Genomic DNA, 144,179 nt, shown 5'->3' with positions numbered 1-144,179 from the left:
TTTGTCTTTCTCTAACCGACCTATTTCATTTAGCATCATACCCTCTAGGTCCACCCATGTTGTTGCATAGACAAGATTTCATTCTTTTATGGCTAATATTCCGTTGTATGTCTACACCACATCTTCATCCATTCTTCTGCCTGTGGACATGTGGGCTGCTTCCATATCTAGGCGCTTGTAAATAACGCTGCAATAAACATAGGGGTGCATATACCTTTCCAAATTAGTGTTTTCATGTTCTTTGAGTAAATACCCAGTAGTGGAATTAATGGATCATATGGTAATTCTGCTTTTAATTCTTTGAGGACCCTTCATACTGTTTTTCACAGTGGCTGCACCAGTTTGCATTCCCAACAACGCTGTACAAGAACTCCCTTTTCTCCACATCCTCGCCAGCCCTGGTTGTTTCTTGTGTTTTTGATTTTAGCTATTCTGACAGGTATGAGGAAATATCTCTTTGTGGTTTTAATTTGCGCTTCTCCAATGATGCATGATTGAGCGTCTTTTCATGTGTCTATTGGCCATCTGGATGACTTCTTTGGGAAAATGTTCACGTCTTTTGCCCATTTTTAAACTGGGTTATGTGGCTTTCTGGTGTTGAGTTGTATAAGTTCTTTATATATTTTGCATGTTAACCCCTTATTGGAGATATCAGTTGCAAATCTCTTCTCTCATTCAGTGGGTTATCTTTTTGTTTTGTCTATGGTTTCCAAAGCTGTGCAAAGCTTTTTATTTTGATGTCGTCTCAACAGTTTAATTTTGCTCTTGTTTCCCTTGCCAGAGGTGACATATCTAAAAAAATGTTTCCATGGCTAATATCAAAGAGATGACTGTCTGTACTTCTTCTATGAATTTTATGGTTTCAGGTCTCACATTTAGGTCTTTAATCCTTTCCAAAAGTTTACTTTTGCATATGGTGTAAGAAAGTGGTGCCATTTCATTGCCCTGTGTGTAGCTATCCAGTTCTCCAGTTTTCCCAATGCTATTTGTTGAAGAGACTGTCTTTTTCCCATTAACTTGCATTGGTTTTTTTGTTTGGTTTGGTTTTGCTTAGTCATGGCATGTTCCAGAAGTCACCTGACTAAATTTTAGGGGAGTCAGTCACCAGTGGACCCTAAAGTAAGGGGAGGAGTGTGGAGGGGAGATCGCACTGGAGGTCACAAAAGAGGCAGATCTCAGGCCATCTGCATTCTAAGTGTGCGGCTGTCCGGGAGGAGGAGGAGATCATACGAGTGCTCTCCACGTGCCCCCTGAAACAGCAGCCAGAAGAGTTGAAACAGCCGAGCTGTGAGACCTTTTTCCCTGAGAGCCCGAGCGAGGCAGGAGCCAGCCTCCCTCAGCAATCCACAAGAACTGCCACGGACCTCAGTTAGCATCACACCAGATCCCTCTCTCAGGAGGTGCAGGACCAAGTGTCCTCACCGACCAGGGCCACCATGTGAATGTGAGTGAGGCTGAAGAGTTCACAGGGCTATGCCTTCCCAGAGGAGGTATCTTTTCCTCGATTGTAGAAAGTTTCTGGGGCACCTGGGTGGCTCAGTGAAGCACATTCTACCCTTAGTTTCGGCTCAGGTCGTGATCTCACGGCATCAGGCTCCGTACTTGGTGTGAAGTCTGCTTGAGATTCTCTCTTCCTCTCCTTCCCTGCTCCCCACCCCCCAATAAATAAATCTAAGAAAAAAAGGTCTCTGCAGGGCGTGGTTCTGACAGGGACTATGTGCAACAAGAAGGAGCAGCGGCAATAGAGAACTGATGAAACCTTGGTTTTGACACCCAACCACTTACCTCCCACGGGACTCTATAACCCTCAGGTTCCTGAACAGTCTGGGGGAAGGATGGCCCCGAGAAGGAGATATTGACCTTTCTGCCAGTCAAGAACATATGGTCCTGAGTTAGTTTTAATCCCTTAAAGAGATGAAACCATGTTTGCACCCCCAGTTTGGGAAAGAAGTCGTACCATTAACACTCGGAATAATACTCCAATGGGCAAAGTAGATACTGCTTCTTCCTGATGACAAAGTGAGGCTTAAAGAGATTACATAACATAGATTACATAGACAGATTACATAGCTGTTACATACAATGAAAGGGTTGGAACAACCCACATCTTTTCCCAATACTTTAATCTGATAGGTTTTAGAGCCATAGTCTTGCTTTAATAATTAATTCATATAGCCTCACAGATAAACTATGGGATATTATAGTCAATTGTACCGTAAAAAATCATTAAAAATAAATATTGCAAATGAATTCCCAATTTGGCCAGCTGAGACATTGGGTAGATCCCCTGAACCACAGTCTTCCACATCTACAAAATCTACACAGGGAAAGACTTGACTTAATTCGCAACTGCAGAATTCCCATAATCTGAACAAAAATAAGCATTGAGTATAAAACAGAAATTAAAACAGCCTCACAACAACACGGCTAAGTATTATTACCCTTACTGTACAGATAAGAAAATCAAGGTCTAGAGGGGCAAACCCCTTAGAGAGGATCTCTCCACTTCTAAGTGGAGGGTCAGAAGGCATGAGCATCTGGATGCAAAGCCCACACTCACCGATACCCCCCCATTCCTGGATCAGTCATGCACACAGGATGCTGTTCCATGTGCTCCCTGCCAGGGGTTCACACTCTGATTTGGTCCAACATACGTCAGGAGGAACCATCCATCATTCACACACTTGCGAGCATTTGTTCATGTATAGTCATTCAAGGAATGTGGTATTTGGTGGAAAACTAAGAATGCAGATGATTTGAAAAAACATAATATTTGATGAGTAATTCTGGAGGGAGAATAGGAGCTGCCATGCAATGAGGGAATTCAGGCAGCTGGAAGATTCTGGAAGGCAGCTCAGAGTAGCAGTTGCAAACCAATGTCCCACAGATGTATTTTTGGTTAGCACAGCACATTTTTATAATTGAATGAGTTGCTGACATTTTTTAATGTTTTCTTTTTTAAAAAATCCAAATTTCCAGCCCAGACCATGCATATCCACTTAACAACCATAAGCTGGAGCTGAGAAGCCACATGCCCCTGCATCCTTCCTTCTCGTCAGTCACCATTCCATGTTTTTATGAACTTACATTAACTGTGTCATCATCCACTCCCCATAGACATTTATGGGGGTTGGCAACCTGGTCCTAGAGGCTTGGAACTGGGAAAAAAAGGAGAGTGATTCCAGCAGGTAGGATGGGGAAAGTCAGACAAGACAATAGGACACTATTAAAAACAACTTTCCATAATTCAGAACTTTATAAATGAGATTGGCCACCACTGTGCCATTAAGAACCTGCCTCAGTTCAGAGAAGGCCTCAAGCTAAGCAAAATGATGGTTTAAATGTAATACCAGGACTTTGGGGTACCTGGGTGGCTCAGTGGGTTAGAGCCTCTGCCTTCGGCTCAGGTCATGATCCCAGGGTCCTGGGATCGAGCCCCACATCAGACTCTCTGCTCGGCAGGGAGCCTGCTTCCCCCTCTCTCTCTGTCTACTTGTGATCTCTGCCTGTCAAATAAATAAATAAAATCTTTAAATAAAATAAAATAACTGTAATACCAGGACTCAGATCAGAGTACTGAAAATTAGCCCCAGGATCACTCCACTGCTCATTGTCCCAGCTCCTATGTCGTTCTGCCTCTCTGATAGCCCATTACCAATCCTTACTTAATTTCCAGATTCTCTCTTACCCTATTTCTGCAACAAGATTCACTGAAACCCCAGTTTTGGGACTCATTCTTGGATTCCAAGTCCACTTCTGTCACGGAGTCAGTGACCCAGCTGTAAGTCACAGTCCTGGCTGCATTATTCTGTAAACTTCCCTCAATCACAAATAGTTTATTGGGCAAAGGTTGTTGTTTGTCTCACTATTGGACTCAGCAGGAAAAGAATCTCATCTGAGAATTCAGAACCACAACTTGGACCTTACTCCATATTCTAATATAGATATCACTATATGTTCTAATACATATTATGTTTATAATTCAGAAACCTCCAAGCCTAGAAATTAATATGAAAGCTAGCCCAGACCTTAATGATACCTCTGAGACTCCAGGCAGAAATCCATGAAACCATTCTGAAGAGCAAATTCTCCAAGACTACACTAGAGTCCCAAATGTAAGAAACCCCTGAACAATCAGCTATCAAATCAAAATTATTGATAAGGAAAATATGCACCAAGAACAAAAGTAAGCATGTGCAACAAATACCAACATTACATCCTCTGAAGATTCACTTAAGAGTCATCTGAACTTAATTATGTTTAAGATTAAAAAACACAGAAGAGGGGCACCTGGGTGGCTCAGTGAGTTAAACCTCTGCCTTCAGCTCATGTTGTGATCTCAGGGTCCTGGGATTGAGCCCCGCATCGGGTTCTCTGCTCCACGGGGAGCCTGCTTCCTCCTCTCTCTCTGCCTGCCTCCCTGCCTACTTGTGATCTCTCTCCCTCTGTCAAATAAATAAATAAAACCTTTAAAACACACACACACAGAGAGAGAGAAGAAAAATTAAATACATAAATACCCTGAAAAAAGCAGAACAAACATATTTTTTAAAGGGCCAAATAGAGCTTTTAAAATTATGAAAAAGACTCATTGAGGGGCGCCTGGATGGCTCAGTCGGTTAGGCATCCGACTCTTGGTTTGGCTCAGATTATAATCCCAGGGTTATGAGATAGAGTCCTGCATTGGGCTCCATGCTCAGTGAGAAGTCTGCTTGAGATTTTCTCTCCCTCCTCCTCTGCTCCTCCCCCAACTCAGGCTCACTTGCAAATGCTCATGCACACGCACTCTCTCTCAAAAATAAATAAATAAAATCTTTCTTTTAAAAGTCTGTCATGGAAATACAAAATTCGGTTGTTGGGCTAAGCATCAAATGCAATATAGTTGAGTCAATACTTAGCGAACATGAAGAGAAATCTGAGGAAACTAAGAATTAAAAAGATAGAAAATGGAAGAGAGAGGTTAAAAGACATGGAGGATGGGAAAGATGGCCCAACATGTTTCTGATAAAAATTCTAATTGGAACTGATACAACAGAATACTATGACAAGAATGAATAAATGACCATCACATACAAAATATGGATGAACTTCATAAGCATAGCGTTGCATGAAAGAGACAGAAGTGTACATACCACATGGTTCCATTTTTATAAAGCTCAAAAGGAGGGACTAATCTATACAGATAGAAGTCAAGATGGTGCTAATTCTTGATGGAAAAGGTAGATAATGACTGTAAAGAGCCTGTGGAGGCTTTTGAAGTCCTAGTATTATTTTATTGCCTCCTTCCTTCCTTCCTTTCTTCTTTTCTTTCTTTCTTTCTTTTTTTTTTTTTTTTTTTTGGAGAGAGAGAGAGGGTGGGGGAGGGGCAGAGGAGAGCATCCTGAGCAGACTCCACACTCAATGCAGAGCCAGATGTGAGGCTCCATCTCATGACCCTGAGATCATGACCTGAGCCAAAATCAAGAGTTAGTCCCTTAACCAACTGAGCCACCCAGATGCCCCTGTTCGATTTCTTGATCAGGGTGCTGATAAAGCTGGGGTATTCCGCTTGTGAATACTCATCAAAATACATTTATGACGTGTGCATTTTCCATGTATTTTATATCTCAAAAAAACTACACTTGTAGAGAAAAGGAAATCTTTGCAACAGAATAGAGAAAATATGCAAAAGCAATATTCTTGGATATCAAGACTGACATTTCTCTGGAAATGACGAAAGACATATCTTTGCAGACTCAGGACAACAATGGATCCAGAGCAGAATAAATAAAAATAAATCTACACCTAGACATAGTGTAGTAAAACTGCAACAAATAATAGATCTTTAAAGCCACTGGCAAGAAAAAAAGAAATATCATCTATAGGGAAACCACAATGAGATTGATTGCAGAACTCACAATGGTAGCAAAAGAAACTGTAAGACACAGAAATGATATATTTTAAATTACTGAAAGAAGGTAAAGTGTCAACCCGGAATTATAGACCCAACTAAAATGTCACCCAAGAGTGAGGACGTTTTTAAAAGAAGGTGGCGGGGGGGAGTGAGGACATAATAAAGACATTTTCAAACAAGTCAAGATTAAGTATACTCACTGAAAAAATTAAGTTTAAACTTAAAAATTTTTTAAAAAAAGATTAAGTATACTTGAAGAAGAAGAAAATTGAACACAGAAGTAAAGAGTAGTAAGGAGGAGAGCCAAATCCTGAGTAACCAAATAAGTAAACCTAATGTCATGGTGGATTTTGAAGTATGCAAAAATAAGAAAGAGAACGGTTACAGATTGAATTGTATCTCGCCAAATTTCATATGTTGAAGTCCCAACTCAACACCTCAGAATGTGACCTTATTTGGAGATAGAGTCTTTGCAGATGGAATTTGTTAGGCTAAAATGAGGTCATTACAGTAGACCCTGATTCAAAATGACTGGTGTCCTTGTAGAAAGGGGAAATTTGGACAGAGAGACGTGCAGGCAGGGAGAAGACGATGTGGAGATGAAGGGAGAGATCAGGATGATGTCTCTGCAAACCAAAGAATGCTAAAGGTTGGCCGGAAGCCACCAAAAGCTGGCGAGAAGCATGGAAAAGATTCTCTCACAGCCCCTAGAAGGAACCAGTCCTGCCTTGATCTTGGACCTCCAGGCTCCAGAGCTGTGAGACAATGAATCTGCTATTTAAGCAGAGAAGGAGGAAATCCATCCAGTTACATGCTATTTTCAAGAGACACACCTACAACACAAAGACTCTTGATGATTAAAACTAAAGAGATTTACTATACACATACTAAAAAGAAACTGCCACAGCTATTAGTGGTATGTGGAATGATGACCACAGCCCCCATCCAAAGCTATCCATGTCCTGATCTCTGGGACCTGTGAATATATTAAGTCACATGGCCAAGGAAAAATAGGTTGCAACTGGAATTAAGATTGCTAATCTCCTACCTGGTGAATAGGGGGATTATCCTGGATTATTCAAGTGGCCTGACATGATCACAGGGGACCTGAAAAGTGGAAGACGGGCAGTCAGAGAAAAATGTGACTCTGAAAGGACCCCACAGAGAAATGTAACATTGCTAGTTTTGAAGGCAGAGAAAGGGGGACATGAGCCACAGAATGTAGGTGGCCTTTGGAAGCCAGAAAAGGCAAGAGAAGAGATTCATAGCTAGGGCCTCCAAAAAGGGATACAACCCTGTTCACACTTCAATCTCAGCGCCAGAAGACCCAGGTCCTATACAGATCTATAAAATAGTAAATTGTGTTATTTTAAGCCCTAAATGTGTAATGATTTGTTGCAACAGCAATCCAAAACCAATACAACTACATTAACAAAAAGTAAAATACACTTTGTATCCAACTGAATTATTAAGGATATATGGGCTATGTAACCCCCATTCTGCATCTGGCTGTCCTTGAAGGACATTGCCTTAATATAGGTGAAGCAAAAATAAAAGAACTACCATGAGGAATTGCAAATTTAAGAAACCTTTCAATAACTGATAGATTAAGCATACAATAAGTAGTTAGGAATAGTTAGAAAATCTAAACACACAATGATAAGTTTAACTGAACAAGTATAACCCATTGCAATTTATTTACTCAGCTTAGTCTTAAATAAAAGGAAATTATGAGATTATGCTTAAAAAATTCAGGAGCAGATCTTGATGGAAAAGCAACATTTTTTTTAAAACCTGGAAAATGCTACATAATAAGTATTCAGGAAGCTTTGAAATATAAAATTCCATGGTTTTTCTATTGCTAAGATTATAGGTAACATTATCATGAAAATTCTGAAATATTCTTACAGGATAATATCTGAGTTGAAGGATCATGTGATTATGGTTTGGAACAGCTGAAAAATTGTGAGTTCAACTCATATTAATGGGTCATAGTGGCTATATGATGCATGGGTGTATTCAGGTGTCAGGTTACCTCACCAGCAGCCTGAAAATTGCACAGAAAACCAAAGAATTCCATCAGGTTCAAAAATAGGTATGTCTCCTATTTACACAGAACCAAAAGATTTTCAAGAGACCAAAAAAAAAGCAAAAAACAAAAAACCAACAAAAAACAAAACACTTGGGCCAGCGTGTTGTTGGGTAGAAACCACAAGGAAATTAACAAATTAAAAATTCCTAGCACATGACTATTGAAAAGAGATGAACCTGGTTTCACAGTGCAGCCAGGTGAAATGCATTCCCTACAGAAGAAAAGTCATCATTCCAAAGCAAAGTATTCACATGGAAGTAATTTTCTTAGCTCTAGCTGATTGCTTGGCTTCATAAAAAGAGCAAATTACCAAAAAGAGTAATTTATTTCAAATTAATTTCTTCCTTCCTTCAGACCTCTTTCTCCTAGAATTAATTTGAATGACACAAGTGTGCCATCTAGCCCAAGAAAGTCCAATGCATCTGTGAGAGCTATTCTCTGAAATCATAAGTTGGAAATACAGAGGCTACAAGGTCACCTGAAAAGTTTGCCTTCCCTCCCTCCCCCCACTTAACTTGAAGTTCTCCTACTTCCAAGCAAGCTCATCACCGATCCACATAACGAGAGCCAAATGAATGCATAAGAATGATACTCGGAATGCACACCATGTTGTCATGTAGCCTTCCTTCACTGCAAAACTATAGGAAAAAGACACACACATCTAGATTAGCTCTAGGATATGGGAAGTCCCTGAAGTTCCTCATGTTGAGAGATAGGGAGTAATTCTTCCAAGCTGAGGAGGCAGCTCTCCTGAGCCAAGAGAAAGCTTGGTCAGATTAGGCAATGGTTAGTTCCATAGCTCTGCAAGGTCAGAAGATCCAATAAAATGAAGCTGGCAATGTAGCCAGAAATAAGACTAAAGAAGGAAGCAGAAGCTGCCTCTTAAGACCATTGTTCTTGCAGTAATTTAGCATACATCTGCATCACCTGGTGGGCTTCTGGAAACCCAGAGTCCTGGGGCCCACCCCCCGTGTTTCAGATTTAAGGGATCTGGGGTAGGGCATGAGAAGTTATCTAATGAGATTCCGGGAGATGCTGACATTGTTGGTCCGTGGAACCTCACTTTGAAAATCACTGCTCTGAGATGTTTCTCTGTTATCTTCAATGTCTTGGAAATGGAAAGAAATGGAAGTCTTCTGGAGGTATGTTATCTCCACCTTGAATAGCGCTTGGTGCCCGCGGAGGACGAGGTTGTGACCATGAGTCACGAGGGTGTGAGAGGCCTTGAGAGAAGGCATTTTTAAATCATTGTGGGAAAGAAGAGAAAACCCGGACTAGAGTTTCATGGCAGGGTACATTAAAGGTGTGGATGAGATTGGGGGCAATACCTCTGAGGTGTCAAAATACTATCAGCTGCCTGACTTTCCCTAGCAGGACAAGGAAGTGCAGGCATAACAGAGGATGAGAACAGAGGATGACTTAGGTCCAGGACTAGAGTTTTCCTGATGGTCAGATTTAAAAAGGGGGGGGGGGGGGCAAAAGTAGGTGAAATATTGGACAGTGGTGGGCTTATATATATATATATATAAAATCACTCAGGTTACCAAAATATATTTTTCATATGTACCTGGTCTTTTTGGTTCCTGATTCACAGTTCCCCAATCCTTGGAATTTCTTGAGCAATAAGAGCCTATTTTTTATAATATTTTATCTCCTGTCCTCAGCTCCTGAGAAGCTCCAGAGCCATAAAGATGAAATGTGTACATTGGTATTTGTAACAAGTCCCTTCCCACTACAACTGGGTTTATGTTAGTGTCCTGACTTTTGGGAAGTCTCTAAGAATGAGGGCTGATAGAAAAAACCAACCCTGGGGACACCTCACTGGCTCAGTCAGTGGAGCACTGTGAGTTCGAACCCCAGGTTGGATGTAGAGCTTAGTAAAAAGAGAGATGAAAAAAAACCAATCCTGAAAAGAGGTTGGAAGCTCTTGGGCCCCAACTTCTTTGCTGGACCCCAGGACAGAAGCGTCTTTGTTCAGGATCTCACCCTATGTATCTCTTGATCTGGCTGTTGATTCATAGTTTTCAATATCCTTTGTAGTAAATTAGTGATCTAGTGAGTAAAAGGGCTTCCTGAGTTCTGTGTGCCACTCTTACAAATTAACCAAACCCAAGAACGGGTCTGGGAACCTCCACTCTGAGCCTCGTTGGAACCACAAATGATAATATAGGCTGGCAATTGGCATGTGATATGGGGGAGGAGGGAAGCCTGGTAGGACTGAACTCTCCACCTGTGGGATCTGGTGACCACTCTGGATAGTGTCAGGATTGTGTTGAATTGTAAGACACTCACCAGGTATCAGAATTGCTTGTTGTTGGTGCTGGTGAAAACACAACACCCCCACCTCAGACACTGGAACGTATGGATGTGCAGAACAGTTGTGTCTAAACTACTTGGGAAAGGATATTAAGACCAGTGGGTTATGATACACACTGGAAAATCCAGGAGCAAGAATCTGGGAGTCTTGACGGCAGTGTATAAGTGTGTGGGGTGGTAGTCACAGAGGTAGGGTTGCAACCATCAGTTGTGGCTTCAGTGGGGATAGGTCAGCCAATGAAATCTCAGTGTTAAAGAGGAGTTCCAGGCAAGGGCAGGCATGAATGGATGGGCTCCACAGGCTCCAAGAATGCCTTGAAACAATGAAAAATATCATGAGCTCTCCAAAAGAGATTTCCCTGATACCACTCACAGCTTTCATCTAAATGTCGAAAAACTTTCTGGCCCATAACTGATGGAAAGTCCATGGCAGAAGAGGGTAAAAGAACTGGGGTGGAGGTGATGGTGTCTGGGCTTGAGGATGGCCAAGAACCATGGAGCAGGACATGGGGAGAAAACGTTACCGAACCATCTCTCCCAGCCACTAACTCAGGAAAAAGAAAAGGTGAACTCCAGCCCAACTCCAGGGAGCCCATTGGGCATCCTGGACAAAGCTGAAGCCTAGCTCCTGACTCTGTTTGCCAACAGTGTTGACAAATAAATTTGGATGAAGTCATAGCAAGAGAAGCCAATAACTCAAGAGAGGAGGGTTTGGACAAGCCAAAGGGAGAAATTTATTTCAGGCGCCAGCAGCCAAGGGAAGGGAAAGGCACAAGCCTTGGTAACCTACCTCTTGGCCAGCAAGATGGACACCGAGAGATTTATGGAGGGGTCCAGGCAGGTGCCTGCAAGAGAGCAGGCAGGGAGCATGTGATCAAGGTGGGGGGTGGGTACATTCAGCCCATGACCAACATCAGAAGGGAATGAACGTGTGGTGTGTGGTCTTCTAGGCATTCCTTTGCTACCTGGGCTCTTAGGGCTGGTGGTTGGTATGTTCCCAGTCATTGCAAAATGCCTTCTCCAATGCTTCAAGAAAGTGTGATAAGGAGTAAAAACAATGGGTTTCAGTTAGAGCACAAGTTAGAGCATCTTCTCTATTTCTGATGGGGTCTAGAGTTAAGCAAGAGGGCTCATTCACAAAGAGACCAGAAAAGCCAACAAATCACAGAGCAGATGGTTGTGGTCACCAGAGATGGCAGATTTAAAAGCACTTTGCAAAGCAACTTCTAAATCTATACAGGTTAGTTATTTTAATTTTATTTTCTGATTACTAAAATCAAAATTCCCCCTTTGGAAATTTTGAAACATGCAGAAAGTTAAAAAAAAAAAAAATCCAAACATGGGGCGCCTGGGTGGCTCAGAGAGTTGGGCCTCTGCCTTCGGCTCAGGTGGTGATCTCGGGATCCTGGGATCCCACATCAGGCACTCTGCTCAACAGGAAGCCTGATTCCCCCATCTCTCTGCATGCCTCTCTGCCTACTTTTGATCTCTGTTAAATAAATAAATAAAATCTTTAAAAAAAAATCCAAACATGATAGAACTCAAGTTAGATTATTACTGTTAATCCTGGTAGCTTTCTAGCAAAATGACTAATAGCCAAGGTACCGAAGTGATCTTGGTATCCAGAAAGCCAAAAATCAGATTAAAGCAGCCTTTAGCAGATTATATGATAGTTGGAGACATACCAAGCAGTCTGCTCAAAGCAGAACATATCAACCACCGGGCCAAAAAAGCCCAGGTAGCAACGAAATGCCTAGAAGACCACACCCACACGTTCGTTCCCTTCTGTTGATGTTGATCATGGGTTTTTACAGTAAATAAACTTTTTAAAAGATTTTTTTTATCTTTCATTTATTTAGAGAGAACAAGCAGGGGGAGGGGCAGAAGGAGAGAGAGAATCCCAAGCAGATTCTGAGGTGAGTGCTGAGCCCCACATGGGACTTGATGTCACGAACCTGAGATCATAACCTGAGCCAAAATCAAGTCGGACTCTCAGTCAACTAAGCTACCCAGGAGCCCCACAAATGAATTTTTGAATCTGTAAGTGGGACATAGGAATGGACATAGGAATATAATGTAAAATTTAGAGGTCAGTACTTAAAGACCAGAGCTATTGAGGAAATCTGTCCAGTTGAAGACTCCAATGTGTCTAGAGACCTAGGGGCATTTTTTCACTATTCATAGGCATGACTCTAAAATAGAAATAAATGTTGTCTTTGTAATCACAAGCTTGTCCGGTTGGGATAGTGAGGGTGAGTGGCCCCGGTGAATGAATGCAGTCCAACAGACAGCCCTGTTTTCCACTACAATAGAGACCAGTAGTTGCTTACAGAATGTTTTTTAAGTGCAAATAATGCTTTTAAAATACATTCATATTTTATATTCTTCTGAACAGGAGTCATTGGTAGATAATTTCTCCACATGAGTAACACGTAAAACTTAGATGCATCTCCTCTTCTCCAACACACAAGCTTAGTGTAAAATCTGACCCTGAGATTCAGGTAATAGTCCTTTTCTTTGAGTTTAGGGCCTGTGCTTTGATTTTTCACTCCTCCCTTGCTTTTTAAACCAAATCTCTGATCTTTCTCTCTTTTCTAGTCTGAGTAATTTTAAGAACCACAAGAAGAGGAAGGTGGGTGGGGGATGGGCTAAGTGGGGGATGGGGATTCAGGAGGGTGCTGCTTGTGATGAGCACTGGGTGTTGTATGTAAGTGATGAATCACTAAATTCTACTCCTGAACCCAATATGACACTATATGTTAACTAACTAGAATTTAAATGAAGACTTGGAAGAAAAAAACCACACACACGCACAAGAAATCTGGGTAGAAAATCTGAGTGCAGATGTTTACAATTTTCCAATTTTCATCATTAGTTGCCTCACCCACACCCAGTTCAACAGCATTTTTTAGTCACTTGCCTTGAAGTCTTTCCCAAAGCATTCATTAAGTTTTCATCAAAAGAAAGACAATGCTTTCATTTTAGCCTCACATTTTATCAATTTATGTAATTTATTGAAATATTATATAATTATAACAAATGTGTCTGGCATAAACGTGTACAGAAACAAAGGTGACTGTTGGTGAGCACAAATCTCTACAGGTGGGGCCTTAAGTGCACAGATGAGCAAGGGAGTCCCTCACCAGGGAACAGACTCTTGGCATGTGTTTTAAAAGAAAAGTAGAGAATGTCAGTTAGTTCTTGAGTCTCTTTAAGTGGACATCAAGAGCATTATAAGGAGGATCAGTTAAGAGAGCTTCTGTTATATATACACCCCCAAAAAACCAACAACAACAAAAAACAAGGAACACAGACATTACACATCTATTAGAATGACTAAAGTCCAGAACACTGGCAACCGCCACTTCTGGTGAGTTTGTAGAGCAACGGAAGCTCTCATTCATTGCTGCTGGGAACATAAAATGGTAAACCACTTTGGAATACAGTTTGGCAATTTCCTAGAAAGCCACACATAGAAACATGGCCTTACCATAGATCCCTCATGACACGTCTATGTATTTACCCAACTGATTTTAAAGTTTATGCCCATTAAAAAAACAAAAAAAAACAAAAAAACAAAAAAAAAAAACCCTGCACTTGAATGTTTAAGCAGCCTTATTTATCACCAAAAACCGGGGGTGCCCAATGTCTTTCAATAAATGACTGGATGGATATACTACCGTTGGTCCTTTCAATGTATTCATACAACACAGCAATAAAAAAGAATGAGCTATCAAGCCACGCTGACATGAATGTGTCTCAAATGCATAGGGCTAAGTGAAAGAAGCCAGTCTGAATTGGCTATGTAATTACATTTATATGAAATCCTGGAAAAGCCAAAACTGTAGAGATTGTAGACAGAACGATGGTTTCCAAGGGTTTGAAGGGAGTAGGGAGAATTAAAGAGGTGAAGTATAGGGAATTTCTTAGGGAAATAAAACTACTCCACAGGATATTGTAATGGTGGATTCATGATGCTTCACGTTCACCAAAAATATTTTGGTATTCGCCAAAACTCTATAGAACTTTACAACACAGAGTAAACCTTAACCTAAACAAATTTTAAACATTATTATGGTGGTCAGAGTACTCTAGAAAGGAATGGGGAGTGTGACAAAAGATTCTGTGTCATAAATATATAAAACCACCTCCCTAAAATGGGTGGAAGGAAAAGGTCTTTACCTACATTTGGAAAGGAGTCGAGTCTAAGGCAGAAGGAACTGTATACAAATACTGTACTTTATTGAAAAACTTATTTTACATGGGGATATGGGTTAGCGGTTCTAAACCCCTATCCATGGGGTACAGACACCTGGGTGGCTCAGTCCGTTAAGCATCTGCCTTTAGCTCAGGTCATGATCCCAGGGTCCTGGGGTTGAGTCCTGCATTGGCTGCCCTGCTCAGCAAAGAGCCTGATTCTCCCTTTCCCTCTGCTATTCCACCTGCTGCTCTCTCTCTCTCTCTCTCTCTCACTCTGTGTCAAATAAATTAAAAATAAATAAATAATAAAAATCTTACATGGGGCACAGGAATAGAAAAATGAAGTAAATGGATGGTGGGAGCCAGGTTTTTTGCTGTTGGACTAGGAAATTAGAGATAAGCAGGGGGAGGAGACTAGACTGATCCATGTGGTATCATGATGTCAGCATCAAGTCATGTTTAGCTTAATACAGAAACAGATGGCTATATACAGCAATATTTATAGAAATGTGCATATTCACAGGTTAGTATGCACACCTCTATTTTCTTAATCTGTTAGCTGAGAGGACCTAGAAGCAGTGACACCTCAGTGGCAATGAGCACACCCAGTGCCCAGCTCTTGGTTTCTATCAACATTCCCCAATAAAAGAAACCACTTCTTGGACTGATTCCAGGACTAGAGCAGGACCATCTTATAGTGCCAAAAAACCCCTCAATATTAGCAGTACGTCAAAGGGATGTGGGAGCCACAGAAAGAGCTCTTGATGCCCAAAGCTGGCATAATTTGAGCAGCAGTATAAATAAAGTGATTTTTGAATATAACCCAAAATCTAAAATAAATATTTAGGATAAATATTTAACTATATCTAATATATTTAAATATTTAACTATAAATATTTAAATATATCTAATATATTTAAATATTTAACTATATCTAGGAGAAAATATAAATATATTCACATTTATGTAAATATAATGTAATATAATATACATGTATAATGTATATATAATGTATACATGCAATGTATACATGTATAATGTAATAATGTAATATATAAATAAATATATATTTATATAAATATAATGTAAATATAAATTTACATAGATATAAATATATTTATACGTATTTAATATATAAATATTATATATTACTTGTATAAGTAATGAATGAATGACAAGAGATAAAACTCCATGCAGAAGAATTCCAAATAATTTTTGGAGATAAAATGGGAATATAACTCCTACTCCTTAAGTATGGGTTGTGCACAGAATGCAGCATGGGAAAGGGGGAAGAGTAACTTTATGAAAGAGACTCCCAATAAACACTATCCCAGCCAGGTCATCAAGGTCAATATCAATATTCCTTTCTTTTTTTTTTTAATAAAAAAGAATTATTTATTTATTTGACAGAGAGAGAGACAGAAAGAGAGGAAACACAAGCAGGGGGAGTGAGTGAGGGAGAAGCAGGCTTCCCACCAAGCAGAAAACCTGATGCAGGGCTCGATCATGACCGGAGCTGAAGGCAGACACCCAACGACTGAGTCACCCAGGGGCCCCAACAGCAACATTCCTAAATCATGTTGATAATATGTACCCTTGATGTATGTTTTTCTCCTCAAAACCTATAACCCCAGTGTAATCATGAGGACAAGATCAGAATTTCAATTCTATAAACTGTCTGACAAGTACTCCTCAAGACCAATCATGAGAAAAACCTATCACAGCTAAGAGAAGCCTAAGGAGACACAATGACTAAATGCAATGTGGTATTCTGGATGGAACCGGCAAAAAAAAGAGAGAGAGAGAGAGAGAGCGCCATTAGGTAAAAAAAATAAAAAATAAAAATAAATCCGAATGCAGTATGGATTTTAGTTCATAAAGTGTCAGTATCAGTTTGCCAACTGTAACAAACATAGCCTACTAATGTTAAGATGTTAATAGCAGGGGAAATTGAGAGTAGAATATATGGGGAACTCTATGTGCCACTTTCACAATCTTTCTGTAAATCTAAAATGAATCTAAAATAGACTCTTTTTTTTAAAGTCAGCTGGGCTAAAGAGGTCTCTCACTAGCCAGGAAATCTTCCTTTTTCAGAAAAAATATTACTAAACTATTAATGTATACCAATTAAACATCTATTCCTCAAACTTAAACCTACTAATAAAATTACAACTTCTCTAAATCTAAATACATAGGCCAAACCTCTGTTAACAATGTTTTATGTAACATTTGCTAATTTGGAAAAGATGAGAAAGAAAGTATACGCCTTACATAAGAGTGTTAGCAAAGGAAAGTCAACAAAAGACTTAAAATATGGATGTAATTATAGTATAGAGTGGGTCATTTGTATTCATTCATCAGAATCCCATAAGATTTTAAATGTCATAGATGGCAATGAAAAGTGACTAATGAATCAGCAAGAACCCCATGTTAATAGTATTAAGGGTTTAAATCAAGTGAGGAAGTATATGTGTATTTTATAGCAGGGACCCAGACTTAATAACCCTTTTTCCTTCCCTGACATGTAAATAAGGTCAAATAGTCTACCTAGGCCAACACAGCTGTATGCACAAGACCCTGAGTGTGCTGATAGTCCTACTGTGACAATGAAACATTGTTGTCCTTTTGTTTTGCCATGGCTCTGTTTGACTTTATTATAGGCTACATGGTGGATAGGACTGTAGCAGTAGAATTATGCTGCCCTTGGAGGTTGACCTGTGGAATAGCTCATGGGAATGTCTTATATAAGGACATCTTTCAGAATTCTCTCGGATTATATCACAGAGAGCCTACTTACACAGTGCCAGATTGTTCTCTACAGAAAATAGTTTGGTGGTCATGTCCATTCAAATATAAATGACTTATGCATTATAATCCTAAACAATGAGGGAAGTTACAGAGTGTCCTAGGTTAAAACAAGGTCGTAGGATGTCCTCGTCTTACTGGAAGCATGCACAGCTGCAGATGAGTGGAGTTAACTGCACAGACAAGAATCAGCCTCACCTAAGCCATGAATTGGTGTTGTGTAATCTGAAAAACTATGGAAAAAAAGCTAAGCTACCTTCCCAGAAGAGAAGAGGAGAGGAGGTCAGAATGACCCTTGGATTGCCTAGGATAAAAGAGTTACCTAAGTGCCTAAATATTCCGTGGAAGAAAAATGCACAGTTTTTCCTACATCCCCTGGTCAACTATGACTGAGTGAATAGCTTGTCAGTAAACTGTAGGCAATCAACAACACGGGGGTGGGTGGCCACGGAGGAGAGAGAGTGCTTCTGGCAGTTGAGATGGGAATGCATCCAGGGATAGTTGGGTGGAGTTGACTGGGAACACCACATAATGCTTACGTATGGTGAGGGAATACCCAAGATGCTTAGGGTTTCCAAAGGCTCTGGCTCGTGTGGTTTCTTTGTGAGTTGACCGCGACACCCTGAACCCTCAATAAATAAATGGCATTCACCTCACCACAAAGCTTGCTTCTCCACAGTGTCCAGCTAAGTCAAAGAGATTACAACACCCCAACCATGCAGGACCTATTTCAAACTGTGAATTCCTTGGAGTTCATGGGTAAGGGATCCATGCCTCTGAATGAATGCCCCAAACCACAGCAAAGAGTACTAGATGATAGTTGTTATCTGCCACATTGATGAGAACATTCTTTTGAAGAAGAGATTCTTCTAAAGCCAAACGTTCTATGAGAAGCAGGCCAAGGGTAGAACCTTGGGAGATATACTGAATATAGCACAGAGGTCACCAGGGATCCGAGAACTCTGGGTAGCTGTTCAGCTTTCAAAGGCCCGGGTACTCTTGGATGTTTCTGGGCCAGCATTCGTACCCATGTTCTGTGTGTCCCCTTGCATTGTCTGCCTGACATTCTTCCTGTTCTTTCTGAGAAAGTTGCTGACCTGAGTGAGGGACAGACGTTCCAAAGCACGCCATGCTGGGCTCTTTCCCTAAATAGCCGTGGTTTGTCTTGACACTTGCACGGAACTACATAGCAATAGTGGATCACAGTCAATCCTAGTAAAGGAAATTACAGGACTAGGCTAAGCCTTTCTCCTTGACCTCTACATCGTAAATTCAATGAGTGACATTAGCACTTTGAAACCTAGAATTGTCCTTGGACTAATGGGAGGAAATAGTGTGGTGGAGAGATTGCTCAGCTTGAATCAGAGGACTTTGTGTCATCATTGCCCCTAACTTCACAACCCTGGGCAGGTCATCTAAACCCTCTGAGCCTTCATTCTTGGAAGCTTTAAAAACAGGAGTGGGCGTGTCCTGGATGGTGTCCACTGGCTCCTCTAGCTTCCCCCTCTTTCCTTCCCCCATCCTGCCTTCTGTCCTCGGGGACTAGCTTGCGGGAATTCCATTAGTCTCTTTTGCCCTCTACCTTCTGATTGGGGTCTTGTAACCCAGGAGACAGTTAGAAGGAGGATAGTGAGACTGGGTATTTACCTCCTCTTCTCTTTCCTTGGGGTCTCCCAGAGGTCACTTCTCTCTCAGGGCAGCTCTCTGTCCAGTCTTCTCCCTGCTGCTGGTCTGCTGGGTAACCACACCACTGTTACTAGCCCTGAGGGATTCCCCTATCCTGTGTGGCTCCCTAGCCCTGCCTGTGCTTTTGTAAATGTTCTCATTAAGTTTAAGCCCCCTGCAAACACTCTCGTTTGAGAGTGCGCATTGTTTCCTGCCCAGGCCATCCATGACTAATACAATGAGCTGCATCAGAGGCATGTGAATGTCATGGGGTACTTCTGAGGTTCAATTTGCACTTTGACTAGAATTTTATGGATGCTAACTAAATCTGGTAGAAGAATGAAACCGGATTCCAGAGCCCCAGTTACGAGTTTGGGGATTTTTCAAAATCCCCTGGACTGTTCTCTTTGATTGATGCTATCATAAGTCAGTAGAATACATTTCAACTTAAAGGGACATTTTATTAGCAAAACTTCTACTATATTTGTTTTATATGTCAGTGTTCTATGAAAAAAAAAATTGTAAGATTTTATTTGAGAGAGAGGGCCCATGCCAGGGGCAGGAGGTGCAGAGGGAGAGGGACAAGCAGACTCCACACTGAGCACAAAGCCCAAGGCGAGGCTCCCAGGACCCTGAGATCATGACTTTAGCCAAAATCGAGTCTGACGCTCAGCCAACTGAGCCACCCAGGCTCCCCCTTTTTATTTTTTAAATGATTTTATTTATTTATTTATTTGAGAGAGCAAGAGAACAGAGGAAGGTAAAATTCTATTCAAGAAGAAAAGAGGCTTTACTGATTTAAAATGTTTGATAACCACTGGTAGATGGCTTCTAGGTCCCTTCCAAGATTCTAAGACTCCAAATATTACAGTTTGATGAATTGGGCAAGACCAAGCTTCCGGGCAATGAAACAGGATGACAGCCATTAGCGGTGAAGTATAGAGAGAATGCTACAGACCATTTCCACCCCGCCCAGGGGGACAGCCACCAGAGATATCTAGCCATGGCGGTAGAATGCAACAGTGTCCCTCCCTGCTCCCTTATCCCCTCCCCTGAAGCAGCTCATTCTTTCCTCATCAAGATGTCTTAGTGATAACACAACACCAGGTATTGTCACCTACCATTTAACCTACTGTGTGTCGGGCTCTGTAGTCTGACTTCTATTCGCAACTGCTCCCTGACCTCACCACTCATCCACCCAAACATAATGCTCACAGCCCAGTTCCCCTCCCCAGCAGGAAAGTCCGACCCTCACCCCTTCATCCACCAGAGCGATACACCCGCCACACCCCACCTGACCCGGCTCCCTTTCCGAACTCTTGCCCAGCGCTGGTGGGGGAGGGGCTTCCCACCAGGCCCCCCTGCTCCCATCTCTTCCCAAGGAAACTCTGTCAAAGGTACTTCACCTCAAGCTAGGCAGCGTCCTCTTTCCGCTTATTCCCCTGAGCTGCCTCCTCTAAGGTCCAACTCTGCCCTCAGGAGGGCTGAGTGGGGACACTTAGACCGCTGGGCAGCCTCCTCAGAGACCAAGAGACACCTGAACCGTGTGCTCTTCACTAAGTCAAGACTGCAGGCAGCTCCCACCAGCCCCCACATGTCACACTCCTTTTTACCCTATTGGTAATGTTAGTTCCGGGTCTTTATCACCTTGTCCCTGCTAGAGTCCTCCTGAACTTTCTGGAAGAGTGTGCTGAATTTTGACTCTTGGGGACAAGGAGTTAGGATCTTGGTCCCTAAGGTCCAATGCGCGTTATGCAGGATGTTGAAGGTTCTATCCAGCTCTCTGTTTTCCACAGGGTAAGGGATGGGAGAGGCCAACCCCGCCCCCATTCTCTATAGTAAGTCAGGTCTCCTCCAAAGTGACATTTACAGTCTCTACCAAGAGCTGGCCAAGGTTTTAGGGCCTGAATCACGTAGCACTGAGCACGACACACATCCTGTTGACTCATCTCCAGCATCCCCATGTCACAGCTGAGGAAACAGAAGCTCTGACAAGTGATGGGCCTTGCCCAAGATCCCCCCCAGTGAGGCCTTAAAAGCAGGCCAGCTGGGTTCCAAAACTCACACTTAGTCCACAAGGAGACTCCATACTCTAAGCACCTCTCCTTTTTCCTTTAACATGGCTGCAATAATTGCATAATAATGATGGGTGAGCTTCCCAGGCCACCATATAGGATGGCCCTGGCCTGACCCCCCTGGAAAAGGCTTGTCTGCATCTTCTTCTTTTAGGGCAGGAGAAGACGCAGTCACTCCTACTTCTAATTTCTATTATGAGCAGAAATCTCTCGAATAAATCCTACTGCTCTGACTTTAAATTAATCTCGTATTGTCAGGATACCAGACTCAAAAATAGAGCACTTAGGGAGCCAGGGGTAATTTTAGAATCACAGTGAATTACAGAGCAAACAGAGGCTCAAAGTCAGAGTAAGGCAAGTGCCTCTGATGAATGAGTTAGCAAAAAAATTTGTTCCACTTCAGTTCAAACCCCTGAAGTCAGACTGTGCTGTTTTTAGAATATGTAAAGGTTCTGCTAAGTTCAACTTAAGTTCAGTGGTATAAAAGAAGTGGCACACTCAGTTGTTGCAAGGCTTGGGGAAGGAGCTCAGCCTTTAGAGGCAGGAAAGGACTTCAATCCCGAGGCTGCCCTGGGCGCATGATTTCCCTTCTCCAAAACTCAGAATCTCATCTATAAAACAGGGACAATACTACCTATGTTGTTGGGAAGACCCGAAGAGATAATAAATCCCCAGTCTCTGACTAATCCTGCTACACTGAATAAACATTGAATATTTAAATGAATAATGGGACAGAGCACTGATACTCAGAAGTACTCAGTGAGGGCTGGTTTTCTAAGTTAAAGCCTTAGATGTCCCTGAGATCATGGAGGGAAATAATAAAGACTAAAAGAGAAGGGCCTAGAACTGGACGGCCTTGAGCAGGACAGACCAGCCAGGCAAGGTCATGACTTTGACCCAGGAGGAACTTCAAGGAGGTGGCTGCCCTTCCCACCCTGCCCTGTGAGAAGGACAAGGGGAAGCCTAGGGAAGAGAGGTTTATAAATGCAGAAGTGTCCGGCGCCTGAGTGGCTCAGTTGTTAAGTGTCTGCCTTCTGCTCAGGTCATGATCCCGGGATTCTGGGATCAAGCCCCAGGAGCCCAGCTCCCTGCTCAGTGGGGAGCCTGCTTCTCCCTCTTCCTCTGCCTGTCTCTTCCCCTGCGTGTGCACCCAATCTCTCTTTCTCTGTCAAATAAATAAAACCTTAAAAAAAATAAAAATAAATAAAAATAAAAAAAGAAGAAGTGTCCATAGTCAGGTGCTGAAGATAAGCACTGGAATTTGCCCCAGCTGATCAGGAGATGGGGAGGTCCTTGGAGAACACGGTCAAGGTTCCCGCAGAAGGCAGATGGCAGCTCCGGAGAGGGTTTAATAAGAGACTTTATTCACAAGGCTGTGGGCAGACTTCTGGGGAAATGGCTAAGATTCACATGCCCTGGGGCTAAAAATGGCAGGAAACCCCTTACCATCTCCAGGCTTGAAAGAGACCCGGGAACAGGTTCTCTAGGACCCAGTAGGAAAGGCAACCGCAGAAGGGGCCTCCCGAGAAGAGCCAGGGGGTCTCGGGAGAGGAGGCAGCCACCGCCCAGCCCAGCCCTCCTGAGACAGGTGGGAAACTGGTGGGGCCACCCCCCCTCTCCTCTCTCCTGTCCCCCACTCCCTGTCCCACCCCGCCCCCACTACTCTTCCTCTACTCCACCTTCCCTTCCTCCCCACCTCTTCCCCTACTCCCCTCTCTCCCCCTAGGCCCTCTCCCCGAGCCTTCTCTCTCCTCCCCCTCCCCTGCCGCCGCCGCTCTTCCCCGCCCTCCCTCTCCCCACCCACCCCACCCCCAACAGTGGAAGCGGGAAGTCAAGGGACTCCTGGGGAGGCTCTCAGCAGGGGTCAGCCGGCCCAGGTAGAGGGCCTGAGGGAAGGGTAAAGAATAGCTTTAGGGCAACTGAGTAGCAGGGAGGTAGACAGGCCCTCAGGGGACAACCCTGTCAACAGCTTCCATCTCGGTCTCTCCCTGAAAGAGAAACAAAACACAACCGGCCTCTCCCCCAGCTGGCCTGAGCCAAGTTTGGCTGCCGGTTCGGTCACATGGTGAGCTGCAGAGGAAGCACACAGTTAAGACCAAACAAAAACACCTCCGTGGCTGTCCCACGGCCCTGAGTCCCTGCACTGTTGCCTTCAGAAAGCGTAATTCCCAAACCTGAAAACAACTTGAGAAAATACTTGAAAAAGGGAGGGGGGCAGCTATGGTGTCTGCTCCGCTTCTGTCTCTCTCTGCGTCACCCCTCTGCAGGGACAAGAACTATTTCAGCTCCTTTTGTGCGTACAGATGTGCCCTGACCTACCTTCCCTCCCTGACCTCCCTGAGCTATCTTTGAAACTGGGTCTGCACTGGAGCCTGCCTGTCCTCAAAAGCCTGGAGTGAACCACCAGGCGCTGAGAACCGGGGTGTGTGGCTTTTGTTTTTCAAGCTCGCCTACCACCCCTGCCCACCCCCAGGTGCACACGTGTGCACGCACACACGTGCACACACATGCACACACACACACACCAGGCCACATTTCACAGTCCAGTCTGCAGTGACCTCCGAACACAAAAACCCTAAGCGTGTCACCCCGCCTAGAGAGGAAGCCGGACTTCCAGGAGGAAGCTAGAGCCGCTGCCCCTCATTCCCACCTGAATGGCCACAGGCTGGAGAGCTCAGACTCCCAGATCCAGGAGTCCCAGGGTAGGGAAAGGCCGTGCAGCTCGTGGACACCCCAGTCAGTACAAAAACTCTCCAGCTACTGCCCAACGTGTATCAGCAATTCTGACAGCCCCTGGCTGGGCCCATTTTCCTCCAGGCCTGTGTAGAAACATCTTTGCAGTTTCCCAGACCTTCTAAAGGTGAGATATGACCAGGGAGTCTTAGACTTAACCTCCCTCTCCCGGCAGGGTTCCACCGCCTAATGTATGAATTGAACTATGTGAAAGTGCTGTTGTTCTCGAGTTAAAAATGGTCCCATGTTAGCATTCATGTAATTCAACCTGGATCGTCAGACCAATAGTCACAGTATCCATTTTATGAATGGTTTGGAAAAATGCCTAACAAGACCCCCCAAAACAAGGCTCTCGGTGCAGGGGGAACTGGACCAGAAGTGTATAACTGAGGCCCAAGTGGAATTTCCAGTGTCTTTGCCTAGAACTGATGGCCAGGACTGTGATACACCTCCCTCCAAAGTAGAGGGAGAATGGGGGCCCTCCCCAAACTGGGGCACCACTCACTAAGGCGTGCTGGTGGCCAGGGGGACTCCCCAAGAGGTGACAGAAACTGGGAGGCTTGTCCCTTTTCCTCATTCTAAACCCTAGATAGGGGCCACCCCCATAGGTTGGCCTACATTATCCTGGGGTGTGAACAAAACAAAGTAAAACTGAAAGCACAACATGGTTGTGATGGCTCATTTTATGTCAACTTGACTGCACTCCGGAGCCACCAGATTAAGACCATGGCTGATGTGTCTGTGTTTCCAGAGAAGGGTAACATTTGAGTTGGTGGACTCAGTAAATTGCCCTCCCCGGTGTAGGCAGGCATCATCCAATCCACTGAGTGCCCAAATGCAACAAAAGTTGGAGGAAATAAGAATTTGTACACCCCCCCATTTTTTTCTCTGCCTTATTGCTTGGGCTGGGACATCTCATCTCATCTTCTGCCCTTGGGCTTGGATTTACAAACGTTGGCTCCCCTGGTCCTCAGGCCTTGGGACTCAGACTTCTTTTTTTTTTTCTTTTGTTTGAGAGAGAGAGAAAGGGAACACACAAGAGCCCATTGGCAGGGGTGGGGTGCAGAGGGAGAGAGAGAATCTTAAGCAGACTCTACGCTCAGCTGGGAGCCCAACATGGGCTCAATCTCATGACCCCAAAATCATGACCTGAGCCCAAATCAAGAGTCGGACCCTTAACTGACTGAGCCCCCCAGGCACCGCCGGGCTCAGACTAAATTATACAATTGGATTTCCTGGGTCTCCAGCTTGCAGGTGGCAGACTGTGGGCCTCCTCCTCCTCCCTAATCATGTGAACGAATTTCTCCTAATCTTCCTCTTGGCACTTTTTCTCTGCAGAATTCAAATCCAATGGTTCAGCAGAAGAGCCCCTAGTACTGTGTGTTTCCTGGGTGCTTATGCCTTGCAAGGCATAGGTGGAACTGAGAAGTTACCGTGGCCCCTAACTGGGGACTCAGAATGCAGCGAGCTAAGCTAGAAGAAGCATTGGTCCTGCTGTGGTGAGGGGAGAAGCAAGCAGCAGCAGAGGCCTGGTGTAGACTTTCTGACCACGAGTCCGATGGAGACTAATGTAGAAACTTGGGGTTTCTAGAACACCAGCAAGAGCCAAGGGCAGGTTCTTAGTCTCTAGATAGCTGTGAGAACAGGTAACACATTTTTAAAAAATATTTATTTGTTTATTTTAGGGAGAGAGAGAGAGAGCACACGTGGGAGCATGAGTGGGAGGGGCAGTTGGAGAGGGAGAGAGAGAATCTCAAGCAGACTCAGCGCAGAGTCCAACACGGGGCTTGATCTCACAACCCTGAGATCATGACCCGAGCCAAAACCGAGAGTCAGGGGGTTACCTGACTGCACCACCCAGCCGCCCCAGAACAGAACACATTATTAACCACCAAGATTACAGATCCGAATGTGGCAACCAGAGCTACCAGGTCCTAACAAGGTTCTGTAAGTCACCCCACACTCCATGCAGGCAGAAACCATCTCAGGCTGATGAGAGAGACTAGAATAAATAGAAGAGAACCCAAGCAACCCTGTACAAGACTCACATACTGAAGAAACTGCTTACATTTACTAGCTAAGACAATGTTTTCCCTCACTTCTCTTTGGGCGATGTTTGGGAGGAAGAGGAGGACAAGCTGAGGAAGAAAGTGAAGAAACTTCATTTGTTCTGACAGCTGAGGACAGCGTGAGGAAAATCTGTGACCGTGTTACACATACTTCTTCAATTAATTCTGAAGAAACAAAACTGAAAGAGCCTACACCCCAGTTTTTACTAGAACTTGGCACAAGCAACTATGGATTTTGGTATATACCAAGTACCTATCTCATCGGAAAGGTTCAAGATACAAGACAGTAAAGGATTCAATTACTGATCCCAACTGTTCACTCTTCCCTTTCGCCATGCCCTTTGTCACGTAACTTCACAGTTAACGTCTACACAAGACTGTGTGAGCTTCCCCACCCCCGTCATTCTCTTTGGCCATGTGACTTGCTCAGACCAAAGAGCTGTTAGCAGGGATTTGACATGTGGCCATATTGAAGCTGGTTCTCGATTCTTCCATCACCAGGAAACAACAGGTTCTTGCCAGCCTGCTAATACCATGAGAAGGATGAGAAGCCCATGAAGCAGAGCCACCCCAGTCAACCTGCAATGGGAAACAGAGTTGTCTCAGCTGACTCGTACATTCATAATGTTTCTCACTAGAGGAGATCGAGATTTCAAGGTTGGTATGCTGCTGTAGCTGAGTGATACCAAAGAAGACTTTCATGGGACCTGATGTATCAGCATGGACAACAAACACAATACTGGAAACCACAGTACGTTTCACTGTATCCCTGACCAGCACCATTGGCGCTGTCAATAGAGGGAAAGGATACATCCAAGTAATAGAAATAGAATATAGATAAAATTTCTTCACTCCCCCACCATCACCACAATAAAAATAAATCTTACTGACAGGACTTTTCACTTCACTAGAAAAAGGAAGAAGAACTGTCTGAACTTTAAGTCTTTCCAATGAAGGATACTATTATGGGTGATAAGAGTTATCTCAATGAAATTCATGATATAAACTCACTTGCAAACTCTTCCTGACTAGGCAATTTCCATAACATATGGTTCTGGTGGGGGAAAAAAAAAAGAAAGAAAGGAAAGAAACAGGTGAGTAAAACACATTTAGCATGGAGCACTGGAACCACGCACCATATGAAACAGTGAGATCCAGAGGGGGGGGGGGGTCAGGTTCTGGGAAGGAGAGACTCTGAAAAGAACCAGGAGGTGGGGCTGGAAATCTCTACAACACGGGAGCCATTACCTGGGCTGGAGATCCTGCTCTATGGCTGAATAGCACATGATGATGACAAGTGATATAGCCTAGCATTAGATACCCTGCTGTAAAATAGAGATAACACTTACTTACGGGGATTGTACTGGGAACAAAATAGAAACCATATTTGGAGCAGCTAGCTAGCACACCTAGCCAGCACACCACTCTCCACAAATGATAGTTTCCATTCTATTGAAACATGACTGGGGTAATGCACATGTATTCTTCCTCTATGGGAATGGACAACAGTGAACTGGAGGGAAAATGGGGGAGGAGCCTAATGTTCAACGAGAGGAAATGGTGGAGTAAATCCCCCTACACAAACTCGGTGGGATATGAAGCCATTTCAAAAGAGGTATGAGGTCCATAAAAAAACTTAAAAATGATTTGTTTAAAAACACAAAATTCTAGATGTACTCTGATTATGTAAATACATGGGCTGCACAGAAAAGACATACAGAAAAAAGAAAAAATAGAGTTCTAAAACTATGGATCTTTTTGGTGAGTTCGTTATTGTGCTCAACACTGTTAGTTATTAAGGAAATGCAAATTAAAGGCACAAAGAGATCCCGATTATACACCCACCAGGACACCTAAAACAGATTATTAGTGTTAAAGAATTTAAACATTTCAATCACACAAAAATGTACAAGAAAAAGTCAAGCAGAGTTTATCTTATTGTTTTTCCCTTCTTTTTTTTCTTTTTTCTTTTGGTTTGAGAATGACCTGCTGTACTCAGTGGGAATCCACTCCCAAAACAAAAGCAGTTAGCCATTTTTAAACCATTATGCAAAGAGTAATGCAGTTAAGTCTATTTTCTACCTTTTTCCTTTTTCATTTTACTTTATGACATTGGACAATCTTCTTTGGAGATACTTCTGAGCTGTAGTTTATAGGTGGAGAATTCTCTGTGCTTCATCTGGGCTGTAAGAATTTATGAACAGGATCCTGCAGCATTCAAAAACACTTTGAAGAATATTTAAAATGTTTGACGTGGCATTGCAGCCCAAGCTACCCTACGTATTAGTTGCATTTGTAGATTCTTTTATGGTTAATGCGATCTTTTTCTTTGCATACATCTCCCCTTATTTAACATCTATCTTTTGAGTATAAATCCTTAAAATTAAAGTTTCTGATGAATTAGTTTAAGTCATTGATATGTCTATAGTAGTTTCTTGAGCTCTGTCTAAGAGTAAAATTTATGTAGAATGGAGTTCCAAAGTGACACATTGAGCCTCAAATTGTAGCTTATCTGGGCAGTTTATGTTGCTTGGTAGATGCGGCAAGAGGCTCATCTGCAGAAACATCTTCTCTGTGTGCTCAGGACTTGCCTTTGCACGTTCAACCCCAAATATTCTTGGATCCCAGAATGTCCTTCAGAATCTGCCACCACCACCTCGCTGACCCTCTCTGCTCCAGGGCGAGGAAAAGTAGGGAAGCCATCCTCTGCATGTGTCTGATGGTCCGGGCACATCCAGAAGGCAGTACCACCCCATTACAGTCTGTGACAGATTGGAACGGTTCCATAGTGGAGTCATTTCTTCGGTAAATTCAACTTACATCACATCATCCAACACAGAACAGTTACTATCCAGTTCCCCTACTGAGATATGTTTTCCCCTTTGGGGACAAGAAGTCCTAGGAAGCTTTTCCTCTACCTCTGGGGAGGGGAGGCTGCCCCCCCAGCCCTCCTCCCACACTTTTCTACCTGGCGTCTGTCAGGTCTGGAAATCTCTCTGCCCCTCCCTCTGCCCTCACTGCTGCTGCTTTCCACATTATGAACCCTCTGCTCCTTCACCATATGACCTAGAGTCTGAATAATGGTATTTAGAATTCCATACTGATTTGCCGTTAAAAAGGATGTAGGCCTCTGCCCCTTGGGAACGAGAATTGCTTTTATAGCTTGCCATGAATGTATCGGTCCTGCGTTAATGGAGAATTTCCAAGGTTAAAAAATAATAATAATCAAATCTTTCAATAACTATGACCATAATCGTCAAAGTCAGATCACCAGACGAAGAGACTGATCAAAGAATGGTACTGACGAGTTTTCAATCCCACAGAGCCTCTTCCACAGCTACAAAGAGTCTGGGCTGAAAAGGAGACGTATACATCACCTCTTTCTGTGGGCTATTCCTTACACACCACTTGGGCAGCTGACCTAGTTCACTGTCGGAAACAAGGACATGAGCTCGGATGTGGTATTTTTTCAACATCTGTGGGCTTGAAAATAAACAGTTTTGAAAACCTGCAGCTCAGCACTTGGCATGTGACCAGAACTTTCCCAACTCCCCAAAGCCAAATCTGTTTTTCTGTTCCACCGCGGGGTGCCTCATTTATCTTTCCCAGGAGAAAATGTAATAAAAACTAGAGAATTTGGGTCAGAGGATATATAATGGACAGTTAAAATGATCCTCGAATAATAGTTTCTTCTGAAAAGGGTATCAGGCCTAATTTTTCTAACAACACGCATAGAAATGATATTAATGTAGCACCCCAATTTTTACTCTCTTCAATCTCTTTATTAGTAGATTAATAAAATGTCAGAATTTAAATGTTCATAAATTAGTAGATTAATAAAATAATACAGCTGACAGACAAAAACCACCTGTCTTTTCATATAATTATTTGCAGAACCCTGAGGATAAATTTCATGTATCATGCGTTATCATGCCTTTATGCAAGAGGGGACAAAAAGATCTGAAAATACACATCTTTATTTGAAAAATGCATTATTTCTTACCAGAAAAGTGAAAAAAAAATTGATTTGATACAGTCTTTTTAATTAAAAAAAAAAAAAAAACCTCTACAATGGGGAAAGAACTCAAAATAGTCTTATTTCTATATGCTGAAATCTGAAAGTACAGACTTAGACAGTCCTTGAGTGGTCAGATTTATTTCTATGAGAATAATCTGGAAAACCCCTATCATGGGACCAGGAGTGACAACAGGCCTGACACAAGCCTGGTAATTTTATACATGTGCCTGTATTATTTTGACCAAAATGTTAAATGCTAGCAAAATATTTAAAAATGTTCAAAAGCAAATTGTCATTTCCAGTGGGCCTGCAAAATGGGATGCCTGGCCACCGGGGTCACCCAGTTTGTTAGTGGCAGAGGCTCTCCTCTGTAACCGTCCAAAAGCACCCCACTTCTGTTGAGCAGTTCACCCAGGCCTTGGAGGGGTCAAACAGCTGTTTGGCTGCTTCAGCTGGCCCACAGTGCAACTCAAAAGACAAAGCAAGAAAAGCAACTGTTGTCCCAGGCTAGGAAAAGCTGCCAACAAAGAATGTCCCCACTGACCCCACCTTTCCTTTGAGCAGGTAGCAATCTGTCACCGCCTTGTGGAAAACAAAAGGTAATTGCATACGTGTCCATCCCATTGAGCTAGCTGTCCTCCTGCCTGTATTGTGCTGTAAATTGTTCTAGTTCATTAACAAGGAGGAAGGACAGACTAGGATGTGCCTTGTCCCTGGAGAAATCTGCACCACTGTCACCTTCCCACAGGTCAACTTGGAAAACCGAAGAGCTCTGGCTAAGCTGGTAGAAGCCATTGGGGTCAATTACGATGACAGATGCAACAAGATCCACCATCACTGGGAGGCAACATCAGAGTTCCAGAAAAATCCAAGGCTGGATTTGCAAGATCTCTGCCCACCAAACTGGGATAAAAGTACAATGTTAACCATTCAGTACATCAAAATAGAAATTATCCTTCAAAAAACTTCAATCTCCCAATGATCTCTTCCCTCCCCAAATTCACATAGTACTACATCTAGAATATGCAAACTCATGCATGAACACTTATGGCTGCATGTTGTTTTGTTAATTGGATTAATGTGGGTGATGTGTCTTCTCTAGCCAAGTTACAGTCTACAACGTATAATCTCCCCAAGTTTATGAAACATTCTTCACCATCTACCTTGTACTTTGGTTACTTGATGGGATTCCTATCTCTCCAACCAGACTGCAAGTTGCCTGAGGGGTGAAAGTGTCTGTTACTCATCCCTGGCCTGAATTGATTTAGGGCTAAGATCAATTTTTTGTTGTTCATAGCATCAAAGTTCTTAGAACAATTCTGCTCACACCATCTCATAGTTGGAGGCAACAAGCAATGTCAAAGTACAGCCCCCAGGAACCCCACTGTGTGCCCTCAGCTAGAGCAGATTCAATCTCCCTGCTTCTGGAATTACCTACCAGTGTAATTCCAGGGTTGGTAGTTCCAATTCTACCACGGTCGTCAGATGACTGACAGGAGTCAGCGTTAAACTAGCCTGTGCTACAGCAACAGATGCCAAAATTTCAAAGCCTTATCAAGGCAGGAGTTTCTTTCCTATTTATAAGATGTCTGATATAGGTGTTCTTGATAAAGACCCTGCTTCCATCTGTGGCTCCTCTATGTCAACATGGTCACCACCAAAGGGAAGAAGATTATGAGACCTATGCTTGTTTCTAACTGCCTTGGGTCAAGAGTGACAAAAATCCCTTTCACTTACGGTCCATTGGCTTAATGTAGACCCACAGCCCCCAATCAAGTACAAGAAGGCTGAGAACTAGAGGAACCTTGGGATATTTGGTGGGTATTGCTATCTCTCCCAGGCAACTGAGTTTTTTACAAAATGGAACCAGGGGACCAGTTATGGAATGACACTTATACAGAGCGATGGCTATATCAACATGGTCTGTGACAATGGTGCCATGTTTTACTGTAGCACTGAGTCAAGAGCTTCACCACTTTCACATTACAGTAAGACCCATTTTTATGTAATTGATTTTCTCCATTTTAAAGGAAAGCAAGTCCTATAAAGAAAATGTGTTTTCTACTTCATGCAAAGCAATGAGGTATTGTGACTTGGCTTTGGAAAAAAGTTCTTAAAATAATATTTCAGGCTCATCTGTTGAGGCCATCCCTTCTGCAGCAGCTTGCTATTGCCCAGTTTTTTATCTCTTTTAATAGTAACCAGCTTTGAAGCCAAAATAAACTCTCTAGTTGTTCTTCAGAACACCCCATCTGCCTCATCCTTCAACACCAGGACTACTTCTAGAGCCCTTAATGACTGTGGCAGCAAATACTATAAATCAATTGTCATGTGGCTTCATTCCATTGAGGCTAAGAAGGGTGCCTACTTCATCACAGTCACAAGAATACTTAAACTTTTTAATTTCACACAACCATTTTTCTCAGATCACTAGCTGAAAGGCCATCTTTGGGATGGTAAGTGAAAATAGTTCTTTCCCAAGCAAAACAACAAAAAAAAAATCTCATTCTCTAAAAACATCCCTTTGGGATCAAAATAATATCCAAAGAGAATAGCCACAAAAATAAGTTTTGCATCTATTAACAAATGCATTTATTCTATTTATATGCGCACAATAATCATTTCCTTATAACTTTTAGTTCACTTCACTAGAAAATAAAAAAGAATGGCAAGGCTCTATTTTTGTAACTTATAATTAATGTTTTCATAACTTATAATTCTAATTCCTTAAAGGCTGTGACCAAAAAAATAGTCATAAAAACCACATTGATGTTCTCCCAATATTAAAAAAATTTTGAAACACAAAGGTAAACACATAATTAGAGAATGGCACGCAGTCAACTCTGGTTTCTCTTCTTGGTTCCCCCTGGAGAGACGAATGTAATTTTTCTTCCAGAATCTCTTCCAGGTGTTTGGTGATGGCATCACATTCAAATCAAAGAGGGAGGGCTGAAAAATGCCAGCAGCTGGCAAAGGCACCAGAAAGCAACTGAAGTTGTCCTCTTCTTGTGGTTTTTGCAATCACTAAAATTGGGAAATGGTTACCCAGAATCATAGTGAGGTAAACACACACACACTTAGCAGCAGGTATACTCTACAGAAAATCCCTATGTGGGCTCTTGTCTTTTTACTGGATCTACCCCCTGTATCAGTTCAGATGCTTTTGCAAGTGTTTTTAAGAAAACAGAATCCACGTTGTTCCAAACAGAAAAATTAACTGACTCATGCCAATTTACATCTAGAGCAGCGCTTCACCAACCGTGATGAAGGAGAGTGGGTTGATTTTTTCAATCCAATGCACATTGCTCCATGGTTCTAGTACATGAGATGTGTACACAGTTGGCACTAAACTTGCAACTCGTCCCTTTGTTGGACAGCACTCAAACTGGTGTCTAGCCTGTTCAACTACCCAAGTCCACTGGTCACACACTTACATGTCTTGGGCATGTCAAATCACTACAGAAGCTTCTCAACACCACTTTCTGTTTCTGTGTTCATATCAGCACAGAAAGGTGACAACAGTTCACCCTACCTTTTGAGTAGCACTGGTCTAAACATAAGGTAGGCATCTTATGTCATTCATGCTCCATCTTCCTGATGCTCTCTAGGCTGCCCTCCTCTGTGTTCTAGCTGCCTGTGGGGGCTGGTAGGTATGGAGCTGTATGCCATGGTTCCCGTCTGTGGGAGACAGGGACCCTTCAAACGTATACCCAAAAAAGCAAAAAAGAGCTCTCCCAGGAAGCCCTAAAAATTTTTTCCACACATTTTATTGTCCTTAGCTGAGGCACATTCCTGTTCCTGAATCTGTTACAGGCAGGAGAAGGGATTGCTCCTGGAGTAATTCAGCCTACTCCCAGAGCTGGGGGTACAGTTCTACCCTTGGGGCACATGGGTTACACAGAAGAAATAGTCTATGAGAAATAAAATTAGGTTTATGTGGTCAAGGAGGGAAGGAGGGATAGATGCTTGATAGGTGATCAACAATGCTGGAAGCATTTAAGCTAGACTATTTGCATAATCAATAGTCAAAGGAAGGGTATTATTAAATAGTCGTTAATTTAGTAGCTATGTATTGAGCTTGGGCAAGCAGAGAGATTGACTTGCCCTAGAATGCCAAGCTCCTGTGGAGGGGACTCTGTGGACCCAACGTTCTCCAAACACCTGCAGGCGAAAGATAGGGTTGTTTCATAGACCAAATCTGGCTGCTTAAGAGAGGTGTTTGAAGGAATGGTGTTGGGAAGGGAAAGGTTGCCCTTAAGGATTAGGGCAGGAAAGTTCCCAAGGAATGGGGAATCGTATGAGCTGGGGAGATGCCACAGAAAGTGTCTCCTGCAATTTAAAAATTTTAAACTTAACTTTAAAAATTTAAAAATTTAATTTAAAATTTAAAAATTTAAAAATTAACTCCATGACTCCCCTTTCCTTAACTTACTTCCAAAAAGTACAGTATGGAAAAGGAGAGGAAAAAAGAGTAACTTGGCAAAAGAAAAACCTAACACTCCTCCAGCCAGATGGTCAATGTCAACATGGATAGTCATAAATAATATTGATTAGTAAGGTCCATTAATAGGACATGATGAAAATGGTGCTTTATGTTGTTGATCTCCTTCCTTGGACTTTCTCTAGTCATGAGAAAAAAGACATTAGACACATTCCAATAAAGGGGTATCCTACAAAATACCAGTATGCTTCAAAACTGTCAAGGTCATGAAAAATAAGAAAAATCTTGGTCACAACCAAGAAGCACCTAAAGAAACAAAACAAATAAATGAAGTGTGGTATCCTGAATGTGATCCTAGAGCAGGAAAAAGTCATTGGATAAAGACTGAGGAAATCTGAACGAAGTATGGACTTTAATAATTTATCAACACTGGTTTGTTAATTATAATAGATGTACCATACATATGTAAGGAGTTAACAACAGAGCACAAGGAGATGGGAACTCTATCTGCTCAAATGGTCTATAACTCTTAAAACCTTCTAAAAAGTAAAGTCTTTTCATTTTTTTAAGTGCCTGCTATTAAATAAATGGCTAAAAATTTAACTTTAAGAGGCATATCGCAAAAGATGATATCTAAAAGAGCCATTAAAAATACGAAAATGGTGGCACCTGCGTGGCTCAGTGGGTTAGAGCCTCTGTCTTTGGCTCAGGTCATGATCCCAGGGTCCTGGGATCGAGTCCTGCGTCCACCTCTCTGCTCATCAGGGAGTCTGCTTCCTTCCTCTCTCTCTCTGCCTGCCTCTCTGCCTACCTGTGATCGTTGTCTCTCAAATAAATAAATAAAATATAAAAAATAAAAATAAAAATATGAAAATGTATTCAAACCTGTTAGTCATCAAGGAAATGCAAAATAAACCACAATGAAGTATTACCCACCCAAACAGTAAAAATTTAAAAGATTGTCAATTGCAAGAGTCGATGAAGATACAGAGAAATTAGAATTCTGATACACTGCTAACAAGAGTATAAAATGGTGCAACCACTTTGGAAAATCCTTTGTCAGTATTTATTAAGGCTGAACCTATGCCTCCCCTATGACCCTGCAATTCCACTCCTGTGTGTGTCCATGCATATATTTGCTTATACATATATACTCAGCAAAACACAAACATGCGTGCACCACAACGTAGATAGAGAGTTTGTATACATAGTCAATCTAAAAAAGTGCAAACTACCCAAAAGATCACCAACAGCAGAATAAATTAATAAAATTGTATGATATGCAAATAATGGCATGTGGCAATGAAGTACTATGAAGTAATAAAAACAAACACATTCCTGCTACACACACAACGTATAAAATACTCATAAATTTAATGTTGAGTATGGGAAGTCAGACATAAAAGACCTCACACTGTATTTCCAGTAATTCAAAACAGGCAAAACTAATCCAAGGTGACAGAGGTCAGGACAGTGGCTACATTTCAGTTGTGACTAAGAGGGGCTCAAAGCGGGCTTCTAGGCTGATGATAGTGTTCTGGTTTTTGTTTGTTTGTTTTTTCAGAGCATGCGAGTGGGGAGGAGGGGAGAGGCAGAGGGAGAGGAAGAGAGAGAATCTCAAGCAGGCTCCTCGATCAGCATGGAGCCTTAGGCAGGCTCAATCTCACAACCCTGAGATCATGACCCAAGTCGAAATCAAGATTCAGGCAATGACTGAGCCTCCCAGGTGCCTGGATCATGTTCCGTTTCTTAATCTGCATGGTGATGACATGAATTTGTTCACTTTATGAAGCTTTACCACATTTACCATATTGGGTCACTTTTCTGTATGTTTGTTGTACTTCAATAAGGAAGGTTATTTTAAAAATAATCATAATGAAATGTCCACCGGTGGATGATGGATAAGCAAAATATGGTATACGTATAAAATGGGATATCACTCAGCCCTTAAAGGGAAGGAAACTCTGACACGTGCTACAACATAGATGAACCTGAGGACATTATGCTCAGGAAAGTAAGCCAGACACAAAAGGACAAATATTGTATGATTTCACTTGTATAAGGAACCTAGAATAGTCAGATTCATAAACACAATGGGTAGACAGAAAGTAAAATAGACAGCAGTAAAATAGTAGCCTGGGGGCTTGGAGGGAGAGCGGAAGTGAGAATTTAGTGTTTCATGGTAGAGAGGTTCAGTCTGGGAGGATGAAGAAGTTCTGGAGATGGGTGGTGGTGATGGTTGCACAACCCTATGAATATTTAATGCCACCAAACTGTACCCTTAAAATGATTAAAATGGTAAACTTTATATTTTACCACAATAAAAGTAACAATAAAATAGTATATATATTATGGTGGCAATATTACTCAGAAATGAGTAACTGAGAATGAATAAATGAGAAATGAGAAGAACAAGGAAACTTTCCAGAAATATGCATAACTTGAAGTCTTTCTAGAAGAAAGAGAAGAATTTGGCTGAGAAAAGTGTGGGCAACATTTGGTCCAACAACACTGTAGGAAGAACTAGGATTCCAATGGATTTTGGATTTGAACCTGCTTGAGTTGGGCAAGCAGAGCTTGTTCACTAACTCTAAGCGTATAGTGGCCCGCTGCTCTGCCCACACTTTTGTAAGTAAACTTCCCTGGATTACCTGAATTTGAATGAGCCACCTGTGTCTTGTTGGGACCCTGACTGACCCATGGAATCAAATTATAAGCAACCAGATTTGGGCTCAGCCTTGGGCAAATTAAAAAGGCAATCACAGATCACATGACACTCAATGAGAAGACTTAGAGAAAGTAATGTGTTGACATATAATTTACCAATTCAAAAAGGTTATTAGCTGGTTATTAGCCTTCTTGGTAAGATGAGAAGACAGAAATAGTCAATATAGGTCAGCCTTTCAAAGCAGAGAGCAGGACAGGAAAGGTGGAAGGTGGATTTAAAAGGGCAAAGGGAAGCCCAGGAGATAGATAGCACATTCCATGAGGAAAACACCACAGAAGATTGTGAGGTGTGTCAGTTGTGATACTCTTGGCTGAAAGGAAGAGTAGACCCAGTTACTAGAAGTTTATAGAAGATATTTATTATTTTACAGAAAGTCCAGAAGAGAGGTAGTTTCAAAGCTAGGTTAATCCATGGTTCCATGTCATTAAAAGTAAGGTGCTTTCCATGTCACACGCATGAAAGCAAAGTCTCCTTTTTGAGCCACAAGATGGCTGTAGGTGTTCCAGGTGTCCCACAACCACCCAAGAATAAGAGTTTTTTGCCTCCATGGTTATCTTTATTGTAGTGAAGACTAAACTCTTCAAAAAGAATACCCTCAGATCCCATCAGCCAGAATGCAGGCCTCAACTATTCTGTAGCAATGTAATTGAGACTGTCACTTAAATTCATCACCATCATGATTGATCTCCAAGACTCAGTGGGAGGGGAAGAAGGGGAAGCCATAAACTCAGGGCTCTGTCAATAAAGGGTGAAATTTTCTGAGGGGTAACAACCAACATGCTCATCTCAGGAGAGAATAACATAACACTCTTTCCTCAAAAGATGGCTTTCTCATAGCTTCTCCCTTTTTCCCCCGAGAAAGAGATCCCCAAAGTCAAGGTAAAACTTTTCAGTGAGAGCAAGATTGGAAATTTCTCTTCTTCTCTGTACCCCTACCTTTAAGAAAGGGTATTATAGGGTATTTACTAAATCTTCTTCCTTGACTCACTCATTCAACAAACATTTGTTGAGAACTTTTGTCCAACTTTGGGGATACAACAAAAAATAAGACAAAGTCCCTGAATCCTAGTTCACACGAGATGTCAAGGGAGTGACCCAAAAAGGAGGAGCAGGTGTTTGTTGTCAGGCAATAAACAAATGTGGTCAGGAGCTAGCTTCCACTCTGGAGAGCTGGATAGGCATTGGTTGTAAATAAAAAGAAGCCCAGGAGATAGTTGTTTAAGACTTAGTTTAGACTCCAACACTAGAAGGGAGAAGAAAAATCTTTATTAGGGTGACAAAGTGGCAAGGAAGTAGGACAAACTTCTTTAGGCCAAGATTGTGTGGTTGACAGAAGCCCTCCCTGAACTGTATCTCAGGAAGCTGAGGGGGTGATGGTGACTCATGCAGGACAACCCTTCAAAACAAGGCAGGGAGGAGCATGGCTGGACATCCCGGCCAAGGGACATCACAGGAGCAAAGGCCCAGAGGCGGGAATCCCAACGCTGAATACATGCCATCAATGAGATTAGCCTCCCTTGCAGTAAAACTTTGTGGTTACAGAACAGAGAAAAATGTGATCAGAAATTATGAATCATGCAATTCATTCATAAATGAACAATGTTAATGATGGCTGTAATAAAGGTGACAATGATCGTGGTGGTAGCAATGGTGACCCCAATGGGGACCCTCACAAATGGCCAATTTTAAGGCCCCTAGTTTAGTGTAGGTGTTCCCTCGAATACTCTTACAGTGCCACCTACAGGGAAACTTGAGAAAGACCCGACACGTTTGATGGACCCACAAATCCTGAAGACCTGTTGGATGCTTTTTGAGAAGGATGTTGTTAAATATTAAGCTAAGAACTTGCGATTGGATTTGCACCCATCCCAACATGAGCACTATATCCTGTATGAAATGTTCCCACTTCAGAAACTTGTACCACCCCACAAGTTAATGAGCTTTTCTATACATAGTTTCTTCCAGTGTATAATTACTGGCCTGGCTTTATATTATTTTAGGATAGTGTCAGCAGCTAATTGTGGTACAGTCTGAATGCTCTGAAATGAGCTCGGCTGAGTATGAGAATAGCTCAGCAAATTTAGGGCTGTGTGTGCATCATTTTCAAAGTCTATTGTTTAGTAGGACACTGAACATGGCAGATTAATGGTGGCGTCCAATTCAAAGGGCAAGTGACTATAGAAGATGACCTGCCTCACATTTCACTTCGAACTTCACATTCCTTGGTACCTACTTGCCACACTCAAATACCATTGCACTTTGGGTTGGCCTAAGTGCATATGGAAGCTTTGGGTCTTTCCATTACCAAGTCCCCAGAAGTACTGCAGGCTCCAGCACAAAGGAGCATGCATTCTCCACCTTTCCATTCTCCTGGAGGCAAAAATACAGGAAGAATACCTCTGGCTTCTTTTGTCTTCCTTATAGACTATCCTCTTATCTACTAGGGTATAGGAGTAGAGTATCTGATGGATGGTTTTATTTATTTATTTATTTATTTTTAAATGCAAGTGCTTTTTTTTTTTCTTTTTAAGATTTCATTTATTTATTTGAGAAAGAGAGCAGAAGTGGAGGGCAGGGACAGAGGGAAAGGGAGAAACCGACTCCCGGCCGAGAAGGGCGTCCAATGCAGGGCTCAACCCCAGGATCCGAGGACCATGACCCAAGCTGAAGGCAGACTCCCAACTGACTGAGTCACCAAGGCAGTCCTCTGATGTATGATTTTAGGGAAAGGAATGAACATTACTGCCTCAGCCACTTCCATTCACTCTTTCCATACATTCCCTTCTTTTGTGATCAATCCTTCTATGGGAAGCAGCTTCTAAAATGGCTCCCAAGGTCCCTACTGCATGGTATTCACTCCCTTGTACAGTCCCTTCTTCTTGTGTAACCAGTGACTTGATCCTGGCAAAGAGAACACGGCAAAAGTGGTGAGCTATCAGTTCCGAGATGGGATTCTAAACACCTATTACCGCCATCTTGCTTATATTCTTTCTTGCTTTCTCAGCTTGTTTGTTTCAGTGAAGCAAGCTGCTGTGTTAGAGACGCCCAAGTGGCAAGGAGCTGAGGGTAGCCTCTGACCATCAGTTAGCATGAAACTGATGCTTCCTGCCAACAGCCCACGAGGAACTGAATCCTGCCAGCAACCGCATGAGTGAGCTTGAAAGGGGATCTTTCCTCAGTTGAGCCTTGAGTTAACGACAGATAGCCCTGACCAGTACTTTGCCCGCAGCCTGGAAGAGATCCTGAGGCAGAGGAGCTGACTAAGCCTCCCCAGATTCCTGATCCACAGATTTTTGTGAGAGAATAAGTGTGTGTTAAATAACTACATTGTGGGATTATTAGTTATGTGGCAATTAGGAACATATATCTTTCTTGCCTCTTTCATCAATGGTCAAAGCTTTTTTTTTTTTTTTTTTTTTTTTTTTTAAGATTTTACTGCTCTGAGAGAGAGAGAGCACAACAGGGGAGGGGGCAGAGAGAGAGGGAGAAGCAGGCTCCCCACTGAGCAGAGCTGTGATCCCAGGACCCCAGGTTCCATCCCAAGACCCTGGGATCATGACCTGAGCCCAAGGCAGATGCTTAACTGACTAAGCCACCCAGCCACCCCTATTCAAAGCATTTTGTGGATAACTTAAATAAAAACGGAAACCAGCGAGACTCACACAAATTTAGGATAGTTTATGGAAACACAGCAGCTACTCACCGTGCTAGGCAGGCAATGTCCTGATTTAAACCTAGCTCAAAAAAAGAAAGAAAGAAAATGTTCATGCAGGTATCAGATTCTAGTATTCCAATATCTTCTCTCCAGTCCTTTCTGAATGCTGTCTGCACTGCCATATACAGAAATGTGTTCCAGAATAAGGGTGTGGGGGAAGAAAGGGAGAGCAAAAGATGCTTAACATCCCTTCACTACCCACCAGTCACCCCGCCAGCCTCTACTCTCCAGAATTATGATTATTCACTCACCATTTAGGAAGCATTTACTGTTCTGACTATTGTGGTTATGGACTTACAGCAGGACACAAAAGAAATGAGGCAAAAAAAAGGCGGGGGGATGCCTGGGTGGCTCAGTGAGTTAAGCCTCTGCCTTCAGCTCAGGTCATGATCTCAGGGTCCTGGGATCGAGTCCCGCATCGGGCTCTCTGCTCAGTGGAGAGTCTGCTTCCTCCTCTCTCTCTCTCTCTCTCTGCCTGCCTTTCTGCCTACTTGTGATCTCTCTCTGTCAAATAAATAAATAAAATCTTAAAAAAAAAAAAAGAAAGAAACAAGGCCTCACAAAGGTCACATTTTAGTGACGGGGCAATAAACAAACAAAAATATATATTGTATTGTCACACAGAAGTGCTGTGAATAAAAACGAAATGAAGTTAAAAGGTAGTGAAGGACAGAATGGCATTGGGAGGAGAAGTGGGTAATCCAAGAAAGTGTCTCCACTAGTAGAATATTTTAGCAGAGGTCTGGGAGAAATCACAAAGTAACCCATGAGAAAAATCTGACTGAAGAACATTCTAGTCTGATGAAAACTCAAGTACAAAAAGAAGGAACTTGGAACATCAAGAAATAGCAAGAACACTAGCAGAACTAGAGCAGAATGAGCAGTTAGGCGTGAGAATGAGGTAGGAAAGAAGGGGAAGGACTTGACTGTAGAGCTTCATTGGCCATTGTTAAGAGCTTGGGCTTTGAGCACGCGGAAAGGCTGTAGGGAGTTTGGGTTTAGATGATTCCAGATTGCCTAACTTTTGTACAGGGAGAGAAATGGGCTCCTAGCAGTCCAGGATATCTCTGGTAGGAGGGTTAGCTGATAGAGAGCCTTTGGTGGGCTCTTAAAAAGTGTGTGTACTCTACAAGCTGGCAAATCTATTTCCAGTATGTATCATGGAGAAGCCACCACTCATTTGCACAAGGAAACACATACAAGGATGTTCATCGCAGTATTGTCTATAATGGCAAGACCGTTGAAGTAACAGGGAAATTGGTGAATAAAATAAGGTACATTCACTGGAGAGCTATTAAAAAGAATGAACTAGATCTATCTACGTGAACATGGATATGTTTGAGAAACAATGTTAAGTGGAAAAATGCGTATGTAAATCGAGACAAATAACATCATTTATGTAAATTGAAAGCAATAACCCATTCAAAAACCAGTAGTATGTATTGGTTGTAGATACTTAACTATATGAAAAGAATATAAAGAGTTCACTGAAGGGGGTGCCTGCCTGGCTCAGTGGGTTAAAGCCTCTGCCTTCAGCTCAGGTCATGATCCCAGGGTCCTGAGATCAAGCCCCACATTGAGCTCCCTGCTCAGCAGGGAGCCTGCTCCTCCCTCCCCCACTTGCCTCTCTGCCTACTTGTGATCTCTCTGTCTGTCAAATAAATAAATAAAAATCTTCAAAAAAAAAAAAAAAAAAAAAGAGTTCACTGAATGATAATGGTGGCGGGAATAAGACTGAGACCTGAGGTCAAACGTCACTTAGGGTTGATCTGCTCTATTTCAATTTCTTGCAAAAACAGAAAGACAAACTAAACAAAAATATTCCATGTGAGCTGCCGGTAGTACGAAACGTGTGCTTTTTATTCTACTTTTTTCTACCTTTCTCTCTATGGAAAAAAATAGCTCAGCTCTTCTGTAACAAGTAGTTGGAGCAAAAGGAAAGTTATCTTGTGTACTTATGGTCATATGAGATTATTTTGCCTTGAGCAGATGAAATCAGATACCTTTTTTGGACTCAAGAAGATAGAATGTTTTCCAGCCTTTGGATGGGCAAAGCAGGCCTCTTAGAACCCACACGTGGCTTCTGCGGCTTTGGATCTTCACACTCTCCTCCTGGAAAGGCTTTCCAGAAGCCTCAGACCCGAGGTCAATGGTGCTTTCATCATTTTATGTGAAGAGGTCTGTTCACACAGTTCTTAAATCCACATCCGATCAATTAATTTAAAAGGGAAAAAAAAAAAAAAAAAAAACCTTCCTCCCCATCCCTGGGATGAGATCCAAGGACTGAGACATCCTGTGGGCTGAGAGAAAGTTCAAACCAAAATAAAGATTTAAGCTTTTAATCTATTGATTTCATTCAGCGAGGGGGCGTCCATCAAAACTCCTCTCATCTTGTTGGTTGTGAAGACGAGAAATAAATAAACTTAATTCCCTTTGCACCACAAAACGGTTGGTCGGTACATCCTCCTGGTGCCTGAGGGAGAGATGTGGGGAAGAGGGGGAGACATGTCTTCCCAGGAACAGGCCTGTGGGTTTGCAGGGCCTCCTGAAAGCTGACACAACTTCACCTTCAACTGATGTTACAAATGGGCGCTCACCTTCGTTTGGCTCTGCTCAGGTCCCTTTTTCCCAGATCTTAAGTTTCTTTGTGCTAAGATCTCAACCCCTGAGCCTGCAACCATCCCTCACCCAAGACCCCTCAACCCCATCTTTCAGTCTCAGGCAAACAAAAATTGTTTGCCTCCTCTTCTCTGTGGCAAGTGAGACACTTCCTCTTCGACCCTCAAATATGAGAAACTTGACATTTTCTCTCTTCTTCTAAGTCAAGTGGATCACCTAGAGTCCCATCCAGCCCACTCCCTCAGTGAGCCTGGCGAGCCTAGTTAAGAGAGGCTGTATCCCAGCTTTCAGAGAAATATGTAAGAATCCCGATTCCAGAAAACAACCAAGAGAGGGGCTGGTCCGGAGCCTTGGCTTCATTGCTGGGGCTCCCTCCCAGAAGCCAGGGTCTCTTGGCAGCCCACCCAGGGGCACACAGGATTCCCCCTACCCCAACCCCTCTCCGCTGCTGGCCTTGGCCATCCGCAGGCTTCCTGCCGTGATAACCATTTTTAAATGTGCCAACAAGTATGTTCCTCGAGGAAAGAATCCTGAGATGTCTTTCTCAAAGCCCAGGCGGTCACCCAAATTCAAATTCCTTGTCTTCTACCTTTCTATTCCTGTCAGGGCGAGGGGGAGAGCTTCTGTTTCTCACCCTCTCTGAGACTAAGGAAAAATGAAAGAAATGTGGATGACCAAATCATATCCCAATATTGAACTTTAACATTTAAATGTCTTCTCTCTTTTTTCAAGACTTCCACACCGGTGGTGATAAATGAAACAGATACAAAATGTTGACGTGGGTGCAAAAATAAATCTAATTTTTTAAATAAGAGAACAATATATTTTGCAGATTTTGACATGTTTCTATCTGTCCTGGCCTTCTTCTTTATTCTGACCGCAACTCCGAACCATGCCTACTACCCCATGTCTGTCTCCCCCAAACAAATATGAGTGCCACAGTTACAAGACCATTCTGGAGTAGCCTAGGTTGTATTAATTATTTAAATAACTCATTATCAAATGTCAGGGCTTTATTAGAAATGTAAATAATTTGAGGCATGTCTGATGGACACCACGAAGACAATTCAACCACATCTCTCCTGCAATATTATTTCAGCCTTTCCCTAACCTCTACACCCAGCCCCAAGCCTGTTTCTCCTTCCACCTTCCCCACAGCCCCCACCTGCTTCCATTTCCTGCTGGGCTACCATCCCATCCTTTCTCTGGCTCTCTCTGAAATGCCAGTGTGACCAAGTCACTCTCTCGTGGCTGCTGGACTATCGCCCTCGGCCCACAAGGACGACAAGAACCCCTGGTTCGGATGCATCTTCTCTCTCTTCTCTCTTTATTTCCGCAAGTCTACACACTTATATACGCTTACATGACCAATCAGCGAGCAGGGTACAGGAGCGAGCAAATCAGGCTGTGCACCTAAACGAACAACTTCGCTAGCAACCAATGCTGTTTACTTCCTCTTTGGGTGGTCCACTTAGTCTCACGAGGCAATCCTAACCTGGCAACTAGCCAGGCGCCATCTTTAAATGGCGGAGGCCGCCCTGGCCAGGGGCCTGCCTCCGACACTGGACTGCCTTTAGAATAACAGCATGACGGAGCCCCATCCCAGGAATGGGGTCTGGGGTGCATGTCCGCCACCCATACCCCAAGCTCCAACCAGCCCAGATTCCCCTAAATTCATTCTACTGTCTAACAGCCCGCATGTCCCCCATGGCTGTTGATTCTGCCTGAAATACCACTTCCTCTGCCTTTGGTCTTCCCAATCCTCTTCCTGCCCCCAGGTTTTGTTGCTAATTTACGTAGTGTTAGCACACCTGGACTCCCACGACAAACTGCTCGGGTTCAAAAGCCCGCTTCTACCTCTGCTGGACCTTGAGCAAGACCCTTCATCTCTCTTTGTCTTTATGTCCTTACCTACAAAACTGAGATAATGATGGGTTAATAAAATGTTAATTTAATTAATGATTAATTGATTATGAATAATAATAGCAGCACCTATTCCTAGGAAAGTGATAAGGATTCGATTAGCTAAAACCGTTAAGTGCTTAAAGCAATGGCTGGTACTAAGGATGACTCTACTAACAACTCCTGTCGGGCTGGATCTCCTCCGAGAGAGCCTCTCACTCCTCCAGACTCCCTCCAGCACTTGCTTCACTGTCCTGTGATGGTTTGCTTAGCATTACACAGTGGGTTGCCTCTGCTGGGTGATTTCTTTGTCATTAGCCCTGTGCCCATAGCGGCTCATATTACAGTGAAAACATATTGGAGTTCAACCAAACCAGTATTTTTCAACACCCACTGCACATTAGAATCGCCTGGGGAGCTTTTAATACGCTGCCTGGGCCCCAAGCCAGACCAATTACATCAGGATCTCGGAGGATGGAACACAGACTTCAGTATTTTCTAAAACCTTCCCTCAGTGATGAGGACCCACTGAGCTAAACCCAGGTTTAAATCTCAACTCTCCCACTTCATAGCTCTAGGAGCCTGGGCAAGTTACTGGAGCTCCCAAAGTCTATGACCACGTCTGCAAGATGTGAATGAAAATGTCTAATTGTAATAGTGACATTCAGAGGGACACCTGAGTGGCTCAGTCAGTTAAGCATCTGACTCTAGATTTCTACTCCAGCCAAGATCAAACCCCGCATCGGGCTCTGAGCTCAGCAGGGAGTCTGCTTGAGATTCTCTCTTTCTCCCTCTCCCTCTGCCCCTCCCCCTGCTTATGCATGCTCTCTCTCTCTCTCAAATAAATAAATAAAATCCTTCAAAAAAAAATAGTGACATTCATAGTGTGTCCCCACCATTCCCATCCTCTTCACCAATCAGACCTCTGCACACAGAGGTCAGGGTATTTCTTTTCCTACCTGCTACCCTGACAGGTCATCAGAAATTCCTTGGGTCCCTCCATCAAAGGCTGAATCTGTTGGGCAGTCCCTTCCTACAGATAGAGCCATGTACTCCATGTTCTAGTAACCGCAACCTTCCCTAGCCTCTTCCAATACCGGGGCCATGCTGGTTTCCTACTCTCTCCTACTCTCTCCTTCCTCACAGCCCTTCAGTTTCCTTTGTTGACTCTCATAATTCTGCCCACACTTTTATAAATAATTACTTTATTAAAATTTCCCATAAACCCATTTGAGTGTACTATCTGTAATACTGCCTGATTATAAGAGGAGACCAAAGTCCTAAAGAGGGAAGAGGAAAAACAAAACATAAAAAAACAGGGATGCCTGGGTGGCTCAGTGGGCTAGCGGTTGCCTTCAGCTCAGTCGTGATCCCAGCATCCTCGGATTGAGTCCCACATCGGGCTCTTTGCTCAGCGGGGAGCCTGCTTCTCCCTCTGCCTCTCCTGCCACTCTGCCTGCCTGTGCTCTCTCCCTCTCACAAATAAATAAATAAAATCTTTAAAAAAAAAAAAACAGAAAAAGAACTGGAATATATGGTTACATTTTAGAAAAGTAGAAACAAACAAAAACAAAAACAGAAAACCCTCTTAAATCCTATGTTTACTTGCCAAATACTTTTATGGCAGCTAAAAAGCTTGAAAAGCACTTGTGTTATCTATAGTTCACATATGGGGAAAAAAAAAACAGATTGTATTCCAAATTTCTCTGATACTCTGTCTCAGACACTTTTTTTTCCTACTTCATTATATACTTTCCTTTACAGTTTCTTGTTCTTTTCATATTGAGAGAAGTCATTTAACAAGATTGCAGTAAAGATTTCAATGAGATCCTCCATGAAAAATGTACCTTGAGGGAAATAGGGTAACGGAATGTTCTAGGGCTCTGGTCCCAAAGTAGACTCAAATGTGAAACCCCCTCCTGGTTCTGTAACTAGGACAAGTTGCTTATTGCCTCTAAAAATGGGGTCTGAATTTTTATTTCATGGGTTGCTATAAGATGCTACATCATGATAATTATAATAGTTAATATTTTTGAGTGCCTTTAAGGCAATGTGACTAGAACTGTATGTATGTCATTTACTTCTCACAAAAGCCCTATGAAGTATGCTATTTTTAATCTTTAAATGAGGAAACTGAAGACCAGGGAGGTTAAGCAATTTGTCCGGGATCAAACAGCTAGTAAATAATAGCATTAGGCAATAACATATGATGTAAGTTGCCTAGAGTGCATATTAGGTACATAGTAATGATATCCTCTGATATTTTGATAATGATTAATTTTCCTCTCCAAGCAAAAAAAAAAAAAAAAAAAAAAAAAAAAAACTAAAACAAACAAAAACTTAAAATAAGTTCAGGACAATCTAGTGAAATCTCTAAGCTAAATAGTTATAGCACTTTTTCTTAACCCAAATAGTCTGGAACTAAAAACAAGTAGAATGCTTAATGTCCCACTCCTGTGAATTTTCCCAAGAAAACTATAACCACAGAAGGATGTATACAAGAATATTCATAATGGCCTTATTCTTAATAGCCCCAAACTAGAAACTTACCAAATGGCCATCAACACAAAAACGGAAAAATGAGTTACAGCATTTGTGTGCCATGGATACTAGTCAGGGATAAAATGAAATGAATTATGAACACACAATAATATGGATGGGGTTCAAAATACTATACCTATGAGAAAAGACAGAATATGTACCTCCTTGCTCCCCACCAACAAGAGACAGTGAGGGGCTTTTATCACCGTCTTAGAAACAGAGAGCTTTCCTAGAGGTAACGCTCTCTGCATCTCTTTGGCCAGAGTTGGGTCACTCATTTCTTCATGAACCCTTTTCCTGGTTTGGAGGACTGACTTTTGTAGCAGTCAGCCATGGCGCTGAACTAATAATCCCCCAGATGCCCTGCAGCTACTACTTTTTTGGAGAAAGCAACTGTAACACCCATTAGGGTACAGGGAAGGTGGAAACTGAGCGTGAGGGTTAGCCCAGGTGGTGGAGAATAGTTACGGCTGAGGAACTTGAGTTTAACATATTAATAGGGAGCAAGAGAGTGACCTAGGGGAAATTAGGACTGTGGCTTTGAGATAAGGGCATTGGATTTGAAGTCATCCTTTCTAAGCCTGGTCCTGCCGCATGTTAATTACATGAGCTTTGACGGCTAAGTCCCTTAACACTGCAGAGCCATCATCCGTTATCAGCAAAGTGAGAATAATACTGAGCAATTTCAAATATTTTGTTATGAGAATTGCAGCGAAAATGATATTCTTTATCATTCATTCAAACTCTATCAAGAATTGGTTAAACAACTGCAATAAGATGTAATGATATAATATTTTTAAAAAAGAATAAATGATGCAACAAACATGAGCCCATTCAGTAACCGCTGCTAAGCTCCTTGCTTCTGACATTCTTCTCTGAATGTCATTTCTGGCTGGGCAATTCTACCCGTATTAAACTGAAAGCCAGCAATCTAGTTTTTCTGCATCCTTGAAAGAGGCAATGTCCTCATGCCTTCATTCACTCAACAAACACATTATGGGGGAGTATGAAAGAGTGTTCTGTCATCACTTAATTGTTCTTCTTGTTTTTGCAGTGTGACTGGATTTAGTCATCCAGACAACCTAGCCCCCAGCCTCATAACAGGCAGCGTGCAGAACAGACAGCACACTCCTTAGTCCCTCTCCTTTTCCTAGAGGACTTTGGAAGTCTCCATTAGGACCATGGAAACTGAAAGGCATCACATCTGTTCTTTGCTATTTTCAGAATCTCTTTAGGAAAAAAAAAAATTGAATGAACGGCAAACTTCTGCAGTTTTCCTTAGGACACTATGCCCTTCCAGAGTTAAGATTATAACTAAACAGAATCTAGCTATTTTTTTGGGATGCTTGCAAAGTTCATTGATATTCAGGACTTAGAAATGTTTCTTTACAATATAATGGAGTGAAGCAAATTAGCCTGAAGAGAATGATCAGCTAACAAAGCAATAGTTGCAAATGACCAATAAACATACAAAAAATTGCCAGGTCCCTCGTGATTGAGGAAATCCAAACTAAAAGAATAATGAAGCATCTTTTGTCACCCAAGTAAATTTACAAAGATGAAAACGAATGGTAATAGCATTACCAATCTACGTGAGGGAACTTTCAAACAGAAGGAGGTCTTTGCATTTTTCTACTTTTCACAAGTACAGCGTTTTGCTAGAGCTGTAACATTGGGACAAACTTTTTGGAAGAGAATTTGGCAGTAAGTATCAAAATTTTAAATACGCATACCCTTTCTCCCAGCAATTCCATTTCCAGAACCATATAATAAGGAAATAACTCAGAGATGTAACTATATCTCTGTATGTTCACATTCACTGCAATGTTATTTAGAAGTGAAAAAATTACAAACAATCCAAATGTCCAACAGTAAAGAATTTTAATAACGTGTAGTTATTAAAAGTGATGTGGTAGAGGGTATTTTATAATAACATTGAGAAATTTATACAATATAACAAAGTTTTCTTTAAGCCATAAAATTGTGTATACGATGATCCTCCTAAAAAACATGCATGTGTTTGTAAGGAGAGCATAATGGTGGGACATATGCACAATAGTAACCCTTACTATCCTACAGTATTAGAATTAAGGGATTTTTCTTCTTTAACTTTTTCTGCTTGTTTTTCAAGATTTCTGCTATGATAATGGAAATGCAAAAGAAAACTGTTTTTAGAAGCATCTTCTGATTCTTAAGACTTCTGTCAGATTGTCCCTTACCTTAATCCAAAAGCACAATATAAAATAAGGTTTAAAATAAGACAACACCATATGTTTAAGTTACATCGTATGGTATTTTTTTTTTAAAGATTTTATTTATTTATTTGACAGAGAGAGAGATCACAAGTAGGCAGAGAGGCAGGCAGAGAGAGAGAGAGGAGGAAGCAGACTCCCCGCTGAGCAGAAAGCCCGATGCGGGACTCGATCCCAGGACCCTGAGATCATGACCTGAGCCGAAGGCAGCGGCCCAACCCACTGAGCCACCCAGGCGCCCCATCGTATGGTATATTAGGGCAAGGTCCAGTTCTTACTACTGCCACTATCCTCTACCTTAATCCTTTCCCATTTAAGCTGGTCTAACTAGGTATAGCTGGTCTTCCTATCTCAAGCCTCAGCTGTATCCTCAAATCCCTAGTCCCCACTGCTACCAACGTTATCTTCTTTTTCGAATAAGTTATTTGCAGGGGCCCCTAGATGGCTCAGTCAGTTAAGCAGCCGACTCTTGGTTTCGGCTCAGGTCATGATCTCAGGGTTGTGGAATCGAGCCCCATATCGAGCCCCACATTGGTTGCTATACTCAGAGTGAAGTCTGCTTGAGATTCTCTCTCCTCCTCTCCCCCTGCCGCTCCCCCAATAAATGAATAAGTATTTTTTAAATTTTACATAAGTTATTTGCTTGTTCTTTACAATGGGTAATATATGCACCTGGTACAAAACCCCAAAATGTAAAGCAGGTAGATATGCGTATAATATTCATATATATAATATAAATATATATACACATACTATATATATATTTATATTGTTTACATATATATTTATATTTATATATATATTATTTTCTTACCTTTGATAAAAAATAGTAGCTCATGCTTTTTATTACCCAGATACAGTCTCTTAGAGGTTGATGTAATTGTCCATCTTTATTTTCTCAATTTTCTGTTTCACTTTGTTTTAGATACATTTCCTTCAGATAGCCGGTAGTTGGGTTTTAGTTGGGTTTTGTGTAGCCATTCGATCAGTCTTTTTATTGTTGTTATTAGGTGAGGCTAACCCACCGACATTTATGAATAGGAGCCATAGGTGTGGTCTTGGTTCTGTCCAAATACTTTGTTATATTACTAATGTTTTCCCTGCCTTTGAATACATTCTCATTCTACAGGCTGTAATTTCTTTAGTTTTAGGATATGTGTTTTCTTAATAGTTGGAAAACTTCATGTTTTTGTTCTAATGGGCACACCCATACCTATAATTTTGCTTTTTTCATTGTTTTGTATTTTTCTATTCTTTGTTTTTATAGTAGCTAAGATATGAACATAGGACAAAATTCAAAAGCTATGAAAGAGTGTACAGTAAAAAGGGTCTCCTTTTGCTGTCTTCCCAGCACCCATTTCTTAATCCTAGAGGCAATTATCGTTACAGAATTCTTTATAGCTATAATTCCATACAATTTACTCATTCATTTTTAGACAGTATCACTTACTCCCATTATGAGCAATAATAAAATTAATAGACTTCTTTTCTCTTCCACATCACCACCATTGCCTTAAATTTGCTAACTGAAAATCTCTCTTAGTGTTTATCCTTATCCTTTAAATATATTTTATATGTGTTGACATGCCAGATTTCAATGATCTCTTGTACCTCTAACATCAAGTGTTGCAATTCCAGTACTGAGACCTCCTACCCTCTTACTTACCATCCGAAATTTTGCTATTGACATTATTTCTGCATAGTCAGAGTTTATGGTCTCTATTTTTCACTCCTCAATCATTACACGAGATCTGGACTACTCGTAATCCTCTGAGTAGGGTTCACGTTCATGCTGTTATTTTTCCATTGAGCTTCTGCTGGGCTGAAGTTCATTCTAGAGTAGTTTCTTGGAGAAAAGCTCATTGAAGCTAAAGTTCTTATTTTCTTGATTATTCAAAAGATTTGTATGTTGCTTGTATGTTTAAAAACTGTAACTAGGTTTAAAAAAAATACTTGAGTCCTACTTTTCTTTCTCTAGGGCTTTTGTGAGCAAAGCTCCATTGTTTTCTAACACAGAAGGCTCTGTAGAACAGAGGCCAATCTGACCTTTTCCCCCTTATGGATGGTATAAGTCCTTCCTTCCTCCCCCAAAACAGGCCAAAGAAACTTGCTTCATCTTTGTCAACCGGTAACCCTACCAGAGTGTGTCCTGCTGTTGATTAGTCTATGTCAAATTTTTCTTAGCTAAATGGGTCCTTTCAAACCGCAGATTCAGGTCTTCTACTACTACTAAATAATTAAATATCTGGAACGTTTTGTTTCTTTTCTGTGACAACTGAACATTCAAATCCTCTTTAAGTCCTGGAGATGTTTCTTTTTTTTTTTTTTTTTTTTTAGATTTTATTTATTTATTTGACAGACAGAAATCACAAGTAGGCAGAGAGGCAGGCAGAGGGGGGGGGGCGGAAAGCAGTCTCCCCGCTGAACAAAGAGCCCAACACGGGGGCTCAATCCCAGGACTGTAGATCATGGCCTGAGCTGAAGGCAGAGGCTCAACCCACTGAGTCACCCAGGTGTACCCTGGAGATGTTTCTTAAACATACCTTTAAATATTTCCTGGGTCCCTGATTTCAGTTCTCTTTTTCACATAACCACTTGTGCATTATGTTAGCTATCCTTTGTCTTCCATTGCTCTCAATTTCTTTCTAAGCCTTCTTAAGTTTGCTCACTTCTATCACATTTTGTTTGCTTTTCTCAGTGTTATCCATATGCTACTTTGAGCTACTTTAATGATGCTTTTATTTCTATAATAGTAAAAATTTATTTTCCTCTTCTTCTCTGAAGTCTGTTAGTTTATGTTTCATCTCCTTCTGTTGCCCTGCTATATTTTCCCTGAATTTTGTGTATTTCTTCTCTGAGCTCTTGTTTAATAGACACCATCGAATGAAGCATTGCTTCGCTGTGATTTTTAGATGTATAATGGTGCCCATGTTTGGCCACAATTTTCAACTGCTCTGAGGTAATCCTTTCCTGATGGGTATTTTTTTGTCTGCCATTTGTCTTCCTCTTTCCTCATTCTTCTTTCAGGATCCTTGTATAATTACGATTATAATTTGTTACAGTTTGTTATAGATTGCCAACTACAAATGACTGATGCTTGGTATTAGTCATTGTTGGATAATCAGTTGTTTTTACACCATCGAATTGCAGAAATTTCATAAAAGAAGGATGAAATTTCTAGAGTATCAGCTTTACAGTTAGGTTCCTCGGACATAAGATTTTTGTGCCAGCGAGGTGTTTCACTTGTTTGTCGTTTTGTTGTCGTTTGTTTGGGGTTTGGGTTTTTTTGGTGTCTACTTATCCACAGGCAATCCAGACTGCTAACTCCTGTGCTACTCATGATAGAGTCTCTCTACAGCTCCTTATGGGCAAACTGCTCCTGGCAAATGTGGCAGGTCTGTGTGTTTGCCTTTGTTAGCTGTCCTCTGCTTCATCTTTGTAGACTAGTAACCCAATCAGAGTGTGTACACCGATTTAGCTGTGGTTGGTTTTGCCCTGAGAACATTCTGGAGTTTTGCGCTCCAGGTGCTCTGTCTCTTGACACCTAAGCCTGTGTTTTACCTGCCCTGAATCCAGCCACCCTACCTTACCAACCTGTCTTCTGCTTCGGCACTATAGCTATCTCCTCGTCTATGCAAATATGGAGTTTTCTTCTCTGTTTATTTTTGTTTTCAGATATTTTTAGAGAAGAGACTGGAGAAAAACTCTCCTCCTGTGCCATTTTAAACACAGATATCTCGTTTTCTTCATAAAACACAGAATGATTGTTGATTTTTTAAAAATTATTGCATAAAAATAAAGTGTAAAACCTTGCATATCCCCAGTGTTTCATAATCGGGCCCCAGCCTGCTTCTAGACCTCATCTTTGCTGTTTCCTCACAGTACTTCTGTACTGGCCACAAGACAATTTTATACATCCTCCATGGAAAATATATTTTTTTCTCTTGAAATACATAACATATATAAATTTTACAAATAGAGGACATAGAACAATCAGAGGCCAGCCTGATCTTTTCCCCCTTATAGGTGGCTCAAGTCCTCCCCTCCCTCACCCTCCCCCAAAATGCCAAAGATTCTTGCTTCATCTTTGTAGACCAGTAACCTTACAAGATGTGTACTGCTGTTGATTACTCTAGGTCAAATTTTACATAAAGGATGGTTGTCGGATTTGAAATACAGTATCAAGATAAAAACAGGATTTAGATCAAGAGAGAAAACACTTTTTTTTTTTTAAGATTTTATTTACTTATTTGACAGACAGAGATCACAAGCAGGCAGAGAGGCAGGCAGAGAGGGGGCAGAAAGCAGGCTCCCCGCTGAGCAGAGAGCCCGATGCGGGACTCGATCCCGGGACCCCGAGATCATGACCTGAGCCGAAGGCAGAGGCTTAACCCACTGAGCCCCCCCAGATACCCCAAGAGAAAACACTTATTAAAAGGTGACCAGAACTATCACAGAGCGAATATTGGACAAAACAAAACCAGGTTCTCCCCTGAAGACATTGGAATGTATGAATCAAAAAGTCCTAGATTTTGCATAAGAAAAAAAAATAGTTTCTCCCTTTCTCCAATTCCTTTATCAATCTGAGATCCTTGTTTTTATAAAAGAAGCTGTTTTTATTGAATTATCCATACATGTATGTGAGTAAATCATAAGTTTGCAGCTTGATGAGTTATCACAAAATGAAGGCACATTTGTAATCCCCACCCATATCAAGAAACAGAGCGTGACTGGCCCTCCAGAACCCCTGCATGGGCCCCTTTCCAGCCAGTGCTATCTCTGTCACCATAGAGGTCTCCAATATCCTAAACCGCTAATAATACCATGTGCTTTGGGTTGGGCTTTTTTTTACTTAGCATTATGATTGACATTTATCCATGTATTTGCTTAAAGAAGTGTTTTGTTTTGTTTTGTTTTTTCATTTTCCGTATGTATAGCATTCTGTTGTGTGAATATATCACGACTGATTGATCCGTTCTACCACTGACATGTACTTGGATGTTACCAGTTCGGGAGTACAAAGATGCTGCAATACACATTGTTTTACATGTCTTTGGGTGAACATAGACACACATTTCTGTTGTGCATACCTGAGAGCAGAGCTGCTGAGTAACAGGCTCTACATGCCCAGCGTTAAGTAGACCCAACTCCAGTTTTCCAAGTACAAGTACAAGGCTCTTCTGGAAGGCATCTTATTGTTCAGGGTGAATTTGCGTCAGGAGCTTAAATATTAATTACTTTGGGGCCATAACAAGCCACAGCAGAATGCAATGGCTTAAAACAACTCTTTTGCTGTGATTCATGGTTCTGTAGGCTTGTCATTTCAAAGGCTAAGCCAATCAGGTTTTCTTCGATGGGCGTTCACGTGGCTACAGTTATTCAGTGGCACTATTTGGGTCAGATGGGATGAAATGTCCTCACTTATGTCTTGGCTGAGCCATACATCTTCAGCAGGCAAACTTGGACTTTTCACATTGGGCAACATTCCAAAAACACAAGAGCTGAAGCTGTAATACCCCCCAGGCCTAGGCTAGGAAACCATATGACCCTACTTCCGCTGCATCCCATAAGTCAAAGCCTAGGATAAGGCCAATCCACATTTAAGAGCAAAATAATAAACTCCACTTCTTGATGGGAAAGCCAGTAAAATGTTATGCCCATTGTTTCCCCCGAGCTCCTATCCTCTTTCACCTGAATGCATTATTTACTTCCCTCTCTCACCAAAACGCACTCACCCAACCCCAGGAACCACACGTCTCGTCCAACTGGGGCATCGTCGTCAAAGTGTAAGACAGTCACACACTAAACTTGGATCTTGACCCCAGGTCTCATTGCATTTTGAGAATCTTTTAATGTCTATGTTCTCCTATTGTCTATTTTATTGTCTGAGTTTATTTTCCAGCCCAGCAGCTCCTGGACCCTTCATATTGTCTCTAAATTTTGCTGGCAAATTCAGTAGTTTGCATTTTGACCCCATCTGTGTCTTCCTCTACCTTAGGTCCAACAAACTGATACTTTCAACATTATGCCTCATGAGTTCTTAAGTCAACTCCAGAAGTTTATTAGCAGCAGGTCCCATCTTCCAAGTTCTTACAGACACCGGTTGGGCAAATTGTGACACACTACATAATGCCACCTGCTGTTCACCCAGATTTTGCCAGAGGAGTTTCCTCCTGGCTTTTCCAGTCTCCATGATGCTTTGCACACATCCAGCCTTTACCAACAGTTGTTTTTTTTTTTTTAAGATTTTATTTATTTATTTGACAGACAGAGATCACAAGTAGGCAGAGAAGCAGGCAGAGAGAGAGGAGGAAGAAGGCTCCCTGCTGAGCAGAGAGCCCGTACAGACAGTTTTTCTGCCGCTGTCAGATCTTCCTCTGGGACACGATTATCTATTCAGCTGGTAACCCTGAGAGATGAGGTCATATCTCCCTGGATACAAGGAGCTTGGTTGCTGCTCGCTTTAAAAGTGGCAGGTTCATAAATAAAATATTCAAAAGGGGGAGGATGCCTGAGTGGCTCCTGCGGTTAAGCACCCAACTCTTGATTTTGGCTCAGGTCATGATCTCGGGGTCGTAGGATCGAGCACCGGGTCCCGCTTGAGATCTTCTCCCTCCTTCTCACTATGCCCTCCCTCCCCAACTCGCACACCCTCTCTCACTCCCCTCTCAAATAAATAAATAAAATCTTAAAAAAAAAAAAAAAAAGTGGCGGGTTCCCCAAGCTTTGTGTTTCTCAGCTGCATCTGAAACCCACTGTGTTGAAAGCATTCATCTGGGCCATACCACACTGACCCCAGGACGTACAGGCAAGGAGAACCAAAGCGAATGTGCTGATGCTCGAGCGGCTTGCTTGACCATGAGATTGCCCCAGCAATCTGTGTGTATTGACATGAAACAGCAACAGGTCACTGCTTGGCTTGTAAATAGGGAAGGATAGAGTCCCAGACAGTACAGGCTTCGTCTCCAAAAGGCTTTCTCAGTTTAACTTTCAATACATCTTCTCTCAACACTACTGAAGTCTGGCCATGACCTACAAAAGATTTCAGTTTCCAAAGATAAAATTGGAGGCAGCATTTTTTTTTTCCAAATTCAGGATTATGTCAGAATTCAGTGATTGAAGCAAAATCACACTGACGACTCTGAGCTCGCGTCACTGTATGTCTCCAGAGCTGGCCTGGCCTCGATCAAGTGAAATATTGCAGCACTGTTGAAAATTGGGTATTCTTGCAGCGTCCAGATAGCTCAATTAGTGAAACCTCCAACTCTTGATCTCAGTTCAGGTCTCGATCTCACGGTTGTGAGTTCAAACCCTGAGTTTGGGGTCTAAGCTGGGTGTGCAACCTATTTAAAAATATATATATATATTTTTAATTTAAAGACAATTTTAAGAATAGGGACACCTGGGTAGCTCAATCAGTTAAGCATCTGTCTTCAGCTCAGGCCATGATCTCAGAGTTCTGGGATCGAGTCCCACGTTAGGCTCCCTGCTTAGCGGGGAGTCAGCTTCTCCCCCTCTCTCTGCCTCTGCCCCAGATTTGTGCTTGCTCTCGTGCTTTCTCTCTCAAACAAATAAATAAAATCTTTTAAAAAAATTTTTAAGAAAACTGTGTATCTAGTCAAGAAATTTGTATCTTTTGGGCCACGTGTCAATCTAGCGACAGAAAAAATACAAACAACTGGCCAACTTCACTGGTTTACACAATTTCTAGACAAACATTGTAATTTTTTAACTCTGTGGTTCCCAAATATGTCTGTCTCGCAAACTAATAAGTCAAAGGAAGAACAGGGATATTAGAAGGGGAAGAAAGGATAAATAACACTCATACAAGAAAGACAATACTGTACGATCTCACTTACGTGTGGAATTTCAACAGTCGAAGTCACAGAAAGGTCACTGGTGGTGCCAAGGGCAGGGGCATGGAGGGAATGGGGAGATGTTGGTCAAAGGATATGAACTTTCAGTTACAAGACGAGTAAGTTCTACCGTTATATTGTACAGCATGGTGACTACAGTCAACGATGCCATACAGCATACTTGAAGGTTGCCAAGAGCAGACCTTAAATGTTTTTGTCACAAGAAGTAAAGTGTGAACTATGGGAGCTGACAGATGTGTTGACTAACCTTCCCGAGGTAATCACCCCACAATATAGGTGTATATCAAATCACACCGCACACCTTAAGCCTACACAACATTATATGCCAATATACCTCAAGAACTCTGGAAAAAAGATTCATACCATATGCCAAAGAACTGCAAAAGGTACTTTGCTGATGCTGTGATGAAATCTTGTTGTAATTGTTGTGTTATTGATTTTGCAAGAAATACTACAGCTGAGAGCCTAGGAACACAGGCTCTGAAAAAAGACCGCCTGTGTCACAGCTTAGCGTGCAGGTAATTACCTCTGAAACAAGGACTAAGTCACCTTCTCTATGCCTTTGTCTCCTCATCTGTAAAATAGGAATATTGGCTCCTATTTCATTGGGTTTTGTGTTAGTTGAGTTCAGAGGGTGAGCACACATAAAGTGCTTGTAACAGGGCTATTTCATGTCAATAAATAGTATCTACATCAAAGCCAGTAGGCAGGTGAAGAAGTTGAGAGAAAGATGTTATAACGTGCACGAGCAAGAAAGGCCATTTGTGGTACACTCTGCAAATGCCAAGAAACCAGGATGAAGAACTAACATACCTGAATCCCTGAATTTCCCCATCACTAAGAAACTAACTCCAGAAACTTTTCTTTCCTTTTCTTTTGCTCCATCAGCTTTCTAACAAATAGGAATTTTACTTTTTTGATCTTGGATTTCTAGCTTCCAGAACTGTGAGACAATATGTTTCTGTCATCCGAGCTGGCCAGTCTGCATGGTCAGTGGTGCTCTGTGATGGCAGCTCTAGAAAATGGGTACGAGATACTAGGGCAAAAGTTTTCTTTCTTTTCTGTCTTTTTCTTTTCTAATCAAAGTAAGACATTGTACCAAAGTGCTTATAATGACAAGAAACACCTTCCTGCCCCGTCCCTCCCCTCTGTTGCACCTGGAAGAGTTATTTATTTATTCGTTTATTTTACGATTTTATTTATTTATTTGAGATAGAGTTAGAGCACGAGTGGGGGGAGGGGCAAAGGGAGAGGGAGAAACAAATGCCCCGCTGAGCAGGGAGCCCGATGTGGGGGCTCAATTCCAAGATCATGTGGAGGCTCAATTCCAAGATCATGACCCAAGCCAAGGGCAGATGCCCAACCGACTGAGGCACCCAGGCATCCCTGGGAGAGCCTTTTAAAAGACTCTTACATTGCCACTTCTTCAATGACCTTCCCAACTTCCTGGAAAGGAGTCGCTGGGTTTCTCATTTTTGTTCAAGTTATTCTGATATGAACACGCCCCTTTGCAGCGCATGGAACTCCTATGCCATGCCTCTGTGTCACGGATATTTTTTTTCCTACATTTGAACTACTCCAAGTCAGTCTCCTTTGGAAAGAGATTTGTTTTTTTGGAAGCCTGTTTCATGCAGAACGTGATATAGCCAAGCGAAAATAGCATGGGCTTCACACACAAGCACTCCCCATTCCCTACCCTGGGTGCTACTAGCCAGGCTGCTTCCATGCCTTATTCATGGTGGCCCCATTTTAAAAAATAGATGTAGGGGACTGATATCTCAAAATATTAAACTCCGTGCTCTTCCTTTCTTCTTTTCTTAATCACTGCCTTGTGAAATATGAAGCCATGACAGAGCTATGTGTCCAGGATAGATGCCGTTCTAAAGTAACCACGACCCAAGTCAGAAGAAAGAACATTGCCCGGCCCTGGTGATATTCAACATCACTAGCCACTAAGAGAATGCAAACTAGGACTGTGATCTATCACCACACGCCCTACCAAAACAGCTTGAATTCAAAATAACGACAATACCAAATGCTGGCAAGGATGCAGAGAAACTGGATTCCTACACATTGCTGTGGGAATGCAAAATGGCACAGCCACTTTGGAAAAACACTTTGGTAGTTCCTTATAAAACTAAACATACAATCACCACGATAAAACTAAACATACAATCACCACGCAAGCCAACAACTGCACCTCTGAGCATTATCTCAGAGAAGGGAAAAACATGTCCCCACAAAAACCTGTACCCAAATGTTTATAGCATGTTTCTCCATAATAGCAAAAAAATTGGAAACAACCAAAATGTCCTAGAAGAGGCGACTGGCTGACCAAACAGGGATAGAGCCATAAAGTGAAATACTACTGATCAGCAAAAAGCAACAAACTCCTAATAAATAAGAACACCAATGGGGGTGCATCCCAAGAGCATTATGTTGATTGAAAAAAAAAATCTCAAAAAATCATCTATGGTACAATTCCATCTATGTAACACTCTCAGAATGATGAAATTGTAGAGAAGGAAAATAGACTCATGGTTGCTGGGGATGGATGGGGGGGACAGGATGTGGGTGGTGACTGGGAAGAGATAGAACAAGGGAGATCTTTGTGGGGACAGATCAGTTCTGGATGGTGTTGGCGGAGGTGGAAACTGGAAACTACACATGTGATAAAATGCTGCAGAACTATATAAATAATTGTGCCAACATCAATTCGTGCTATAATTAAGTTGTAACTATTAGAAGAGACTTGGTAAAGGGTCTTCAGGATCTTCTCTACTCTCTTTGCATCTTCCTGTAAATTTGTAATAATTTGGAAATGATTATTATATATATAATATAACATACATAAATATAATACATATATAATGAAGTAGCCACCACTGAAGTCAAAAGATAGGACAGTCCCTTCATTCCAGAAGTCTCCTACCCCACACACTCCTGCCCACCCAGAACCCTCCACATTGATCCTATGAGTGTCAGTTCTTGCTTTGTGTGATGTATTTACCATCTCTATATGCTTCCCTAAAAATATACAGTATTTTTTGCCTACTTTAAATTTGACACATTGGAGGTCATCATATGGAATCTTTTGAACTTGGCCTTTTTCACTAAATGTCGTGCTTGTGGGTTTCATCCCTAACATGGGTGGCTGTAGCCCAATATTCCATCTGACGAATATGCCACAATTTATCTGCCCGTTTCATTGTAGTTGGCTTTTGGGGGATGTTTCTAGTTTGGGGGTGTTATGAGCAATGCTGTCGTGAACACAGTTATACCCTGGTGCACATGTGGAGGCGTTTTTCTAAAGAATACACCCAGGAAAGAAAATGCTGGGTCCTGGGGTATGTTTATTTTTGCCTTTACAAAAGAATGGTCAACTATTTTCCAAAGGGTTGTACCACTTTTCACTCCCATCTGCTGTGGGATGAGTTGTTGTTGCTTTTTTTGCATACTAAAAGACAGACTTTAGCCATTCTGATGGGTGCCATAATTGTGTCTCTTTGTAGATGAAACTTGCTTCTCAGAGACATTCTTCCCTTGAGCATTGGTTCACTTATTGGCCATTTGGACTTTCTCTGCTGTGAAGTATCTGCTCAAGTTTTTGCCTGTTTTCTATGGTGCATCTTTTCCTTACAGATTTGTAGGAATTTTTACAAATTCTGAATACTAACATTTTGTCTGTGGCTTGTCGTGTGTGTGTGTGTGTGTGTGTGTGTGTGGCTTGTCTTTTCTCTTTTTCCTGTTTTCCTTCTCCAGACTCAGCCGGGATGATATTCCTCTTTTTCAGTCAAAGCCATCCATCACCTCAGGTAAAAAGATGATCAGTAATAGAATTACAGAGGAAAATAAACAGTTTTGGTCTACTAAATTGATTATGTAAAACCATAGTAGCAGGGGCGCCTGGGTGGCTCAGTAGGTTAGGCGTCCACTCTTGGTTTCTGTTCAGGTCATGATCTCATGGGTCATGAGATTGGACCCCACAGCGGGGAGTCTGCTTAAAACATTCTCTCCCTCTGTCCCTTCCCCCACACACTCTCTCTGTAAATAAATCTTTAAAAAATAAATAAATAAAACCATATTAATTACACCTCAGTTCATAGCAGCCTTGTTCACAACAGCCAAAAGGTGGAAGAAACCCAAGTGTCTATGGATGGATGAGTGGATAAATAGAGCATGGTGTGAACATACAGCAGAATATAATTCATCCATAAAAAGGAAGAGAATTCTGATACATGCTACAATAAGGAGAAACCCCGAAGACGTTGTGCCCAGTGAGATAAGCTAGTCACAAAATGACAAATACTCTATGATTCCATTTATATGAGGTACCTAGAGACAGGAAAGAGAATTGTGGTTGTTAGGGGTCAGGGACAGAGGCTAAAAAAGAGTTAGTGTTTAATGGGTATGGAGTTTCAGTTTGGAAAGATGAAAAGAGTTCTGGAGAATGAATGGTGGTGATGGTTATACAAGCATGTAAATGGGTTTCATGTCACAGAAGTATACACTTAGAAATGATGAAAACTGTAAATTTTATGTGTATTTTATCACAATAAAAATGACATTGCTGGAATCATTTTTAAAATAGTGTTGTATTAAGGGCACCTGGGTAGCTCAGTGGGTTAAAGCCTCTGTCTTCGACTCAGGTCATGATTCCAGGGTCCTGGGATCGAGCCCCACATCGGGCTCTCTGCTCAGCAGGGAGCCTGCTTCCTCCTCTCTCTCTGTGATCTCTGCTTGTCAAATAAATAAATAAAATCTTTAAAAATAATAATATTTATAAAATAGTGTTGTATTCATATAGAAAGAATATTTGTGCATTGAAAAAATAGACATGTAAAAATAACTAAAATTTTTACATTTCCACCAGAGACCCTCAGTATCGTCTTCAAAGTCTAAAAATGGCCATTAACATAATGTGTCTTATAATCCATTTAAATGGGTACATGATCTCTACCTTTCTACATCAAACTTTTTCCAAATGACCTAAACACATACAATTGCTTGTTTTTAAAGAGGGTGGGCAGAGGGGCAGGGGCAGAGGCAGAGAGATAGAGAGAATCTTAAACCGGCTCCAAGCCCAGTGCAGAGCCTAACTTGGGACTCGATCTTACAACCCTGAGATGATGATCTGAGCTGAAATCAAGAGTCCTATCCTTAACCAACTGAGCCACCCAGGTACCCCTGTACAATTGTTTTAAAACAATTTTCAAAACAGCCCAAACCTGTTTTTTTTTTTTCTTTTCCTTTTTTTTTTTTTTTTTTTTTGGTTCCCCCCCCCCACCAAAAGGAAAGCTCTGAAAAGCCATGCCCAAAGTTTATCCTTAAACAAGAGGTCGGGAGGACCTGAGACCACGTAGGAGAGCATGAGAAAACCAGCAATGGTCAAGAAGGCAAGGGAGTGGGTCCCCAGCTCCTAAAGGAGCAGAGCAGCCTCAGGACAGCCTGGCCCTATCCAGGCAAACGCATTTAGTCCCAGTACTGAAAGTGGGCTGGGGACATCAGCCCAAGCTCGCAACCACCACTGCACCGCTTGTTGCTCTGGTGAGAAGCCGCGGTGGTGTTGCTGTGTCCCGAGAGGGACTCCCAGGCAACACTGAGCCAAATGCCAGGGGACCCCCAGCAGCTTCCTACTTTGCACAGCCTGTCCGGGCTCGTCCAGGACCAAGGACGTGTGCGAATATTCCTGAATGCACCCTGATTCTTGAGCAAAATGCCACCTGTCTCCATCGTTGTTTTAAGGATGCAGTAACACCCCTGAAAGCACCCAGAATGACATCAGTCTCCGTGCTGTGGTTGTCCATCTTCCTCCTTCTCAGTCGGGCCCATCTCTAAACCCAATTATACACCAACTGGCAGAGTGCCAATGTCACCTGGCCAAAGCATCCTATTCTCTGATACCTCAGAAGCTTACAAGAAAGGAAAAAGACACGCAATTAGCCACATTGTGTGAGTGTAAGCAATGAGGTGGGTTCTCCTAAACGCGGCAGTCTGATGGAACACAATTCCCAACATGGAAATTTCCATACTTTTTTGAAAAGGGTGCCATCACTGGAAAAAGCATAGTGTCCCTACTTTGAAGATCAGCCCTCATTTAGCTGTGTAAACTCTCGCGGCTGTCATTCTGTTTTCTAAGTCTTGTTATTATGTAATTGGCCTCATGAATACCCTATTTGCCGTTGCCCAAGGTGTTTTAAGTAGCCTTTAAGGTCCTCAGGAGTCATTAGGCCCACTCACACACACAAAAAAATCTATTTGGACTACAAATTTTTCATTTTTATGTTTACATTCACCAGTTGAATCTCTTCCATTACCAGGCAACAACTAACATCAGGACTTACTGAGTAAATACCAGACACATGCATTGTTATAGGCACTGAGGTGTTACAAAGGAGACATCAGACACGGTCCCTTGACCTCTGGTGTCTGCGATCTGACCAAAAACACAAGACAGTTTAACAGTGAAATCAGTAGAGTGGAGGAAGAGCCAACTAGAGATATCCTTGACAATTTTTACAATTCACATAGATTTTTACATGGCCAAATTCAAAAGGAAAATATTTTATTAAATTTTTTAGGTTCTTAGCTTTATTCACATTTATCATTTCATTAAGCTTTCACTTTCATGTTTGCTTGAAGTTTTACTACGCCATGTGCATTAACTTTAAGAGGAGATGAGAAGACCAAAGTGAAATGGGTCCAGAGGAAAAATTAGATGATGTAAGTTTTTGTGAAGGGAAGAAGCCTGCCAATGACGGTGTTTTTTGGAACTGGGGATAAACCATTGCTAAAATCTTTGTATTGCAATATTTGCTCATTTCATCATTCAATGGGAACGTCTTAGAGCAAGTAGCAGATTTTATGATGCCCACTTTACATAAAAGAAAGTATACCTAAAAGGCCATTTCTCCAAAACCTCCCCCATGAGTCATAAAAGCAGAAACCAAGTCTCCTACCTCTTAAACTTTTGCAGTTCATCCTGTGTTCACTTATTTCAAAATGTAGCTATTTCAATGCATTTCCAGGTTCTTTTAATAGCTGATTAGTTATGCCTGCAATGGCTCAGGAAAATATCTTTATCTTATATGTCCGTGCTTTCTCAAAGGATACTGGCACGCATACAGCTTCGGAGCTGGAAGTGGTCTTTGGAATCTAGTCCAGTGTTCTCACTTTACAGATGAAGGCCCTGAGGCACAGAGGTTAAGAAGCAGCAAGAGCAACAAGATCACAAAGGCAGTCAACGCTGTAAGAATGGATTCTACGAGAAAACATTAAAAACCCTGAAGTTGGCTCCCCTAAACACATAATTTAATAATGACCTTTGTGTATTAGAATTATAATTCAAGATAAGGAAGTGGTTTTTTGTTGTTTTTTGTTACTTCTCTCTGTCATTACCAAAAGCAAAACAAGAAGGAATGAGTTTTGATGACAGTGAGCAAAAACAGTGAGGCTGAATATAAAAAAAAGAATTTCTGGCAGTCAGGATAATAAAAAACTGAGCTAGGAAACCTAGAGATATAATTTACATAATCTACAATTCACCCACTTAAAGTACACCACTGAAGGCTCCTGGGTGGCTCAGTTGGTAAAGTGTCCAACTCCTGGCTCTTGATCGCAGCTCAGGTCTTGATCTCAGGGCTGTGAGTTCAAGTCCTATGTTAGGCTCCATGCGGAGTGTGGAGCCTACTTAAAAGATGATAGATAGGGGCGCCTGGGTGGCTCAGTGTGTTGGAGCCTCTGCCTTCGGCTCGGGTCATGGTCCCGGGGTCCTGGGATCAGGCCCCACGTCGGGCTCTCTGCTCAGCGGGGCGCATGCTTCCCTTCCTCTCCCTCTGCCTGCCTCTCTGACTGCTTGTGATCTCTGTCTGTCAAATAAATAAATAAATAAATAAATAATAAAGTCTTTTAAAAAAAGATGATAGATACATAGACAGAGAGATAAATAGAACAATTCAATGGTTTTTAGTATGTTCATAGTTGTACAACAATAAACAGAACCCATTTTAGAACATTTTAATCAATTCAAAAAAACCCATATGCTTTAGCTATCATTCCCTGCACCCCTCTCTCCCCCAGCCCTAGGCAACTGTTAATTTACTTTGTCTTTATGGATTGGCCAATCCATAAAGACATATTCTTTGAAAGAATTGAAATTGAAAGACAATTCTGAATATTAAGTATAAATACAATCATATAATGTGTAGTCTTCTGTGACTGTTTTCTTTCCTTAGCATAATGTTTTCAAAATTCAATCTTGTGGCAGGTATCCGTACTCTATTCCTATTTACTGTCAAATAATACTCCATTGTAGGGATAAACCACATTTTGCTTCTCCATTCATTGGTTGTTAGACATTTGGGTTGTTTCCACCTTTTGGCTTTTATGAATAATGCTGTGATGGATATTCATGTGCAAATTCTTGTGAGGACATATGCTTTTATTTCTCTTAGGTATATACCTAGAAGTAGAAATGCTGGGTCAAATGGTAACTCCCTATTTAGCTTTCTCCGGAACTGCCAGACAGTTTTCCATATTGGCTGCATCATTTTGTATTCCTACCAGCAGCAAAGAAGGGTTCCAGTTTCTCCACATCCTCACCAACATTGTTATTACGACTTTTTTTATTATAACCATTTTAGTGAGTGAAGTGGTATCTCATTGTGGTTTTGCTTTGCATTTCTTTGATGACTAATGATGTTGAACATCTTTTCATGTGCTAATGTTTACTTCTATATCTTCTTTGGAAAAACGTCCACTCAGATCCCTTTCCCATAATTTTTTTTTATTTTTAAGATTTATTTATTTTGAGAGAGAAAGAGAGTGCAGTGGAGGGAGGGGCAGAGGGAGAGAATCTTAAGCAGACTTCCCACTGGGCAAGGAGCCTGAGGTAGGGCTCCATCCCACAGCCCATGGGATCACAACCTGAGCCAAAACCAAGAGTTGAATGCTTAGCCAAGTGAGCCACCCAAGAGCCCAGAAAAATTTCCTTTTGAAAGGTTAACTGTATACTAGATTCTTAATCTTTGGGCTGCTTCACACCTAATTTTCCATTATATAAACTATATGAGTCCTAATCAAATGAATTTGATTTATTCTAGTTCTTTCTAATTCTATGAATCTCTGGTCATATCTCATGTCAGATTTTCATAGAATGGAAGCTGAAGATAAAATGCTTCCAAAGGTCTCCACATCCTGCAAAGATGAACTTTTGTGTAGAGATACATTTTGGGAAGGTCCTTTGAGTGGTGGTGAGTCCTGCAAAACACGCTGTTTATATTAGGCCACAAACTGACACAGAAGGGGCCAGTGGGCTTTTAGGGCAATTTTCTAGGACACTTTGAAATTATTGCCTGAGAAGACAAACCCAGTTTTTGTCTGAATTACATTACGAGATGATCCATCTTCAACCCCAGCTGAGAGTATAGTTGAGCTGTTTCCCTAAATGAATGATGTAACATGAAATCATGCATCTCAAGATAAGCAATTCAGCAGGGGCTCAGTACAAATGTGTTCATGAAAGGTACAGACATGGATGGGCAAAGCCAGCCCTCTGCATCTAGGCCTTTCCCTTCATCTCTATAATAATTTATCATGTTGCTTTATTTAAATGTGAACATTTCAAAAATTTTTAAGTTTGTTTTTTTTTTTAAGTCTGTAGGCTCAACATTCCCAAAAATAAGGCTCAGGATGATAGGAAGGAAATAAGGATGTACCCACTTGTGAGTGGGTAGAGGTAAGATTTGAAAGTTAAGAGTAAAAAATTATGACCAGTTCTGGGGCAACCAAAGACACCACAGTTGATCACTTGAAAACAGTATGTGTTCATTGAAGATAGAATTGAAGATAGGATAGAATTGAGGATAGGAGTTTTTCTTTTCTTTTTTTTTTTTTAAGACAGAGGCCATTTATATAATCCATCACTGACACAGTCCGCTCACCAGCATCCTAAATAGCAGGATTAAAGGGAATGTTACGAAGGCTACGTGAACAGCTTGAAGGATCTGAACTATTATTAACTGAAGAAGGGCAAAATATCTAAATGATCATTAGAAAGTTTACATTTTAAAAAGGAGAAGAAAAACAAGTCACAGAGCTTTTGGATGACCCAAGACTCTTCTGGCTCATCTGTGGCTAGATACTGAGTAGCCTAAAAGGCAAATGGGGCCATAATGCAAAACACCCACCATAGTGCTCCCCACACCGGATTCTCTAGCCTACCTTGATCCACTGTGATATTTCCTACTCAACTATTCTTGCTCCTGTGCCTGCTGATGAACAAAACAATGGATATTCCCCTGAATCCAGTCTTTGGTGTAGGTCTGTCATGCCCAAAGTTCAGCCACGGCAGCCAAGGTCAGCCAGCACCTTCCAAAAAAGGAAACAACTGTCAATATCATAAGGTTTGGAGAAAGGGCTAGAATTTTTTCTTTTAATATGTTCTTCATACACCTTTAATCACCTTATAATTCAATCAGTGATTCTTTTTTTTTTTTTTAAAGATTATTTATTTATTTATTTGACAGACAGAGATCACAAGTAGGCAGAGAGGCAGGCAGAGAGAGAAGGGAAGGGAAGCAGGATCCCCGCGGAGCAGAGAGCCCAAGGTGGGGCTCAATCCCAGGACCCCGTGACCATGACCTGAGCTGAAAGCAGAGGCCTCAACCCACTGAGCCACCCAGGCGTCCCTCAATCAGTGATTCTTAACCTGTGAAAGTTCTGGTTTTGGATTCTTGGCAGGATCTTTGAGCAAAAAGCCGCAAGGACACCTTACCGCCATCACCCCTGCCTATGAGCCCAAACATCAGAACATGTGATGGAAATGAGGACAAAGCAGCAAGGAATGGAGCTGAAGAGATTTCAGGATTTGCAGAGACCTTGAAAGTGCTTAGACGTCACATGTCGCCAATAAAAAATATGACCCATCCAGAAGGGTCTGAACATGTCCTATGAAACAATTTTAAAAACCAAAAAGTTGACTTTTAATTAAAGTTCAGCTTTAATTAATTGTCTATGAAAATTAATAAACAGAATGATGGAATGCTAGATGTAGCAAAACTAGGTCACAGAGGACCAGGACAATCTAGGCCAAACTTGGTAAGTGAATATATCATATAAGAATTTGAACTATAGGGGCACCTGGGTGGCTCAGTGGGTTAAAGCCTCTGCCTTCGGCTCAGGTCATGGTCTCAGAGTCCTGGGATCGAGCCCCACATCGGGCTCTCTGCTCGGCAGAGAGCCTGCTTCCTCCTCTCTCTCAGCCTGCGTCTCTGCCTACTTGTGATCTCTGTCTGTCAAATAAATAAGTAAACAAAATCTTTAAAAAAAAAAAAAAAAGAATTTGAACTATAAACCAAACTGCCAAAAATGCATTTAATAGGGAATTTCTTTTGTTTCCATAGAAATTTATCTTGATCTATTCTAGAAATCAGTTGCTCTTTTAGGTGTTGATTACTAGAATAGAATTGAAATCCATAGATAAGGAAACCACTCCAGTAGTTTCAAAGTGAAGCTGATGACAACATGTGAACCCAATCAACAGCACGAGTTTTATGTTCTTAAAGCTCCCTTTGCCTTCTGTGGCTTTGGGAACAAATTGGTTAACCTCTAATATGTGAATGCCCGGATGGACTCTGAAGCTTGGATGGTGGGCAAATTGAAACAGGCCAACAGCATGACACTGCTTGCCTGCAGCGGGTCATAATTGCAGTCAGATGTCTCCATGGTGACCTCTCTGAGCCATGAGGCCAGAACTGTGGGATTAATGACATCCCACGACTGGAGCAACCACAGTGCCGAGGACAGCTTTGACTACTGTAAGTAATTCCCAAACCTCAAATTTAGATGAAAAAATTTAAGAACTTAATCCATACCAAGGGACCGATTTGGGTGGTTCTAGGTGGGGAGGTCTCTCTGTGTGAGATCCAGGAGGCCCTTTTAGCTCTCTTACCTTCCAGAGTCCCCATGGTAGTCTCAACAAGGAAGGGAAAGGACAGAGAACTTAGTAGACAGAAACCAAGAACGAAAGAATGAGAATAACATGACTGCTCATTGTTCCCTGATACTGTGTCTTCTTAGATCAGCTGCCAACTGCTTTCATTTACTTAAGAAAGCATCACTTGATTAGGGTTGCCCAAAAGAATGTAGACCGTAGTCTTAACTGTGTGTGTAACCACCCCAAAATAGTAAGAAATGAGGTTTTATTTCATTTAGGTGGTTCCGGGGGAAACCTTTCCAGGACCCATGTATGGGCACAGCTGTTCTCCCTGATCAGGACCCTTGCAGTACCCAGGTAGGACTATCACTGTCACCTTGTTCGGTCTCTGGCCATTGCTAATTGTGTTATTTCCTTTATGACAAAAAGGCCCTACTTTTTCCTACAATTGTGATATTCACGATCATTTCACCACTTATTCACCAACTAACCAAAATCCAATCCACCAGGATTTTCTATCTTACTTTTCTATAGAAGGGAAACCCTTAAAAGTTTGACTTTTAAGGGCTGATTCTTAATTTCTCAAGTGACTCAAACAATTTTGTTTAAGATCTTTAGAGGTCCTACCTTAGGCCTCCAAAAATATTAAAAATATCTAAATACCTTATGGTTGCACAGGCTGAGTACATTTTATCTTAATTTTCAGAGATCACTAGTCAAGTAAATGAAGGAAAACATAATTCATTTCCATTGTGGGAAAATTAAATCAACCACTAAGTAGCAAAAAGACAACTAACCTAATGGCTTATCTTAACTGCTTCTCTTAGAGTTTAATCCCCTATCTAGGTATTAAAAAAATTGGGGGCACCTGGGTGGCTCAGTCAGTTATGTGCCTGACTCTTGGTTTCAGCCCAGGTCATGACCTCAGGGTCATGATCTCAGGGTCATGAAATCAAGCCCTGCTTTGGGCTCTGAGACTCCCCTTCCTTCTCCCTCTGCCCCTGCCCCTACTCAAGCACGCCTTCTCTCTAAAATAATTGTCAATGGCAATGCCTTTATTACACAGAAAATGATTTGGACCTTTCTAATCAGTTTTGCTCCATTGTTCTGTCACTTGTTTATATGTGTGAAAACATCTGTAACTCTAGTAGTGGGACACAGCTTTGTGTTAGCGTCTTAGGACAGTTACACAACTGGAACATACGAACTCTCAAATTAAAAATAACTGGGTGACCAAATAATTGTCATAAAGCTCATGTGGGCTACTCTATATGGTCTGCCCTGTCCTCTGCATCTGTTTCATAGCCTTTTTAATGCACGTTTCCAAGCATGCAGCAAACCAGATGATGAGAGCAGCTGACAAGAAGAGGCAGCCGTCATTTTATGTTGGCACTTACATTAAGTGGCAGATGACTGACAGGGGAAAAAAAAAAAAAAACTTCGAGAAAAGTAGTCAGTGATATAAGACACCAAATCTCAGAGACCTAGAGTGAATTCGTTTCGGGATGAGCAACCCTAAGTGGCGTCTGTATTCATCACCCTATTTCAACACAGTGTGATAATTGCCTTAATGACCCTCAAATGCTGGGGCTGGGAAGATACCCACAGGAATCAAGTCCAATGCTCCCCGATTTACAGATGAGCAAGTGGAGGCCTAGAGAAGACTTCAGGGCCAAGTTCAAGATCATAGCTGGTTAGGGGTGGTATTCCCACTGGAATCAGGATCCCCCGCCCCAGTACTTTTTTTTTTTTTTTTTTTTCATGGAGAAGTGGTTGAAGCTTCATTGAATGAGATAATCTACAGAAGGTTAGCACTCAGACACAGAAGAGAGCCAAGTCTCCTTGGCTAGGATATCATGAATAACAAATCTGATACACAGAATGGTGGAGCATTATTAATATTCATCTTTGAAATAACTTTGCTTTTTCAGAAAACTAATTTCCATGAAGCAGCCCCTTTTCAGATTGTTAAAATATCCACTCTTCAAAAAGGTCTCCCCTGACTTCCCTGTTAAAAATAGGACCAATTTCACTTTCTATCTCCTTACCTTGACTTAATATGCTCTAGATGCCTTTCCTCTAAAGCCTCTTTTCAAGTTAACAGCTTAAGTCTTGTCATTTTCTTCTGGTTTTTAAATAGAATAGTTTTCTTTCTTTGGAAGGGATTTAGCCCTGATCTGAAGCTCAAAACCACTAAACAGTCAGTGTGTAATGGCTGAGCCCCCAGAAGAACAGAAGTTCTTGCAACTGATTCTGCCTGAAACCAACCAGAATAAGAAATGATGGAATCCCTTTAAGATGATGGTGTTTAGACACAAGAACCAATCAATATTTCAGTTTTAAGCTGTGCTGTACCAAGATTCTCTATATGCAGTTCTGTTTTAAAAGAAAATACTGGACTTACATCTGAATTGAAGTAGCACAGGCCTCTTTACAACAGGGTTTCAATACCGTGCTTATTTTATGTGACACTGAGAACTTAAAACACATTCCTGCTTTTCCCCAGTCCCTTCCCACATTTTTTAAAAGGGCGGAACTATTATCTCTCTGATAATCGAGCAAAAACATCAGCATAAAGAAAGCTAATTAGATACACACTTCCATTGAGATTGGAAGAAGACAGCATCGGACATCTTAGTATTAGTTTGAAATAGTGTCTTTAAATAATTATTTTAATTCCGTATTGTTACAGCATTGTTTCTAAGTGAGAGGTAGAGAGGTAGATTAGATGGTAAGAGAGCTGAGCAGAGAAGAAAATTTAGAGAAAATAGTATTTCTTTAGCACCAAATAAATATCATCACTCCTGAAGTACAAAAGAAAAAAATGCAAATTAAAAATAATCCTTTCAAATATAATGTGATAGGATTGACTTTTTCTTTAACATCTGTGCCTACTTGTTCTTCCAACTACCTTGATGTTCATTAGTGGACTCCTAGGTATTAATCCCTTGCCAACCAGAGATCAAAAGGGAATTAGAATTTAAGATGACTAATCATGCTCAATGTACTACCATCAGTTCCCTCTCAGGATTATATTTATATTACGTGTGAATTACAAACCTCCACTGCCTCTTAAGTGTTGGGATGCCTCAGGGCTGAGTCCTTGACCCTCTTGTGTCTTCCCCAGGAGACGCCATCCACTTCCACAGCCTTAAAAGCCATGAATGTGATGCCTCAGTGGGTATGTCCAGCGCCACCCTCTTTCTGAGTTCCAGACATCCCCGTCCACCTGCTTGCTGGACATTCCCCCACTTGGATGTCTCCTACGCATCTCAAACTTGCCATGAATGAAACTCGCCTATCAATTTCTTCTCGCCAGAACTTACCCCAACACATCCTCACATTCGAGGCATTGCCGTTGTTCAGATCAAAATCCTAGGCAGCCTCAACTTCTCTATCTTATGTCGTCTAGAGGATTCAGCATGGAGCTCGGAGAGCTTAAGCTTCCAGATCATTCGCTCACACGGAGCCCCCCCATGTTCAGTGTTTGTTTCCTTACAGAGGGCCCTCGAATTGCGTTGTCAGGTCCCACAAAACTTGGACCTGCCTCGGCACCCTACACCCTGCTCTATTTTGGAGAGCAAACTAGCTCAACCCGCCCACTCTGGACACTGGCAATTGCTGTAGTCCGACACCTTATTCTCTGGCCTGGAGTGCCACAGTGACACGAGGCTCCCCCAGCCTCCTCACTCCCTCCTACTGATTTCAATATTGCCCCCAAATTACCTTTTATAACTGTTTACATGTGAAATGATCTGTTAAAACCAGTCTTATCCCTTACTTAAACCGTTCGACTTAAAGTCATACTACTGAGACATCACAATGTCCCCTCGGTCTGGCCTCTGTTAGCCTCTCGGCCCTCCCCTCATGGCTTTCTCCTCTCTGGCTGCATCCTTCTTTCCTCCCAGGAACACACCAGATTCCGTTTTTGTCTGGGGGCTTTTGCACTTGCTGTGTCCTCTGCTGGAAATGGGAATGTCTCCCATTTTTTCAACTTGTCCCATCTTTCAAGTCTCTGCTCAAAGAGCTCCCACAACAGAGCACCCAACTCCACCCAGTCATTCCTGACCCATTATCTCCTTCCCAGTGGTTATCTTAGGAGTTATCTAATCTACTCAGTTGACTTTTCTCTCCTCTGGCTTCTAAAAGATCAGCTCCATGAAGTCGGGAACCCAGTCCCGCTCACTCCCCACAAGGAGTGCCCACTGCAGAGTAAGGGCCCAATAAATATTTGCTAAATAAGTGAATAAGTAAAATGTTAAAAAAAAAATGGCAGACACAGTTAAGTGTGTCATAAAACAGTACAACACAAAATGTGGATGGAATTAAAGAGTATGAACTATATTATGAGGCTCCTTTGGTTTCTACCTCATTAACTACAGACACCTAAATATATCTCCTGCCAGTTCAAGAAAATCTGAGCTGTACATTGATTTCACAATTGATATTCCACTGTGAATGCCATCATAATGCATGAGGTAAAATATGCACATCAGAGTATCCAAACCGTGAGATGCTTGCTATAAATAACAAATGCATGGAGAGGGAAATATATAGACACCAGTATCTCCCTAGTCCCTTTCCTCCAAAATAATGGCTTAGGAATGCTCAGGTTTGAAGGTTAAGGATGCTGTCCTCCATGTATTCTGAATTGAATTAAAAACAGTGTGAAAATAGAAAACAAAATAGTAATTGAGGTCTGGATCAAACTCCTTCAGATCACTCAAGAAAAACATTTTTTTTTTTTAATTACACCTTTATTGGGGGGCATCTGGGTGGCTCCGTGGGTTAGGCCTCTCCCTTTGGCTCAGGTCATGAACTTAGGGTTCTGGGATCGAGCCCCGTATTGGGCTCTCTGCTCAGCAGGGAGCCTGCTTCCCCCTCTCTCTGCCTGCCTCTCTGCCTACTTGTGATCTCTCTTTGTCTCTCTCTGTGTTGAATAAATAAATAAAATCTTAAAATTACACCTTTATTGGGACACCTGGGTGGCTCAGTTGGTTAAGCAGCTGCCTTCAGCTCAGGTCATGATCCCAGCGTCCTGGGATCGAGTCCCACATCGGGCTCCTTGCTTGGCAGGGAGCCTGCTTCTCCCTCTGCCTCTGCCTACCTCTCTGTCTGCCTGTGCTCACTCTCGCTCCTCTCTCTCTGACAAATAAATAAATAAAATCTTAAAAAAAATTACACCTTTATTGAGATATAATTCACATCCCATAAAGTTCACACTTTTTTAAATGTACAATTGTTTAGCAGTTTCACAGTTTTGCATCCATCGTCACTACCACATTCCAGAACATTTTCATCGCCCCCCCAAAAAAACTCCATACCACGAACAGTCACCCCACTTTCCCTCCTCTCCCCTCCAGGCCCCTGGCAACCACAAATATACTTCCTACATCTATGGACTGGCTGCTTGTGCACATTTCACAGAAATGGAACCAGAAACTATGTGACTTCTTGTGTCTGGCTTCTTTCACTTAGCATAATATTTTTAAGTTTCATCCACATCACAATATGTAACCATAATTTGTTTCTTTTTATTGCCAAATATACCACATTTTGTCTATCCATCATTTTATGGATATTTTGGATTGTTTCCACATCTCGGCTATTATGAATAATGTTGCTATGAACAATGATGTACGTGGTTTTTGTGTAGACATATGTTTCCATTTCTCTTGCACACGGATTTAGTAGACTTGCTGGGTCGTATGGTAACTTTATGTGTAACTTTTAAAAAATTGCTGAACTGTTTGTCAACTTGACTGCACCAATTTACAATCCCACAGCAATGTACCAAGGTTCCAGTATGAGGGGTCTAATTTCTCCACATCCTCATCAATACTTGCTATTGTTTTATGATAGTTCTCCTAGTGGTATACCCTTTTCTTGGTTCTGATTTGTATTTCCCTAATGACTAATGATGTTGGACATCTTTTAACGTACTCACTAGCCATTTGCATTTATGTATCTTCAGTGTGGAAAGGTCTATTCAAATGTCTATTTTGCTTACTTTTTAATCAGGTGTCTTTTTGTTATTGAGTGTAACAGTTTTTTATATATTTTGGATACAAGTCAGATACAGGTTGAGCAAATACTCTCTCTCATTCTGTGGGCTGTCTTTTCACTCTCTTGATGGTTTCCTTTGATGCACAGAAGTTTTTAATTTTGATGAAGTTCAATGTAATCTTTTTTTTTTTTTTTTTTTGTCTTTTATAATTTTGGTGCCATATCTAAGAAACCATTGCCTAATCAAAGGCCTTATGCTTTGGGGGCCTGGGTGGCTCAGTGGGTTAAAGCCCGTGCCTTCAGCTCGGGTCATGTTTCCAGGGTTCTGGGATCGAGCCCCATGTCGGGCTCTCTGCTCAGCAGGGAGCCTGCTTCCTCCTCTCTCTCTGCCTGCCTCTCTGCCTACTTGTGATCTCTGTCTGTCAAATAAATAAATAAAATCTTTTTTTTTAAAAGAAAAAAGGCCTTATGCTTTCTTCTAAGAATTTCACAGTTTTCTCTGCTATATTTAGGTCTATGCCCCATTTTGAGATTTGCATATGGTACAAGGTACCAGTTCAGCTTCATTCTTTTGCACGTGGATATCCAAATGTACCAGAAACATTTGTTGAAAAGACTGTTCCTTCACATGAATGGCCTTGGGACCTGCATTTGTCGGGGTTCTCCAGAGAAAAAGAACCAATGGGATATATATATAAAGAGATCTATTTTAAGGAACTAGCCCATGTGATTATGGGGGCTGGCATGTCTGAAATCCTTAGGGCAGGGCAGCAAATGGAAATTCAGGCAAGATTTGATTTTGCAGTATGGAGTCTGAAATTTACAGAGCAACCCAAATGTTTCTAGGTCCTGAGGCAAAACTGTTTCTTCCTTTAGAAACCTGCCTTTGCTATGAAGGCCTTCCACTGGTCAGATGAGACCCACCCATTATGGAGGGTAATCTACTTAGAGTCAGCTGACTTGTAAATGTTAATCTCACCTACAAACACTTTCACAGAAACATCTAGTGTTTGACCAAACAACTGGGCACTATAGCCCACCCAAGCTGAAACCTAAAGTCAACCATCATAGCACCCTTCTCAAAAATCAATTGACCAGGGACGCCTGGGTGGCTCAGTTGGTTAAGCAGCTGCCTTCGGCTCAGGTCATGATCCCAGCGTCCTGGGATCGAGTCCCACATTGGGCTCCTTGCTCAGCAGGGAGCCTGCTTCTCCCTCTGCCTCTGCCTGCCATTCTGTCTGCCTGTGCTCACTCTCTCTCTCTGACAAATAAATAAATAAATAAATAATTTAAAAAAAAAATCAATTGACCACAAATATAAGGTTTATTTCTGAAGTCCTCATTCAAGTTCATTGATCTTTACATCTATCATTATGCCAGTATCACAGAGTAGCTTTATAATAAACTTTAAAATCAAGGCATGAGTCTTTCAATTTTGTCTAGTTTGAGATTATTTTGGCTATGTGTAGTCTTTTGCAATTCATATGAATTTTAGGATCAACTTTTTCCAAAGAAAAGAAGCGGTTGAAATTTTGATAGGTATTGCTTAAATCTGTAGAATAATGTGTGGAGTATTGCCATCTTAATATTAAGTCTTCCAAATCATGCACATAGACTGTCTTTCCATTTATTCAGACCTTTCTAAATTTCTTTAGCCATGTTTTATAATTTTTGGTGTATAAGTCTTATGTTTGCTAAACTTGTTGAGTATTTTATTATTTTTGATGCTATCATATTTTTAAAATTATTCATTGTTAGTACATGATACATGATTTTTGTGTATTCATTTTGTGTCCTGCAACCTTGCTGAATTCATTTGTTTTAAGAACATTTTTGTGGATTCATCAGGATTTTCTCTATACAAGATCCCACTATTTGTGACTCTCCAGTATAATGTTGAATTGAAACAGTGAGAATGGACATTCTTGTCTTGTTCTTGGTCTCAGGAAGAAAGCATTCATTTTTTATTCCAGCAATTGTGATATTAGCTGTGGGTTTTGCATAGATGGCAATTTGAGGAAGTTTCCTTCTATTCTGAGCTTGTTGAGTATCTTTATCATGAAAGGGTGTTGGATTTTATCAAAGGCTTTTTCTGCATCAATTCCAATGATCATGTGGTCTTTATATATTTTTTTCCATTAATATGGTGTATAATATTGCTTGATTTTCTTTTGCTATACCAACTTTGCATTCCTAGGATAAATCCCACCTAGTCATGATATATGGTTCTTTTTATATATTGCTGAATTCAGTTTGCTAGGACTTTGTTGCAAATTTTTGCATCAATATTTATGTTAGTATGCAGTTTCCTTGTGAGGTCTTTGATTTTGGTATCAATTTAAAACTGGCCTTATAGAATAAATAGTCACTCTGCTTCTAGTTTTTGGAAGAGCTTAGAAAGGATTGGTGTTAATACTTCTTTAAATATTTGGTAGAATCCCTCAATAAGGCCATCTAGCCCTGGAATTTCGTGGGAAATTTTATTAGTAATTCAATCTCTCTACTTGTTATGAGTCTATTCAGATTTTCCTTATTCTTTCTTAAGATAGCAAGCAGGGGGAGGAGAGGAAGGGGAGGGCCGATAGACTCCATGCTGAATGGAGAGCTTGATGGGAGACTCCATCTCAGGACCCTAAGACCATGACCTGAGCCGAAACTGAGAGCTGGACTCTAGCCATCTGAGCCACCCAGGCACACCACTATTCAGATCTTCTATTTCTTCTCAAATTCATTTTGGTAGTTGTGACTTTTTAGGGATTTCTATTTCATCCACGTCATCTAATTTGTTAGCATACAATTGTTCATAGCATTTTATTGTAGTTTTTTTTTTTATTCCTGGAAGTTAGCCCCTTTTATTTTTAATTTTTTTGGTCTAGTTAGAGGTTTGTCAATTTGGTTGATCTTTTCCAAGGAACAACTTTTTTCCTCGTTTTTTTAATTCTCATTTCACTTTTTTCCTTTCTTGGTTTTATTATCTTTCTGTTTGCTTGGGTTTAATTTGCCCTTCCTCCAGTTTCATAGAGACTAAGCAACATTATTGATTTGAGCTCTCTTTTCTTTTTTACCGAAGATGTTTGCAACTATGAGTTTTCTCAAAAGCACTGCTTCCACTGCATCCCGTAAGTTTTGGTCTCCTGGGGTTTTGTTTTCATTCATCTTAAAGTATTTCCTAATTTCTCTTGTTATTTCTTCTTCAGCCAATTTGTTATTTAGAAGGATGCTGGTTAACTCCCACTTATTTGTGAATTCCTCAGATTTCCTTTGTGCTTGGTTTCTAATTTCATTTTACTGAGGATTGAGAACATTAGTATGATTTGGGTTTTATTAAATCTACCAAGACTTGTTTTACGGCCCAATGTGTGATCTCTTCTGGAGAATATTCCATAGGCACTGAGAATACATATCCCACTGTTGTTGGATAGAGTATCCTACAGATGTCTGTTAGGTCTAGATGGTGTACAGTGTTTTTCATGTCTTCTGTTTGTTCATCTTCTGCCTAGAGGTCCTATCCATTATTAAGAGTGGATTGTAGTCTGCCAACGATTTTGTTGAACTTCTTCCTTCAATTCTGTAAGTTTTGCTTCATGTATTTTAGGGCTTTGTTGGTAGGTACATGTGTTTATAACTGTTGTGTCTTCCTGACTGATTGACTGTTCATAATAATATATCCTACTTTGTCTCAGCTAATTTTATCTTAAAATCTATTTTGTCTGGTATAGGATAGCCACTTTGGCTCTCTTTTGAATTGTTTGTCTGGCATGTCTTTTTCCACCCTTTTACTTTCAATTTCTGTGCGTTCTACAGAAAACAGCTTACAACTAAATTCTTCTGCTATGTATATTTTTATTTCAGGTGTTAAAATACGGTGAATGATGGTTTTCAAACCATTTGCCACATTTAAGTGAAAATAATCAACATTAAAAATAAAAAGGCGTTCTTCCCTCCCCCCCCCCGCCCAGTTCTTAACTAGTTATTGACTTGACTTATACAAGGGTTTATTCTAGAAGATCAAATATGAAGTCTTACTTTCTAGAGGTTCACAAAGCTCTTTAATGTCCAATAGCAGGGAAAGGAAATTCCTAAGCAAGGAACACTGCTCAGGAAGTACTGTGCCATGTCTCCAAATCCCTGAGAATCAAGTCAGAAAACTGGAAGCAACAGAACGTCCTATAAGGTAACTGATTTTCATTTTGTTGACAAGTCACTTCCTACATCTAAATTAACAAAGTATGTAGGACACTTGTGCAGAGCTAGTTGGTAATTTTACTCTCTAGCAAAGTACTGTTGAATAGAAATATCATGTGAAACCACAAATGCAAGTCACATATGTAATTTTAAAGTTTCTAAGAGTCCTATTTTAACAAGTAAAAATAGGAAAAATTGTTAATGTAGTTAATAATAATCACTTATTAAAAAGTATAATTAAATGTTATTTAACCCATTATGTTATCATTTCTGCATGTGATCAACATAAAGTTGTTATTCTTTTTTTCAAGATTTATTTATTTAGGGCACCTGGGTAGCTCTGTCGCAGTGAAGCATCTGCCTTTGGCTCAGGTCATGATCTCAGGGTCCTGGGATTGAGCCCCAGTTTGGGCTGCTCAGAGGGGAGTCTGCTTCTCCCTCTCCCTCTGCCCCTTTGCCCATTCATGTACAGGTGGGTTCTCTCTCTCTGAGAGCAGGAGCAGGAATCCGCAGTGGGTGACGGAGAGAGAGAAGCTTAAGCAGACTCCCCTCTGAGTATGGAGCCAGACTTCAGGCTCAACCTCACAACCCTGAGATCGTGACCTGAGCTGAAATCAAGAGACAGACACTAAACAGACTGACCCAGCCAGGAGCCCTAAAATTGTTATTCTTAATTTTCTACTAAGTCTCTTAAATTTATTCTATACCTTATATTTAAAGCACATCTAATTTCAAACTAGCTACATCTCAAGTGATAGATAAACACAATGGCTATTGGCTATCACTTTGGACAAAACTATAGAATTTTAAACTGATAATGGCCTTAAAATTCTCTATGATGATCGCATCAAACTTAAAATTTTTTTTCTTAACCACAGTTTATTATGCATTGCTATAACATGACTGCTTACATGAGTATAAAAATATAATAACCTAACAAGTGGATGTGCAATCAGAATTAAATTTACAAATCTTGGAGGTTTCAATCTGCATCAGTAATGACAGCTAACATTTATTAAGCATCTACTCTGTGCTAGGCACTATGCCAAGTATTTTAACACATGGGGGAAGGTACTTCCGTTATCTCCATTTCATGGAAGAGGGAACTGGGGTTGAGAAAGTTTAATTAACTTGAGCAAGATCACGGCATGCACGTTGTAAAGTCATTATTCGAAGTCTCATTTTGGCTGCCTCTTAGAACCTGTGATCCTAGCCTCCAAACTCTACACCTCCCTAAAATGTATCCAAACACCTGCAGACATTCAGTGAATTTCATATAGAAAGCTATGAGGGAGAGAAACAGAGAGCAAAAGAAACTGAAAGACTCCAAATTTCCCCTGCCTGTGTTCAGTTCAACAATTTGCTGACTACTGTGTGCGGTGCCCTTCAGGAATATGAAGGTTTCACTCGCCCCTGATCAGGATGCTCTGACTGCAGTAGACTGGGGGCTTGAAAGTCTTGATAAAAAGAAGCTGAGGAAATGTAAACAGTTCAGCATTTTATTTTCAGTAAACAGCTTTTCGCAACAGTTCTCATCTCTTTTGCTGGCTCTTATCTAAGCAACAAAGAGCATCAATATTAGAAAGAGTTAGAAATCTTATTTATCAGCCCAATGCCTACTAACTATCCTTAATCCACCAATGTACAACTTTATTCTGCATAATTGGGAGGAGACTAATAGAAAATATACAATACAATTTCTATACACACAAGTGTGATGCATACATCTATATCACATGCAGCTTTAACAGTAATTACTTGTCTAAGGTCTATTTCGTATTTAACCCTAAAATCCATCTAATTAAGAATAGCTGATAATTACTGAGTACTATGCAGACACCATGCCATGAGCATTTACAAATATTATCCTAACTTCTACAATACCCCTATGAAGAAGTGTCATTTCCCTTTTACAAATGAGAAAAAAAGCCAACTTTTTTTCATTGTAACATGTTAACTATTAATACAAACACCTGTAAAGAATACCATCATCTCACATTTGTATACAGTTATAGATTATAATATTCTCGATTATATTATTTAAAACGACTCTCATAAGTTATGATAGGGAGAGCACACGTGCTTACAACTACCAGGATAAGTAGGTGAGGTTCTTTGGGGGTCCTGGGGCAACTTTTAAAAATTTACAGATTGCTCATTTGGGAGAATCTTATTTTATTTACACTCAGCATCCAATAAACCAGAAATGACAGACAAGACCAGATTCTACTCCAGCTGAGAGAAGCTTTCACAGGGTTTTTAAAAGCCTAACTTCTCCAGCCATTCCCATCAATACGAAAACCCATAAAACCAAGAACAGTACCTGACGAAGATACTGATACAAAGATACTGATGCTGTCTCGTTAAGGAGTCTTTCCTCCTGCATTATGATAACTAGGTCATGACGAGATTGTGCAGTACCTTCTGAGGAACATAAAAAATGCCTAATTACCAGAGCAGTGGGTGGCTCAATCAGTTAAGCGCAGACTCTTGATTTTGGCTCAGGTCATGACCTCAGGTTTCTGAGATGGAGCCCCAAGCCCCAAGTGGGGCTCTGCGCTTAGCAGGGAGTCTGCTTGAAGATTCTCTCCCTCTGCCCTACTTCCCCTCCCCCATCTCTAAAATAAATAAACCTTAAAAAACACTAAACTAAAGTACCTGGATTTCATGTCACAGTTGAGAGAAACTTCAAGTCTTCCATTTTCCCAACCTTACCCATTTTCACAAGCGGTTATAAATGCACTGAGCAAATATTCCTCCAGAATTTGACAGAGGTAGGTCAGGTCTAATAAGCCGAAGTGAAAGTCGTCAGGGGCTGGCTGTTCAGAACTAACTGGCCCAAAGCAATGACAGCTAATCAGAGTGAGCAAAACTTAGTTTTCCACTCCTCCATTTCATTTCCAATTATCATTTAATGTCAGAACTGTTGTGATTAATATCATATCTTAACAGCCATTATTATTCCATTTTATAGATAAGAAATCGAGACCTAGAGACATTAAGTGCTCACTCAAGTTCCCATAAGTAGTAAGAGACCAAATTCACTCCACTCAAGTTCAAGGTTCTTTACCTTCCACCATCTAATCTCCTTGGGAAATAAACCTATATTCCTGCAGGCTGCAAGTATACAGTATTTGAGCTACTCTCTTATGGTGAGATAATGCTCATAAAACAAACAGGACTCTCTCCATGGGAAATGGGTTTCTAAGTGCAATAAATTCCCAGAAGGCTGAGCATTAGGAACTCTCCTAACTGGCCAGCCTGATGTTGGAAATGCTTTTCCTACTTTGGAGGCTTCCTGGACACGAGAACTAGTCTCAGTTATCAGGATGGCTGATTTCCACCTCTAGTTTACAGGAATTTCTCCCATTTGGGGATCTCTTTATTCATTACCCTTAAAAGTCTCCTTCCCTTTTGATTGGATACTTACAATATTAAAATAAGGCTAGGCTGACATTTCATATTGTAGCAGTTGTTAATTTGTTCTATTTGTAAACTGAAATAAGATTATGCTTTGCCTTACCAATAAACGAGCTTCCTACCTTGACATATCTGTAGACTTGCGTTGGAATTTCTCTTATTTAATAATTATTAAACAAATATATGTAATCTACAGGGTCATTGCCAATAAAAACACATACCACAGATGTTAAAAAGTAACTGGAGTTGAGGCCATACCCTAAACAAGCCTCATCTTCCTTCACTGGTAACCTAGTCATAAAATGGTTTTGGCAAATAACTTCCAAAATCTTAATAATCTTGGGTAAGGAAAAAACCTCCTCACAATCCAGACATGATCACCGCTGACCTAAATAAATAAATATCAAGTAAACAACAACAACAACAGAACTACCCCCAAATTAATTTACATAATGATCTATGTTTAAAGAAATAATGTGTCATAAGAACAAATGGTCACATCTAAGAAACATCAATTCTACAAAGATAGGTCTGCAGCCCTCTTGTAGAAAACTCATCACTGACACAGCTAAAACTTTCTGAGGGAGTTTTCTCCACCAATGGATTAGAATGCTTTAAGAGATCTTGGCTGGCAATCACAATTGAATAGCGATCCCGGGCCTCCGCCCAGAAATTCTGGACTCACTGGCCTGGATTCTAATATACAGCTAAGGCTTAAAATCATTCACTTAAAAGCAAATTTTTAAAGTAGACTTCCAGAGAGCTGAACTTCAGGACATCTATAGGAAATTAAATTCCCTATGGTCTGCCAGAAGTTTAGTACTCTCCATCTCACCCAGTGTGGAACCTTGTCCCTAACAGTGTCCTTTTGAGGCAAAGATAAATTATTATTTTTTCCACTACTACCCTTAGCTCAAAACACTAGACTCGGTAGGGGCTCAAGAGTAGTACCCTTTGATTTGAACACTTTCTCCGATTTGGGCAGCTCCAGCTGTAAAGGAAGATTGAGTGTATTGTCTATGCCATTGAAATCAGGTCTTGGGGACCCTCAGCACCGGTAGGAGCCAATAAACATTTAGATCAACCCTGCAAGCCAGTGTTGCTTTAGGAAGGGGTTCTCTCTCTCCACTTCTCCCCATCATTGGAAGAACGGTACCCCGAAACAAGGAATGAGAGGGTACAGTCTCGGATCCTGGGTGGGGAGGGGGTGGAGGCATGTGTGCTACGTGGGCGACCCTGGGCTGGGGAGGGGAGGGGAGCCCGGCGGGAGAGTCTAAGCGCTGAGTGACTCCTCTCCCGGACAAGCCGAAGGTGTGAGTCACTGGTGAGCGCGGCGGGAGAGAGGGGCGGCCTGAGTCACAGTCCTGGGGGAGGTCGGAGGGTCTGACAGATGGAGGAGTCTGGGACCCCGGGGGTGGAATATAAGTGGGAAGTGGGTTTCTAAGGGGCCCACTCCCTGGGGAGTGGGGGTTTCGGGTCCAAGGGACCTAGGGGGCTGGAGCTGGGGGGCACTCCTCGGGCCGCCGGGAGGGGCTAGCGGGCGGCAGAGGAGGAGGCCGGGCAGCCCGCGGCGCCGAAATCTCCCGCGCTCCGGAGCTAGCCCCACCTCCCCAGCCGGACCTCACGCCCCTCGGCGCGGCGCTGCCAGCCAGCCAGCCCGCCCCTCCCGCCACCCTCCCGACGTCACCCTAGGCCTCAGCTGGCCGGCAGAGTCCCCGCCCCACCTCGTCCGCTACCAGCCCGGCTGCCCGCCGCGAGTCGCCAGTGACGGCACTGCAGGGTGCGTGGCCAATCGGCTCGGCCCCGGAGGAGGCGGCCTCGGCCCCGCCTCCCGCGCCCAGAGCCAATGAGAGGCCGGTGCTGGGGGCCGCGACGGGGTGAGGGGTCGCGAGGCCCCGCCCCATCCTCCCCTTTCCCCTTTGCCCGGCCCTTTCCCGCCCGGCCCCCCCAGCCCCGCGCCGCCGCTGGTGCAGGTCCCCGCGCTGGGCCCGCCCCCACCCCTCCCGCCGGCCCGCCAGCGCGCCTCACGGCTCCTGTCTCCCCTCCCTCCTTCTCTCTCACACGCCTAGCGCAATGGCGGCGGCCGCGGCGGAGCAGCAACAGTTCTACCTGCTCCTGGGAAACCTGCTCAGCCCCGACAATGTGGTCCGGAAACAGGCAGAGGTAACCGAGCTCGCCCGCGCCCCCGTCTCCGCGCCCGGGCCGGCGCGCCGCCCTTTCCCCGCCGCCGCCGCCGCCGCCGCCGCCCCGCCGGGCCTCGGCAGCTCAGCCGTGGCGGCGCAGGCCGGGCCGGGCGGCGGCCGCGCAGCCCACGTGTGAGGCAGCCCGCGGCTCCCGGCCGTGCCCCCGGGCCCTTCCGGCCCTTGTCGCCGCGGCGCCGGGCGCCAGTTAGCAGCACCCCGCCACCCCTCGCACACACGTGCGGCGGCTCCTGACACGCTGCCCCCGCCCAGATGGGGAAGCCGGGCGGCGGGGAGGGACGTGGGGTGTGGGGCGGGCCCCCAGGCTTCCCCTTGCCCCTTTCCCGCTTTCTCCCGGTGGGAGGCTCCGCCGCCCTTCGGTCCTCGGTCTCCGCCTAACCTAGCCCTCCCGGTGCCCCAAACCCCGGCTGCTCCCTGTCCCATCACCCTTCTTTCTCTCCCGTCCTCTCCTTCTTCGGTACCGTCTTTCCCTCCCCCATCCCCTCCTTTTGAAATGTGTGTCTTCTCTTGCCTTTCCACTTACTTCCATGTAGTCCTCTCTCTTGCCTCGTTCTCAACATCGGAAGCTGGGTTACCCTCCTCCCCACCCCCATAACGCCCCCCAATTCTGGGAAGTTTCCTTTAGGGTTTCTTTCTAAGCACCTTCCACCTTTATTCTTCCTTTGGACACATTTTCTTTGATCTCTAGAGATTTGTGGTCTCTTAACATAACTGCGATGCCCTGGGACTTCCGTTGTTTAAGTGGGCCAGTGCCCCCGTATGTTTAAGTCTTTAATTTCATTTAATTTAACCTGAATCAATCTCTCTCTCTCTCTTTTTTCTTTAAAACTACCTCTGGCTCCTGGCCTCCAAATTGGGGAGCTGTGGATACAAGAGACAGTATCTTCAGATGTATCTGCAAGTTCCTTTAGCAAGTAGCAGCAAGACACACTTAGTTCAGTGTAAGGGTGAACTGAGGCTGTCAATGTCCAGAACTCGATGTATACGTGAGACACTAAAAGGGAAGGGCAGAAGCTTTCTAGATTCTTTTAAGTGCATCATAAGAACCTGTCTTCAAATTTTATTTTATGTAGAATTCTCTACCTCCAGGAGATTAAAGATTATTATAGATTTAGTGAAGGGTGTAGAGCTAGATATTTTTACAGAGCAGAAATTAATTTTACATGTAGCTAATGAAATTGGGGGACAAGTCCTCTTGTCCTCCTGAGTTTTACAGATGTCTTTAGAATCACAGTGTTGTTAATATTTACTTTGATTAGGATATGCTGGCTAACCTTTGTGGTTTTATAATATGTGAAGTAAATACACAGGAAGGTCAGTTCTGTATGAAAAAGCACTTTAAACAGTTATTAACGTTAGTCTAATGATTTTTGATTCATGTATTATAATGTGATACATGTTCAGGGTAAAAATTTAAATAGCACAAATCGTTTTTTATCCCATTCCCCAGAGATAACTACTTTTAAGTGTCTTGTGAATAGTCCTTGAAAATATCCTTACTAGTGCAAATGTATGCATTCATTTTTACACGAATGGGCCTATCATACACATACTGTTGTGCAACTTGGATTTTTCACTCAACATATTTCACATTGCCACATAAAAGATTCTGTTAAAGCAGCTACATAGTTTTCCATCATATGAGTGAATTATTCAGCCAACCCTCCTATGAATGGACATTAGATTCCCAGTGTCGTCTTAAAAATAGGAATACATATCTTTTCAGTCTTTGCTGATTTACTTGTGGAATACTTAAAAGTAGCGTTTGTCCTTGGAACTAATGTGCATTGATTAGTTGCATCAATTTGCACTCCTATCAGAGGGATGTGATGATCCTATAAAACCATTTTAATGCATTCTGCTAACTCTGGAGGTAATTTTTCACCAAAATAAGTTCTTAATCCTAACCCATAATGGAAATTGCCATGTGTTACAAAGCAGAACAGCATTGTAATTAGTAAGCGAGTTTAATTCTCCCTCTTCCCTCCAGTTGCTTAAGTCTCTATTGTCAAGCCTAGTGGGGAATCTCTCTTCTATTGAACTTAATACCAGTGTCTGGTTCAGCTTGAATTCCAATTGGTGCCTGTTGTAAATCTTTTATCACTTCCATCACTTTGGGGATAGTTAGCAGCATTCAGCACATTTTCTCATAAAGAACAGTTGAAAAGTACAGTTGACCCTTGAACAACTCAGAGGTTCGGACACTGGCTCACATACCCCCAACTCCCCAGAAACTTAACCAATAGCCTCCTGTTGACTAGAAGCCTTACCAGTAACATAAACAGCCAATTAACACATATTTTGAATGTTATACATACTATGTACTACATTTTTACAAGAAGCTAAGCTAGAGAAAAGACAATTATGAGAAAAATCATGAGAAGATACATTTCAGTACTATACTGCATTCATTTAAAAAAGTCCATGTATAAGTGGACCCGTGCAGTTCAAACCCATTTTGTTCAAGGGTCAACTATACTGTTAGTCTCTATTTTTACTTTTTTTAGACTCTATTTTACTTTGTGTATCCTGGAAACATTAATATGTAAATTAGGCATTATAAAGTATAATATTTATTTGACACCCCAAAAAAGATAAATGTTAAAGGGGTAGTTTCCTGGTCTCACATAACACAAAGCTGGACTGGAAGTAGAGCTTCTTAAGAAAGGAAAACATTTGAAAAATAAATTAGCTGCATATAATATTTTCATACCTCTTTTTTTGCCTTATGAAATGAGCTGTTTATAAGTAATCAAACTAAATTGAGTATTACAGTCTGATATAGCAAATACAGGAATTTTTTTTTTTAACTAAAGAATTGGCAAACAGTCAGTAGATATCTTTGTAATTTACTCAGTCAAAATAAAAATACTTAGTTGACACAAATACCAAACTGTTGAGTAAGGTGACTTATTTTATATTCAGATGTGAAATCAAGTACAGTAGAAGACTTTTATTGTGATATATTAAAAACATTAAAGGTCTTCAAAACTTTTTTTTTTTTTCCCCATTTATTTGACAGACAGAGATCACAAGTTGGCAGAGAGGCAGGCAGAGAGAGAGGAAGGGGAGCAGGCTCACTGCTCTCCGCCCGATGCAGGGCTTGATCCCAGAACCCTGGGATCACGACCTGAGCCAAAGGCAGAGACTTTAACCTGTTGAGCCACCCAGGCGCCCCTCTCTTTAAAACTTTTGAAAGTTTTTAAAACATCCATTGTATAAACCATTTGGTGGGCTTTATATTTTCTGTTAAATCTTCAAGGATTTTTTTTTCTTTAACTTTACAAAACATGTTTCTGATGCTTGAAGAAAATGATTCTAATGCCCCTAAGTCTCAAAACACAATAACATGAATAAACAATTAAATAAGTAGTTGACAGATAATACAAAGTTGAATGTCCATGGCATTCATGATGAAACATTTTTATGTGACATAAGCTTAAGTATTTTTTATTAATCATATGCATGGATTTTACATTCTTATTTTCTCCATTGACTTTGTTTTTGATTGATTCTAATACAGAACTTCATTAATGAGATTTTAATTGAAGGAAGACAACATATTAAAAAATGTACTTGATTTTTGAGGAACCAGGGTGTTTACTAGGTAAAAGTTGTACTAGGTGAAACTTGTCCCATGTCCCAGGCTCATGATAAATATTTATGGAATGAGTGAGATAAGTACTTACTAACATTTCTTTTTTGTGGGCAGGAAGGGGGAGGTGAAATCTGCTTTACAGTGTCTGATTGCTCATGGTGAAATCAGATGGAATTGAAATTTTGTTTGCCATGACATTGGCAACATTAACTGAACCTGCTTGGCCTAGGAATATTCTTAGAAAGAATAGTTGTATTTTTATATAGTCTTTATATATATGTTCTTTGTTTTTGCTGCACTCCAGTGTGGTAGGTGCTAGGAATACAAGGAGAAAAAGATACCATCCTTGTTTTGGTGGAACTCAGCCTACTTTGGCTAATAACTTGATTTTAAGGCTGTGTTCTTTTTGCCAGACTATTATCCTTGACCAGTGTTACGGTGTAAATGTAATACTATGTCTGGATTGCCACAGAGGAACAGAACAAATGGGGAGAACCCTGTCTCAGGAGTCAGATGCCACTCATACTAAACTCTTCTCCTTTGACTTCTAATTCTTTATGGAATAGAGTTTAGTATTTGACTTATTGTTTATAAGTGTCTATTAAAATTAGCATAGTACAACTGTCAAATCAATAGTCCCAGCTGGGCAAGGTTTTCTGAGAGTGATATCCTAGTAAAGCATTTTTTCCCTGAAACTTGATTTAGACCACTGGAAATTAAAGTGTTAAACATTTATAGCATCTGTAGTGCATGGGGGCTAGGCTAGGTACAAAGACTAAAAAGGCATTTTTATTGTACTGTGAGAGACCATGTTTAAATGGAAAGGCTATAACCGGTCTTTCAGTTGCATTCGTAAAGATTAGGTGAGAAACCTCGAGGCACATAGCCATTTTTGCAATCATCTTATGAATATCTCTACATAAATTACCTCATTTGTGTATACATAAATTCAGACCATCTCCTTAGCTGCAAATGGTTGTCACAGTTCTTAGCGTTGTTGCATTCCTGTGTGCCTATGTACTTGAAAAGAACTTGAGGTTATCAGAAGATAATGAAATCTTTCCCCTGCACGTATTCTTCGGATTGAGATATGTTTGAGAAGTTTGAGAACTGTGTAGCACACTGCATAAATAGAACTGGTTGGTTGGTGGAGTCAGACGGACCCCCAGGAGTGAAACCCAGAAAGAGCGAGCATTCAGTACCAGTACCGCTGGCCTCAGAAAACCAGAGTTCTTTCTAATGCTTATTGTATGTGACCTTTGGCAGGTCATTTCACTTCTGAGCCTTTATTTCCTTATTTGTCACTATCTCAGAGATGCCAAAGAGTACTTAAAAAAAGTTATAATAAGGTAGATGTGGATTCAGGGAGACCCTTTGTTCCCTCCCTTGTCCTTGTCACTTCTGTCCAGAGAAACCAGGTGGGTTATGGGGTGGTGGTTCTCAGAGAGCAGGCAAGGTAAGCGTCTTCTTGGGGAAAACGATTCCAAGTATATTTCAGAGAATGATGTATTTTCCACAGTAAAAGACTGCTATTGTTGGAATTATACGTGCATGTAAATCTATACTTCAACTTTTATAGAAAATGCATATCTTATATTTTGATCCAGTTTGACGATCATCTTTTGATTGGTGTCAACTTTTTATTGTTAACCAATGTGTTCTCATTTTACATTATTCACGGAGAAGGAACGAAGTGCCCTAATTCTCAAAACCTAGACTTCTAGATAATTATTAAAATGATATTAAAGAAATTATAATAAAGTCTCCTGGCCATGTTCATTTATTTATGTATATAAGTTTTAGTATAATCTTTGCTTGAAAGAAAAATTAGCATAAAGAATTTGAATGCTTTCTTTCCCTTTCTTGGACTTCCTTCATCTGAGATATCTCTCTGGTGGTTGTTAAGTAGTGCTAACTTGAACCATTCTATATCATCTGATCTAGAAAATGATGACAAGATAAGTAGTTTTCCATGATGTAAAGGGATATTAGGTGAGCCCTTAGTTAACTGTATGGTAGCTCAGGTCACATTTAAGAATTTTTTGGCCCTCTTTTGCCTTAAGTTCTGTTCATCAGAGAAGCAAAAGTTTGGAAGTTGTGCACATACATGAGAAAAATTTAAGAGCTGAAGGTGGAAGGGAGCTTGAAAGTCACTCTCTAGACATCCTTTTTTTCCGCTGAATTGTATGTTGTGTCTCACGGGGGAGTTTTACCACCAGACCTAGATGACATGGTTTCTTGTGCATGGACCTTGCCCATTCTTCACTGCACTTCTTTTCACTCATGTGCTTATGACATTTTTTAACATATTCTAACCTTAAACTTTTTTTTTCCTGTAGGAAACCTATGAGAATATCCCAGGCCAGTCAAAGATCACATTCCTCTTACAAGCCATCAGAAATACAACAGCTGCTGAGGAGGTATACTTGAGTATTTGAGAGTATGACATTCTAACAAAACTAGTTGGGTATTAGATGGTGGTCTGTGGGTAATGAGAACTGTTGTTGACTGCATAGATGTTACCAGAACATTGAACTTAGTATTTGCTAGAAGCTATTTTCCAGTTAGAGTTTTCTTTGAGTACCCTCTATTAAGAATGAAATTTCTTTTTTCTGTGTCAAATGATGTGTTCAGGACACTTTAAGTTAATGGTTTTCAAATAATTACATAAAAATATATTAAATTTAAGTGATATCTGTAGCTGTAGAAAAAAATTTTTCTTCCATGAAACAATTCATTCTAAAGGAGGAAATTAATTCATTTGGTGTTTTAATGTGTTGCCAGATGTTTCTAAGAAAATATGTATTATGTGTCTTAAAAATTTTTATGCTTATAGTCATCTCTAGGTAGTAAAGAGTATGTGCTAAAGATGTTTAGGGACAGAGACACTTTGTTGAATCCTTTTTAAATCACGGTTTTTAGCAAGGACCTTGTTACTCTACCAAATTCAGATTTACTGTTTCTTACTGCTTTCCTATGTTTAGCAGCGGATTTTTTTTTTCCTTTCCAGAAGTAATACTCTTATATATATTAAATGTTAAATGAATATTTTCTTTATTTTGGAAAAGGTATCAAAATACCCCAAGTCTAGAAAACCAATCCCACCTATGAAACATGGGATTGAGAATTTGTAAAGTGAGGAAAGCCCGGCCGGCTCAGTTCATGGAGCATACAACTCTGGATCTTAGGGATCATGAGTTAGAGCCCCACACGGGGCACAGAGATGATTTTTTTTTTTTTTAAGTTAATTTGTATAGTGAAGCTTATTTACTAATATTAAAGCATGAGGGAAATGGAAGTCATACTAAACTTCCACATAGTATTACACCTGACTTCTTATGGTCACTTAGTTTAAATTGGCAGTTTGATGTTCTTTGGTGAAAACAGTATAAAGTGCTCTAGTCTCTAAAAATAGCTGACAGAAGGCACTTCTTCATTTTTATAATAGATTCTTTAATTTAAATATGAAGAACAAATGTAAAGTAACATCTTTAAAAACAGTTGGCTATTTTAATTGTTAAAGATTGAATCAAGTTGGTTGTGAAACTTTTTTTTTTTTAGGATTTTATTTGAGAGAGAGCGCGCTCAGAGAGAGGGCGTGGATAGGGAAGAGGGGAAGGGGGAGAGGGTGAAGCAGACTCCCCACTGAGCCCAATGTGGGGCTGGGTCCCAGGACCTGAGATCTGATGTCAGCTGAAGGCAGACACGTAACCAACTGAGCCACCCAGGCACCCGCTATGAAACAAATTTTAAAGCCAAGAATAAATACTACTAAAAACTATCGAATTTTATTTTAAAAAACATATATTGAACCCTTTTTAAATCTTGATTTGATTTAGGAATTAGATGATTGTGAACTAGCCTCAGGATCTTGATTGTGGCTTCATAGTTGTCAATGTAAGTGTGAGAACTGCATAAACTTGAACTACTTTTACAAGGATTTTAACCACTTTGAATCCTTTCTAGAGCATTAAAGATTTCTTTAAAAGTTTGTTCTTTGCCAAAAGTAATAAGGTAAAAAGATTCAGTGAAAAATGACTTGAGAAAAAAATTGGCACATTTTATTTGTGTAGCTTAACTCCTTTTTGTTGGTCACCGTCCCAAACTGATTATAGTGATAATGAGTAGTTGCCATCCAGAAATGAAACAAAAGATGAAAAATTGTGTTTTATAGTTTCAATGGCTTGTTGATTTAATATGATAAAATTTTAAAACGGTATTTATCTTCAAATAATGTAAAGGAATATTATACAGAAAATGCCAAACTTAAATATATTTTACAGATTTTTTTTTTTTTAAGATTTATTTATTTATTTGAACAGACAGAGATTATAAGTAGAGAGGCAGGCAGAGAGAGGAAGGGAAGCAGGCTTCCTGCCGAGCAGGGAGCCCGATGCGGGGCTCTATCCCTGACCCTGGGATCATGACCTGAGCAGAGGCTTTAACCCACTGAGCCACCCAGGCGCCCCAATTTTACAGATTTTTAAATGGGATAAGAATATACACATTGAGATTGATTAGTGCTTTTAGGCACTAGAAACTTACAATGTTTGTTTGCTCGAATGAAGCATAAAGATAAGTGGGTTTGATAGCATGATATCTAAGAGGCTAATGAAAGGGCTGTGATACAGCGAGATAGGCCAGGCTAGGAGTCAGATTAGGTAAACTAGAATGACAGCCAGGTGGAGAAGTAGGTAAGGAGCATCCTAAGGGTATATTAATTTCTTTTTCTTAAAAGAATGTATTAAAAGTAGAAATTAAAGATAGGTTTATCATGGCTAAGAATTTTCCTATTTGTAATCTGTGTTGAGGGATTTTTCCTTAGCTTTGAACAAAAAACAGATTGTGGGTAGCATTTTCTATACAGTAGGCTAATGTGACAAGAGTTTGTGTATTTTCCTAGTTTTTGCTTTTGAAATGAATTGTAAAAATAGAATAGTAAAATACATCAGTGGTGGAGTGAATGTAGTTTGTTGGAAATTTTTTTCTCTCCCAAGACACACAAGTTATTAACCACATGATCCATTTATAGGCTAGACAAATGGCTGCTGTTCTCCTAAGACGTCTTTTGTCCTCTGCGTTTGATGAAGTCTATCCAACTCTTCCTTCTGATGTTCAGACTGCCATCAAGAGTGAACTACTGATGATTATTCAAATGGAAACCCAGTCCAGCATGAGGAAAAAAATTTGTGATATTGCTGCAGAGCTGGCCAGGAATTTAATAGGTGTGTATGTAGATACATTCATTCTTGTATTCTAGATGAAAATGAGTATAGCCTTCTTTTTTTTCTTTTTCTTTTTTTTTTTTTTTCAGTTGAATCTTAAAGGAAGATTCTTAAGTACCTGAGTACGATTTACTCTCTTCGAAATGAGAATGATTATGGATTCTGCATTTAAAGCTAAAAATTACAGATGTTTGTGAAGTACTTGTCTGTTGATCTTCAGAACATCTGTGTGGAGAAAGAATTTTGCAGTTTGCTTAAAAATTGTCAGTTTTATTTCCTCCTTGATCTGTAAAGTTTTGAAAGTACAGTGTAACTTAAACCTACTTTGTAGATTAAACTTGCCAACAGAAGCAAAAATGTGTTGACTCTGGGAGTTTTTGCTATTATATTTGTATATTAATAAATTATGCACATAGGCTATTATACCACTATACTGTGTACTTTATGAAATACTCCCAAAATGTTTTTAAACAGTGAAATAAAAGGAAAATCTCTAAAAATGCATTTTACCAATAATCAAAACCCTTTTGGGTCACACTAAAAATAATAATGTAATTGAATATGCTTTTTTTTTTTCTGACCGATTCAGAGATAGGATTTTTTTTTTTAACTATTCATTTATTTTAGAGACACAGAGTGGGGAGAGGGGAGAGAGAATCTTAAGCAGACTTTGCGCTGAGCACAGAGCCCAAAACAGGGCTTGATTTCATGACCTTGAGATCATGACCTGAGCTGAAACCAAGAGATGCTTAACCAACTGCACCAGCCAGGCACCCCATTCATAGATATGATGTTAAACTCAATTCATTTAGGCAGTCTTTTTAAAGGTTGAAAAGGATACCTCATGAGGATAAGGGCTAAATGGGAGAATATTGTTGGTTGTGCTTATTAGTAAATCACGACTAATATTTTTTTAATTTAATACTTAACTAACATGCAGTGTAGTATTGATTCAGGAGTAGAACTGAGTGATTCATCACTTAAATACAACACCCAGTGCTCATCACAAGTGCCCTCCTTAATACCTATCACCCATCTAGCCTATACCCAGCCCACCTCCCCTCCAGCAACCCTTGGTTTATTGTCTGTGGTTAAGAGTCTCTGTGATTTGCCTCCTTTTATGATTTTATTTTTCTTTTCTTTCTTCTGTGTTCATCTGTTTTGTTTCTTAAGTTCGATGACATTTGGGCTCTTCCCATAATTTGGCGATTGTTGATAGTGCTGTTACAAACATTGAGGTGCACGTGCCCACTTTGAATCCACTTTTTTTTGTATCCTTTGGATAAATACCTAGTAGTGCATTTGCTGGGTATTAGGGTATGACACTAATTTCTTAATCTCCACTACCAATAATGCCAAGTCAGTTGTTCAAGTCAGCTGACTGATATCAGCCAATTCTTAAAAATAGGAAATGTGTTAAATTATTTTAAATAAGTTCAAAACCCCCTGAAACCTTTAAATTTGAATTTTTAAAGTAGCCTAGAAAATCTGTTTTCAAGTTGAAGTGTGCAGATAAGAATTGTGTTAGGTGCACATACCATTTCTAATTCAAAATCACTTAATAATGAAAAGGTTTCCACAGTGTTTCGAAGTATGCTCTCCATAGATTTTTTTTTTAATAGCAATTTCATTCTCCTAGCTCCCAAGCACGATCATTATGTTAAAGGGACTGATTAAGGTTTGTTTTGGTTTTCTTTTTTTTAATGTCAGGTGAGTAGCACATTTGCCATTTCAAAAAAATTCAGAAAATATGTAAGGGAAATTTTTTAAAAAGGAAAAGTGCATATATAAGTCATCTGTAATTTCTACAACTTTTAAAATTCTTTGTGACAGTATAATTTGTGAGTCTTTTAACTAGTACAGATTTTTGTGGTCACTCATTTTTACTACAAATTGCCACAAAAATTCTTTATTTTAAAATCTGGTTTAAAAATAAGCACCTTTTTAGCATGAGTACTGCTCTGGGTCCTGGGATTTCCATTCTTGGATCTTCTCCAGTTTGAAGGTAATATTTACAGTGTTTTGGCTTCAAGATCTTGATACCAAATACTAACTTTGCCCTTTTTTAAAACTCTTTAATAGCAATAGTATATATAAATAAATAAAAACTTTAAAAAACCCCACAAAGGCACCTGGATGACTTAGTTGGTTAAGTATCTGCCTTTGGCTCAGGTCATGATCCCAGGGTTCTGGGATGGAGTCCGCATCGGGCTCCCTGCTGAGGGAATCTGCTTCTCCCTTCTACCTCCCCCAACCCCGACCCCCTCTCACACACCCTATCTCTCTCTCTTGTAAAAATAAATTCTTTTTAAAAATAAACTCTTTAGGGGTGCCTGGGTGGCTCAGTGGGTTGGGCCGCTGCCTTCGGCTCAGGTCATGATCTCAGGGTCCTGGGATCGAGTCCCGCATCGGGCTCTCTGCTCAGCAGGGAGCCTGCTTCTCTCTCTCTCTCTCTCTGCCTGCTCTCCATCTACTTGTGATTTCTCTCTGTCAAATGAATAAATAAAATCTTAAAAAAATAAAAATAAAAAAATAAACTCTTTAATAGCTATAGTGTAAATAAGAGTTAACCAATCAAATAGTCATGGTGCTGCCTTTTCTCCAAATGCTACTCCTTGGAAATAACCACTGTTGATATCTCTTCTTACGTAACCCAAAAACACGGTTGCTTTTTTTATAAGATTAGAATGCCATGTTTATGGTTAAAGAACCTAATTGTATTAGGATTTTTTTTTTTTTTTAATGTAGAGCATGTGACATTTTCTACTGCTACATACTTTGAGGCTTATAAAATGAAAAGAATAACCCTTCATTTTTTGAAGTTTTGACTTCTACACTTCGTGCCTTGATTTCTTTACTTTTAGATGAGGATGGCAACAATCAGTGGCCTGAAGGTTTGAAGTTCCTTTTTGATTCAGTGAGCTCTCAAAATATGGGACTGCGGGAAGCTGCCCTTCACATTTTCTGGTACATACATTTATCTTAATGTCCTGAGAAATTGAATGTCATGAATGTGCAAAACACATTTTAATGGATTGTTCTAGTCTGACTTTTTAGACTTAAATAATGCCTTTAGGTGAACTTGGTATTTGTGTTGGAAGTAAAATTGATTAAAAAAAAAAAAAGCTTTTAATTTCATTTTATAATCCTTTTTTGTACACAAGGGTTCTCTGCAGTTTTTTAAAAAATCCTTTGCCTTTTATGATTCCAAGAAAGATATTTTCTTCTTTATTTGGAGATTGACACAGTATACTAGGATAAATATATCTTTTAAAAAGCCATTTGAATGATGAAATCTTGAAGAAAAAAGAAAAGGCTGGTGAATCCCCATTGTTTTCTGGATCTTCTATAGCCAAACTTTACACAGTGTTTTAATAAACTTCTGTATACTTATAAGCAAATGGTCAAAGTTGAGAATTATGATTATCTGCACTAAGAAAAAATATGTCCATGTTATACAGTTCTGTGGTAAAAATTAATTAGATTTATAACTTTCCAAGATATGTACATTTTTAAAAATGAGATCTGTCTTGAACATCAGAAAAGGATAAGGGTAGATACTCCACCATTTTCTACCTCAGTTTTCAGATGTATCTCACCTGTATTGGTAATCTAGAGTACAGAATTAATTGAAAGTATTCATTGTAATTGCTAACCACAGTTGCAGTAGAACAGAACTTGGACTACCTGGATTACCGACCGAGTCTAGGAGCAGATTGTCAGGCAGCACGGTTACTGCAGCTATCATCTGAAACCTTGTACTTGCTTTTGTCCCGTCCTGTACTCCAGGTCACCTTCCTACGGAAGCAGAGTGATAAGGATAAAGCATGGGGCTGGGATTGGCTCCTGATAGCATGTGAGCGCCCAGCTTGCCCCTGCTGTCAGTCTAATCCTCTCCACTCTGTTGCCTTTCGCCCAACCCCAAAAGAGGATTGCTTGGAGGATGGGCAGATGATGTTCATCCTTGTAGGTTAATGCACCCTTGGGTCAGGCTGTTGTTTAAGGTTAGATTAGAGCATTAGATGCTCTAGCTGATGCTTCACTAAAATATAATGTCATTTGGATCTTTTTTAGGAATTTTCCTGGAATTTTTGGGAACCAACAGCAGCACTATTTAGATGTTATCAAACGGATGTTAGTTCAGTGTATGCAAGATCAGGAACATCCATCGGTAAAGAATTTCAATTCCATTAATATTAACACCAAATTTAATAGAACATTTAACTTGGGGAGGAAATGTATATATTTGGTGATTATCTTTAGTTTTAATACTTCAAAATATAAATACTAGTTTTACTGATGAAGAAAAATTTCATCTTGAGTAAGAAATCTTGAACCTGCATCCATCAAAAATTTCGCACGTTTGACCTGTTTTACCGTCTTCATTTTAGATCAGGACATTATCTGCGAGAGCGACAGCTGCGTTTATCCTCGCAAATGAGCATAACGTTGCCCTGTTCAAACATTTTGCAGACTTGTTACCTGGATTCCTACAGGTAGGAAAACAGTACAAACGAGTGATAGTTGTATCCTACTGGTTTTCTGTAGTTGAAGGTCCCATCAGAGTTCTCTGTTGTATTCATTTATTCAGTATGTTGGTTGCCTACTGTGTGCTGACACTGGACGTTAGGGATTCAGCAGTGAACAAAACATGCAAGCCTCTGTCCCCACTGAACTCTGATCTCCTGCCTTTCATAGACTCTTGGTCTTTTAAAATATTTAGGATTTCAAATTTTTCCAGAACGTAAATGATAAAAGCAATTTATGGCTATTGAATATATAACCACATAAGTTATTACCATAGGATCAGCCAAATAACCCATGAAACTTAATGCCCATTTGACAGAAGGAGAAGCTAAAGAGGAGAGGGTAAGAAACTTGCCCAAAATCACAGTGTTGGTAAGTGACGGAAATGTGATCCAAACCCTAACTGGACAGTAGTCCTTACTCTTAAGCCCAGGACTTGAAATGGTTTGTACTATAAAGTGAACAGATTATGGTTAATTGTCAGTATTGGATTCCAAAGGTGTTAACTAATTTAGGGATACTTTTCTGCCTTAATCAGAAAGTAAAAGAACACTGTATAAGTTAGAGCAACTTGTTAGACCCATATTTTGTAATAACTGCATCTTCGATTTTGAAATGCATAGGTGACATGCTTATGTACACATAGTTTTAAAAATACAAATATATTGCCCTAAGTTAACACAAAGAAGAAGTAAAAAGAAAAGAATAAACTGAAATGGCATGCTTTTCAATCTATAAATGGTAGGGCATGGCTACAACAAAAGACATAGACTCGGTGATTTTTAATTGACATATACAAACATGGTGGCTAAACATGTGGACTGACAGATACAATTGACAAGGCAAACACTGTGAATGCAGTTAGTATTGATGATTTGATTTCCAGAAATGGTAAAAATCTGGACAAAACGAAATATGTATCCATTCTTAATTTATATAGAATTTGCACTTCCAGGTGGGGGAAATCATGGTACATTAAAAGCAGACAAAAAATAATTTGTGAGTTAGGTTTTAGGTTCAGATCATTATAAATGAGTTTTTCAGTTTTAGAAGTATCTGACTTTTATTGTCTTGTGAGTTCCTCGGGAGCATTTGTGTCACAGATGTGGGCTATCTAGAAACCCGGACTTTGCCCTTCCTCAGTCGTTGTGACAACCAAGAAAAGTGGGAGAAATAGTGTCCCCCTTGAGGACACTGGGTTAGAGAGGATTTGGAGGAGTTAAAACTGAAAAGACCTGTATGTATTCTGCGTATTCCAGAGTAATTTTGCTGGGTCCAGTAGAAACTTCTCCCTGTGCTGTCAAACTGAAGATAGTTTGGGTCAATGACAAACATGAACTTTTCCATTCTGTTTTAGTGGTTTACTACCTAAAAAATTGGGGAGTTACTCACTGCTTAAGTCTAATCTCATATTTTTCTTCTCCTGAATTTAGAGTAAGTTAAAATGTTAGCCAAAACTTCTAGGAGTTGTCACTCTGAAATAGGCAATGGTACATACAAATGTACTCTTTTTTTTTTTTTTTTTTTTTTTAAGACCTGATGCAGGGCTCGATCCCAGGACCCTGGGATCATGACCTGGGCCAAAAGCAGAGGCTTTTTTTTTTTAAGATTTTATTTCTTTATTTGACAGAGAGAAATCACAAGTAGGCAGAGAGGCAGGCAGAGAGAGAGAGGAGGAAGCAGGCTCCCTGCTGAGCAGAGAGACCGATGCGGGACTCGATCCCAGGACCCTGAGATCATGACCCGAGCCGAAGGCAGCGGCTTAACCACTGAGCCACCCAGGCGCCCAAAAGCAGAGGCTTTAACCCGCTGAGTCACTCAGGCACCTCCATACAAATGTACTCTTAAATACCACAGTGAGCTAACTTGATGTCAAAGAGAAATAAACTGAGTAATATTGGACACTTTTTTTTTTTTTTTCAATTTTATTAAGTTGTCAGAGATAGAGCACAGGCAGGGGGAACAGCAGGCAGAGGGAGAGGGACAAGGAAGCTCCCTGCTGAGGAAGGACCGGGATGTGGGACTCGATCCCAGGACTCTGGAATCATGACCTGAACCGAAGGGAGACGCTTAACCGACTGAGCCACTCAGGTGTCCCTGGACACATTAAATGTACCATACATAAGGTCTAGTATTTACTGCATGTCTGAAAAAGACAAGGATTTGGATATTGGAGGGACAGAGGAAAGGGATTCTTTATGGTCATGAAAAGAATTCCTTGACAGCCTTAAGCTTATTGTGCTAGTTACTATAATTCTGACTTGGATTTAAATATTTGTATGTTTCCAGTTAATTTTAGTCAAAAGGAAGGTATACATGTGGCTGTGAATTTGCTTCTATAGATTCCTAAGTTGTTATTTAGTGAAAATGCTCTTCAGTAATATTATTCTGTTGTCTGCATCTTAACCAATGTTTTGACAGAGAGGCATCATATCTATAAAGTGACTCTTGGACATAGACCTTTTTTCTTTTCATTTTTTCCAGGCGGTGAATGACTCGTGCTACCAGAATGACGATTCAGTCCTCAAATCCCTTGTTGAGATTGCAGATACCGTTCCAAAGTATTTGCGTCCTCATTTAGAAGCTACTTTACAGCTAAGTCTAAAGGTAAATTTGGTATTTTGGTAAATGATCTGTTTATTCTTCTTAGTAATCTAAACTATTAAACACATACAAATACATCTTCTCTGTAGTTGTGTGGAGACACCAGCCTCAATAATATGCAACGCCAGCTTGCCCTTGAGGTAATCGTGACCCTATCTGAGACTGCAGCTGCTATGTTAAGAAAACATACCAACATTGTTGCACAGACCAGTAAGTCAAAGGTCTTTAAATAATTTGTGTTAAAAGTAGAAAAATTGTTGGATGAACTTGCTGAGAGTTGTGTAAACTCACAGCTTTGCTGAGAATGTAATGAATGTTCTTTTACTATCAGATGAAAGTGGAGAAACGTCTTTTTGTACGTATTTATGTGCATGGACCCAGCACGGTGGCTGTGCTGCAGATATTCTGAAATCCCAGTGTTGTAGGCATGACTTGTGATACCTGGAAATCAATCAGAAAATGTGGAAGACTTTTATGGGAGAAATTGGGTAACATGTTGAAAGACCGATAGGAGAACTAAATATCAGTTCTCCTCAAACTTATGTATAACCTGTTACAGTTTCAGTCAAAATCCAGTGAAGTTGGTCATAAGGTTGATCCTGAAATTCATGTAAAATAGTATAGGTCCTGAAGTAGCCAAGACAATTTACAGGAGCAAAGTAGAGATCTAGCCTTCTCACCTATGACTATGTAGAAATTGTTGGTTATAAAGGGAGACAAATGGGTCGTAGGAAGCAGATGGATCTACGAGTGGATCCGTTCACCTGGAAATACAGCGGACTCTCAAAGATAGTTGACTAAAGGCCATTCTGTGGCAAAAATCTATCCCAACCTCAGATACCCTATAAAAACCAATTTGGGGTTGATTAAATATCTAAATGATAAATACTCTTTAAAAGTAAAGCTTGAGAGTAGAGAAAGTTGTTTTGTTTTTTAAGAGTGACTCACAAGCCATAGATGCAAACATTGCTAAATTTGTGAATACTAAAACAGTTTTTTGACCAAATATACCGTAAGTGAAAACAGGATAAGTTGCACAGACTTCAGCAAGTTCAGATCTGTAGCAAACAGGCAACGCAGCAGGTAGGAACCAGAAATTCATAAGGGAGGAATTGGAACGAGCTAATGAGGGCTGCTCAGTGTCAGTAAACACCAGTGCAGTTGGGGTGTCCCAAGTTGCCACAAAGTTCAACAGTTACCAACTGTTGATGAAAGGTGTGGAGCAGAGGACTCTTACAGCTCCAGAGCATCTCACACATGGTCATGAAATAAGACAGGTGTTCTTTCAGACTTCTGGAGCAGTGCACGCTTATGCAACCACTATACTGAACAGTTAATCTTTCTTATTAATATTGAAGATACCTGGAACAATTTCATGCCCTGAAGTCAAACTTGTCAAGGATGTGTGAACAGTAATCTCATCAAAGCAAATTTTGTAATAGGGAGAAAATTAGAAACAACTAAAATACCAATTAGTAGAGTAGTGTGTTTATGTAATAGAACACCATGAAGGAATGAAGTTGAAATCCATGTGTGTTGAGAAGAAAACAGATTGCCCAAGGATACATGTAATATGGTATTATTTATTGTGTAAAAATTAAAAGCTTGAGCTAGTCCTGTATTTTGTATACAGAGAAATCTGTAGTTCAAGTGTAAAAACACCTGGGAATGAGGCATAGATTTTAGGCAGTGCTACCCTCTGGTGATAAAGGAAAGAATATAATAGTATCTGGGAAGTTTGACTTTTATTTTTAATGTTACTTCTTAAGCAGAACAAGATCTAAAGCAAATGTGGCAAAAGGGTAAAAAATTAACAAACCAGATGTTGAGGGCATAGGCAAATAATTTTTCTGTCTTAGAGACAAAGTAAACCCTTTGGTTTTTATTTAAAATTCTTGTTCGTAAGCAGTGATACTGATAAAATAAAAAAGCCACAGTATTTGGGTATGAAATGATGATTTGCTTTAGTTCCTCAGATGTTAGCGATGATGGTTGACCTCGAAGAGGATGAGGATTGGGCAAATGCAGATGAGCTGGAAGATGATGACTTTGACAGGTAAATTGCGCGTGCCGGACGCTTTGTTGGAGGCACCCTTGGCGAAATGGAGTGAGTACAGCTTACAGCAAGAGTTTGGGGTTCTAGGGCCCATCTCTTCCTGCTGCATTCTGTAATCTAAAGTTAAACTTATGTTTGGAAACTGGGACACTTGGGTTTGTTTTTGTTTTTGTTTTTAATTGAGATTTTATTTGAGAGAAAGCATGAGATGGGGGAGGGTCAGAGGAAGAAGCAGACTCCCCACTGAACGGAGAGCCCAATGTAGGACTCTCTTCTGGGATTCCAGAGTTTCCACTTGAGCCGAAGGATCATGACGCTTAACCGATTGAGCCACGTGGGCACCTGACACTTCGGCTTTGTGTCAGATTCTTTAAATATTTTTAATAAAGTAGATAATCTTTTCCACCCCATCTTACTCTAAGTTTTCAATGTTTTTTTTTAGTGTAAGAGTATCTTAAAGTATGTGTAAAGAAGCTTTATTGTGAAAAATGCTTTTATATGTGTAGACCTCACTTAAAATAGTTGTTTCCACACAGTTCCTGGCAAAATGCTCTGATTTCCCAATTTCGCACAAGTTAACCTTAGGCTAGAGAGGAGACAGTGGTGGCAAGATTTGTACTCCAAGGTACAGTGACACCGGAGCTACTTTTTAACTTACTCAGATTTAAGAGGCTGTCATGGATACAGATTCCTATGGCAGAGACCGCCAGAATCTAAGTCACTGCCCAGTGGTGTTGATGGTCTCCTCTTAAATGCGAATGCAGCATTACCTTCATGGATTCTTTCAGTGGCCCTAAAGGTCCATTCTCAGGTAGATTCAGAAATGGAGGGGCGAGGTTGAGTGATCTCTCCGGGTTTTGTTTAGCCAGTCTGTAGACTGGGGTTTCATACCATTTCTCTTACTCTTTCCAGTGCGTCATACTATCTCTCTCTCTTAAAGAGAACCGAGGGGCGCATGGGTGGCTCAGTGGGTTAAGCCTCTGCCTTTGGCTCAGGTCATGATCTCAGGGTCCTGGGATCTAGCCCCGCCATCGGGCTCTCTGCTCAGCCAGGAGCCTGCTTTCCCCTCTCACTCTGCCTGCCTCTCTGCCTACTTGTGATCTCTCTCTCTCAAATAAATAAATGAATAATCTTTAAAAAAAAAAAAACAAAAAACAAAAAGGGCGCCTGGGTGGCTCAGTGGGTTAAGCCGCTGCCTTTGGCTCAGGTCATGATCTCAGGGTCCTGGGATCAAGTCCTGCATCAGGCTCTCTGCTCAGCAGGGAGCCTGCTTCCTCCTCTCTCTCTCTCTGCCTACTTGTGATCTCTCTCTGTCAAATAAATAAAATCTTTATTAAAAAAAAAAAAAAAAAAAAGAATCGAAAGTATTCCCCTGAAAGGCTGGTAGTTGGTATAAGCTACTGTAACAGGTATTAGGTAAAATTAAAGACATTTGCCTTACAGAATATACAGTGTGTTTTGCGGCTAGTCCCATGGTTAGAAGTGCCTACTCTGGTTGGAATGCTGTTTTGAACTATATGCAAGGAACCCTCCACTGGAAATCACTTCATCGGGCTGCAGGGAAGAGCAGGCTCAGACTGGTCAGACTGACCGTTGCTCCGGTTCAGTTACTGTACTGTGCTGCTTCCTGGCCTTTCAAAAGCAATTTTTTCTGCTCTAGATGAATAAGATTCTCTTATCTGTGAGTAAACAGGTCTTAAATATATTTCCAAGATGAATTTGAGTAATCCTCAAGATATTTACAGCTCCCTCTGTATTGTCTGCTCCCCCTGACCGTTTGCGATGATCGGCACGAGAGACTCACTCCCTCAGAACAGTGCAGAAAGCTCTGACGGCCAGGTTTCTTCAGTTTCTTCCGTCAGTGAAAACACTGGAATTGAGTTTCCCCTGTGCATAATTTGTGGCAGTGCAGTTTGCACCCCTTAGAAAGCAAATGAGCTCACAGCAAGGAAGACAGTCTCCAGAGTCTCAGCCCAGCTTTCAGTTTCCCGCGTTCTGTCCGTTGAGGAGTTTGAAGGGCATGTGTCCAGGAGAGGAGATAACAAGGCTCTTCTAAACACTCCGCTCATACCTCTGAGTCTCGAAAGCATCAAAGCTTTAGTGAGGGGTGTGTGCAGAAGAGGGAGAGAGAGAGCAGAGTCTTGAAAGTTAAGATTGAGACACGGGACTTGTTACGCCAGGGTGAATGAATCAAGAAGATGTTATGTGCCCTCCCCCTCTTCTTTAATTCTGGATTTTTAGCTCGCAACTTCATACATTTGGAAGACGGCTTGAGTTGGTCTTTCTCAGCCTTAGTTGAATGTGATAATGTGTTTAGATGTACGTGTATCCAGTGCACAGTTCTTGTGTTGTTGAGCGAGGTCAATCCCTTCTCTGGTCTGTGTGCAGCAATGCAGTTGCTGGGGAAAGCGCCCTGGACCGAATGGCGTGCGGACTCGGTGGGAAGCTGGTGCTGCCGATGATCAAGGAACACATCATGCAGATGCTCCAGAATCGTAAGCCGGGTCTCCCTCAAATGCTCGAGGGGTGCAGTGTGGCTTTCTAAATCCTAAACTCAGACAAGCACTGAGACTTACTTTCTTTGCCTTTTTTATCCTGCGCTTAGCCCAACTTTTGTATGGTCCTGATAAAATCCTACTTCGTCCTCTTTGGAACCACTCAGTCTTATGTGGAAGAACGCTTTTTCTCACTACTGCAAATGTTCATTCAGTTCCCTCCCTAGAATTGGTTTCAGTGCATAGGAGGAAATTGTAAATCCAAGGAAAAACTATAGATTTCCTCCCTAGGCAGAAATAATCTAGGTTCTAACTTTTAAATAAGATACCATTATTTATTGTTTATGAAATATTAGCATATTTAATTCATATCATCTTCCCTTATCCACTCCCTTTTGTTTTTAAAAACGTATAATTGGAAGTGAAGCCTCTTCTGTATTTCTGCTATTGTTTTCATAGCAAATATTTGGTCATTTGTCAGCCTCTGTACCTGTAATTTATAGCAGTATCAAAAATTGTTGTACAGGTGTTCTACTTTTGTCTTTTTTTTTTTAAGATGTTATTTTTAGGTAATCTCTGCATCCAGTGTGCTCCACCAAGCCAGCCAGGTGCCCCCCCCCTTTTTTTTGTCTTTTTAATTATGGAGTTAAGGTGCTTAACTTTTTTAAAAAATTCAAATACAGAAATGTGGCTTAGATTTAGAGATGACCACTGTTAATTGGTCTTTGGCACTTTGTCTGACCTCCTTTGTGCATACATGCAGTTTTTAAAAAGTTTGAACATACCTTATGGACACCATACTCAGTTTAAGCTTTTACCCCAGGGTATATTGTATCACCACATAAACAGCTCCCCCTCATTTTTTTAACAACCACATAGCCTTCTACAATACTCCACTAAATGTTAATAGTTTTTGTTGATTACAAATAATGCTAAGGCATACACTCTTCTACAGAAATCCTGGCATACTTGTATGTGTATTTATATCTATAGGGCACATTACATACAAGATAAACACTTGAGGGTCCGACCATTGATTCAGCATCTTAAAGTAGTAAAACGGAGTTGTAACAAAAGACTACCTTCAAATCAAAGTGAATCATTGAGAACTGGAGGCTTTATGCAGTTTACCTAATTCTTTCTTATCCTATATAAGACTCTTCTCCTGAAAAGGTATGGCCCAAAACCGGTATTCCTTTTTTTAATGATGTGATCTTCCCCTTTTTTTCCCTCCTAAATTTATTAACAGTTTCTTTGTCCCTTCAGAGGGATGGAGACAGCATCAAAGATTGCTTAAGTTATAAGGGCTGTTAGGAAGTATCTAGCTTTTTCATTTTTAAAATGAAGAAAGTAGCCCAGATGCACAGGGTCACCCCAGCTGCCACTGTCTCACCGTTGGTTCACACTATTCTTCAAATCAATGTGGATGTGACTGTGACTTGTAGTTCAAGAATTTGGCTTTTAAATTTCTGCTACAGCTTACTAGCTGGATGCCAGAGGCTTTATATATATGGCAGTGAACTCCTAATAAGATTTGTTACTGTTAACTGTATGGCTTTCAGCAAATCTTCTGCCCCTTAATTTCCTCATCTGTAAACGAGAAAAAATGATGCAGAGATGGATTTCTTGTGTGCAAAGAGGGCTTCAGCAACAGCAAACAGTATGTATGTCCTATTAACTTCACATGAGCCTCGTGTACTGGCTTTGCTTTAAATAATAAAAAGGAAAATTTAAAGGAGAAAATCCATTTCCAAATCCCTATACCATAGCATCACATTCTGCTGAACATACTTTCAGGGACTCTGCCTGTTGGAGATGTGTAGGCATCTCTCTCTCTTCTCTGAACCAAATATGGATACCTTCAGTAATTATTGCCTCTCTTCTTTAAATTAGTAAATTCAGTGTGCAAAGATTAGCATCTTTCCTAGGGTGATCACTCCTCAATTGAAAATTTTTGGCTTACTGATCCATTGAGTAATTGAAACTCACTAAAAATAAATATTTAATAATGTTATAAATAATATGTTTTAATACGTAACAGCAAAATCAAGAATTTCTCAGAAATTTTTTCTAGTAGAAAAGCTTTTTCTTGACCAACTCAAGCCATCTTTCAAATGTATGAAGTTGTGAACTAAAAATCCAGAATAGGTACATAACAGAATCCAGAAAAGGTACATAACAGTCACAACAGAGTTCATCTTTATGTGAGTTTTGGGCTCCCCAAAGTGAACAGCTAAGTCTGATAAAATATCAGACTTTACTACAACTTTAGTTAACCCTTAAGCCAGCAGTTCTCAAACCTTCTGTCTTCAGGACCGCTTTACACTCTTAAAAATTACTGAAGATCCCAGAGTGCTTTTGTTTATGTGGTGTATCAATGTTTATATCATTAGAAATGAAAACAAACATTGGGACGCCTGGATGGCTCAGTTGGTTAGGCAGCTGCCTTCGGCTCAGGTCATGATCCCAGTGTCCTGGGATCGAGTCCCACATCGGGCTCCTTGCTCAGCGGGGAGCCTGCTTCTCCCTCTGCCTCTGCCTGCCATTCTGTCTGCCTGTGCTCTCTCTCTCTGATAAATAAATAAAATCTTTTAAAAAAAAAAATCCTTTAAAAAAAAAAAAGAAATGAAAACAAACATTTAAAATGCGCACTTAAAGATAACGGTATTAAACCCATTGCACACTAACAAATATCATTTTTCATGAAGAATGACTCTTCCAAAACAAAAACATGTTAGTGAGAAGAATGTTTTATGCATTTTTGTAAATATTTTCTAAATATCTTAGGATATTTAGAAATAGTTCCTATTTCTGCTTCTTCCTTCAGTCTCATGGGATCTTACATGTTTTATAATCCTTGGAGTACCCCACTGGACCCTCATGAGAGACAGTATTATCAGAATAGTTTTGATTCAGAGAATCCCAGGGTTCTTGGGCCCCACTTTGAAAACCATTGCTTTACAGATACTAGCTTTCTGTATTTATGTATCTCTTGCTTTTTGCCACAAGCTGTATGAAACACCTCAAAGGGAACAATAATACAAATACAAGTATTTAGAATTGAGAGTCAGGGAAATTATATATTACAATATAATAGCAAGGTTTAATTAAATATTGTCTAGCTAATTTCTATTAGTCTAAAATCACATAGCTATTAGCAATAGAATACAAATGAAGTTCATCTATGTTTATGTATCATATTGTTAAATAAACATTCTTTAAAAGCAGCATCTTTCCTCCATGGCTCTTTTTTCTTTTTAAAGAAATGTGACTGAGGCACCTGGCTCGCTCAGTTCAGTAGAGCAGGGGACTCTTGATCTTGGGGTCATAAGTTCAGGCCCCATGTTGGGTGTGGAGATTGCTTAAATAAATAAAATGATAAACTTTAAAGGAAAAAAAAAAAAGGGAAATGTGACCGGAGACAAAGATAAAGTGACTCTTTATTTAGTAAATAGCGTATGTGACACACAATCCAGGTACTTGTTGCTTACGGTACATCTTAGGGGTAAAGCCTCATTTTCGGCAGTTGCTGAAAATACTTAGAAGCTCTTTGCTTCCACATTGCCTTTTAACTACTTCTGGAATATTAAGTGCTCGTGTGACGGAACTGTCACCCCCAGTGAAATAGTCCCAGTCAAGCACTTTTCTCTGTTCGTTTTTCTAATTAATGTATAAAAATATTTTGATAGTCTTTTCCAAATAAGGAGAACTTGGTGTTAGACTTCTGACTACCAGAGTGACATGTTTGTACTGGTTAATTGCTTTTCTTTCATGTGTGATTATTTTTTGTAGCTGACTGGAAATACCGGCATGCAGGATTAATGGCCTTGTCTGCCATTGGTGAAGGATGCCACCAGCAAATGGAAGGAATTTTAAACGAGATAGTAAATTTTGTTTTGCTTTTTCTCCAGGATCCTGTAAGTACCAGTAAATATCTGACGCATACTTATGACTGTAGTTTCTCATGGGAACCCATTGCCTTTACTTACACAAAGTTACCCATTCCAGCATCCAAGAGTAAGGTATGCAGCCTGTAATGCTGTGGGACAGATGGCTACAGATTTTGCACCTGGTTTCCAGAAGAAGTTTCATGAGAAGGTAAGTGACAATGCCCCAAACACTCAAATCAAGACTTTAAGAAGAGGGTTGGCATTTTCTGTGTATGCTTCAAAATGTGGCATTTCAAAATGGGTGCTTACCTACTTGCATTTCACAGGTGATCGCAGCTCTGCTGCAGACCATGGAAGACCAAGGCAACCAGCGAGTACAGGCTCACGCCGCTGCCGCGCTTATTAACTTCACTGAGGACTGTCCCAAGTCACTACTTATCCCATATTTAGACAATCTAGTGAAACATCTGCATTCCATCATGGTACTTAAACTTCAAGAGGTAAGTTTCTAGGTCTTTCAGCTCCTTATCTAGAGATTAACATAGGTGAATTTGATGGGTAAGACCTGGAGAAAGAGAAACTTTTCAGCATGGCCATATAGAATAGAAAGCTAAGTTCAGCTATTTGAAGTAGGATAATTCAGTCTTGACAAGAGAATAGGCCGATATTGGAATTGGGGAAGAAGAGAGAGCCTAAAGGTTAGGTAAAATCAGTATTTGAATTGCCTTGGAAACAAGGCAGTTATTTTGAATTCTGATTTATGTAAATTTGGAAGAACCATTATTTTCTTAACTGCAGCAAGAAATCATGATAATGTGATTGTCGGAAATTAGCACAGTAGCATTGTGAGGCATAAACAAAAAGGGAGAAGATTTACCTCAAGACTGTCAGAAGATTATTGCTCAGAGAGCTCGGGAGGAAATTGGTGGAAGATGACTCTAAAAGGCATTTCTCAGGAAGCAGTAACAGTTTCTGCTGGTTTGAATTTAAAAAGATGAAGAAGTAGTGAAAAATGTTAACCATTCTTCTCACCTGGATGACAGAAGTAGAGAGATGAGAAAAAATTTCCTTTTTGCTTTAAATATGTTGGATTTCAAACAAGGCCCAGCTGTCCAAATAGAAGGTTTATAGTTACAGCTTAAATAAGCGGTGCAACCTAAAAACGATTGAACGATGTTTAATACAGCACTGTGTGAGAAAGAGGCTGCAGGAGAGAGGCAAAGATTTAGGCTCGGTTTGTTGTCAAATACCATGAAAATAAATTGCTATAAAACTGACAGGAATAAAAAGGACAAATAAAAGCCTTTTTTTAGGTATTACATTTAACAGTCATAAAGTTACTGTCAAGTTGCTGTAAAAGTAGCCTAACATTAGAAACTCAGTTCTTTGGGGGTTTTTGTTTGTTTGTTTGTTTTCATTTTTTGTTTTGTCTTTTTTTTTTTTTTTAAGATTTTTATTTATTTGACAGACAGAGATCACAGGTAGACAAGAGAGGCAGGCAAAGAGAGAGAGGAGGAAGCAGGCTCCTTGCTGAGCAGAGAGCCCGATGCGGGGCTCAATACCAGGACCCTGAGATCATGACCCAAGCCGAAGGTAGAGGCTTTAACCCACTGAGCCACTCAGGCGCCCCTGTTTTTGTTTTTTAAGATTTATTTATTTATTTGAGATTGGGGAGGGGCAGGAGAGAAAAATCTCAAGCAGACTCCCTGCTGAGCACAGAGCCCAACGCTGGGCTTGATCCCAGTACTCTGAGATCTCGATCTGAGCCGGAATCAGGAGTCAGTTGCTCAATCAACTGAGCCATCCAGATGCCCCTGGAATCTTAATTCTTCTACATTAATTCATTGTGAACCAGTGACAGTTTGCCTAATCCTGTTCTCAACAGAACAAGGTGGAAGACAAAATTCAGTGTCTCAGAAGGCAAAGAAAAGGGGTTCGAGACAGGACGGGTATTCAGAGTCAGAGGACAACAGACTGAGAACATGGTAAAGGAACATGAGTTAATCTGAAGACAAAGAAGCAGACCCAAATTGAAAGCTCACGAGTTGGTTAGTCAGGCGTAGATGGACCAAACGTGACTTTACAAGTAGGTTTGGGTAGAGGGTTGAAGAGTAAAGAGAGTTTCTATTGCATCCCCTTACCCCAGATGGGCGACATGTCAGATTTTTAAAGGCTGAAAGAAGGAATTGCTAAAACGGGACAGGAAGAGGGTAAGTTATGCGGGCAGAAGTTGTACGAAGAGAGGGTAGCCAAGAAAGAACGGCCTTGATCTGAGATCAGAGGTAGGGTCGGGAACTGAAATGTGGAGCAGATGCAGAAGAAGGGGCAGTGGAAGTGGTACCCCGAGTTGAAGACCTCTGCGGAGAGTGGCTAAAGTTGCTAAGGGGAATGAAAAAATCTGGAGTACTCACTGGGTCAGGTATTCATAGGAATCCACAGGGATTATAAAATAGTATTACTGGTCACAGCATGAGCCCAGCTGCAAGTACCCACTGCTCGTCACCGGCCAGGTCAGAGAACACCGCAGGTCTGCATTGCAGAAGGAGGGCGTGCTCACCCGTCTCAGCAGACGGTGAAACTGTTCGTGAGGGAGCCCTGGCACCCGTGGTGCTGTTAAGGGGGACCTTCTAGGAACAGTCGGATTAGAAGAAAAAGGGAATTCTCTCCACAGCTGGTAGGACAGCACCAAGTACACAGTAAGTGGTGGGAGTAAACGAGGAAAAAGGACAGAGAAAGACTGGCATTAAGCTGGGGGTACAAAAATTGGAAGAGGAATTGGATTTGTGGTCGAGCATGAGCTGCTCTGAGATAAAGCAGACATGAGAAGCGAGCGCTTTGTTAAATGCTGCTAGCTGCCACTCTCGGTAGTTCCGTGGGGATCCTTCCATTTGCTCTGGAACCCACAGTCTTCACTCTGGCTGCTGGAGGGTGGTCTCAGCTTACTGGCAGAGAAGCGTTTGAGAGCTCGCAGCAGGTGTTTCCACCAGTTTCTCATTTCCATGACTTGTCTTTTGTGTTTTCCTTCTAGTTGATTCAGAAAGGCACCAAGTTAGTGTTGGAACAAGTTGTGACATCTATCGCATCAGTTGCAGATACCGCAGAGGAAAAATTTGTCCCCTACTATGATTTATTTATGCCATCACTAAAGCATATTGTCGAGAATGCAGTTCAGAAGGAACTCAGACTTCTCAGAGGAAAAACTATTGAGTGCATCAGCCTCATTGGTCTGGCTGTTGGGAAGGAAAAAGTAAGTGATTTTTCAAAGGCTGAATTTACTGTATGTAATTCAGCTGTGGAGGCATTGAGGGTTCTAGAGGGCTTTTCCTTCTGATGAAGTTTTCTGATTGCTTGATTTTTTTTTTTTTTTTCCCATCGTCTTACTCTCCTATCACTGCTACTTTGTATATAAGTTCATTTTATCAGTGTTAATATTAAGGTTTAATCTTAATTCAGTTACACTCTTGAAACCTACTCCTTTTCTTAGCCCGTGTACAGTCTGTCTCCTAGGAGGCATGTAGAGTTCAAGATCCATATGTGTAGTTTCACCAGTTTCAGCATGTACTTGGAAACATTCCACTTGCTTTCTTACTAATCCAAAAGCATCAGGTGTCCTAAGAGAGAAATCCTATATGCATATAGCTTTTCAGAAAATAATTACCAAGGAACATGCCCCAGTGTATTCCACCCACCACCCCCCTCCGGTATCTCAGAGTTGTCAGAGCTGATCCAAAGGAAGTCTGACCCCTCAGGTTCCAATTCTCAGAACTATCAACATTCGAACCTCTCTGGTGGGTTTTCCAAAACCAGCATCAGCTTTAACTTACCTTATAAACTGTTTTCTGTGGGATACTGAGAACCTAACCAACAATTTATGTTCCATACTCCGTCTGGTTTTCAAAACTGTCTTTGAAACACTGCCTGTTTACACAATGGAGATTGCCAGAACTACACAGAGTTAGATGAAAATCATATGGTTCTAGGGAGCAATCCAAAATTTTCTTTCTGGATTGGGATCTTTTTACTGCTGGAAATACATAAACTGTTGACCAAAACTTGATGTCATTGGAGATACCTCTGTACTGCAGTTCACACTGACCTTCCTGGAGAATACATTATTCTAGAAAGAGCACTAAGTCTGCAATATATAGATGAGAATTTTTCTGTGTAACTTTAGTCTGAGGGGTTGTGACCCATGTGGGAAATGTAATAGATTTTTCTTTTGGAAAGTTGTGTTGTTACACAAGAAACAAAACTGGGTAGCAATAAGCACCTCTCTGATCTGGGAGCCACAAGTAACACTGGTGTTGATTTTCCTACTTCCTTCTAGTTCATGCAAGATGCATCAGATGTGATGCAGCTCTTACTGAAGACCCAGACAGACTTCAGTGACATGGAAGATGATGACCCTCAGGTAACGCAGCTTGCTGACATTGGCCTTGATCCATTTAGGAGTTGTGGCTAGTACAGGGTTAATGAACTCAAAAAATAATGAGTAAAAATAAAAGGCATCATTGCGCTCCTTGAGATAACCCCTGGTTTCAGAGACATTCTTCACTGGCTTCCCTTTACTTCCCTGCCACCTTTTGCTCAGTCTCAGTTATTAATAAATAAACAAATAATAAATAGTTGCTGCCCCCCTCTATTCTGACTCTCAGTTGATTTTTGGTGCTCTTCGGGTTTTGTCCCAGGCCCCTTGTCTCCTGAGCAGTGTCCTCTACATGGTGGCTTCAGTTTTCCTCTGTATGCTGTGACTTCCAGGTCTTTCTCTGAACTCAGGGTTCATTTATCCAACAGCTTACAAGACAGCTCCGTTGGGTTGTCTTCCAGTCCTCTCAGTGCCACCTAACTTCCCTCCCCAGTCAAAAAAGAAATACAGAAACCTAACAAACTTAGCACATGCTCTGCTTTTTTCTTTCTGCCTGTGAACAAACATTCGTTTCACTTAGGACTCCCCCCCCCAGCCCCACTCAGCCAGATCCCTGCTCATATTGCACGTCTGGTATAAGTCATGATAGTGGGTTCTTACGACCCTGTGCTGTAAATCACAAGTGTGTGTGTCGTAATCCTGGTAATATTCACAGTACCTAACAAATAATTGCTACCTAATAAATAATTACCACACTACCTGATAAATAAATACCCACGCTACCTAATAAATAATTGCTGAATTACATTTTGATTCTATACAGGCACACTATAATTGTTTCCCATAAACTTAAAATTTGTCTTGTTTTGTTTTAGAGTAGGAATGGGGAGTATTTGTGTGAACACACATGGGGTAGATATATTGGGGAGTGAAAAAAAATCACTTCCGGGTTACCAGGATGATGAATTAAAAACTGGGAATCTCTGTAGGTGATTTGCGGGTGATGAAGACTATGTAAGTACAGTAGCAGAAGAGGTGTCTTCAACATGCCCAGCCATTTAGAAAACTAAAACAGCTATGAGAAAGGGATGCTTTGTTTCTTGGGTGTAAATAAATGTTTAACAAATGGAATGCTAGGCAGTAGGGATACAGTCAGATAAAATAGGTTCCTGCCTTCAAAAACTCAGTGCCATACCTTAACCTGGTATAGTTAAGTGGGTTTTATTTATGTAGTCCAGATGCTATTAGAGAAAAACTAAATATTGCTTCTTGAAAGTAACAAACAATAAGACACGGTCCTGGTCTTTCTTACCTCATATGCTGTCTGTATCCAAGGGTAAAGGTTCACAATGATTTTGTTATTTCTGAATGTTTTAAGTATGTGATCTTAGAAAATGCACTTACCTCTTAAAGAGGGCTGAGTGTAAAATAAAACATTGTTTCTATGAAATAGGGAAATGTCTGTCTTTGTGATGTCTTTATACCCATTGTTTTAAAATCAGTTTTAACTTTTTCTCCCCAGATCTCTTACATGATCTCAGCATGGGCCAGAATGTGCAAAATTCTTGGAAAAGAATTTCAGCAGTACCTTCCAGTGGTTATGGGGCCTTTAATGAAGACCGCTTCAATTAAGCCTGAAGTAGCCCTCTTAGACAGTAGGTGTCTTCACAAAGAAATAGGAGTTGTAAAATTCTTCTCTGTGATTATTTTTAACATAAATTTGTTTTCTTCCTGTTACTAGCACAAGACATGGAGAATATGAGTGATGATGATGGTTGGGAGTTTGTGAACCTTGGGGATCAGCAAAGTTTTGGTATTAAAACTGCAGGATTGGAAGAGAAGTCTACTGCTTGTCAGATGCTGGTGAGTGCGTCCACTGTTACCAAACTTAAGTAGACAGTCTCCCATAACACCTGCGTACACATTTCAGAGTTCTTTTCAAAGAGCAGGAACATACTCTTTAAAATGTAGAAACCTTGTGACCCATTTACTTTTGAATAAAGAAATCCTGTAGGTGCAGTGCCTGGGGGGCTCAGTCAGCTAAGCCACCTACTCCTGCTTTGGGCTCAGGTCATGATCTCAAGGCCCTGGGGTCTCTATGCTCAGCGGGCCGAGTATTCTCTCCCTCTGCCTCTCCTCTTGCTCATCCTCTCCCTCTTTCTAAAATAAATAAATCTTTAAAAAAAGAAATCATGTAGGTAAACTTCATTATCGGTGCTGTTTCTAACAACAGCGGAACATAAGCAGCTCGAATGCTTGTTACTAGGAAGATAATAATAACTTACCCTAGAACATTACACAGCTGATACAAAGCTACGTGGGGGCAAGGACTTTTGTCTGTTTTGTGCTTAGCGTATAGTAGAGATGGCCAAAGAACATTTTTTTTGAATGAGTGAACAGAAATGTTCTCGGGATACTGAAAATTGTCTGGTTTCACTTGTTTAAAAAAAAAAATACATAAACATGCTAGGGACATCAAAAAGTTTGCAGTGATTATCTCTTGTGGTATTATGGGGTCTTGTGTGTAAGTTCTCTTTGAGTTGTATTTTTCCCCTTCATGAGCTTGTGTTATAGACAGAGACAATAAATTTTTTTTTAAGATTTTATTTATTTATTTGACAGAGATCACAAGTAGGCAGAGAGGCAGGCAGAGAGAGAGGAGGAAGCAGGCTCCCCGCCGTGCAGAGAGCCAGACATGGGGCTCGATCCCAGGACCCTGGGATTGGGATCATGACCCGAGTTGAAGGCAGAGGCTTCAACCCACTGAGCCACCCAGGTGCCCCAACAATATATTTTTAAAAGAATTTTAAAATTATGGTTTTGGATAATAAATTAAGCAATTAAATAAGCCTAAATAAAAGTTAATTGCTTACATTTTATCGTGTACTAATAAAGGACTGTTGTTGTGTTTTCTAATTCATTAAACTTGTATTTCCTAAACTTAGCTTATGAGTACTTACTATATTTTATGAACATTTAATGTCCATAATTTATGAACATCTTGGATTTTTGTGGCATCTCTCAAGCAGAGAGCAGTTACAAATGTCACATCTCTGAACAAAATGATCAGATCTTTTAATGTAGTGGAAGAAAGTAAAGAAACAATTATTTTTAAAACAGCACTGTTTGGGGCACCTGGGTGGCTTAGTCATTTGGGCATCCAGCTCTTGGTTTCAGCTCAGGACAGGGTCTGAGGGGTGAGAGGGAGCTGCATGAGACTCTGCCCTGGGCGTGGAGCCTGCGTGGGATTCTCTCTCTCCCACTCTCAGCCACCCCACTCCTCCACCCCACAGTCCCTGGGAACAGGTGCTCTGTCTCTGAATAAGTAAGTAAGCAGACAGCACTCTTTTTCTGTTTCGGTGCCGAAATTATTTCTTTTTTAAGAATGATTATTTGAGAGAGAAACTACTCAAGCAGACTCCCCACTGAGCACAGATCCCAAAGTGGGGGTGACGAGCTGAAACCAGGAGCTGGAAGCTCAACTGAATGAGCTGCCCAGGCGCCCTGAAATAATTATTTTAAAAAATACAAAATAACAAGCCAGTTGGCAGATTTACAAAGTAAATGATATGCCACCATTACAGTTTAGAGTGAGAGGATGAGCGTGGAGGAGAGGCAAAGGGAGAGGGAGAGAGAACCGTAACGAACTCAACACTTAGCTCGTAGTCCGACACAGATCTATCTCCGGACCCTGAGATCAAGAGTCAGACTCTCGGCCGACTGAGCCACCCAGTCACCCCTATATCTTTTTTTTTTTTCCCCAAGATTTTAAAAATTTATTTGAGAGAGAGCACTCGCACCCACACAGACAGGGAGAGGGGCAGAGGAAGAGGGAGAAGCGGAAGAGGGGCAGCGGAAGAGGGAGAAGCAGACTCCCTACCCAGCAGGGAGCCCAGTGTGGGGCTCAGTCCCAGGACCCTGAGATCTTGACCTGAGCTGAAAGCAGTGACTTAACCAGCTGAGCCTCCCAGGTGCCCCTTATCTTTTTTAAATTATTTTTCGTTAATTGATACATTTTGTTTGAAGTTTCTCACAGTGCCGAAACTTATGCAAAATTCTCCCATGCACAAGAACTAAAACGAGTGGTGTTTGAACCTTTGAAGGACAGTGTATACTGCAGTCACGCCATGGCCCTTGCGCATTTTACAGTTCTTTTTTACATTTATATTTGTGTTTTCCAAATACCCTTCACAGTCCTGCATGCCACTTTTCTTTTTTCTTAAGATATTGTTCATTTATTTATTTGAGAGTGAGAGTGAGTGAGCAGGGGAAGGAGAAGAGGGCCTCTCGGTGGGACTCCACACTGAACACAGAGCCTGACACAGGGCCTGATTTCAGGATCCTGAGATCTTGACCAGAGCTGAAATGGGGCGTGGGACACTTAGCGAACTGAGCCACCCAGGCACCCGCTGCATGCAGCTCTGAATACATCTCTAGTCCGGATTCAGCATTCTGTGGTCCTTATGATTCTATTTAATAAGCATTAATACTTAAAAACTAACATGGATCTTGATTTCTTTTCCGATATTTTGTTTGCAGGTTTGCTATGCTAAAGAGTTGAAGGAAGGCTTTGTGGAATATACTGAACAGGTTGTCAAACTGATGGTCCCTCTACTGAAATTTTATTTCCACGATGATATCCTACAATTTTTGAACGCATAACTTTTCTAGTATTAGTTCAGTTGTAGCTTGTTCAAGTATTAGACTTTGTGTTAACTGCAGTGTACATCACTGTTACTGTTTGCACTAACTATAGATAAACTTCGTTTTTTGCATGTGCTTTAGTTTCATGGTTTTTGCTTGGGCCAAAAGCATGAAAAAGGAAATGTTAGGTCTTAACTTCTAATTGACAGCTTTTTCTATGAACCTCTGACAGGTTTTAAGGATTGATATTTTATAAGCAAATGTTTGTGGTTATATATGTAATTGCTACTTTTCTCAAATATCTTGGGGTGATGTTAAGAAACTTAAGACCTTTCTTAATAGGTTAGAGACTCAGAATTTTGTGTGGTTTTACATTGGGGAGAAACATTTGATAAATCTGCATGTTAAATCTTTTCTTTCCAATGTGATAATAATAATTCATACATATAGAAACATTTTTATGGCCTTTACACACACACACACACACACACACACACACAAATTTCATAGATGGATTTTTTTAAAAGGACAGCCCAACAGTGTTTGAGTCCAGACCCAAACTGAGACTTGCCTGACTCTAGGTTCCCTTTGTTGTCGTTCTTCATGCAGTCCCATCCTTTACAAATGACAGCTTTTGCCCAACAGACACTTAACATGATGCCGGAGGACAAAAAAGTCTTTTTAAGAGGAAGTCTCCGAACCTTCTTTTACAAATGATATTAGATAGGGAGGGGCATTTACTCTTCGATGAAAACTGAAAAGGCTCTGACAGGTGGAGATCCTCATTCGTCTTCCCGGGAGAATCATAGCTTTGGTTGCTTTTATTAGAAACCTATATTGCCTAAAGTTTTGGGATAGGAACATCTCGAGATAGGCTCTAAGGATCCCAGATCCTTCCACATCTGAGACTCATTGCTGCTGTATTGTAGATGACGGAAAAGATGGGCGATAAGTCATACGGGTAGGGAGATGTCTGGTTTGTACACATGTTCAGCTTACCACAAGCTCCTGGGAAGCAGTCTGGGATAAACAGGTTACCTGGTGCTCAGTGAGCACTTTAATGTTTACATAAGCAAAGGGATTGAGCCATCTTTTGAGGATAGCCATTACAGTAAGTGTATCTAAGAATAGTGATTATGTTTCCTTAACAACAAAACGTGTTCGAGTGGCAGCAGCAGAATCCATGCCTCTTCTCCTGGAATGTGCGAGAGTTCGTGGCCCTGAGTATCTCACACAGATGTGGCATTTTATGTGCGATGCTCTAATCAAGGCCATTGGCACAGAACCAGATTCAGATGTCCTCTCAGAAATAATGCATTCTTTTGCAAAGGTAAGTATTTTTCTTTTAAAAACACATATAAGGTGTGTTTTCATTTATTAGTCTAGCTAAATAAATAAAATTGAATCTTTTTGTGCTATCACAGATTATTTACTGAAAATGTTTAATCCTCTTTTTTAGTTTAACGCTTTTGGTTTTGTGTTTTTTTGTTTGTTTGTTTGTTTGTTTTTCTTCAGAGTAGCTGCTCTTATAGTCTAGTCTTGCTTAGTTTCTCCCCTCACTTACCTAATCATCCAGCTGCAGAATCTTGGCTCACTTCCAGCCCACACCTACTTGGTCCTATTCTCTGCTGTTCCCACTGCCTGTGTCTTTGGGCCGAGATAGCCTTACTTGGTCTGTTCCAGAAGTCTCTGTCCTTTCTCTCCCTCTCAGTTCATGCTGCTTTTCTCAAACATGAACTTGCTTGTTACTTGTCACTTCCCTTCTTGTATTTCTTGGTCAGCTCCATGGCCTGCTTCACACTTCGTTTTGAAAGTTTTCGTCTTCTTTACTTGTCCCCACTTACCCTCCTGCACTTTGACTTGACTTCTTTTTCCAAAGAATGCATGCTGCTGGGCCTTTGCATGTGCCCCCCCCCCCCCGAAGCTGTAGTGCCTGCCCTCCCAGCACATGCGTGCCCTTTTTCTCGAGCTGGGTCTGTGCAGAGTCTGCGTGCTGATGGAGCTCCGCAGAGGCTGGGTGTTCTGCTCCATCTTCGAGACCTCAGCACCTAGCAGTAATGCCTGACATTTAATTAAGACCTGCTCAGGATCTGCTTCATATAAAAACATTGTTTAAGTTTTTTTCTTTGAAGTACTGTCATTGTAACACACACACACCATGCATTTTCTACTCAGTCAGTCATTAGTCTTCCAGGGTACTGGCTTAGTGAATTTTTCTCATGCTCCATGTGATTCTTTTTCTTCTTCTTCTTTTTTTTTTTTTAAGATTTTATTTATTGGACAGACAGTGAGAAAGGGAACCACAAGCAGGTGGAGTGGGAGACGAAGAAGCAGGCTTCCCGCTGAGCAGGGGGCCCAATGTGGGGTTCATTCCCAGCACCCTGGGATCATGACCTGAGCCAAAGGCAGATGCCTAACAACTGAGCCACCCAGGCACCCCTTTGCATGTGTAATTCTTAGTGGAATTTAACTAGTGACTCTAAAACCCTTGAATCCCATGGCTTGCTTTCTTGACCCAATTCCATTGTAGTGCATTGAAGTCATGGGAGATGGATGCCTTAATAATGAACATTTTGAAGAATTGGGAGGAATATTGAAAGCTAAACTCGAAGAGCATTTTAAAAATCAAGAACTGCGGCAAGGTAAGTTTTCCGCGCTTTTATTTCCGAATGTGATCCTTGACCATTCTGGCAGCATTTACAAAGACATTTATTTGGGTGTGTTTTAGTTAAAAGACAAGATGAAGACTACGATGAGCAGGTGGAAGAGTCACTGCAAGATGAGGTAAATCACTCCCTTCGGAACCTAATTTCTATGATCGTTTGCATCTGGACGATTTTAAATGCTTAAGTTTCTGATTCATCTGACTTGTCATTCTGATGGTAATTATCAGTAATTTTTAGCAGAAGACTCTGACATGTGTTGCACTTACTAATTTAGAGAAGAAGTAACTGAAGTTAGCTGATTGTGGTTGGGACGCTGGGGGAAGGTCTTGTGGCCGTACCTCGCACAGAGCAATGCTCGATGTTCCCCGGCTATTTCTTTTATGTACCCCTGAACAACTTTTTATTTGGTGCTTTTAGCACTTTAAAGATTAGAGTGAGCTCAGATCAGGTGTTGAATGACTATCTAAGCCACACCCTGTTGACGGTCTAGGGCTGACGGCTCGATCTTTCTGTGACATCAGTTGTTTTTCTCCCGGACCACAGAATACAGATTTTATCACAGATAACACACAGAGTGGTTGACGTAAGTCAGTCGTCTTTAGCTTGTTGGCCAGTTCTCTCCTCATCCAGTCACTTGATGCCATGAAATCTGTTTGTGCTGTGTGTTCAGGGCCCAGAGTGCGGCCTGTAGCCATCCTGGTAGACCAGTCAGCCCCTTGCTGTGCAGGGGCCTCACATGCTGACAGCCGCAGCTTGTGAGTAACTGAACCCACGTCTCGCCAGTCTACTCCCGGGTTAGAAACATTCTTGCAGAAAACAAAAAAGTACTGAAGTAAAAAACACTCTCAGAACTTTGAAACTTAAGTCCATTTCAAGAAAACTCTTTGGAATAAGCATAGTACTTGCCCACACCTTCTCTTTCTGGGTGGGTAGGAGACGCCACCCCCAGTCAACAGCGTAAGCGCAGACTGCAGACTCCTGCTGTGCCCTTAAGAAAATGATGACAAATTGAGTTTTCTACACATCTTAAATTTTTAAAAATAAATGTAACTGTCATAGTGGAGATAACTTTTTAATGCATATGGATGTTGTGTGTGTTTTTGTTTTTAGGATGATAATGATGTTTATATTCTGACCAAAGTGTCAGACATTTTACACTCAATATTCAGTAGCTACAAGGAAAAGGTGTTACCGTGGTTTGAACAGCTGCTTCCGTTAATTGTCAACCTAATTGTAAGTGTTGCCTCTCTCTGATAGTTATTTTAGATAGTTGCCTGGGATGTTTTCAGTTCAGCTTTTGAAAACACACTTTTAGGTTAAAATGGATCTTAGAAATCCTAGAGAGCTTCCAGAGTACATCTTTAATTTTGTCAAGTTTATTGCATTGCCCTTAGTACTTTCTCATTTAATACATGCCTAAGGTTTGCTAATGAGGTTCTCCGTAGTTCAGTTAAATTACAGTGCATTCCAGGGACCTACAAATGACTTTTCATTATTTGAGGTTATGTGTGCCCTGCTAAATTAATAAAATTATTACTTATTTTGGTGGACCCTAGAGGATGCAGTTAAAATCCTTGTTACGTACAACCAGCCATCATACACTGTAGATGATGGCCTTATGTATTCAGTTTTTAAAATATGCATGAAAAGCAATCAGTAGAAGTTTGCCTTGCTTTGGCTTTTACTTTTGCTTTGTATTTAGTAGTGCAGCACGTTTTTTAAAAAGTTGAGGTACATGTGACTTAGCCTGTTGAATGGGTACATAAAGTTAAAACCTGTCCGCAGCTTTTTCTTGTTTTTTTGTTTTTGTTTTAAAGATTTTATTTATTTATTTATTTGTCAAAGAGAGAGCAAGAGTGAGTGAGTGAGCACAAGGCGGGGGAGCAGCAGGGAGAGGGAGAAGCAGGCTCCCCGCTGAGCAGAGAGCCCAGTGTGGGACTCGATCCCAGGATGCTGGGATCATGACCTGAGCCGAAGGCAGATGCTTAACCAACTGAGCCACCCAGGTGTCCCTTTCTTGTTGTTTCTTAAAGACAGCATTATCATTATCTTTTTTATGAAGCAAATGTACATAGTTGCTGCTGCTGCTGCTGCTGGTTCTTCCTGGTATGTGCTAATGTGAGATTGTGAGATTCTATAGAAAAATTTCCTAGAGTCTTTTAAACTTGTAGTTCATTAAATCTCTGTTGTAAGTTGAAGATTGTTATTCACAAGAAGTGATTATTACTGTGTTGTATTTCATTGCCTGTATCAGGAATATCCGTGTAAGCTAATAGTCAATAGTGTTTTGGGTTTTTTTGTTTTTGTTTTTGTTTTGTTTACATTTTTTTACATACTCCGGTATTCAAAGCTTAAAAGATTCTCTCTTTTATAGTGTCCACATAGACCATGGCCAGACAGACAATGGGGATTGTGCATCTTTGATGATGTCATAGAACACTGTAGTCCAGCCTCGTTTAAATATGCAGAATATTTCTTAAGGCCGATGCTCCAATACGTGTGTGACAACAGCCCGGAAGTCAGGCAAGCAGCTGCATATGGCTTGGGAGTCATGGCGCAGTACGGTGGAGATAACTACCGTCCCTTTTGTACAGGTACGTTTGTTTGTTTGTTTCCAGGCACTCTCTTAATCACTTCTTAGTTCTCTTCCACGCCCCCAAACATTATATTGCATTTTTGCTGTATTCTCCTTCCCTTTCTCAAACTTGTCACCTTTGGTGCATACGAATTGCCCTCTTTGTTCTAGAAACGGTAACGAAGTCTGAGTGGAGTCTGAGCCTCTCCACCACGTCCTCCAGAGCACAGTTCATTTCGGGTTTGGGGTTTACGCCCCAGCTGTAGGAGAGGACGTTTTTATTTTTAATTTTTTTTTAAGATTCTATCAATTTGAGAGAGTGAGAGCACACATGAGCCGGGGTGGGGACAGAGGGAGAAGGAGAAGCAGACTCTGCACTGAGCACAGAGCCCGATGAGGGGGCTTGATCCCAGGACCCTGAGATCATGATTTCTGCCGAAGTCAGACACTTAACTCACTGAGCCACCCAGGTGCCCCGAGCATAGGACTTTCCAGACATACTGGGATCCCTGTAGGGGTAGCACAGGAATATAGCTGGAGGCTTTTTAAAGCTGAAGTAAGTGGTCGGGAGTATAAATCTGGAGGCTCCTGACCTTGACCTCGTAGGGTCTCCTTCAGTAGAGTGAGTGCTGGTGCTCCAGGTTGGGGGCAGCCTGCCTTTCCTCACTGGGTCTGGTTCTGTCGCCAAAATGACACAGTATGCCTTACACCTTACTGATTCTTCACTGTAATCGATAATGGGGCCATAGATTAAAAAAAATATTGGCATGAACTGGGAGGTTTTAACTGACCTCCTTGCAATTGCCTATTTTAGAAGCACTTCCACTGCTGGTAAGAGTTATTCAGTCTGCTGATTCTAAGACCAAAGAAAATGTCAATGCTACAGAGAACTGCATTTCAGCAGTAGGGAAAATTATGAAGTTCAAGCCTGACTGTGTGAATGTTGAAGAAGTGCTGCCACACTGGTTGTCCTGGCTTCCACTACATGAAGATAAAGAAGAAGCTGTTCAGACTTTTAATTATTTGTGTGATTTGATTGAAAGGTAAGAAAAAGGACAAATTAGACCGTATTTTCTTCCTCTTTTTATGAAACAGTGTTTCCTGTGCATAGCCCTTAGATGTATAGGTTTCTAATAATGTTGTCTTTATAAATCATATTAATCCATATCACAGTTAATGCTGCCTTACAGTTAGATCTAATTTTGACTCTTTATGGAATTAAATTCAGCAGTTGAGGCATTGTAGAATATAATGTTATAAGAAGATTCCCTTTTAGTATTGTCACCCTCCCCATTTATCTGGGGTTTTTTGTTTATTTGGTTTTAGATTCTTATTTTTTAAGATATTTATTTGATAGAGAGAGCACAAGCAGGGGGAGAAGTGGGCTCCCTGCTCGGCAAGGAGCCCAATGCGGGACTTAATCCCAGGATCCTGGGATCGTGACCTGAGCCAGAGGCAGATGCCACCTGGGCACCCTGCTTTAGATTTTTTTTAAATTTCAGCTTTACTAAGGTGTAATTGACATATATCACATACTAGTGGAATGAGATTGAAGAATGTTGATAGGGCCATTATTTGACCCTCTAAAATTCTGGTATTTGGCAGGGGAGGGAATTCAAGAATCAGTGGTGTAAGGAAAGTATTCCGAACCAGAAATCAAGATCTGGCCCCAGGCTCTGGCATTATTGATGCTATTTTGTGTTCATGAGTATATCTAAGAATTGCAACAACCTGGAAGCCATGGAAGCTATCACATCCAGGGCGTGTTCTTTGGTGTCTGTCTTCCAATTTTTTTTTTTTTTAAGATTTCATTTATTTATTCGACAGAGAGAGAGATCATTTAAGTAGGCAGAGAGGCAGGCAGGCGGAGGGGAGGGGGAAGCAGGCTCCCTGCTGAGCCGAGAACCCAATGTGGGGCTCGATCCCAGGACCCTGGGATCATGACCGAGCCGAAGGCAGAGGCTTTAACCCACTGAGCCACCCAGGCGCCCCTGTCTTTTAAATATTTATCAGATATAGGCTCTGTTGCTGTTAACTACTGTTTTTATTCATGAATAACTCTAAGGACTACAACCACTCCTTTCTTAGAAGTTGTAGAAATAGGCCAGTGGGCATAGTCCTTCATGCCTTTTTAAGTTCTTGTTCACACAAATGCTGTGTTTGAGTGTTCCCACGGAGAACTGTCATTAGGGGATGTGATAGCCATCCTGGAGACTGTACACTCCTTATCTGCTCCTGCCTCTGAAGCCACCAGTTCTCCGTTATGCTCTTGGATCCTCTCTCTTGGAAATGACTATTCTGAAAGTCTCTTAATGAAAGGCTAGAATTTTAGTTAAATTCACTATCATGTTTCTTTCCATTAAACTCGCATAAAGTTTATTTCCCAACATACTCTTGAAATGCCCCTAAATCCTTTTAAACTTCAAATTTATTTGGAAACCATTTTGCCACATACAAATAAAAATAGTGTTAAGAAACTGTTATTCTTAGTAATCTTTTTTTCCTTAACTAAGTCACAAATTATTTATAAAGCACTTTGAACATTCTATTCCTTGCCCCTTAAAACAAATCTAAGAAATGAGCCAAGTATTTTTCCTGATTTACATGGCAAGACACTAAAGAGCTAATAAATAAAATCAACTGGTTTTCCTCCCACTGAATATGACTTTAGTGAATGCATAATCAGAACAAAATTGTGTAACAAAATTCTATGTTGGAGGAAGGATGTAGGAAAGTATGAGTGCTTGAGTGATTTCTCCTTATAATTTTCATTTTTAATGGCTTTCTTCTCTTTGGGCAGTAATCACCCCATCGTTCTTGGCCCAAACAATACCAATCTGCCCAAAATATTCAGTATAATTGCAGAAGGAGAAATGCATGAAGCAATTAAACATGAAGATCCTTGTGCCAAACGTCTGGCTAATGTAGTTCGTCAAGTACAGGTAAGCTGTTTTGCTGAAATTGTGGAAGGGGCAATAATATAGTTTTTGAGAGGTGTTTTGGTTTTGGTGTGGGGGCTTTTTTTTTTCCTTTCTTCTGTATTAGAAATAGGTACCCAGGTGTGTTTTTTTTTCTTTTTTTTTTTTCTTTTTTTTAAGATTTTATTTATTTATTTGACAGACAGAGATCACAAGTAGGCAGAGAGAGGAGGAAGCAGGCTCCCCGCTGGGCAGAGAGCCCGATGTGGGGCTCGATCCCAGGACCCTGAGATCATGACCTGAGCCGAAGGCAGAGGCTTTAACCCACTGAGCCACCCAGGCACCCCCCACCCAATTTCATTTTTATATTCTCTCATCTTCAAGGCTCAAATTAATTAATATATGGTCTGTGTGTTCTTACTTTTTTTGTTAGCACTAAAACATTTGTCCTAAACCTGAGACATTTTGAATCTTCCGGTTGGTGCTTAGCACATACTCATGTAGGGTTTTTTTTGCATTGTCTGAAGAAAAAAAGGATGAGATTTGAATAGTAAGTAAGCTGTCATCTACCAAAGTCTTTTAAATGATTTGTGCTCCCCAAATTCTTACTTGTTGTTTACTTGACTGTGTCCTCTACCAAGTATAGGTTTATCAGATCAGACTAAATGAAGAAAACTTCGTGTAAATGAACTTTAAAGATATGAACAGATTTCTTGCTTTTATAAGGATACTCATGAAACTACTCTACCTTGAAAGAAAGTATTTGGCATTATTAGTCTACCTAATGATGGTTAGTACAGTGCTTCTAAATGACCATTTCACTGAATCTAAATTTCTGAAACTGTTTTTTCCTAGACTTCTGGAGGATTGTGGACCGAGTGCATAGCACAGCTCAGTCCCGAGCAGCAGGCAGCCATACAGGAGCTCCTGAACTCTGCTTGAAGGGCCTTAATATCACCACCAGAAAACTAACTCCAAATAAACGTTTACCCTTTTGTTTAGGTTTCTTTGTTTTGTTTTTGAGCAAAGAGAGCGGTAGAGTTGTGTTGTGTAGGCCCTTCCTCTACAAGGCCACACCAGCGGGAAGAGAAGCACTGGGTTTCAGAGTGGTGTTTGAACGGGTTCTGGTACCACAGAAGAGGTTCCCCGTAAGCCCTACGGTAGCACTGAAGAGTATTTTTCTACTGGTATAAGCCACCTGTGTGAACGTGAAAGGGAAGTGAAATTAAGTTCTCTCATTAGACAAAGGAAATTTAAGACAAAACAGCTTTAAGATCAGTTAATCAGCGTAGATGTCTGTTAAAAACAATTTGCTATACACCTAGTGTTAATTTTATTAATTGGGAGTGTGAGTCTCTTTGTAGGGTAGAAGGAAGCCTTCTACCCAACAAACTAGTAGATCTAAAAATTGAAAAAAGAAAAAAAAAAGCTGAAGACAAAAACAAGCATGAAGATGTCATATTTGATGTCACTTTCAGTTTTTTCCCAAAAGGCTTATGCAGTGACTCAATTTGGAAAGCTTTTCAGCTTCCAGCCCTTGAATGTGAAGTGTCGTTGGCATGTCTGGCAGTAGTCTCTCATTCACTCCTCAATAAACAACATTGAAATACAAAAGAAGTTTGTGTAAAAATTCAGTACTGTCTGGCTTTGATTCATTTAATGTTTTTAATACAAGAATAAGCTAATATTTTTTCTAGAGTAGTAACTGTGGCTTTGAATGTTTTCTTTTTTCCCCTAATATTTTCCTTGTGCAGTTGGAACATTAATTAAAGCATCTAGTTTTTACCATCTTCTACTTTAATTTAAACTAAGTTATATGCCTATTCCTTCACAAGCGGTATCTTTTAAGGTTTGCAAATTTCAGCCAATAGTTTTTTAAAATTAGGATTGTCCTGGTAGATAAAAAAAAAGATTCGGCTCAGTATTTTCACTGCAAATTGTAATTGATAACGGAGCCACACACAACTTTCAAACTTTTAATTTTACGATAAATATTATGCCTAAAATGATTTACTGGTAAATTCAGTTAAATGTGTGAATTTTTTTTCTTTATGTGTTAACCTCATACCAGTAAATGACTTGCTGTTGTTTCTTTCGGTAATTTTTCTAAGGGATCTTAACCAGATTTCTGTTGAAACTTCAGTGTTAACATTTTTATAGTTTGTACTAAATTTAACCATGATAAAAAGAAATGAATTTTATGCATAGATCAGAATTTAAAATTAAAGATTGTTCTTTAAGCTATTTGCATTACTTTATTAAAACAAAATCTGAAATGGAATAGAAAGAATGAATCATCTTAGATGGTTCACTTGGTAGCAGCTCCCCTTCAAATATATTTTCAGTTTTCAGCACAGCATGGGTAGCCCAGCAGCTTCGGTCTCTGGCAGACCGCAGACTTCACCAGCGCAGGCATTGCTTTCCGCGGGCGCCCCCGCGCCTGCTAGCTGGTGTGTCTGGAGCTCTTCCATACCTTGTGTTCCTGTGGGAGTAGAACGTGTCAAGACAACTCCTTTGTGCTTTCTGACATAGAATAGTGTGAAAAGCCAGTTCATGTACTGATGCCAATCGCAGATTCACTTTTGTTTTTAATATAAATTATTACTACACTTGAAAGAAAGCATGTTAAAAATGTGGCACACTTTTATTAACTTCAGACGGACGTGTGGTCGCAGGATAGCCACACATTCTCGGAGAATCTCGTGTCTGTGGAGCTCCGTTCTAAGCACGTTCAGGTACGACTCTTCGTAGCTTCTGGTTAAGCATTAATGGAACAGTCAGAAGACGGACAAGTGAAGAGTCGCTAAGATCCCTGAAGGAAGTAAAGGGGTGCAAATCCACCTTCTGGAGAGACGTTAGAGAAACAGGTCATTGACATTGAATCGAATCTGTTGGGGAAGGTTGGTATTCAAGGCTGTTAATGTGATCCTGCAATCCAGGGCTCATAGCTCACTGTAATCTGTTCATGAACTAACAGTGCTTTGGAATTTTCCGGGAAACATTTTTAATACCTCATTTTGTCTACACAAGATGGAAGTTCATGTTTTTTCCTTTTGTGCCAAATTGAGTTGCCTAGTGGCCTTGTATGTCCACCAGTAATGATATATTTATGAATCCAAGCTATTTCTGGGAGGAAATAATGTGTGTGGCTCTTACATTTTCTGGGTATTTTGTAACAAAGGATTAAGTTACGTGCACAAGTGTTAGAAATTTGTAGCAGAACTCATTTGGAGTATTTTTTTAATGCTGTAAATTTAAAGAAAAGTAAATTGTCTTAAAGCTAATTTGACATTTCTGTAATGGGAAGGCGACGTTATCATGACTCTGGAGTTGTAGTTTGACTAACAGAACCATCACTAAATACATAAGCAAATAAACATTCTTGATGCACCTGGTCTCGTAATGAAGAAGGGGGTGCGTATTTACAGCGGTGGGAGCAGTACAGTTTTATGATCTGGTCTTGAATGATTTCCTATTAAGCAGCTGGAAAGACTTAAGGAGCTAGCTAAATGTTTTACTTAGTATGGCTTCATTCTCTGAAGTACCCAACAATCTTTTGGCTCTTGTCTTGTTCCATAGAAACCACCTCGCACCTTATCCCTCTTACTTCGAACTCTTGAACTTCTGAAGCACGGGGGCAGGGGTAACTCGAAGACCATCCTGGACTAGACTTGCCCCCCCTTTTTTTACACAGCTCTAGAAGCCTGACATTTACTAGACAGTATTTGACCTTGTTTTACATACTACTTTTATTTGAATATGACACTTAAATTATAGCTCAATTTTTACTTTATAAAAAAAGGAATCCAAAAGGAGTGCAATGTGTATGGTTTTTGTGCAAAACACCACAAAAAGTTTTTTTAAAGATCGGTGCTGCTGATGGGGGGTAGCAGCAGTCTGAGGAGAAGACCCCCTCCCTCCTCCTGATCCTCCCCCTGCTCGTGCTCTCGTGGGTGCTCTCTCGAATAAATTTTTTTAAAATCTTAATAAAAAGTTTTTTCAAATTTATTATTAAAGATTTTAAGAAAAATGAAACATACCAATTTTTAGTGTTCTTGAGTTGGGTCACCATTTATAATAAATAAGACCAGAAGCTCACATTGTAGCTGGGGGTTTTTTGGTTGGTTTGTTGGGGTTTTTTGTTTTTTTTTTTTTTTTAAGATTTTATTTGCTGGAACGCAAGCAGGGGGAGTGGGAGAGGGAGACACAGGCTTCCTGCCGAGCAGGGAGCCTGATCGATAGGGGATCGAATCCCGCCTCCATCTCGCTGCTGCTCTCCGCGCTCGGCAGGAAGCCTGCTTCTCCCTCGCCCTCTGTTGCTCCCCCTGCTTGTACTCTATGTCAGATCTTTTAAAAAATGAGTAGAGAGTGAGAATATAGCAACACTAACGTGGAGACATGACAATGGATTGAAATCACAGCCGTTTCTTTGAAGAGCAATGACGCTCCTGAGTGACAGGAAGGATTCTGAGGTTCCATGAAGACCGCATGTGAAGATACTAAGAGAGGCTTTCTGGTTTCGCAATGGAGATCACCCTCTGCTCCCCTCCCGAAATGGAAGCCTCAGGGTCTCTCACCAGAGACAGTGTGAAGCCCTGCTTCGGCCTTCAGGGACCCCGATCATTCCAAAGCCGCTTGCTTTCCTAACGCAGAGGCCAGTTGCCAGGAGTCCTTCCCGGAGGCCTGCAAGGCTGGGGGCTGGCCAGTGGGGTCTGGTTCCATCTTGCCATCTGACTCCAGTCCACAGCGCCCCAGAGCCCTGCCTCCACAAGCTCCCAACTGGCCCCACAGGCTTCCTGCTGTTTGGAAAACTGCTTAGATGTGCCAGTCGGGGGCTGTTTCTCTTCAGCCCCATTCCACGTTGGTGTACTAGACCACTGGTTTCTTGCTTGGGCCTGTTTTCTTTGCAAACCTTTGCAAACCCGGCCTTTACCTGAGCTAACTAGAATGGACAGCATTATTTCCAAATAGTTTCTCTTGGATGCTCCAAAGGCTGCTTCTGATCTGTGGTGGGGAGTGCTGGTGGCAGTTTGGTGGAATGATGTGACCCAAGGGCCAGGGGGCTCAGGGTAGCGGCCTTACTGGGATGGCTCCATTCAGGCCCTGGGGACCAGTCCCCGTTCAAGCATTCCCAGACCAACCAAGATTGAAAACTTCCTGATGATCTGAGCTTTCCACTCCGGAACTCACCTGAACACTTCACTGGAAATATTTTAATTATGAAAAGATCCTTGACATATTTTCTGGAACAGATGGCAATAGATAAGTAAGGAATGCTCTCTTCCTCAGTTCGTACGTGGGTATTTTGAGAAGAGGCTCAAATTCTGCCAGGTCTTTTTTTTTTTTTTTTTTAACACAGAGGGCCACCTGTACCTGGTTCAGAATTCAAGATTTATAAAACATTATTCAGGGAAAAGTCTCTTCACTCATGCCTCAGCTAGCCCCTCTCGGCTTTTCTTGTGAAAGAAAAGTTCATAGACTTGGCCCCAACAGAACATTTTTGCTCTGTGTAATTCATAATATCCTTTTGGAAGGAAATTAGCATTCCTGTTGAAAAGCCTCTGTGTCTTTCTGATGGACAGGAGTTGGGTTAAAAACTGTTCTAAGGGGTGATGGGCTGTCTCAGTAGAGTGTGAAACTTTTCATCTCAGGGTTGAGTTTAAGAGAGTTCCACATTGGCTATACAGAGTACTAAAAAAAAATTTTTTTAATGTATTTCTAAAAAAAACAACAGTGTTCTGAGAAACTACCCACCTGCCTAGTTAACCTAGCCTGAACTCTAACCAGACATTTGGGTTTGTTTGTTTTTAATAAGCCAACAGTGATTAACCTAACCTAAATTTTTTGTCTCTAAATGCCTCTGCTGTGAAAGAAATCTTTGAAATTGGCCCGCTCAAGGTCTGTGTTCCTGCAATAAATTTTAAGTTCCAACCTACTAAATTGTCTGAAAAATATTTTTTAAACATCTTCCACAGAAGGAAAACGATCTGTTCGTATGTATCCTTCAGGGCAATAAATATTCAAATGGCTTTTTGGAATAAAATTTACATCTTTTAGGCCAGGAATTATCAATAACCAGCTCTATTAAAGATGGAGGTTAAACATTTTTGCCTTTTAAATGGATATGCTCAGTACTTGTTCTCATCAAATTGTTAAAACTAGATCATCATATTGATTTAGAACCTCATTTCATTTTAAACTAAGCGGCATCAGGCTAAAGAGCCTTTTATTACTAAATTGGCATAGAAAGTCTCATTCCCATTAGGGAGCATATTTTCAAGTATGCATTTTCATAAAATAATGATCTTTACTAGCATTTTATTTTTTAAAAATTTAATATCGGAGTTGTGTATTTAATGTGTTTATTTTTGTGGTTGCCTGCTATTTATAGCAAATGATACCAATTTTTCGTTTTGGGTAACAATTTAAAATTTTAAAGTGCTTTAAAAAGTGAGTTGATTTTTTTTTTTAAGATTTTATTTATTGAGTGCAATTTGAGAGCACAAGCTGGGGAAGAGGCAGAGGGAGAGAGAGAGAGAGAGAAGCAGGCTCCCTGCTGAGAGGGGGCTGGATCCCAGGACCCCGGGATCAAAACCTGAGCCAAAAGCAGCCGCTTAACCAATTGAGCCACCCAGGTGCCCAGGTGAGTTGATTTTTTAAATTATAATGTAAATAGAGGTACAGTTGCTGTAAGGGTACAACAAAAATCATGCAGATGGTACTCATGATTGAATTGTAGTCTAGGAGATGCTTTTTCTTTTTTAAAAGATTCTATTTATTTATTTGACAGAGATCACAAGTAGGCAGAGAGGCAGACAGAGAGAGGGATGCAGGCCCCCTGCTGAGCAGAGAGCCTGATGCGGGACTCCATCCAGGATCCCGGGATCATGACCTGAGCGGAAGGCAGGGGCTTAACCCACTGAGCCACCCAGGCGCCCCGAGATGCTTTTTCTTGACCAAGCCTCGCAGTGCAGTCCTACAGGATCCACAGGTTTTGTTCGCAGTGATGAGAAGTGTGACACACTGAGTGCTCTGTCAGGTTAGACAGACAAATCTCGGCCAGAGTATGGCTCGGCCAACAGACGCTCAAAGGCATGAACCAAAAACTAAAGAACTGTACAGGTTTGGGGCTTTAAAATTTTTTATATCAAAACAATTTCAAATTCACAGGTAAGTGTAAGAAATAGCACAAAGAACTCCCATATACCCTTTCTCCAGGCACCCCGAACAGTACCTCCAGAATCCCTTGAGAGAGGCAGAGATTGCCTCCTTGAGCAAGCTCTGATCAGGCTCCTCCGAGCTCTTCGCGTGGGCCTCGGCTTTCGGACTCCCGTGGTCCTCCCTGCCTTGTCCACCGTGGCGAGAATCGTGCTGTCGGGGGAGCCCCCTCCACCTCCAGTCGGGTTCCCTGTGCCCCACCCCATCTCCCTGGCGAGGCAGCAAGGGTCCTGCCAGGTTGGTTCAGCCAGAACCCCAGCACCCCAATGTCACCCCTTCCCAGTTTCCCATGCACTGAGCCCCAACGTGCCCCTGAGCTAGAAATCCCCACTTGTCCTTGTGGGAGTGACCGTTGAGCCTGGTCTCTGACCCTGCAGAGCCCCATTGCTCTGGACCCTACGCCTGTCGCCGTGCTCTCCCTGAATACAGTCTGCCTTGCCCTCCTGTGTCACAAACAATCTTATCTTTAGCAAAAGTTACAGAATCCTAACCCCTCATTCCTTAACGTTTCGGCATGCATTTCCTAAGAAGAAGGACATGTCCGTAAATACCACAGTATCCTCACTGTGGGGAAACTTCCCATTATCGCCCTATTACCTAACAGAACATCCAGGCTGCAAATCCACCAGTTGTGCTGGACCCTCCAGCCCAGTCTCTTGGCTCCAAGCTCCACTCGCCTACTCGCTCTGCTCTCCCACACTGGGGCTGGGACTTGGCCCCAGTGCCTTTGCAGGTCTCCCTGGCCAGCTGGCCTCTGTTTGGATCCTACAGATGGGAGGCCCAGTGGGAGATGGGGCAGGAGAGGAGAAGGGACATCCTCCCCTTCCCAGCTCCCAGCACCCCCTGAGCTCTGGTTCTGGCTGGCCCTGGGCAGCCACCTGCTTCCCAGAGCATAACTTCTCGCTTTCGCCCGCCCCGGGCACCGTGGCTCATTTCTGAAAGTACCGACATTTCAGTATCCCCTTTCTTCCTCTTTCAGCCTTCCAACATCTCTACATAACCAATATTTTATTCTGTGACTCATTTTTTTCTAATTTTGTTTTTTTTAGTTGCGGTATAATCACAGAACGTCAAAGTTAGCATCTGAGCCATTTTGCAAAGGGTGTAGTCAGGTAGTATGACGTGCATTTACGCTGTTGTGCAGCCTTCCAGACCGGAGGGATTTCTGCTCTTCTCTTGGCAGCCCCCGAAGAGCAGGTGCTCCATGAACTGCTCGAAAGGAGGCGTGGATGGAAAGCCAGAGCCTAAGTGGAAGAGGGAACAGATGCGTGTTTTCTCGCAAGACTAGCATGCCGTGCGGGAAAGAGCAGGGACTTTGAAGGTATTTGAATCGCACACACATTGTTATTAAGTGGGGGGATTTGGAAAATGTACTTGGCTTGTGGATGCCAAGTCTACTAACTGGGAAGTGGGAAAATAAAGACCCACTTGGCAGGGTCCTAAGTGAGGTCAGGCGCACACAGCGCTGGGAAGTCACAGGTGCACAGTGGGCCCGCCCACGCCCCCACCCGCCCCCCTGCCCAACCCCAGGCCCTTCAAGCCTAGTACAATTCTGGAAAATTCTTTTATCTCAGAAAAAAACGGAGTTGATAGGTTGATGGTGGACGCAGTGAAAAAATAATCAAGTTGGAATTTGTGACTTATGTGTACTGTGGGTGTCCTAAAACTTAAGATATTAGATATCCAAAAAAAAGGTTTTGCTCTTTAACCTTAAAATGTATGCCAAAATATCGTAATTATATGTCTTAAAGGTTCGTCATCCTGAAAGGTGTGAGTAGGAAGTAAATAGCCCCCCCACGAAGTAAGTCTGTGAAAGATAATATCACTGGTTTTTAATAATTGAGACTATCAGTTTGCCTTATGAGCAGCTTATGGGTGATTTTTATATCCTATTTTGTGTGGTATATTTGGTTATTTAAAAATTTGTCTTTCTAGAGAAAAATCTGAGAACCTTGAGGGGGCAGCAGAGGAACATCATGACTTCAAAAGTTAAAACAACAAGGACTCTGAGTTGCATCATCTTGGGGGAGAAATAGTAACGCATTTGAAGCTGTTTCTAAAGAAACTACCAATTCCAGGGGTACCTGGGTGGCTCAGTCGGTGAAGTGTCTGCCTTTGCCTCACGGCATGATCTCAGGGTCCTGGGATCAAGTACCGGGTTGGGATCCTTGCTCAGTGGGAAGCCTGCTTCTCTCGCTCCCTCATGCTCCCTCCCTCTCTCTTTTTCTCTAAAATAAAATAAATGAATAAAATCTTTGAAAAAATAAAAAAAGAATATACCAATTCTATTAGAAATACCTCAACGTGAGGGCCTTTTCTTCTCTTCAGACATCAGGTATACCAGATGGTTGCCATTTCCTGTGGCATCAGACTTCTACTTTCATCCTTCCATGGCCAACTTTCAGAGCAAAAATAGGCAAGAAATACAGGCTAATGTGAATAATCCGAGCCCTTGGGGCCACAAGGATAGCGGGTAATTCTCTAGTGGAATAGTCCTTTCCTGAGCTCATTGTCAGTGCATTTGGAGTGTATCATTTCTGATTCTTCTTCAGTGTTGGGACAAATAATCTGATTAACAACATAAAGCTGGTAAAGCTTAAGGCCCGAGCCGCTACTTATGCAAAATTATTTTGAAAATTTTCCACATTGGAGGATTTCTTAAAATCCCTTTCCATATAGTCAGTGCATGATAAACACCAACTAATTATTTGACCTTCAATAAATATATGGCAAATAATTCATTGCTATTTGAACCGCACATACACTGATTATTAAATGGCAGGATTTGGAAGATGTACTAGTATTATTCTCTAAAGGAATGTGGGTTTGATGGGGGAGGTTTAAAAGATTTTATTTATTTGAGAGATGCAGAGAGAGAGGGAGACAGCACGAGCAGTGGAGGAAAGGCAGGAGAAGAGAAAGAAGCAGACCCCCTGCTGAGCAGGGAGCCCGACGTGGACTCGATCCCAGGACCCTGGGACCAGGTCCTGAGCTGAAGGCAGATGCTTAACTGACTGAGCCACCCAGGCACCCATTAAAGTAGTGTTTAGATCATGGGTTCTGTCCATTCCCATTAGAATTGTGGCCTGGCCTCTGCCTTCGGCTCAGGTCATGATCCCAGGGTCCTGGGATCAAGCCCCACGTCCGGCTCTCTGCTCAGCGGGGAGCCTGCTTTTCTTCCTCTCTCTCTGCCTGTCTCCTGCCTACTTGTGATCTCTGTCTGTCAAATAAATAATAAATGAAATATTTAAAAAAAAAAGAATTGTGGCTTGGTGCAATATGGTTAAATAAGTCAGAAGAAATTGGAGAAACCACGAGAATTTTATGATCAAAATAACAGTATAGTAGGATTAAGGGGATCATTAGGGATAAATATTAGAAAATATGAAAACTAGCATCTGCTACCCTAAAAAAACAGGTTAAACTAGCTCTTATGTACTTAACACATTTTTGAAAAGGAATATATGTACCGTGCGGCGGATAGTTTTTACATTGTTAGAAATTCGGCATATGCCTCTGGAGAAAACAATATAGCCTTTCTATGTGGTAAAAACACACCATTTTGACCTGACACTTGATTCTATCTTTGTCATCAGTGGCCAACATGAACACATCTAATTCTCCCACACTAAGCCATCAGCATGAACGCTCAGTTTATTAGTGTCTGTGCATGATCCACGCTTGTGTGTACTAAACTATGACGCGGCTAATGACGTCGAACATCTTTTCTCTCATGCTTATTAGCCTTTCCCACTCCCGTTTGGTGAAACATCCATTTTTATGTTTTGCCTAAGTTACAATTGGATTGTAATTTGTCACCTGTGTGGTTTCTTTTACTGTCAGGTTTTATATATCACAGGTATGAGATCTTTGTGAGACATGTGATTTGCAAATACTTTTCCCAGCCAAGAACTTATCTTTCACCCTCTTAACAGGGTCCTTTGCAGCGCAAAACAGGATAGGATCTGTATGCTGAAAATCACAACACGTGGTCGAAATAAGTAAAAGAAGATCTAAATAAATGGAGAGGTCTTAGGTACTAATGAATTGAAAGATTTGCTATAGGAAAGATATCAATTCACCCCAAAATATTTGTAGATTCAACATAGTTCCTATAAAAACCTCAGCAAGATTTTTTTTTTTGCAGATATAGACAATCCAATTCTAAAATTTATATGGAACGACAAAGATTATACTGAATGACTAGAATTCTATGGAATGACTAGAATAGCTAACACCACTCTGAAAAAGAAGAATTAAGTGGGAGGAAATACTCTTCCTGATGTTAAGACTTAGTACATAGTCTTTATAACCAAGACTGCACAGTACTGAAAGAGGAAGAGGCACATAGATTGATAGAAGAGAAAAGAGAACCCAAAAATAGATCAATGCAATGCATCTAATTAATTTTTAGGAAAGATACAAATCAATTCAATGGAGGAGGAACAGTGTTTTTAACAAACGATGTTGGAAAATTGGACATCCAGAGAAAAAAAATGAAGTTCACACTAAATACAAAAATTAATTCAAAAATGGATCATGAATTTAAATGCAAAATGGAAAGCTCTAACACTTGCAGAAAAAAAAAAAAAACTAGGAAAAAATTTTTGGATCCTAGCGCTAGGAAAAGAGATTTTAGACATGACACCAAAAGCTCAAACCATAAAAATTTTTAATAAATTAGGTCTCATTAAAATTTGTGTTCATCTCCTTTTGAGGAGGCATTCTTTCCCCTTCCCTCCCTAGATATGGGGGCTTCCATTTTTTTAAATGATCCCATCTTTATGGTTACAAGGGATGGAACTGCTGACCCAATCTGGGCCGGTTGATATACCCAGTGTCCTGGTCTTGGGAACTGGTGGAAAACAGGAACACATGATGCAAACCATGCTAATCAGACTATCCCTGGGATTTTTCTACCCGTGTCCTGGTGGAACAAGCCTTCTTACTTTTCCAACCCTGGGATGTGAGGATAGATGCCCCTGAGAGCCACTGTCACATGAGATAGCAGATTTATAGTGGGAAAGCAGAGTGACCAGTTTTACACGTTCTATGTCAAGGTGCCAGCCCCAGCAGACCCCACCCCCTCCCCAGGGCCAAGGGGAGGAATACCACTGCCCACCTATAACTCATGCACAACACCCTCTTTGGGAAGCTCTGCCATAGTCAGCAAATCTCCTTTGCAAGGGCTGTTTGAGTTGGGTTCTTGTCATTTGTGGTGGAAGGAATTCTGACTACTTCGAAACAAAGCCAGTTTGAAGACCTAGAACCGTCTGTTTTCAAAGGCTGTGCTTTTTAACACCGTGTGGCACACTGCCTCCACCATGGGCGCCCTCTTCTTGTTGAAATCATACTTTTCAGAGATGCGTTGTCTTTGGAAACTCTCCCTTTCAGGGGGGATCATCATTTGTATGTCCATCATGGTTTCCACTACCTTTTCAACTACATTGAATGCTCCTGTTCATAAAGGATGTTGAGGTTCAGCCAACTGTTGTCTACCCTGTGCCAGCGAGTAGCCTTCTCATGTCTTCACTTAATAGTCAAGTGCTCTGTGATGTCGTGGTCTCTGTGTTTCACCAGTGAGGAAACCAAGGCTCCATGTAATTCGGGAATTGGCCCAATGCCAAAGGTAATTTTCATCCCACTGACACCACTGTGCCTCCTGTGAACACTGCCCTTAATGAGCTCTGAGAATTTATGGCCTCTCTAGTGCCTTCCTTTTATTTATTTATTTATTTATTTATTTATTTATTTATTTAAATTTTAAAAAATCCTGTTGAGCCACCCTATATTCCTGGTGAGAACGCGAAATGGTTCAACCACTGTGGAAAACAATTGGATCATTCCTTAAAAATTAAACATAGAATTGCCATATGATTGGAGGAGAGGAAAAAGTAAAACAAGATGAAATCAGAAAGGGAGACAAATCATAAGAGGCTCAATCTTAGGAAACAAACGGAGGGTTGCTGGAAGGCGAGGGGGTGGGGGGATGGGATACCAGGTGCTGGACATTAAGGAGCACACAGGAAATAATGAGCACTGGGTATTGTATGAGACTGATGAATCACTGACCTCTACCTCTGAAACCAATAATACATTATATGTTAATCAATTGAATTTATTTTAAATAAAATAAAACTGAACTAAAACTAAAAAATAAAAAATTACCCTATGACCCAGCAATTCCACTCCTAAGTATATACCCCCCAAAATTGAAAGCAAGTTCTCAAACAAGTGCATGTATGTACCTGTTCAAAGCAAAACTTTTCACTGCCAAAAGGTGGAAACATCCCAAACATCCATCAGTGAGTGAATGCATTAATCAATTGTGTGTATTCATACCCCAAAATAAAGGAATATTATTTAGCCCTGGAAAGGAAGAAAGTATTGATACATGCTACAGTGTGGATGAATTGCAAACACGTGTCGCACGAACACAGCCAGACGCAAAAGTCTGCGTATTGTATGATTCCATCTCGATGCAACGTCCAGAATGGGTAAGTCCTTAGAGACAGAATGCAGCATGGTGGCTGCCAGTGGCTGGTGGGACAGAGGAAGAGGAAGAAACTGCTTAACAGATACGGAGTTTTATTTTGGAGTGATGAAAATGTTTGGGAACTAGACAGAGGTGTGTCTGCACAAATTCGTGAATGTACTAAACGCAGCTGAACTTCTCACTTGAGAATGTCTAATTTCATGTTATGTGAATTTCGCTTGAATCCAATTTTTAAAGTTCTCACACACAATACATATCATTACACCAAAGAGCATGAAATGCAGAAATGTCATCCTGCTATACTGGGATGGTTAGTTTTATGTGTCAGTTTGACTGGGCTAGGGACACCCAGACAGCAGGTAGAACATAATTTATCGGTGTCCCTGGGAGGGTGTCTCCGGGAGAGAGAAGCATTTGAATTGGTAGACTGAGTTAAAAAGATCCACCCTCCCCAATGTAGGTGGGCATCATTCATTCCCTTCGTTGAGGGCCTAAATAGAACAAAAAGGCAAAAGAAGGGCAAATTTGCTCTCCGCCTGAGCTAGGATGTCTGTCCTCTCCTGCAGCCCAACATTGACGCTCCTGGTTCTCAGACCTTTGGACTTGGATTGAATCACACCATCGGCTCTTCTTTTTCTTCTTCTCCTTTTCCTCCTTCTCCTCCTCCTTCTTCTTCTGAAGATTTATTTATTTATTTGAGAGAGAGAAAGCATGCACAAAATGGGAAGGGGAAGAAAGAGAGGGAGAAAGTTTTTGCACCGAGCATGAAGCCCGACACAGGGCTCGATCTCATGACCCTGAGATCATGAGCTGAGCCAAAACCAAGAGTTAGATGCTTAACTGACTGCACTCCCTACGCCCCCCCCCCCCACCAGCTCTTTGATTCTCCACCGTGCAGATGGCAGACTGTGGCCTTGGCCTCCATAATCCTGTGAGTCAATTCCCATAATCTCTCCCCCCACCTCTGTGTGTGTGTGTGTGTGTATACACACATACACACTTATATTTTAATGTATGAATATATACATGTATACACATGTATGTATATTTACATCCTATTATACATGTACATATGTTTATAAGTGTATATATACTGTTCCCGTAAAGAACCCAGACTAATACATCTACATATTCTTTTTCTTTTTCTGTTTGGTTGGTTAGCTGGATTTTTTGGTGTAGCCTGTGTTTCTCTTTTGGCTTGGCTTCTCTTCTTCCCCTCCCCCCTACATCCTCCTGTCAGTGTCCTCCCCAAGGGGCGCCAGCGTGGCTCAGTCATTAAGTGTCTGCCTTCAGGTCAGGTCATGCTCTTAGGGTCCTGGGATCGAGCCCCACATCAGGCTCCCTGCTCAGTGGGAGGCCTGCTTCTCCCTCTCCCACTCCCTCTCTCACTGTCTCTCTCTGTGAAATAAATAGATAAAAATCTTTAAAAAAAAAAAAAATAGTGTCCTCCCAGACTAACTAAAGAGAATACCATGTTTCTCTACAAACAATAAGACGTTCATGCATATATACATAGATGTATACAAGGGTTTTTAGCTACCTTATAAAATGGGATCATGCCACACTATACATTCCTTCTACATCTTGCTTTGTTGTCTCCAGAAATTCCTACCGAGGTAGATCCAAGTACTGATACAACTCTAATCCCTGATTTTTAATGGACATACACTGTTCTTCTAACTAAAGCTGAAAGAAGACCTACATCCAACCTACAATACTTACTACGTGTTCTTATTTTATTCTCCGCTCAGCTCCTTAAGAGCCCCCCAAGTCTCTTCTTCATCCATAAGAAGGCACAGAAACCCCAAGATCAAGGAGTCCTGTGCTTTTACAGCGTTCTTCTAATTGTGTGATGAGCCTGCTGTCTCGCTCAGGCCCTCTTGGTTGAGCGACAAGCATTTTAAGAGCGCCGAAATCGAGATGAATTTTCTAATTGCGTTAGGAGCAAAGTGAACTCGTGCACTTGGGGCCCGAACCCAAGACCTCAGCCTCATTACTGCCTGACTGGAGCCACAGAGGCAGCCGGCGGCTGAAGATAATTAGCTGTGCAGTCAGACTCTCTCCTCTCCCGGGTCCTTAATGACCCAAACAATCTTTTGAAGCTAACAAGACCAGCTCAGATTGTTGTTCTGCGCTGAAACCGCCATCATTTTTCCTCAGCTTCCTCCACAATGGGATTTAATAATAAGCGCCGTTGGTTTCAGAGGTTAGTCACACAGGTGGTAAAAAGGCAGAAATAATCCTTATTTTGTTTATTCGACTTGCTGGCAGCTGAGGCTGTTTTCAGTTGTTGTCTGCGGGCACTGGAGAAGGCAGGGAACGCGCTCTTCTTACATTTATGAAGCGCACGGCTCAGCAGGCTGCCGGCGCCATGTTCTCGCCCCAGGAAGGGGCCGGCCATTTTGACGGCTCTGAAGAACGAATGAGTGGCCGTCATGAACGAAGACTGCCTGAGTCTCTCCTCCTCAAGGGAAAGGTAAAATGAGCTCTGTCTCGGGGGCTGAGCAATGGTGCCAAATCATGGCGGCCTCCGATGCCTCCACGGACCCTTCCTGGTGGATGCAAAACGAGTTCCCGCTACGTAGCAAGGGAAGGAAAGGACCACAGTGTTTTCCAGGAGGAGCCCTACCAGAATTTTTGTGACCCTTGAAAAAAAGAATACACAAGTAAATCGCAGTTACCATTTTCACAAAAATGGCTGACAGAGGGAGCAAATCGCTAGGGGCCTTGAACCGGAGCTCATGCTGTGGCAGAAGCCTGAAGCTTAAGCTCCATTTGTTATAATATAACTCCACCACCCTTGCCTGGTTTTGTTTTTGTTTTTTAAGGTTTATTTATTTATTTGAGGGAGAGAGAGACAGCGAGCAGAGGGAGGGGCTGTAGGAGAGGGAGAGAGAGAATCTCAAGCAGACTCCCCACTGAGTGTGGAACCTGAGGTGGGACTCGATCTCACAACCCCAAGCTCCTGACCTGAGCTGGAATCAGGAGTTGGAGTTACCCAGACGCCCCTCCACCCTCGCTTTTGACGACCTACTATGTGGGAGGCATTTTCACAGGTGGTCTCTCCTTGTGAGGTGGTTGGTCTTACCTTCATTTTTTCAGAATGTTAAGAACTTTTTAAAAAAATTCTTCTTTGTATTTTTTGAATTTTCTCTGTAATATGTATTTTCTTTATTATCGTAAACAACAGCAAAGTCATTTTCATTTTGGAAA

General features: G+C 41.2%; 1 protein-coding gene and 1 long non-coding RNA gene across 3 annotated transcripts; one reads left to right on the top strand and one right to left on the bottom strand.

Annotated features, from left to right (window-relative positions):
• Positions 1–56,936: 56,936 nt before the first annotated feature.
• Positions 56,937–68,378, bottom strand: LOC131813957 (uncharacterized). Of its 2 annotated transcripts, XR_009347057.1 has the most exons (3): positions 68,163–68,357; positions 64,901–65,809; positions 56,937–57,407 (listed from the first exon to the last, which is right to left on the bottom strand). It is a non-coding gene; the product is annotated as an uncharacterized LOC131813957 (long non-coding RNA). The 2 variants fall into 2 exon arrangements; XR_009347058.1 differs by lacking the exon at positions 56,937–57,407 and having other exon boundaries at positions 64,486–65,809; positions 68,163–68,378.
• A 1,295-nt stretch (positions 68,379–69,673) lies between these two features.
• IPO5 (importin 5) lies at positions 69,674–128,253 on the top strand. The gene is made up of 29 exons (XM_059143971.1): positions 69,674–69,757; positions 70,155–70,233; positions 79,946–80,056; positions 85,557–85,650; positions 91,626–91,706; positions 94,319–94,511; positions 97,376–97,478; positions 98,586–98,682; positions 98,903–99,007; positions 101,523–101,645; positions 101,732–101,852; positions 103,611–103,698; positions 106,087–106,193; positions 109,986–110,110; positions 110,202–110,291; positions 110,410–110,583; positions 113,112–113,330; positions 114,411–114,494; positions 115,972–116,104; positions 116,191–116,312; positions 118,989–119,085; positions 120,251–120,423; positions 121,624–121,735; positions 121,822–121,877; positions 122,870–122,992; positions 124,134–124,353; positions 125,149–125,377; positions 127,135–127,276; positions 128,108–128,253. The coding sequence occupies exons 1-29, from the start codon at positions 69,706–69,708 to the stop codon at positions 128,192–128,194; spliced, it is 3,540 nt and encodes a 1,179-aa protein (XP_058999954.1). The 5' UTR covers positions 69,674–69,705; the 3' UTR covers positions 128,195–128,253.
• The last annotated feature ends 15,926 nt before the right edge of the window (positions 128,254–144,179 follow it).

The sequence above is a fragment of the Mustela lutreola genome, chromosome 13 (assembly GCF_030435805.1).
Source record: "Mustela lutreola isolate mMusLut2 chromosome 13, mMusLut2.pri, whole genome shotgun sequence".
NCBI lineage: Eukaryota > Metazoa > Chordata > Mammalia > Carnivora > Mustelidae > Mustela > Mustela lutreola.
Note: the sequence above shows the minus strand (reverse complement) of the source record. Positions and strands in the feature narration are given on the sequence as shown.

Bases quoted from the DNA above. Each gene is read 5' to 3' on its own strand.
- IPO5 (XM_059143971.1), top strand. From the start codon at position 69,706: ATGACATCCCACGACTGGAGCAACCACAGTGCCGAGGACAGCTTTGAC. The intron at 110,292-110,409 runs GTAAGTGACAAT...TGCATTTCACAG, and splicing joins AGAAGAAGTTTCATGAGAAG to GTGATCGCAGCTCTGCTGCA. The intron at 116,105-116,190 runs GTAGGTGTCTTC...TCCTGTTACTAG, and splicing joins TGAAGTAGCCCTCTTAGACA to CACAAGACATGGAGAATATG.